Raw genomic sequence first — 144,179 nt, forward strand, 5'->3', positions numbered from 1 at the left:
GATTGAATATTCATAAAGACTCTTCTGATTTTAGATGACACAGGGGCATCCGCCTAAGCACGGCATATGCATAAAATGTGCATTAAAACTCTGTCGCGCTGATGTGGAGAGTGGATGTTCATGGGGCTTTTAATGGAATCCATCGCTTAGAGTGGCCATCAGATTGCTTGTAATCTGCCAACGTCTCTTTGGGAATCAAAATGTACAACTTGCGAGACTGACAGCTACCAAAACTACTCTGAGGTCGGTGTACATCAGTTCAGATTGCTTTCGCTTTCCTTCAAGTATATAAATTGGAAAACACAGCGTGAAACATCTGGCTATTTCCCCCAACAAATTTGTTTCTTTTTTATTTGTTGCCTAGACATTTCCTAAACCATAAAGCCACAAAATAGTCCTCTGGGAGTGTGAGATAGTAAGATATTTGAAAGCTCATGGAAGCACATAATCAGTCATAGCACATCATTCCAGTGTCGTTGTCATAATGGCAGAAAACACTGACTCTCTAGCTCCATCTGTTGAGACATTGTCATAATTATACACAGGCGTTTGTGATAATGGATACATTATGCTGCTGAATTCTTCAAGGCATTGAAGACACAAATGTCAGCTGAGATGATTCACTGGCAGCCACAGATTGTTATGCAGCAGCTGTAATTATTCAAACATGCTCCACTGAATAAACTAATAAGGTCCGGGTCAGCGTGCTCATTTGTCCAGTGAAAGAAGTATTTTAAACATCAGGCTGTTTTTATATCTGCTTGTGAGGTTTAGCTTCTCGAGGGAGAGTGATGCAATTTGCAGGACTCAGATTTAAGGGTCACCTGTCTTTCACAGGGCTAACTCACTTAAACACACTCACACCTCCAGGCAGAGAGAACATGGCGCAGTCGCTCAGGGAAAACCTCAGGTGGATCGATTGGGTTCAAATCCAGAGTCTTCGTGCCGTCTGGCAGCGCTGCTAACCTCATTTATTGAATTAAGGGTTGACAACTTGAATCTTTTTCACAAATAAGTGTCTTAAAAATTATTTTAGAGAAGTGTGAGGAAGAGCCTGGTGCTTGAAACAATACACAGCAGATTTGCAATCCTTAGCATAATCAGAAATGTATTTGTTTTCTTTTATACTTTTGCAAGGTCAAAATGTTTTGAGCTAAAGAAACTATTAATAGTTTTCCATTTCCTGTAGTTTGTTATATATGCTTTAGTGCATGTTTCCCCCCTGCCTTCAGACAGAGGGTGAAAAGAGGTGCTGCAGTATGAGAACAATAAATAACTTTTTGAACATTAAACCTTGTAATTATGTCACAGAAGACACAAAATACACATTTGAACCCGATGAGCGGCACCGTTGTGACGAAAAGAGAGCTGAGCCAGAAGGCAAAGCTCTCTGTCTACCGGGCCATTTTTCGTTCCTACCCTCACCTATGGTCACGAAGGATGGGTCATGACCGAAAGAACGAGATCGCGGATACAAGAGGCCGAGATGGGTTTTCTCCGCAGGGTGGCTGGTGTCTCCCTTAGGGATAAGGTGAGAAGCTCGGTCATCCGGGAGGGACTCGGAGTTGAACCGCTCCTCCTTCGCGTCGAAAGGAGCCAGTTGAGGTGGTTCGGTCACCTAGTAAGGATGCCACCTGGGCGCCTCGGAGGTGTTCCAGGCACGTCCAGCTGGGAAGAGACCAAGGGGTAGACCTAGGACCAGGTGGAGGGATTATATCTCTTCGCTGGCCTGGGAGCGCCTTGTGATCCCCCAGTCAGAGCTGGTTGATGTCGCCAGGGAAAAGAAAGTTTGGGGCTCTCTGCTGGAACTGCTACCCCCGCGACCCGACCACGGATAAGCGGGAGAAGATGGATGGAGCATAATAACATCTCTTTAACTTTTTAGATGTCCACTATTTGCCATTCCCGCCTCTGAAAATGTAGCATTTGCTCTTCTTGGTCATGTGATAGTAAAATGTATTTGATTTTTACTTATGATCAGATAAAATATGACATGTGAAGGCATAAAACATTCACATGAGAAATGTTATACCAGGCATTATTTTTTTCAATAAAAAAAAGATTCAGCAGCTTTATCTCTACCAATATTCCACATCATTGTTGTCACTGCCTTGAGTAGCCAAATAAAAGTGTTATTGTCTAAACCTCAGCTGTTACATTTTAACCACATCTAGATCCGCGTGTAGGAACTGTTATATTCTTACCTCATCAAGTTGTAACCCTGTAAGCAAAGAAATACCCGACACAAAGCAGATGCACAAAAACATTATCATTAAATCAGGGTTGTGTCTGGCGAGCCAGCTAACCGTAGTGCTTTACACCCTAGGGCAGGGGTGTCAAACTAAATTTCATCACGGGCCACATCAGCATTATGATTACACTCAAAGGGCCGGTTGTAACTTTAAGACTATATAAAAATACATATATTTAATATATATAAAATAATGTATTACATTACATTATTGCCTCTGCATTGGATCATTATCAGGTAGGGTAATAACTTCATAATTAATTACGTTTGAAAGCAGAAGTCTAGGGCAAATAATTGCAAGTCTCTTCAGTGAGTGTCACAAAAATGATTTTAAAAAGAAACACCACATTCTGAAAAAAAAAAAAAGTGAAATTTCTAAAAAAAAAAAAATTACATTAGAAAAAACTAACATTTTGAGAGAAAAAAAAAAATCTAATTCTGAGAAAAAAAGTCAAATTTGAGATGCATTGTGGGACATGTAGTTTATGGGCAACGTGCTTCTGTAAATCCCCACGTAACCGTATAATAAACATTATATTCTTTGCAAGGTCTTGCGGGGCCACAGAAAATGAGGTTGCGGGCCGGATTTGGCCGCCGGGCCTTGAGTTTGACAGCCCTGCTTTAGGGTGTCTTTTGCATTTCTTGAAAGAAAAGTGCTCCAATTTCTTCAAGGCCGAAGCTAACGTTTTTCAGTCTGCCGTTTGGGGCTGAGTTTAAAGTGATGTTTTAGAGCTTTTTATCCCATAAACAGAGCTTCAACCTCACTTGAGTTCTAATCAGCCGGAATGATTGAAACCTTTAAAAAGTTAGCTATGTTGAGAAGATCGACTGAAACCTTAAAGAAACCAGTTTGAAATCACTGTTTTATTTCCCAAAGCAATGCAATATAACAAAAACATGTAAAAACCTAAAAACAAAAAATATAGAAACAAATATTGTCATATCAAACACGCTCTTCAAATGTGAGTAATGAGCAGTTTGTCAGAGTGAGACGAGATATTAAAAACAAACACAAAGTGGGCATTTCGTTAAAAAAAAGAAACTATTTAAAACGGGGATCTGAAATTCTTCTAATGTAAGGAAAATGAATAAATGCCACGATTCCGGCACAAGAAGAAACGGTAGGTATTTAAAAAAAAAGACATTATTTTATCAGGGACTTCAGCGTGGACATTTGAAGATTTAAGAGGTGGTATTGAAAAAAGTGTTAGCCCAAGTGTCCTCACTAGACAGAGTCTGTTCATGGCAGCAAAGAGCGGAGAACATCCATGCGGTCTTATCTGTCCGGTCGCATCATGCCCGGCCGGACGGGCATCATCATCGGTCGGGGGTGACGCATCATGTGGGGCGGTCCGGGCATCATCTGCATGGGTCCTCCCATCGGCGGCCTCATGCCTCCTAGAGGAGACAGCGAAGGATACACAGCTTAGGGTATTGATTTATGACAACAGCTGTTCATGTAGGAGCCACATCAGTGCATTAGAAACTTCACAATTCACTGAGAATAACCTGGTCCAGATTTAACTCCAACTCTTTCATTGGACATTGAATGGGATGTTGTGCAATAGAAATATATGCTATAGTTTCACTCTTCTGTACTCATTATGTTTTTCTATGTTTAACTCTTTGTTTTGCCTTCAGTACATTTGGTTTTAGGACACAATCATTTTCACTTTAGGTTCATTTAATTTCTTTATTTACAATAATTGAAAGTAATTTATTTAATAAAATGTTAGACAACAGTAACAAAACAAAAAAACAGTCTACTATTTGATCAATCAACATGAGGTGTGCTGTAGAAAAGATATATATTGTGTTAGAAATGTTTTCAGTCAGGGAATAGGCAGTGTGCTTAAAGAGGTGAAAGAAATACAGGCCATCCAAAAACTGCACAGGAGCGGAGGATACTGATGTTACTTTACACTAATTAGGAATGAGTAGAGTTAAATACAAGTATTTCTTACCAGGTCCACCGGGCATCATCCCATGTGGTGGGGGCCCCATCATGGGCATCATAGGAGGTCCTCCCATGGGGGGCGTTGGTAGCATACCTGGCCGAGGAGGACCACCTGCGTTAAAAACAGCAAACGTTAGTTTACATTCAATGATAAGACATTATTCTATCCATAAGAAACGTTTCCCGTGCATTAGGGCTGAACGATATACCGTGTCATGGCGATAACCGCGGTATGCGCGGTATTCACACCGCAGGGACGTGCGGTTTTATTCATTTTTTTAAAAAAAATGCTAACGCACTTTAGCACAGAATTCAAAATAAAGATACCCTTATTACTTATCGAAACTGCACATACAATATATCCGATTAAAGCTGAGACTCCACAGATTATTTAAGTATAGTATCTAAGCGATCCGATCTCGCAACAGGGGAAGCAAACACAGACATCACAACACGTACCTTTTACGGGAGATCGTCTCACCGTAGCTGTCAATCTGATCAAAAGACGTGTTCAATGGCATTAAAACGAGAAAGAAAAAACGAGGCTGAATCGGTTGATCCATAGGTTGATAATGTATCTGTGGCTTTGAAGCAATTGTTTATAATCCATAATTCCATTTTTATGTAAAAATCGGATCACAAAAGTTAGCTGCTAATGGTAGCCACCTTGGTGGTATGCAGCTTCCGGTTTTGGCTACGCGCCGTCACTCTCACTCCTTATTTGTTCATGTGTTGGTGTGTGTAGAACTTCCCCTGATATTTGACCTTTTTAGACAGATTTAGCACCAAAAAAAAACCCTCTTTTGGGGCCATTTGGGTGGATTTTCCATATCTCTGGCCCACCTTGCTGGATTTTGACATGTGACATCTCTTTCTGACCGTCAGAGCCAATGGAATCGAGGGGAAATCACACAGTCCTTATTTGGTAATGTGTGTGTGAGAGACTTCCGCATAGCCAAGACCGGAAGCAGCAGCCACTCTGGTGGCTACCATTAGCAGCTAACTTTTGCTCTGCGATATTTACATAAAAATGGCATTATGGATTATAAATTAAATCATTTTTTTTTTATACAGAGACGTTAAAAACCTATGGATTAACCGATTCAGCCGCGTTTTTTCTTTCTCGTTGTAATGCCATTGAACACGTCTTTTGATCAGATTGACAGCTACGGTGAGACATCTCCCCTCGAAGCTACGTAAAGGTACGTGTTGTGATGTCTGTGTTTGCTTCCCCTGTCCGAGTTCAGATCACTCAGTGATGATACTATATACCTAAATAATCTGTGGAACCTCAGCTTTAATCGGATATCTTGTATGTGCAGCTACGATAAGTAATAATAAGGGTACTTTTATCTTGAGTTCTGTGCCAAAGTGAGTTAGCATTTTTCGCTCAGGGGTCATTTAGATGCTTCTTATGAGACTTGTGTTTTGTTTTGGTATAAAATGGTTTGTATCGTCAGTTAGCTGAGATTATTTCCGTTAATCTGGTATAACACATTAATAGGTTCTTAAATATTACGATCCCCTGAGACACTGTCGTGAAAAAAAAAAGTAAAGTACCCGCCCGGACTTTGGGGTTTAACAGGTTAAAAAAAAACGCAATATATACCGCAGGGGGGGGGAAAACCGCGATGTCAGTTTTTTTCAATACCGTGCAGCCCTACCGTGCATCACAGTACATTGTGCTATATTCTTTGAGGATATAGTTTGTGGTCTTGTTGAATTAAATGGGCTTGACATAGTATTTGAAAGTTCTCAGTATGATGAAACATCAGATTTTAAATGTTTTTCTCTTAGCCGCGTCATTGCAGGTGCTCTTTAACAAAAGTGAAATGTTACACAAGTAAAGGAAAACACCGGCTAAGTAAAAAGGGTTTCATATTCGGTTTATTTTCATGTCCAGTTGAGTATTATTTGTATGTGGTAGTTGTAATTCTTAAAGAATGCAAACGCTTCATGATTTTGATGATCGTTTATTCTAATCAAATGATGATACATCAAAGATGGACTCACCTGGGGGGGGCCCACCAGGGAACGGCGTGGGAGGAATCTTTCCCTGTTGAAAGGCAGCCGCTGTCGGGAGAAAGGACAACACATTAAACACACATATTTAAATGGCCAGCACATCATCTTTTTCGTGTTTGTAAAGAGTTCATTTAAGCGTGTTTCATGCTGTATAAGCGGAACGCAAAAAACACAAAAGCTTGCCTCGTCTTTCTACGAATGTGCACAGATAAATACCCTGCGTGAAAAAAAAGAGAAGCCATTTTGAATGCTTTACTTGCATAAAGGATGTATGGCTACTCTCTTTTTGTGTTGCAAAGGATCATTTGGTGTGTAAAACGTGTTCCTCCACAGTGGACAATAACACACTGGAGCATCTGTAATGTGGATTAGTGGTTTGTAATCTCAGAGGGGGCCGAAGTGAGCTGCTGAACATCGTGCACAATGTAAGCAAAGAGCCTGGATGTCCCACACATGTGTAAGCATGAGTTGTGTGGGATCCGTAACAGGCTTTACTCCAACACCTCGCTGATTTTCTATACAAGGATATTAAATATGAAGGTAAAAAATAATGCATAGTTATCGTAAGTTATTTGTTACTACAGCTAGAAGTCCGACAAGGTTTTGGAGTGAGTGGTAAAACATCCAAAGAAACAAAAACAGCAGTTGCTTTGTACTTCTAAAATGCACTTAGCTGCGTTATCCAAATACTTGATCCAATAATGTGCTTACTTGTTTTATCGATCAGGCTCTGAGCCTGCTCCTCCATCCATTTCTGGTAGTAATCTTTTACATTTTCTTTGTGTTTTCGGCCACTGCAGTGGGTCTTCCTCACCGATGGCTAAGAACAGAAAACAGACAGATTTGTAGATATTTAACAGGAGCCAAATACATCTAAGACCGATTTTTTTATATTTGACAACAGTTTGATACACACAAGCTCAACTTACCGAATCATGTGTTAGGTAGGTGTCACAGTAATCACAGTAAAACCTGTCAAAAAGAAAAGTTTGGGGGTTAACACAAAATCAAGACTTGACCCAAAACTCTTCTCTTCAAATAAGAGCTGCATGGTACAGTTGAAGTATTTCTTATGGTTTGTCTTTGCCTTGTGTCCGGGCAGGTTTTTCTATACATTTAAAATATCCAATGTACATTCAAATGACTTAGGCCTTAGTTTAAGTTAGCAAAGAAAAACTCATAGAAAACCTAATTCATTCCTTAGTATGATGCTACTCATTTTCTATTATTTTTCTTATCCACTCATTTTATTAGGATGTGTTGTGCTCTGCAGCTGCTCCACTTTAAAAGCTGTGGCCCAGTGACGACGTTCACCTTGGATGTAAATGATTGTTAGTATGCAAGATATATTGTTTTAAAACAATCAGCATAATCTCTTCTCTTTTTATTTTTAAGGAATATTACGTAGTAAAACAATCGCATTACACGTTACAAGGTCTAAAATCTAAAAACTTTAATTAAAAAAAGAGCTTTATATTTAGGTTGATATGGTTAAAGTCCTAAATATACTAAAATGAACCAGTTGATTTTGTATCACGCTGCTGCAGATACATCTTCCTGGAAATTGTTAATGTTCACGTTGAGGCTGAGTCCAGCAAATAGACAGAGCCCAAACAAAGCTCACAGCGTTCACTGGAAACAAACTGGTCTGTTTCAATTAGTTTACAGTTATATTTAAACGCCGTTCGATGCTTACTACAAAAACAAATAATCATTAATTGGGTTTGAAATGTAAAAATCATAGATTAAGTTTACAAGGGCAAGTAAGATCTTTACTTACTTAGGCATGTTCCCCGGCAATCTCCGTCGAGAGCGCGATTCCGGTGTTCTCACAAACTGTTCCTACCAGATATAAGACCTGCCGACCGTTGGTTCCGCCTGAAAGTCTGCGTGAACACCACTGCACTACTGATAATATATTTGTCCCCCTTCACACGAAATCCATACTCTACTCATAACGGTTAAGGTAAACAAATCGAATCAAATAAAACAACATATAAGAGTTATCTGTATAAAATACATTGCAATTGTGGGAAGGAGGGAAGTTTTAAAGGGAAAATAAAAAAAATGTGAAAAAAGTCCAAATCTAAGGTAGGCCTACTGAGCTGTAAAATTATTCATTTAGTTTTCATTGATAAACGTAATACTTTTATGATAATACAAATAATTATATTAATAATCCTATGATATTTACAAAAATACTTGGTTAAAAGCTATGCTTTAGTTTATATCTTAATGAAAATAAATGTTGTGGAAAATCTACATCAAATGGTGTTCTTCTCTTGTATGATTTCAGAAAAGTGTGTCTTTATAGTGGGTGTAGCTAACAAAAGAGTCACAGATGTCCTGCAAAACTCCCTGTGTACTTATATGTCCTACTATAGCTATTTGTACACGTCATAGGAATGTTGGACACACAGTCATTTCATTGTTTTTTTATTTGTCATTAATTCAAATGCATACAACAACAATATCAACATTTTATTGGGATTTGTTTGTTCATCCACTATTCTCCATTCTTCAAGAAAAAGTTGAAAAAAATCTACAGGGATACAAATGTGTTCTTGTTGAAAAAATATATCTTTCTGAATTTCAATTATTTAATGAATGGCAAACTCTTTTATGGAATAAGAATCCTAAAATGTATATATCATATCCTTCACCTATGTCAAACTAATAATAGGACACCCTAAAAATATTGTTAAAAGAAAGTCCTTCAATTAAAGTATTATTACAGTTAACGTATGAAAGCATAATCAGGAAAGTGTATGTAAAGTATTTAAAGTAAAAGTACTTAATGCAGACAAAATGTCCACTCTTACTTTTCTATTATATACACAATGATATAATATTAGATAATTATTTCACATGCATACAATGCCATGTTTCTCCTATTGTAGTTGGAAGACCTATTGCAGAGCTAATTTTAACTAATGGTTAGTGGATATTTTCATTCAAGAGTAATCCGAGGATATTTTACCCCATAATCCTTTGTTTGGTTAAATGATAAAAGTTCCCAGAATAATGAAATTCTTAAAGATCTCAATCGTTATTACTTTAGAAATATCCAAAGAGAGATATAAAAGCAAAAAGAAAATTGAAATGTAAACTAGGCTACTGATGTAAAAAGATGAACAACTAATAATAATATACAATCATCTTCAATCTTAAATATTAGTTTTTCTCCTTGTGGAAACATTTATGGAGACAATGGACATTATTATAGTTAACCAATATAGTACTATATTGGTTAACTATGTTACTTTTACACGTTTTACTTAAAACGTGTAAAAGTATATGTCAATCTAATAAAAAGGTGAATATTGTGATATTTGAAATATATTATATATATATTAAGGTCTCATGGTGGAAAAAAAAATGTGGAGCTTGATAAGAAAAGGCTCTGACTCCCATTGTACTTTTAAAAACTCTAGGATCAACCAACAACCCTGCATGCTTGGAACGCAATGCCCTAGTAGGACAGTAGGGTATAATCTTTATATATACAGTCTATGGGTATAATGAGTTATTTTTGGTAAGATGGCGCCTGCCCATTAAGGGCTTTGTAGGCGAGAAGAAGAATTTTAAATTCTATCCTAGAATTCTATAGGGAGCCAGTGTAAGGCAGCCAGAACAGGAGTAATGTGGTCCTTTTTCCCATGGTTAGTACACGAGCTGCAGCATTTTGAATCAGCTGAAGCGACTTAACTGACTTCTTGGTACACGCTGATAATAAAGAGTTACAATAATCCAGCCTTGAGGTAACAAATGCATGGACTATGAAACGTGTGCTTGTCTTATATTGTACTTCTTAACTAATGCAAACATATATTACACAGTAGTATTCATGTGTTAATAAGACCACTTTTCAAATAAATTCCATCAATTCAAGTTGGAAACATTTTCTAACATAGACAAATAGAATATGGAGGGATGAAACCCTCTTTAATGGTCACACATGCAGAGCACACAGCACACAGTGACATGTGTTTTCTGCTTTTAACCCATCCTAGTGCCAGGAGTCTAGTACTAGGAGCAGTGGGCAGCTATTGTACAGCGCCCGGGGAGCAATGGGAGTGAGGGGGGAAGGGGGGTGTCTGGTGCCTTGCTCAAGGGCACCACAGCAGGGCAGGAGGTGAACTGGGACCTCTCCAAGTAGCAGTCCACACTCCATACATACACCTATCTTAGTTGATAAGAAAAAAGCCCAATGACTTATTTACATAACAAGCTTGAAATACACCCTTCCTATTTCCACTTATTATAATCAATCTGAGGCTTCTGTTTTAAGGGATGAGCTGCCAACACTCACAAGCATAATTTACCTACATTTGATTGATTTTGCTAACTTATAACTGAGCTTATGAGGCAATATACCTCTAGTGAGTGGCCCAGCCCTTCGTATATTTTTCTGTATGTGGCCCTCGGGGAAAAAAGTTTGGACACCCCTGGTTTATAGTATCAATGTACATTGCCTTTGAGTTCAGTTTGTGAATGACTTACATATCTTGTCATATGAGTAAATACTGTATTATTACAGTCTAATTTAGTGATAACTTCTTTGAGCATCATTTTTAATACAATGTCCTGATTTTCTTCGATATGAATCGTCTGATATGGTTCTGACTGAGGTGAAAGCATGAGCAGCTACAATTCATTGATAAACCAATGAGAAAGCGGCTGCAAATAGCAACAGATGACGTAGCCGCCCACTACGTGATTGGCGAAGGTGACGCGCGGGCTGTTGCAACGTCCCCCTGATCATGCCATGCGCACTGACGCTTGTTGTTGTTGAGCTGGTTGTTATGGCTGGACAAGGCCTCGGACTAAACTGAGAGAGGTCCCCCCCTCCCCGCTCCACCCCGTCTCTGCTACGGGCCACCCGCCACCCATGGAGGGCACGGACATGGACGTAGATGCGGAGCTCATGCAGAAGTTCAGCTGCATGGGCACCACGGACAAGGATGTCCTCATATCCGAGTTTCAGAGGCTGCTGGGCTTCCAGCTCAACCCGGCAGGCTGCGCATTCTTCTTGGACATGACCAACTGGTGAGTGCGGGGATGCGAGGGCCTGTTGTCGGACAGCAACATGACGCTAACAGAGCACCATAATTAGCCAGTTAGCATGCGTTGAATTGCTATAAAAAATGGTGGCAAACACTCACGGTGCAAGTTGGTGTTGTTAAAACCCGAGAGGATGATTTCATCCTTCCTTCACGAGAAGTGGCAGTTAATTACAGTTCACTCCTAACCATCGCTGCGGGGGCAAGCGGAAGTGAAACGGTAAAGTTTGCCCCAACTGTGAGTTTGTTATTGTCGGATGAAATAACTGGAAACTCGAGCGCACTAGCTAGAAGGCTAATTTAAGCACAGGGAAGTCTCGCTGTAGATTATCAGCCATGTTACATAATGATGTTGGGAGCCAGTTACACCGAGCCGCTGTTTGGGAAGCCACAACTCACGTTAGTCTGGTGAGGTAATCAGTCGTGATCGATGGACGCGTGACAACAAGTGGTGTTTTATAGTTTATCAGTGATCAATGGCTTTAATCAAATCTTTCTATCTCACTTTTTAAAAGTGAGAACACAGCGACGTTGATTTGTTTAAGTTTAATCTTTTTGTCTAGAAATCACGACATCATCACGTGACCCTTGTTGGAATTTCTCCACTGAAACTAGTTAACTAGAACTGCTTAGTTTCATGTGAATATAGAGCTTCCAGCACTACATTAGTAATTTATCAAGTAAAAATGTAAGCCCACTCAGATCCCTCGTTGTACAGGATCATGGTAACCTCAAGAAATGTTTAAAGTATAGTTACCCCTCAAATCATAATTATATTCTTCCTCATACGTAGCCTACCTGTAGTGCAATTTATCTAACTAGATTGTTTGCTGTGTGCTCTCAAATATAATGGTATTAGAATAAAATCAACAGAAATGTCATTAATCATGACCTGGTAACTGAAGATAATGCACATTGTTATGTGGTGTTTCATGTATTTACTATTTTCTTCCTAACAAACAATACTACTAATGGATGAGAAGCTTGTGCTTGTAACACAATATGTAAACATTAAATCAAATCAAGTTTTATTTATAAAGCACATTTAAAAACGATTTTTGGTTGAGCCAAAGTGCTGCACATGTAATAAAAGCATACTATAGTAACATGTGAAAGAAAAGACAAGAAATATATAACAGAAATACAAAGACAAAACACAGAGAAATGTCAGGTATCATGCTCAGCTCTGACTAGAAGGCCAGAGAGAAGAAGAAGTGTGTATTCAGTGAAGATTTAAAAACCCCTAGGGTCTGGGCTGACCTCACATGTAGGGGCAGACTGTTCCAGAGCCTAGGGCCAGCTGCTGCGAATGGGAACTGTAATTAATGGCGTCGACTGATCTGTTGTTTTAACTCAAATAACCTCTCCAGGAGTAAATGCATGCTTCTTTGTGCGCAGCAAGGTATGTGGATCATCTTGAATAACTCCTGAATTCTGGAAAGGGACATTTCTTCGAGAAATTGTATTAATCTCTATGGCCATTATCTCCAACACTGCATCTCACACCAACACTATCGAGATTTATAAATAGCACTACAGGTAAGAGGAAACATATATATGTGTGCCTCAACTGTCCCCTTAGGTTGCTAGTCAACTAGGTCCTGATACATTTTTTTAATCATAATTGGTTGATAAGCATATGACACAAAAGTCACTTTAATTAAAGGTTTTTATATATTTTACAAATCAGTTTTATATTCATGGCAAGTACTTTTAAAAATTACTTATTCAATTGTCAATATCGTTCTAGGATCAATGTCAATTGATCAATCAAGGTTGAGTATAAAATGCTTCAAATATAAATCACAGATGCATCAAAATGAAAGAGAAATATTCAGATTTGCTTCATTGTTTGTTTTCTTTTCTACAATTTCTTTCCCTTGAGCTTAAAAAAAGTCCAACTATAACTGAGCTTTGAAATCTATGTGAATGATAATTAAGATTACATTTTAAGAATAAAATACAAAACCTTATGGTCACAATGTGTAACGCTGACTCATTCTCACACCATGCTCTTACTTTGTGTTGGGACAGGAACCTGCAGGCTGCTATCGGTGCTTATTATGACTTTGAAAGTCCCAACATCAACACGCCATCCATGTCCTTTGTTGAAGACGTGACAATTGGGGAAGGAGAGTCAATTCCTCCGGATACGCCGTTCACAAAGACCTGGAGAATACAGAACACAGGTGTGGATCACATTCACATATTTAACACACAGTATACCAAGTGTCAATCTGTATGTGATATAAGGCCAGTTAAAACGTCCTGTTCTTGTGGTTACACTGTGTTTTGACTTTACTCCTCTTTGTGTGCTACAGGTGCAGAGTCATGGCCACCTGGGGTTAGTCTCAAATACATTGGTGGGGATCAGTTTGGCCATGTAAACACAGTTATGGTAAAGTCACTAGACCCCCAAGAAATATCAGATGTGAGCGTGCAGATGCGAAGTCCCACAGCTCCAGGCATGTACCAGGGCCAGTGGAGGATGTGCACAGCCACCGGATTATTCTATGGAGGTAGGAGATCATTTAGTTAGTTTTTAATGAGACAATGTTAAATGGCTACAACTCCTTCAGTTTTTTATTAATCTCAATTTCTTATCAGTACAATTTCATACATTTTTCACAAAATGTTCTTGAAATGGCTGAATAATCTAACCAACATACAATTAAAAAAAAAACAGCAAATTGGTAGGTTATATGGCTGGGTGGCTCTCTCTCTCACACGCTGCAGTGCCCGCAGTACACTGACACAGAGATCGGTTGCTGGTGATGATGATGATGGCAGAGAGACTGAAGCTTTCAATAGTCGATGTGGACAATGCTCGTTGCCACAAGTGCGATAAGTGTCTTAATTGTGAGGGCGAAACATCTTGCGCAAGGGAACCATATTCAGGCGTGAAAATGAAACGTTTTATACTGCCTCGTTGTTTTTGTCTCGTCTACCAGTAACATTACCTCGTCAGGTAAGTTATGTAGCCTAGAGCCCACACACGGAGGACTAAATTAAACTAAATTATGCAAGCATGGGTTACTTAAAACCAAGATTATTGTATTCTTTTGCAGTAAATTATTGTTTATTTTATTTTGACATTACCATTATCAATGCATTATTCTATAATGAGTTGTCAAACATCTTTGCTTTTTTTTGCTAATAATGTTTTTTTATTTGACTGAAAATAACGCAATGTTAATTCTGTTCCCATTCTTTTTTTGATTGTTTTTCCCTTAAAAAACCCAAAACTAACAGATTATTATTAAAATACCGTTAAAGAGTCGGATGGATAAGCAGTATCAGTAAGAGTAGTAGTACTTAACGATACCCATCTCTACATATGAAGAGGGTAGTTAGTGGTCAATATTCATACTTCTTCATATGTGAATTTTAAATCCTCAAATTAACCAGATGTTCCCTTTCAGAAAAAGTCCCACACCTGCATCCAAAGGGCCCTTATTTCTATTGTTTTTATATGATATTATTTTTGGACATGATTGTGTTTTTGTTCAGGCAAAATGTGTTGGATTATTCTCACACTGCAGATGCCGTCACCACGAGAAAACTTGGTTTCTTGATAAAGTCAAGTGTGTAAATGCCTCTTATCTCCACAGATGTAATCTGGGTGATTCTTAGTGTAGAAGTTGGAGGTCTCCTCGGCGTGACCCAGCAGCTGTCCTCCTTCGAGACAGAATTCAACACCCAACCCCAGCGCAACGTGCAGGAAGACTTCAACCCCTTCGCCTCGCCTCAGAAGAACAAGCACGACGCCACTGACGACAGCTTCAGAGACCCTGGCGGAGCGTGGGAACGCACACAAGAGCCACTCCAGCAAGATCAAAATGGACTGTCTCATAATGCTGTAAATAGGGCGTCAAATGGACTCCAAACCAATCTTTCTGTGGTGACTTATGGTCAGGTATGTATGAGTCAAAGTTAAGCTTTCACACTACACAGAGCTACTACCCCTGTTAACCTACATCGCTTTATAAATACACTCATATGATTAGCAGCTGGTTTATTGAGTGTGTGTGTAAAGTACAGTTTTCATGAAACCTGCATCATTACGGTGGAGCATTCCTCCATCCACAGAAGGTGGGACAGGTAAAAGAGAAATCCTGCACACTATGATAGTATATTAAAGAAAACACATTTCCCAATCTCAGTCAACTCAACTTTGATTTTATTAGAGATTTTCCAGTAGAGCCCCTAAAGCAGTTAGGTCTGGTTGCTGCAGAAGCGTCCTCCGGGTTATTGCGTTTCTCTCTTTTTAACAGAGGGAATACTCAGCTTTGTCAGGAGTAAAGATATGACTTTCTGGACAGTTAGGGGGGAATATCAGAGTTTAGGGTGCAACAATAAAATGTAGTTGTATATAATAAGGTGTAACTGAAGGAAGAACAGTTGGAAGGTCAGTCTGACTGTAAGGGTAACACGTTTTCTTGATATCAGGGGGCAAGTACTTAATTTTGTTGTCCTTACTCCTATGTTTTTACTATATCATAGATAAGATAGATGCAATAGTTGTAGGGCTTGGTTGGTTCTTGGTTATCCCTGATAGAGAAGAGTCTTGACAGCTTTTAAATAAATGGCCATGACATTTGATAACTGACTTTTCAACCAGAACCACCACAAGATCAGAATTTATATTTGTCTAACAACTTCTACTTTCAAAACAAATGATGAAATCCCTGTAAACTCCGGCTGTACTTTGAGATTAGAATATTTTATATATGATATATATTAGTGGTGCACGATAATTATCGGCCCGATAATTATCGGTCCGATATTAGGAATTATGACGTCATCCCGATAAACCCGATAACAGTATTAATAGCCCCGATAATATATTTTTTGGGTAAAAATAAATAAAAAAATACTGCGGTGTGGGTGGATTGGGATGAGGGGCGCTTGTTTTTCACTCGGCTCCTCCCGTTTTGCCAGTACTGTGGTATTAGTGCAGGGGTGGGGAACCTTTTTCCTCTCAAGGGCCATTTCAATTTTTTCAACATCCTCCGAGGGCCGTACAAATGATTGACCTCTGCTTAAAAATACTAAAATCACAGCCCATTCATTTGGCCTTTCTTTCATGCTGTGCAAAGGAAAAGCAACCTCTTAATCCAGATATTTTACCATGACTCGCTCATGCATGCGCACGATTGTGGCATGACCACCCAAACAGAAAGATATGGACACAAGATGTGTGCAATTTAGTTTCCTATCCGTTATCATAGCTAGCTAACCAGATGCTAATAACAACAAAGTTATTGATTTTATGATCAGTGTGACAGATGAACAGATCGCCACTGGGCTTTCAACTAAAGACACAGCCACGCAAAAAACTGCGGCATGTGTACGGCTCCTTATGGGTACTGACATTTGTGATGTCCCAGCCCGGAGCGACGTCCTGGTGCTCTCCGGCAGCTCTAAACCCCTGTCGGACGAGACATATACCACGTGATGACACGTTAGGCTCGTGTTGTGTTCAAGTACCCTGACCTTGGCCAGGAAAAACAAGCACTCGCTTGTTTAATTCTTTTGCGGTCTAGATTTCTTATTATTTTTTTTTTTTGCGTGAGTTACCTCGAGGGCCGTATCAAATTGTCTCGCGGGCCGTATCAAATTGTCTCGCGGGCCGTATACGGCCCGGGGGCCGGATATTCCCCACCCCTGTATTAGTGGTTTAGGAAGAGGGGAGTTTTTCACAAATCCAGCGCTCCCTAACTCATGCCTGGCTGTGACGTAAATGGTGTGCGGCCATGAAGCCAGGACAGTAAACAAACATGTCGTCGGTAGTATGGGACTATTTCAAAGTTTCAGAGTTAGATAGTCTGCTTGCTATTTGTATTAACAAATGCAATGCAGAAGTTCCACGAGGAGGGAAAAAGGCAACGAGCTATAATACTTCCAACCTGATTTGTCACCTGAAACATCGCCATCGCTACGATGGTGTGTTAAAAGCGTACGAAGACGCCTGCGCTGCTAAACTAGCGGAGAATCCAAAGCCAGCTGCAAAGGCACCGGGGCTTTTACCTATCGACGAGGCTTTTGAAAAAGGCAAGAAGTTTGCCAGAGACGACCCCAGGGCTAAAACGATCTCTAACTTCATCATAGAAATGATGGCGCTTGACGAGAGTCAAAACTGTTCTTGGCTTTGTTTTGTTCATAGTAGTAATGCTCATGTCATTTGCTCACTACTAGTCTTTTTTTTACCACCAGGTGTGCAAAAACTACAGGTACATTTAATATATATATATATTATATTATTATCGGTATCGGTCTTGAGAAGCAGGAAGTTATCGGTATCGGTTTCAAAAAACCAATATCGTGCATCCCTAATATATATATTATCCTTTCCTTTTGCCTCAGGCCAAATTGGACACTTTTTGCACATATAGTGGTTCCTTTGGAAATGATTTTTAGCTCTATTTTAGTTTTGTGGTGTACATACTAATATGATGAGCCATGGCTTTCAATTTTGTTGAAAATTCAAATCAAAGATGATATTAATATCAATTCTATACTCTCATATGATATACTCTGAATCAGGGTATATGATAATGTAACATCTCTCATGTGAATATTGTTACTATTAATTTGTGGGTGACTTGTATTGCAAATTCATTGTGAAATGCATCAGGAAAAAAAAGCTATAGCTTCTTTAAACCAGATTACTGGTTTCTGTTTAGGGAAATATCCATAATCACTGCTTCCACCTGTGATTCCAACGACTCACCACTCGTATACAGTAGTATCACCTCATACCTGTCATAGCTGAGCCTTTAATCACAGTTTCAGTCAATAGCATTTCCTGGGTGGCTGAACTGGACCGTCCAGAAGCATTTAGCTTTGTCTTCCAGCTGGGTAATTTAAATGAGACGTAAATACCAAAGGACATTGACTGGGCTGTTTCCTACAGTTAATGCAGGTTTGGTTACTGCCCTGAAACTGATGATAAGAGCAGACCATGTGGAGAGTGTGTGTTGGCTTCAGTTTCAAATTACTCTAAGTTTAGTTATATTCATCAATCCAGGTTGTTTTGGTGTGCTGGAGATATTGGCTCTACATATGTTTGTGTGTTCTCTAAAATAATTGTAGATGCTGTGCCGAAAAAAGTTAACGTCTAAAGAACTCAGCAGCAATATCTTATTCCAGAAATGATGACCTGGTTACTCAAGATAGTCCAGAGACTATGGATACTAGGAACTATTTTTATACTAACAAATTACACTACTCACGAGCAAGAGGCTTTTACTTGTGACAGTTCTTAGTTTGGTGGAAAGAAAATAGTTCCTACATGAAACTGCTTACAAAAAGAGTCATTATTTCTAGGGATGCACGATAACTATCGGCCCGATAATTATCGGTCCGATATTAGGAATTATGACGTCATCCCGATAAACCCGATAACAGTATTAATAGCCCCGATAATATACAATATATTTTTTGGGTAAAAAAAAGAAAAAAATACTGCGGTGTGGGTGGATTGGGATGAGGGGCGCTTGTTTTTCACTCGGCTCCTCCCGTTTTGCCAGTACTGTGGTATTAGTGGTTTAGGAAGAGGGGAGTTCTTCACAAATCCAGCGCTCCCTAACTCATGCCTGGCTGTGACGTAAATGGTGTGCGGCCGTGAAGCCAGGACAGTAAACAAACATGTCGTCGGTGGTATGGGCGTTGGAGCTATGTGCAACTCAAGGCATATGCTCGAACCGGAGCTGCCTGGACGCTTGCAATCATGTTGCGCACTATCCGTGCTGAGTGTGCTGACTTTTCGTACAATGTCCCACTGTCTGGCTTCCTGCATAAAGTCAAGTGCTCGGCGCAGTTGTGGCGAAATGTCGCTCCTCTGTTTTCATTTAAACAGCTCCGTATATCCGTTAGCGCAGCTAGCTAGCACCAGATGCTAACAACAACAATGCACGTAAGGTCTCTCTCTCGCTCGCTCGGGCCACACATACACACACCCTCCCGGTCCTCCAGATGGCCAGTCGGTGCCTGCCGGTGAGCGTGGAAGTGTGGTCTGCCACAAGCGAGCGGCAGGAGCGGGGCTGTCAGCATCAGCGGGGCTGTCAGCATCAGCTTGTAGATGGTATTTTAAACTCGATGCGCTCTGAAACTACGGGGCGGCCGAGGAAAAAAAATACACATGCGTTAATCGCGTAAAAATAATTAGTGGCGTAAACATTTTTTTGTTATCGGTATCGGTCTTGAGAAGCAGGAAGTTATCGGTATCGGTATCGGTTTCAAAAAACCAATATCGTGCATCCCTAATTATTTCTCAACATTCTTGTCTCCTTCTAAACACTTTTTTACTTTCAGCTTTACATGTATTCACTTCTCTATTCCGTATAAGCTCTTCTAATTCCCTCGCTCTCGTTTCTTTTTTCAGGGCATTCACGGACCCTATCCATTTGGACAGAGCTAGAACGACAAAGACCCCCCCCCCCCTTCCACCATGGTGGATGATGAGCTGAACACCCTGGGAGTCCTTAAAACGTAGAGGAGTCTCGGGGGGGGGGGGAGGAACAGTTGTTTTTATATTGACTCATGACAACCTTCTCCCACATCTCCCTGGCCCTTTCCACTGAAACACAAACTCCAGTGAGCTGATGGACTCTACCCGCTGCAGTGAAGCGTCCCACCTGACATCCACACCTGGATACGCATGAGTGAATGCTTCATTTAAGAGTGCTATAAAACCTTAAAAATAGATACACACGACTATTTTTATTTCCACTGTAAAACACGCCTAATTAAATGGAAAATCAACCTAAACAACCTACATGCAATTTGTTATTCCCTTGGACAGTAGAGTACTTTGTCTCCAGGGTTCCTACACAGGTCTAGCTGAGAATACTTCAAAATTAACTGTGATCATTTTGAGTCCTTGAAAAGCATTTAAAGAAAGCCTGAACATGTTTTGGGATGTATGATTTAGGTGGGAAAAAGTCCTTGGATCATAAACAATTTTCTTTGAGATGAAAGCCGTTCACACGTTTCATGTTAAACAACCAGTGGAGTAGAATTGCTCTAGTTTTTGAAACGTTTTTCCTATTCACATTACATGGGATGGATGCTAGAGAAAGATTCCTGTGTTAACAGCGTTCACCCTTTTACACTAAACTGAGACGTTGTTTGAAACCCGGTTTGCAGAGCTAGGGTTCAAAGAGGGTATTTCGAATACTCAGTCAAAGAGACACAAGAAGAAAAACAGAAACAAACACACACACACCATTTCATTTAACTTAATAAACGGATTGGACTAAAATTATCCATGTCCCCACACACAACATTACAAGTCCAATAATACCAACACCTCCATCAGAGGTTCAACTAGCTGTGCAGTGACAAATCCATGTTTATCATATCTTAAAGAAAAACTAGTTTCTCTTTTACATTCAAAGAGATCAGAAAAATATTCTCAGTTTCATCCATTGCAAAGAAAAGATGCCTGTGTAGGAACCCTGTCTCTCCCAAAGATAAAATCCAGAGAACAACGACACTAATCTGTTCAGTCGATTCAGACTGCATGGGACGTGTATGTGTGTGTATTTTTTACGGTGGGTTTTTTGCTTGAAGTAGATGCTGAAGGGTAAAAGGATGAGTGAGTTTGAGCAAGTGGGGTGAGAGGAAGGGTTTAAAACAGCCATCTAAATCTATTTTGCCTGGTGAGTGACTGTAGTTTCCTGTCGTGTGTGTGTATGTTTTGGTTTCTCTTTGGATTGAACTGACATAAAACAATGGTGTATACTACTTGGGCAAAGGATGACGTGTCTATTCACAAATCAGTATGGAGATCTTTTCTGTATGTGTACCTCTGAAGTATTGTTTTCGCACCATTTTTGACTCACTAATTGCCCTGTTATTATTTATTTGCTGTGTTATCCGCACTGCAGATGCAAAAAGTCCCATTTACAGCCAGCAGGTGGTGCTAAAAATCAAATGACCAACTTCATCTTGACATCATGCTGAGTACATTGCAAAGAAAAAGTGATAAATTGTTTTGAATTGAATATGGAAATGAATGGTTAGTTTTATTAGCTCTGACGTTCTGATACTACTATTTGCACAACACTGTCCACCACTTCTGAGGCTTATTGTGGATTGTGATAACAGCATTTCCCAGCATTTGTATTGGTTTGTTTTGCCTATGTGTTCTCCTCTAAAGGCCTTTGTTCGCTGCTTTAAGTTTTAAACAGTCTGTTAAAGTGCTCATGTCTGATTTAAACAGCCTGTCTGCTATCACCACCTGAATTTGTTTTTTTACTTTATACATTTACTTTGTTCATTATGTAAGACAGTGCATTTGTTACGTTATGTCTTTAGGGTTTAAAAATAATATGGAAAAGTTATTGACAGAATTTCATGATACGGTTACATTTTTTTCCTAAAAGGATATTTTAATGTATCCAACTTCTCCCTGACATAATTATGAACAGTAATGTTTTCATGATATTTGAAGCTTCTATGATTATGCGTTTGTTAAACTCACCAGTGTTCTCTGCGCTGCTGTATTTACAGTCTATGATTTGTAGTCAGCTGAGATTCCTCCTCCCAAACAGTATACACTGTTCTGTGTTGCCTCTGTTAGTCACGTCAGTCTTTATTTTACTGGTGTGTGTGTGTGTGTGTGTGTGTGTGTGTGTGTGTGTGTGTGTGTGTGTGTGTGTGTGTGTGTGTGTGTGTGTGTGTGTGTGTGTGGTGTGTGTGTGTGTGTGTGTGTGTGTGTGTGTGTGTGTGTGTGTGTGTGTGTGTGTGTGGTGTGTGTGTGTGTGTGTGTGTGTGTGTGTGTGTGTGTGTGTGTGTGTGTGTGGTGTGTGTGTGTGTGTGTGTGTGTGTGTGTGTGTGTGTGTGGTGTGTGTGTGTGTGTGTGTGTGTGTGTGTGTGTGTGTGTGTGTGTGTGTGTGTGTGTGTGTGTGTGTGTGTGTGTGTGTGTGTGTGTGTGTGTGTGTGTGTGTGTCAGATTTTTGCTGGATTCATTCTCTAGTTTTAGTTTGTGACTATGTACGGGTTTGATATGGGTGGCATGTTGAGTGGATGAGATGAACGTTTACATAGTCCTAAAATAGCACATTTATCTGAAGAGAAACTGTCAAAATAAAGCTTCTTTTTTTTTCCTCCTGTATCTATAATTAAGCATTTGTATTATTAAATTAACACTGAAACAATGAGCAAGTTGTCTTTTTTGAAGGGGGTTAAAAGCAGCTTCACTTTATTATTGCCTCTTAAACTATTTATTATTCACTTAACTCATGAAATATCTCAACATCGTCTTGACACAATGTCCCCAACATTTTGTTACAGCTATGAAAGTCTCAAGAACTATGTAGGATTAAGCAGTTACGGATTTTCATGAAATGTATTACCATTTGTTGCATGAATTTCCAATTTATTTGGCTCATGACACCTTGAAACCAACTGCAATCCAGTCATCTTTAGTTGTTAATTCAGTGCGAGAATTGAGCTCGAGCTTGTCCTGCCAGGAGTTTAAATCTGGGCTGAAATTGTATCAGGGCCATTCTCATACACATGCAGGTGCTCATTGGTTAGCCTGCCCTGGAACGATATTTAGTTTTAATTTTGATCCTGGTCAACTGATCATATTGGGCTCTGAGACTGCTTATTTTTGTGACCTCAGTTCTGACTTGAGAGGGAATGTTTGGTCAAACACTTTGTGTTTTGTCTCATAGTGGCGTTTTGGCACTTTTAATGAGCGCCACGGTCTCTGAACAAATGAGACACACTGGTTCTGTGCTCCCAGTTCCCTGACCAATTTGCTGCCCTAGGCCAATTTGCTGCCCCCCCCAAATGCAGACACTTACACTTACTATGACTCACGCGTGCACGGTTGTGGCATGACCACCAAAACAGAAAGACTGTAACTGTATCTAGTTTCCTATCCATTTGAACATGATTTAAGTGGGGGGGGGACCTCACCTCCTCTAGGGGGGTCTGGGGGCATGCACCCCCGGGAAGACTTTTTTTTTTTAATATTGAAGTTAAAAGCATCAATCTGGTGTACTTTGAGAGCAACATTAGGAAATCTATGGATACATCTCTCAACACGATATGAAACAGAACTCTAAGCAGATTTTCTTTTTCTTTATGGATATTTTACAAATCACTCCCCTTTCAAACTGTATTCTTGTTTATTAATAACAACTTTTTTGTACTGTCATATAGTATTTTATACCTGTTTTTCACCTATTCTCTTATTTTTTTATAACTATAATGATCATATAAAGGTGTGCCTTTACCTCACTGAGCTGAGGTTATCAGAGCCGCTCAGTCTTTCAGGAGAGAGCTCTCTAAAGCTCTCCCCCCGCGGCCGCTTACACAGTAAATTCCAATGTTAATAAAAGCACACAGAATCTGTGTACGTGTTTTTGGAGTTAGATTTATTTTTAAATTAACACAAATACAAAATTAAAACCTATAATTGCACACTAAAACCATTATTTAAAAAAAAGAACAATTTCACATAAACTTCTGGTTTTTACTGGGGCAGTTCAACTTGATTTGGTGGGGGGTAATTATTATTTATTTTTTTTCTAACTTTTTTTTTTTTCTCCCCAATTTTCGGCGCCCCCTATCGGTTGATGCGCCCTTAGCATTCGCCTATACTGCCTATGCCGAGGGCCGGCCCTGCCCAGTGGGCAGGATGAACATGAATGAGTCCACTCAGGGTTAAAAGCTCTGTTCTCACTGTCCACTTTCCTCTTCTTGGAGAGCGCCATGTGTAATTATTTGTCTCTCCCTGTCTGCCGCTAACACGCCTGTTCACTCTCCTCTCCGCTTCTCTCCCTGTATCGCTAATTATTCTCTTCACTCACTTTCCTCTCCGCTTCTCTCTGCCGCGCTCTCGTCTCTTCTTCTGTGTTTCTCTCCCTGTATCGCTCACTCGTCTCTTTCACCCCCCTGTCGGCGACGGTTAAAATAGAATCGGCCCGTCAAAATATAAATCTCCTATTAATGTATTGATTATAGGTCCGGGTCCATATATGTCGGCGTCTGGGTCCGGATCCGGACCGCGGTTCGCCTGTTGCCGACCCCTGCACTACTTTGAGGGTTTATGACTCTGCAGACTGTTTACATTTATAAAAAGCTAACACACAAGGGGACGGGTAATAACCGGAAAAGCATGACATGGGACCTTTAAAGTCTTATAATAGTAATGCACTTTTATATTACGAGTTACATATTTAATTACAGATCATTATTTTTATTTTACGTACATCAGCATGTATTTTCTGAAAGTGCAAAAATACTGTAAATATGATATAGTCAATTTACTGTAAAAAATGAAATAAATGTTATTTATTGTTATTGTCAAAATACTTTAACAATGTTTTGGGTTGTTAATTTATAGTTAATATCTCTAATTTTTACAGGATTTTGCAAGTTATTTAAAAAAAAACATGATAATTACTATAACAATGTACAGTTATTTCCTGTCAAATTAGGATCTTTTTTTTTACAGTGATAGCTAACAGAAGTGTAAGTGTTGCAAACAAAGGAGTCCGATCAAGATTTTCCATGCAGGGGGGGACTATGGGATTTTAGCTTTTGCAGACCATGTAGGCTACATGCACTAAAACACAGGAACGGGAAAACCCCAAAAAGCATAATGGTCCCTTTAAGTGATAAGGAGCTAATGTTAACTCTGAACAAAGCTGGTGAAAAGTATAACATTAGCAGCATGTTAGCATTTAGCTCAGCATGGCTGTAGTCTCATTGTCTCCGCTGCGTTTGTCTGTGCATGTTATGAAATTGACTTTTTCAACATGGAAAATATGAGAGTTGTGTGTAAAGGCATTCACACTTTGACAGTAAGCCTATTTCACAGTGAAATGTGACCCACCCGATAAAGTGATCTCATATTGCAAATAACTTTAAATGTGGTGAAACCTCCAGGGTGTTATGCAACAAATGTGTCAGATAATAATTGGACAGTGCCCTTGTGGAGATTCTGTAGCATGCTAAACATGATTGTCAGCTTATTTTATTTTATTTCTTATCTTAATTTATATTAAGGAAAACCATTTGAAAGTCATTTACTGGTTGCAATATAGAGAACATTACTATGCCAGTATATGTTGTGTTTAATTATGAGTGGGCATACTACTACTACTGTGGCTAAAAATGAGTTTACTCATAAGCTATTTATTTCCTACAGTCCCTATCCTACAGATCCAACTACCTCATTCACACCAACGCAACTCCGGTTCAAGCTCTGTGCTAGAGCTTTTCAGGTTCAGAACCGGTTCTTCGGTTTAGCTCCGGCTCTTTTCACACTGCCCAGAGTCCGACTGGTGCTGCGTCATTGCGTCATAGTTTGCGTCATGACGTAACCGTTTGCGTGCCTGCTTCATAAAGCCAAACCGTGCGGATGAAATCAGTTGCATTAATTTCTTATGGCTCTATCTGCAGCTTTTCCGGAGTCATTTCTGTGGTTTAGACTATATTCTTATAAAAAAGTGTACTCGTGTCAATAAAGGACTGAAATAGACTGTTATAAAGAGTATCTTTTCTTCAAGAATATTCTTAGTATGATACAAAATACCTATTGTTTTTGAGAGTTTAGTCTGTACATAATTTATATAGTGCTTCCAATTGAGTTTTTCGTCAACAAGCAGTCCTAAAAATGTACATGCACCAACTTGTTCTACACTGTAAAATGTTTGGCTGTAAAATTACAGTAAATGACTGGCTACTAGTTGCATGGATTTCACAGTAATGTACTGTAAATATTTCACAGTAATTTACTGTAAATATTTCACAGTAATTTGCTGTATATATTTTACAGTTAATTAGAATAAAAGTACAACTAAATATTGTGACTTTACAGTTGCCATGCCCATGGAATTACTGTGATATAGCAGTACAGAGTTGTGGTATTATGGTACCTTGCTGTACATAAATTACAGTAATTACCTGTATGTTCACACTATTAGTATTACTATTATTATGAGAAGTAATGCAACACAGTAGCCAGTAATTTACTGTAAATATACAAAGCCGTTTGTTCACACAAGCGAAATGGGAAACAAAAAGAGGTCTGGAGGACTGGCCAAAGGGAACAAACAGAAGGAGTTCTGTTAAAAATCCTAACCGCCTAACCAAAAATCAAATATAAACCCTAGGGGAACAAAATAAAGCTGCGAAAACTGGACTACCAGGTCCTCCAGGCTAAACATATCTGCAAAAATATGGCCTATACAGCTCAGAATGGCAAAGAGGTATTCTTAGGACAGTGTCTCCGTCTCAGGATGCACCTGAAAACACTAAGCCAAGACAACAATTTCAATTTACATAGATGTATATGTTGCCTCATTTATTTTAAGGCACATGCAGCTGTGCCCCTTTCAATTTAAGTAAAACCTGCACCAAAGAAAGAAATTAGTATTTAAAGCCAAGCAAGAGCGATAAAAGCAAGAAAATCACTTAATTTGTTGTGTTATCACAGAGGATGGTCTGAATACAGTATTTTATTAATAAATAATACAGTAACATGTTGTGAAATCCTGGTAATCATTTATCCTGTACATTCACAGTAATTAACTGTGCCTGTATTGATTTCACTGTGAAATTCTAAATGACAGTGTTATATTGTGAATATTACAGGTAAAGACTGTAAAGTGGTAAAACAATAATTTATTGTAAAATATTACAGCTAAATATTGTGAAATCATGGTAATATTTTACAGTGCAGTACTGATTATGCACAACATTTTCCATAAGAAAATGCCTAATAACATTCAAAAGCAGTTCCAAACCACAGCGTGAATATATGAATGTAAAAAAAATCACTTAAAAAGTGTTCATAATGTTTATATGCAATTATGCATATATTATTATTATTCATTTGCCAAGTACATGTGTACCTTTGTATATATTTATATATAGTATTTTAATTTCCAAAAAAAAAGATAGTTGAAACTGCTATTGACATGTGCAGAAAATGACCCTATATCTAGTTTTCGTATATATATATATATATGCATTTATTGTTTTCCTGCCCTAACTTTTATTTAATTTGTTCTCCTGTTTTCTTTATTTCTTTGTACGCCTTCATTTCTATACATTTTTGACGCAATAATGCCGCTGTATTAGGATGATGCACTGGAGGGCTACTTTCCACAAGCTATGCTTCAGCCCTCCCGCTTCTACTAATTGTGTTCATGTTTGTGTGTATGAATTAAACCTTTTTTTGTTTTTCGGATGAATAAAAATAAATAAAAATACTTTCAGCTTGGGGGCCCCCTAGTGGCCGCGGGGGCCCCCGCATAGTCCGTCTATAGGAAGAAACGGCCCTGCCCACAGGCCCCAGGTCATTCTGGACCAAAAGGAGCAGATTTTGCACAAATATCTATGGGTTGGTCTTTTGAACACACTTTCACCACTAAAAAGACATGAACTTTAAGAAAAGCTCCTCCACATTGTTATTTATCATGAGCTCCCAGTTGCTCACATTTCCCAACAATGTCTCAAAAAAGAGAGATCATACACTCATGCATGAATTTGCTGTAATTCATATGATAAGTTTGAGACTGTACGATTTTATTATTAGAGTCCTACAGGAGTCACGAGGGAGGCAAAGAGGAGGCCAATCCTACTTTGATTGAGCTAAGTATCGTTGGTGTTTTTATTTTTTCATTTTGTTGTTTAGCCCCTCATGCTATAATCATGTGTATTTTCTCCATTCCTGTTCATGTGTCTTCTCGCAATTATCACTGGCCCCGTGTATCTCGTAATCAATATAACCGGCCTGCTCTCGTCTATCCCACGTGCTCCACTGAGATCCAACATCTAGTTTCAGGTGGCCTGTGGAACTGCCAGTCAGCTGTTCCTAAGGCTGACTTCATCTCTGGCTACGCCTCCCTGCAGTCTCTGGATTTCCTTGCTCTCACTGAGACCTGGATTACTCCATCCAACACATCCACCCCAGCAGCTCTCTCCACTGCATATTCCTTCTCCCATACACCCAGACCCACTGGCAGAGGAGGTGGCACTGGTCTCCTGCTCTCTCCCAAATGGAGCTTTTCCCTCTTCAAGCTACCTAACTTCAGTCCTTCCACCTTTGAATTCCATGCCGTCACAGTAACCCATCCTATACAGTTAACCATTGTTGTTCTCTACCGTCCACCAGGCGCCTTGGGGGACTTCTTGGAGGAATTAGATCATCTCCTCTCACACATCCATGAAACTGGTCCTCCCGCTGTACTTCTCTGAGACTTCAACCTCCAGATGGGGAAGATAGACGAACTAACATCTCTGTTAACCGCCTTTGCTTTCTCACTGTCTCCGTCCCCACCGACTCATAAAGCTGGCAATGTCCTTGATCTCATATTCTCAAGGAACTGCTCTACTTCTAACCTCTCTGTAAACCCGCTCCACACATCCGATCACTTCTTCATTTCATTCTCTCTATCCATTTCCAAACATAACAAACTAATCTCTTCCCATCCTACACTTGTCCGCCGTAACCTTCGCTCCCTCTCCCCCTCTACCTTTGCCTCGTCGGTGCTCTCAGCCCTCCCTTCCTCTGATTCGTACCAACTACTACCTCCAAACTCTGCTGCAGAAACTCTCCTCTCTACTCTCTCATCCACTCTGGACTCGCTCTGTCCTCTGACATCTCGGCAGGCTCGTCAGTCCCCTCCGGCTCCCTGGCTAAATGATGCACTGCGTGCTAATAGAACCGTCCTTAGGGCAGCAGAGCGGAAATGGTGGAAATCCAAACGACCTCCTAACCTATCAAGCTCTCCTCTCCTCTTTCTCTGCTTCGATCTCTCAGGCAAAAAGCACTTTCTTTCAAGATAAGATCCAATCTTCCTATTCCAATCCTAAAAAACTATTTTCCATCTTCTCCACCCTCTTGGACCCTCCAAAAGCTCCTCCCCCCCTCCTCACTTCTGTCAAGCGACTTTGTTACCCACTTTGAAAAAAAGGTTAATGATATTCGCTCTTCTTTTTCTGACTCACCTTTACTCACCGCTGGGTCACCAGACCTTCCTTCCACCAACACACTAACCTCCTTTTCCCCTCTCTCTCCAAGTGAGGTTCTTACCCTCATTACCTCTGCCCGCCCTACCACCTGTCCTCTGGACCCTATCCCTTCAAACCTCCTTCAGACTATCGCTCCTGAAATTCTACCATTTCTCACCCATTTCATCAACACTTCTCTAACTTCTGGTCACTTTCCAAACAGTCTCAAGGAGGCAAGAGTAAACCCTCTCCTAAAGAAACCCACTCTCAACCCGTCTGATGTTATAAACTACAGGCCTGTCTCTCTCCTCCCGTTCCTGTCTAAATCACTTGAATGCGCTGTCTTTAAACAACTCTCCTGTTATCTCAATCAGAACAACCTTCTGGATCCGCACCAGTCTGGTTTCAAGGCAGGTCACTCCACAGAAACTGCTCTCATTGCTGTCACGGAGGAACTGCACACTGCCAAAACTGCATCCCTCTCCTCTGTCATCATCCTGTTGGACCTGTCTGCTGCATTCGACACGGTGAATCATCAGATCCTCCTTCGCACTCTCCAAAAACTTGGAGTTTCAGGCTCTGCACTTTCCCTCCTCACCTCATACCTGAAAGACCGTACCTACAGGGTGACTTGGAGAGGGTCTGAGTCCGACCCTTGTCAATTAACTACGGGGGTCCCTCAGGGCTCTGTTCTTGGTCCCCTCCTCTTCTCCCTGTACACAAACTCGCTCGGATCAGTCATTAGCCCGCATGGTTTTTCTTACCACTGCTACGCTGACGACATCCAATTAATTCTGTCCTTTCCCCGCTCAGAGACCCAGGTCGTCGCACGCATCTCTGCTTGTCTAGCTGACATCTCTCAGTGGATGTCTGCTCACCACCTCAAGCTCAACCTTGACAAGACTGAGCTGCTCTTCCTCCCGGGAAAAGATTGTCCAACTCTTGACCTGACAATCAACATCGGCACCTCAGTTGTTTCCCCGACTCAGACTGCAAGGAATCTGGGTGTGACCCTAGATAACAACCTGTCCTTCACTGCAAACATCGCTGCTACAACCCGTTGCTGCAGATACACGCTTTACAACATCAGGAAGATACGTCCCCAGCTGACACAGAAAGCGACTCAGGTTCTGGTCCAGGCTCTCGTCATCTCACGCCTAGACTACTGCAACTCCCTCCTGGCTGGTCTACCTGCATGTGCCATCCGACCTCTGCAGCTCATCCAGAATGCAGCGGCTCGTCTGGTCTTCAACCTTCCTAAATTTTCCCACACCACTCCGCTCCTCCGCTCCCTCCACTGGCTTCCGGTAACTGCTAGAATCCACTTCAAGACACTGGTACTTGCTTACCATGCTGCGAATGGATCTGGCCCTTCCTACATCCAGGACATGGTTAAACCGTACACCCCAGCGCGTGCACTACGCTCTGCATCAGCCAAACGACTCGTTGCGCCCTCGCTGCGAGGGGGACCCAAGTTCCCATCGGCGAAAACACGTGGGTTTGCTGTCCTGGCTCCAAGATGGTGGAATGAGCTCCCCATTGACATCAGGACGGCAGATAGCTTGCACATCTTCCGGCGCAAACTGAAAACTCATCTCTTTCGACTCCACTTCGAGCGTTAGAACTATTAACGATGCACTTTTATACTAATAAAGGACTGGCTTACCTAAAGCCAGTTGAGTAGCACTTGAAATGTTTGGCTCTATGAAACCTGATGTACTTATATGATTCTGTTTTCTTCAAGGTTGTGTCTTCCTGGTCGAATGTACTTATTGTAAGTCGCTTTGGATAAAAGCGTCAGCTAAATGCAATGTAATGTAATGTAATGTAATTTTCTTATTATATAATTAGGGCAATATATTCTAGTTTCAAATACTGAAACTAATTAATAAAAAACACTATATATAATAGTAATCTTATCGCAATATCATAATTCCCAAATACAATACTCCAAGTTGTTGCTATTCAATAATTTAATCGAAAAGCAACAATAATAACAACATTATTTCTTTAAACCCACTCATAATTTAAACTATTTCCAAACTAATTTAATTTATGCTTACTCTTTTTTTGCTGTCTTTACTTTTGGTCTTTTCAGAAGAGTGTGAAGATGCATGACTAACGTTATACTTTAAGAGACAGTATATAAATGTGTGTGTCCTGCAGGTGGAGAACACTGAGGCAATTTTAATGGGGCCTGTGTAGACATCTTGTGACAGAGTAAATGAGGGCAAATATTGACTCTCGTTTCAGCGTAGATCATATCTGGGTTCTCTCATAACACTTGAGTCAATACGTTTGTTTGTTAATGATGAATAACACCCCATCTGTCAAGTCAAACAAACCTTTAGCTCGAGGCTCCACAGTGTGAGTGAAGGAATTAAATACACAGGTGTCTGAGGTGGATGTACTGAAGGACCTTTGTTAGTCACTTTTAAATAACTTCAGTGAGTTTTATGTGAAACAAAAGAAATGAATGGATTAAAAAAGTTAAAGATGCAAACTTGTTTTTAATTAGTTTGTGCTTATTCAGGATCACGGGTGTTTTAAAAAACAAACTGAAATATAAAATGTTTAATGAAGGACTGGTTGTGTGGACACTTGAGCTCGAGGCGAACTGAAATGTTTAATTAAAAAATCTCTTCTGCTGATGCTTATCCGCCATCACTTAAACTAATCTCTACATCATTTCTTGCCCCCAGCAATGCACAGCACACACCACTCCCTGAATACATGCATTACTACCCAGCAGTGATATTAGATCTAATTTCCTCAAAATAAGCATTATCAAATATTAAAAGATGACTCCTAAACTGTACAGAGTGTCATATGGGTCAAGTGGTTCAGAGGGTGTTGGAGACAGGAAGCAGCCATGTGTGTTTTCATACACCATCTGTTTTATAGCGCTCTTTCTGCCTCGGAAGTATCAATGTGATTAGATTAGAGATGTAATATGTGTCTGTGTGGGGTGCGCTGCGGGCATCATAAACAAAGACCAACCTGTTGCCAAACCTTTTGGCTCAGAGCTTCAAGATGGCTGGAAGATAATCTGTGTTAATATAAAGAGGAGACACTGACATTAAATGATACTGCATAACACGCACAATTCCTCGTAGGAACATTTTCATTATCCAAATGCATCAAAAGGAGACACATTAAGTATCAAAGCTGGCCTCTATCCAAAGGACGTTGAATCATTAACAGCATTTTAATGTTGGAACTTGTCCAGGAGCCAAGTTTTACAATTGTATACACTCCATGATAGCAATATTTAGCCTCTATAGCAATGCAACATATGTTATGAGATTACAAAATGTAAATATTGGCTACCAATGATGGGTTATTGGTCAACAAGATAAAAATACTTCCAGTACCTGTAATTCCAGTACCTGAAACATTGTATTTCAAGTTTAATTCTTCAATATTTTAACATAAAACTTACAAGACATTTAAGTCTGTGACCGTCTCATTGTGATTTATGTAGTTTATTCAAACTCATTGTTTAGCTATTTGACAACTTTACTGTTGAGTTTCGCACACTCTTTGCAGCTAGAACAACAGATAGTTAGGAGTTGGTGGAGACCAAAGCAAAGGTAAAAGGAGAGAGAATATTAAGCAGCATACACATGCACATATATGCATTAGTTAATGCATTAGTGAGTCCTATATGAAATCTAACATGTTAAATATGTTTGAAAAAGGTTGTTCATTTTACCAGCAGCTAATGGTATGCAAAATAATACCAGGAAAATGTATAGCAATGTCAAAGCTTGTCTTGACAACCAGGGACACAGAGGTTAATATTAACCTGGCGTTTTCCTAGTTATTATTTTTAAATAAATGCACTATAATGTATGACCTACTTGCTTAATTGTCCTAAAATCAGATTCTTGTTTTTCCCCGTTTCTTTTCAATTACGAAAAATATGTTTCAGCAGTATTAAACTCCAAAAGGACTCAGGGGCTAAAGCGAAGAGTTGGAAAACATGAACCGTTCATGCAAGCTCCTTGTCTTTCGAAGTGTGAAAAAATGAAATACTGTGTTAATACTTGTTTGTTTGGTTGTTTGGATGGTGATTGCAAAGTAAATACACAGACAAGCTTGAACCATTGTAATTCAATAGTCCGAAACATTTGATGACTTTATCCAACTGTAACTTTGTTCATGTTCACACTAAAAAGATGACTAGATTTGCATTTGTCAAGCTGTTTCTTGCTGTTGGTCTTCTTTGGAAACTGTCATTAACAAGGTAATGCTAAACTCAATACAATTTAAGCTTAGATGATTTAGATGACGTGAAGATTAGTGAAATAAATCAAAATTGATTTATTGATTGCAAAGGAATGATCAAATGTCGGAAACCAAAGCTTGCAATTTGCATATTAGTTTGAACAGGTTCCTTTTGAGGCCTTAGAGCTGTGTCAGACAAACTCTTAACATATGCTTATACATTTCAAATACATTTGACTTTTTTTTTACATGAACACTACATTTAGCAAATTCATATTTGTACCACTCAGTATTCTTTTGTTAGAAAGTGCTTATTGTTCTGTATGAATATTTTGTGTCAAAGAACACATGCCCTGACAGACACATACTCACAAATACACTTTTTTTTTAAATACACTGTGTTATTGATCAGCCAAAAACTAACAAGCATCAATATTTCTGATTAAAATTCCTTTTTGATCCCCTTATATTTGTAATTTCCCTCTATTAACAGGTGAAAAAAAGAAACATCTCAAATGATCCTCCGCACACTTCCACCAATGCATGTCATGTCTGTCAATTATAATATATAATATATTATATATAACAATACACACAATCCCTTGTATGTGAGATTGGCCTCACATCTGTTGTTGTTTTTTTGCAGGATCAGGCAAGTTTCTGCAGCACTAACTGTTCTATTGGCAGCATAATGCTTTGGCACGCTGCCCAGCTGTTGAAGTGGATCATCAGGAAATAGATCTCAAACTGTTCTTAAGAGGAAAAACGTTACAGTTAAATGCATTACTGTTTCTGCCAAGAGGAAGTCGTTTAATAGGGCTTATTTATATTGTATTTTTGAAATGAGATGTGTTTAATAATTGGATGTGTTCGGTCCACTGCAGGTGTTTTGTTGAATGCCTGATGTGATGCAACCTGAAAGTGAAGTTCATTTCACTAACTGACTAATACAAGTTTTCCTTCCTCATTATCCCCCAAAACAGTTGAAAGAGCTGTCATAACTAAAGTTGGAGACATTACTCACTTCATATACTTTTCTGACATTTATCCACTCAACAAAGCTTAGTTGATATTGTTTATTGACTTTGCTAAAACAGCTCAGATCGGTCTTTAACATCTGTTTTACCTGTACAAGCATAACTCATTTCAAGATCACAGTGGACCGATTGTATTTGACATCTAGACTGTTGCTTCTTGTCGCTCTTTGTGTTCAAGGGGTCAGACACTTGTTAAAGAAACTGCCATGCAAATGTTGTAGATCGACTGGATGTGAGCAAAGCCAAAAGCAAACAGACGTTACCTTCTCAAATATATCTTTGATTCGTTTTAAATAAGTAAAATGCGGTACACTTATTTTAATTACAAGGCGTCAAGCCATAATTTATACATTTGTGATTGTAAGCTTATCACACAAAAATGCACTAATGTTATTTCTGATTGAAAGAGACACACATGGGTTCACTCACGTACATGCACTATGTCATATTAAATTGATGAAAGGAGGTTGTCATCGTTTGATTTGGTGTGTCTTCAAACACTTGAGTGCAAAGAAGCCTTGATGCAGTTTGTGCACAACCTCTCTTCATCTCACAATTAGCCCATTCAGACTCTGCGGCTAACCAAACCCACAGCTACTGCATCAGAGGTAAAAGAAAAGAAAAACATTTCCAGGAACTGAAAAAGGAAAATATACTTTAGGATTTGGTGCATTGATAACAGAACACTGACTTTACGGACTGAATTAGAATCAGGATTAGAAGGACATGATTAGATATGCAGTGGTCTTTAAGTACTTTTATTGTTGTGGGTTACCACAGTTTAACTAATTACAGGCTATTCTTTATTAAAGCCTTTTCACAAACACTTCTGACAGACACATTGTTCAAACAGCCCTAACACACACAAAGATCTTCTCTAAAGGAAACAGTTTTTCCATTAAAATGATTCATACAAACAAAATAACACAGCTATATTTTGTGGTTTAGATACTCTTAATAAAGGCAATTCATCTTGCGGGAAATTGTAAGATAATATCAGTGGTGAGATGCGTTGCATATGACGGTTTTTCTTTGTGGAAAGGATTCGATGTTTAAAACTACTTGCAGTGATATAGATCTCAATATGCACCTGTTTTTTGTTATTGTTATAGTAGGTAATGAAATCACCCATAGTACTGAAATTATGCTGAGAATTACAATGTCACTTTGTAATATAGCCGTAATTACATAAAGTTAAATGGTGATAAATCTCAGTCGTATTGGCAAATTCTCACAGTATCCCAAAAACTATTTGTGTCACAGCTTTAACAAAGATAAAACACGCATTTGTGCTTTTGGCTTTTGCAGTATTGCAAAACATATGGAAAGTTGATTTCTTCCACGATGAGAAATCATAACAACTTTATCTGCTGGTAAAGTGAGCCTTGAGTTAACATATTTTGATAAATGAATGATAATGTGTATGAGCATGTTTTTACAAAGTCATACTCAGTAGCCTACCAGTTAGAAGCTATCACCATCACCTTAGCATAGCTAACGCTAACCCTGGATGAATCCAAAATGAGTTAATATTTACAATGTCTAAACTCCGCTAATAATATGTCAGGTTTTATTACAGTAAATGTAAGCAAAAATATCCACTATATTAAAGATGGGGTATGTAAGTTTGAGAAACCGGCTCGAGATACACTTTTTGTTATATTCCATGGAATGCTCTTAACATCCCGATAGCAATGAATATCTTAAGTGCTTTCTGCTTTGACAAAAAATCCATGAAAAAATATCATCTGTGGAAGCCGTAGTACTGTAAAAAGCACGACCAATCATTTGAGCCGGCCCGGCTAAAATAACTGGATGGCCTACCTGCCTGTCAGCCTTCCGTCTGTGCACAAACTTACCTCGTGCCCTCATTGGTCATGTGCGCGTTCGTGTGTGTTGGAGGAGGGGCTCTGTGAGGAAGTGGCATATTTTTTCCGGCTGTGTATTTTCAAATTCTAGCGCGCTCGAGCTGGTTTTTCCAAAATTACCTACCCCACCTTTAAATGGATAGCCACACATTAGCACCACATTTGTTTGTTTGGTTATAATATATAAATCTTTGGACCTCTAATTCAACTGATATAATGTGATAAGTTTAGAGCGGTTTAAGCTCATAGAACTCTGACATTTTTGTGGAAACCCCTGGTTTAGTGTTCAAAAATGTAGTGTAGCCGTTTTCATTACATTTTTCAATGCAAAATATGAATCTGAGAAGTAAAAACATTGTAAAAAGTACAGATGTCATAGCAGAAATAGCTAAGCCTGAAATGTGTAATTGAATACTTAAAAAGTCTTCCAAGTTTCCAAGGTATGTCCTTTACTCAGGTCAACTATAGTGTTTGAGGAGGTCTAATGGCACACATGGCACTTCAGAGACACACACACACACACACACACACACACACACACACACACACACACACACACACACACACACACACACACACACACACACACACACACACAAAGTAAACACTACAGCCCTATAAATATCAATTGCAGTCAATGGAGCTGGAATTCCTTTGCACTCCCTCACTTGTCCTCACGTCTTCTCACTTTGCACACACCCCCACCCCAGCAGGTGCTTTCACTTGAAGTTAAGTGTGCAGTTGTGCCATAGGCTGTGACTTTCAGTTTAGGTGTTATTACATCAAAGAGCGTAGGAGGGCCTAAAGGCTGCAGGGGGCTCTGTGACAATTGTTTTAGGGTGAAACAGTTTGAAGGGTGCCCACTGCCTGCTGCACCTCTGTCCTCAGGTGGTGCCCGGACGTCCCGTCAGAGTGAAGGCGACACAAGGCCGCCCTTCATCCTTCTACAGAGCCAGAGCTGCCCTGTATCTGCACTCATCCAGTCAAGACTTTGTCTCTGGCCATCAGAGCATCTCTGCCTCGGTAAGAAATGCTTCATTACATAATATCCTACATTTGTGTCAAGTAAAATGAAGGATCAATTTGCTTGTTCATAGCCTCACTTTTTATTGTCAGAGTATATGCAATACTAGTTTCAGAAAAAAAAGAAAAAAAACATGACATTTTATTTGCTGATTTTGAGTACACTTTGAGTACACGTTGAACATAACTGACTGTCAAAGGAATTAAAGGGCTCCTCTTAATGACAACAATATCTAGATAACTTTGTATCAATGATTATTGTATGTAACTTGTAACACGTATACATTTGTCAGTTATATTGTATAGTTGATCTGATTTATGGAGTTTTGGTAAGTCATCATTTATGGACATTTACTGACCTAAATGTGGAACTTTTGATATGGCTTGACAATGCAAGATAAGAAAGACAATTGATAAAGAGTTGATGAAGTTAGTATATCTTTTTTTTTATGCTCTGCATCTTTGCGATGCTTACCTGTTCTTCTAGTTTCGGTAAATGCATAATTAGCCATTAGCATGCCTGCAGGAAGATACAAAACTAAAAGTGGTCAGATAAAAGGTGTCTGAGGGCGTTGTTGACGGTTTGATGCCCCAAACCAAAATGATAAGCTGACATTAAATAGAATTGAGACTGAAATTAAAAACAATGGCTGCTTCCCCAAAGACTTCTAAGATTTCTAATAAGAATAAATTACATACAGAGAAAAAAACTGGACTTACTACTTTTCGAGGGTGCAGGTGTGACTCATTTATCATGTCGATCTATATCATTACTTCACAGCACTGCACATTCATGAAAGGACAAAGATGAAAGCATCTTATTCATGGGTGAACGGCTAAAAGCTGTGCTGACTCCTTATAGGGTATGTACAATAAATAATTGGGGTTTGAAATGGGTATTTTACTTAATTTGTACCTTTTATTTTAAGGCAATAATGTCCACAGAGCATTTAATATAGAAAACTTTACTTTACTTTACTATAATAATATATTTTATTTCTATAGCGCTTTTCTTGAACCCAAAGACGCTTAATATAAGTAAACTTAAAGTAATCAAAACATTTATACTTCGTCAATTGAATAAATATCTTTACAAAATGTACAGTCACTTGGCTATTTAATAAAAGTTTCTGATTTGTGCAATATCCTGCTAATGAGGATTATTTCTGACTAATCTGTGATCTCCAGTCTTTTAACTCCAACCTCTTGCCCAGCTCGATTGGATCCTCGACTAAGTTCATATAAAAAAAGTACCAAAACTGAAGCTAATGATAAACCAAAAGAAACAACATTTCCAAGCAAACCATGCTTTACCATGCCGTGGCATAAGTATCTGATATATTTTCCTTCTTCAAATTTCAACTGCTCCACATAGGTTCAAATGATAAATGTCCAACATATTGTGCTCTATTAACACATTAACACACAGCCAGACAAAATCCAGCTGCACGAGCACTTGCCTTAGGCCTTACACTCTCCATATCTTCACTATCTGCAAAACCAGGTGAAATGTTTTTTGAATCTCTCTTTTGACGCCTCTAAATCTTCTGATCCAATCTCAATTGGATGAGGTTTATCATCTGCATCACCAACTGTATGAACTGAATTTGGACCAACAGCAAAGTTTTCACCATGGTTTAGTGTTTCCTAGGATACTGGCCGAATGCCAGTGCACCTGACCAACAACTGAAATGCATCCGCCATCGGCAGATGATCAAGTACAGAGATAAAAATACATGAGGTGACACATTAAATGTAATCACAAAGATGTATTACAGATAGAATTTGGACAGATGTAATGTTCTGTAAACTATGAAGCAATCCAAACAGATCTTTAAATTGTCCACCTAAAAATAGACTGCTAAATGGGATTTATTATGTGAACAGAGCACCTGCACATGTCACTGCTGCCATAATAAAATATCTAAGGTGGAAATCCACAGATCCTAATCACTTCCTCCAGCCTGCACACTTTCTTCCCAGATAAAGTCAAATTGCAATAGTCTTTTTCCTTGTTCTCGGAAACAATGACTTCCTTGGTTGGTCCAAGTTCCCATGAGAAACAATAACATGGAGAAAAAAAAGTCCCTTTAACGCTCACATGGCAAACAGTCACGCCCGGTGAACCCACTCCTTTAACTCCAGACTCAAACAATACGGACCTTTTTTTTTTGTGGCGAGTCGAGCCGCTGATGATCTTTTGGTTGCTATATGACAGATGATCTCAAATGTCACACATGACCGTTTCTTTTTTCTCCACTTGAATCCTTAAGGTTAAACACACTTTTAAAAGAGCAGCTTTTTGCTTGTTTTAATCTCTACTCATTAACTTTGATCCAAACACTTCAGGCAACTTCTGTCACACAACAGTGATAGATGGTCTATTAGGTTAATTTCAAGCAACGTTTAAACACTTTCACTTCAAGGGAGGGTTTGGTAAAGATCAGTGGCGGTTCTAGACCAATTTGACTGGGGGGGCCACTGGGGGGCCAGTTATTTTCATTCAATAAATGCAGGACGAAAAAGAGAACTAGACAGTATGAAGTAATTGTGCATAAGAAAAAAATGCAATACAGTTATTGGTATTTGTTTCAGTACACTTATTTATTTCAGATATATCTTATAGTTATTACTGTTAGCTTCAGCTTAAGTTATAGTACCATTTTTGCACTAACACCATATCATATTTATATAAAAATAAAGGCAATGAACAGTTACATCTCTACTTTACATCTACAATTACACGGATACAATAGTTTAACTCACCTTCAATTATCGTGGTAGTCTCTCGAAACGTTGGTTTCAATCAGTCTTTCTTGGATGCAACAGCCTCTGATGATCCGAGATGAAAAGTGTTTGTTTTTCGCGCGCTTCAGCCGGACAGTGAAAGTGAGTGCACCGCTCTAATGGGTCCTGAGTGCACCGCTCTAATGGGTCCGACTAGAATGACGAATAACATTAGTTCCGTCTATTCCGTCATTCAATAAATCGTGTAATAAATCATACATTTTTCATTTTTTTCACTTTTTATTTTTAGGGAGGCCACAGGGGGGTCAGAGGTCAGTGTTAGGGCCCCCCACCCCCTGCCCCCTAGAACCGCCCCTGGTAAAGATATGTTAGACTACCAACTCTCAATTTAAACCGTTGTCTCCTGGCATTACAAGTGTCTTATGTGAAGGAGGCTATAGATCAACTGTAGGTGAAATGATTGTTGTTGAAACATTGCAAGTTAAAATAAAGCTTACATTTTCCCCAAACAAAAATAAGACCCACAGGTCACTTCATTTTTTATGTCTCACAAAACAATATAATTCCAATATAAAATCAAAGGTGGGGATAGAAGCCTCACCTCAAATAATCACCCTCTTCATGTTAAAGCATGTGGAATAAATATGGTTCCCAGGGTGGCCGCCTGCAAGGAGGGAGTCCTTTTCCACTGGTGTCAAAGGCTGACTTTGCTGAGTAAATGGAGCAAGCTCTAATGCTCCTGAAATGAATATCAGCGTCTTGACCAAACTCATTTAGAGATCAGTCAGGGTCTTAATCCCTCTCCACAGGGGTGTGTGTTTGTGTCCTTTTTCTTGTGCCCCCTCTTCCTTTTGGAAGAAGGTAATATGGCTAAATTTGCTTTGCTAATGGGCTTAGCGCAAGCTGTTACAGAGCAGAGTTGACACGAAGCAGCCGGGATGGAATACCAGTGGCTCTTAATCTGACTCCTGATGGAGTGAAAGGGAGGGTGGGTTATGGTTTACGAGAAATGTGGAGATAAAAGGAAGGCCGGGGAGGAGGTTTTACAGTGGGGGGTCGAGGACCAAAGTCTGGGAGGGTAATCTTCTCTATGGGAGGAGAAGATAACTTCATTTAACATTGTGGAAGTTCAATACAAGAGAAAGGATTCCCTTTCTGAATAGCAACTTTAATGTGTCCATAAGAATAAAGAAAAAGAATCATCTTAAATGTTTGAGATCAACTTAATGAATGAGTTTGAGCTCTTGAATCCAAGCTTTTCAAGAAGTACGTCAAGGTGTGTGTTGCCAAAATGAATATGCGACTGACCAAGTTTTTACTCTTTATACTAATACTAATAAATGTATTTTTTTTTTTTCTTCATCTTGTCCATTTTCTTTATGAGAAATGTTTGATGTCATCTGGATTAGTATTAAACTTTGCTCTCACAAATGACCTCATCTGACGGGTGTAGTATATAATTTTGCTGAATTGATGAGACTTTTAATTTATTTTTGTACAGGCAAATAAAGCCGTGACTCGTTGAACATGTGCTCTGCACACTTCCTTTAGTGTGGCATCAGCCACTGATAACCTGGTGTGTGACAGCAGTGTGCCGGCCCGTATGCCAGCTGTGGAGGGTACACAGTGTGTGTGCCATATGCAGGTTCAGCCTGAGATTACAACACTTGTGCTACAGCTGACGTCCATAAATGAACACTTATAATGGCAATTTCCTGTTAAGAACAAGCTCTCACAGCTATCAGTGGAGTGTTCATAAAACTACCAAAACACACGGTTTAGTGGACGCTCCTTTCCACATTATCTAACTTGATTAAAAACTCCAGCTGACAGAGGAGACAGAGGGCTGCAGAGACGGCACCTTGAAAGCCGAGGAGGCGGCAGAGCTGCCTCAGGTCTCAATACGAGTCACCTACCCCCAACACATCAGCCATTCTGGGCCACTGACCCACAAATAAGAGACTCAGTCAAATCCATTTTGCCCCATGCCGGTCAGAGCTAAGTGTCTTTTAACTCTCTTGAGGGTCATTTCCCCAATATCTCCATTCTCTGGGTTCTTATAGAACATCCTCACCTCAGCCTGCTCATATTAAAGAACAGGAACCCTCGCCTGCAGCAGCTCTGAAGGAGTTTATTACTAAAGAAAAATAAATGCTTGTTTAGCAGCCAGAGAATCGCAGAAGAGGAACATTTGGAGGAGGTATTTTCACTTTGACTTGAGGAGCTGATTTTTATCAAACTGATACTTAACTGTTAAATGTGTAAAGTTTGTAAGATAGACTTTTAGTCTATGAGCATATTTAAATTACATTTATAATAACATTTACTCATCTTTGAAAGTGCTTCGGGGACAGAATGATCTGTTAATTCTTTCTAATTTCACGCTTTTCAGTGTGTTCAGTTCAGAAATACGCTTTTTTGTATTCTTCTTTTGCAATTCTGAGAGCATTCTTTTAAACTTTTAGCTTTTAGCTCACAATTCTCAGGTTATATGCAAGCAACAGGTTATAAATATGATGTTAAATGTGGATTTTATGTCTCCCTTGTCTCCAGGTACCAGTTATGTCAAATCCAGGGGGCAGTTTATCGGAAGGAACAGAGTACAGATCCCCGATTGGGATGACAGAGGACTCCCTGGCCATCCTGGAGCCAAACAGAGTCTCTAGAGAGCCCTGGGACATCGGGGAGACCAAACCATGCGTGGAGGGCCAAGAACATGGTGTCTATCTGTCCTGTTTCGACATGCTTCTCACTGAAGATGCCACTTGGCTGGTGAAAGTTTCTGAGGCTTCTCCAGCTGTGGCTGTACCCATGTACCGCATGGAGCCCCAGGAGGAACCAGAGCAGTGCCCCGTCATCGACAGCCAGGAACACAGCCTCTCTTCTGGGCTGGAGGGGCAGGAGGAGGAGCGGTCCCTAGAGCAGGTGCAGAGCATGGTGGTGGGAGAAGTGCTAAAGGACATTGAAACAGCCTGCAAACTGCTCAACATCACCCCAGGTAGGCTGAATTGACCACACCTGCTACTGCAGTCCGTCATCTTCATGAGGGGCTTTACTGTTAACACACATAACTGACAAAGAAAGAACATCTTTAACGCACACAAGATATTTTTCATGAAAAAAAAACCCAAGCCAAGTCGGGGGATATTTATTCAACTTAAGCTACTGGACCAAAATCAACAGATATTTGTGTGGACAGATCATTATGTGGAAGATGACAGATCTCTTAAATAATATCCTCTCTGACGCACAGGTGTGTTTGCCTGCTCCAGGATCTATTTAATCCTGACCTTTGCATGCGTTCTCCTGGATTCTAACAGTGATGTTTCTTTCCTGCCGGTAGATAGTGTACACGGTCTTAAGGGCGAGGTCTCTCCTGCAAAAAGCAAACAGAGGAAGCATTATGTATTGTGAGACTTTGCCTGTCATAAAGCTATGAACTCAAGGCATCTGTTCAACTGATTAGAAATATGATGTTATACAAGTAGTTAACTTGTGGTTTCAGTAAATGTATTCTGTATGAATGTCGTAACATAACACACAAAAATACTTTACTCAATATGACTTGAACAAATACGATACAATACGATCAATTTTCATTTTCAAGGACAAATATTTAAGACAAGAAACAAGGAAAAATACATTTAACATAGCATTAAAAGGAGCACTGATTTACTGCAGGGAGTTTTCTCAATGTTTTCTGTCCTTTTTATAGACCCCATAGAGTGGAACACAGGAAATGTCCAAAAGTGGCTGCTGTGGACTGAACATCTGTACAGGCTGCCCCACGCAGGGAAGGCCTTCATGGATCAGATAGGGAAGGATCTGTGTGCCATGAGCGAGGAGGAGTTCCGCCAGCGCTCCCCGCAGTGTGGAGACACGCTGCACGCACACCTGGACATCTGGAAGTCAGGTGTGTGTGTGTGTTTATTTAATCCGTTTATCTATGGTACAGATCCTACAATGATTGCATTGTAAAATATCCGGCTGTTAGAAACTGAATTTGCATTTTGAGTGTTTCATAACACAGTCCATTTCCTTTATTTAGCACAATATCATCAATTATGTTTTGCAGTCAGTACAATATATAACTCAAAGAGTAACAGGTGTAAGGATAACATTTATTCAAAGTAATTGTCTATACATCTTATCTTTTCAGCTGCCTGGATGAAAGAGAGGTGTTCAGTTGGAGATACAAAAACTACAGGTTGGTCAAACTATATTTAACTGTAATGAATAAAACATGCATGTTATGAATGTACACACATGTTTTATTACTTAAGAGTACCCTTTTACATTCTGTTTTATCCTATTGATATATATAAAAGTTTCTCATTCCTGCAATTCACCTACACATTAAAGTAAATGTGCATTGTTGGAGTAGACTTTTATTGCTAAAACGTAGCTTTTGTTCAACAAACATGAAACACTTGATAAAGTTTGAGGTGGTTTTATGAGTAAATCTCTACACTGTGGCCTTTAATGTAAAATGTTTTCTTTATATTTCAGCTGGGGAGGATTGGTCCGAGGCAGATTCCTCTTGTTCCGGTCAGCCCATCCATCTGTGGCAGTTCCTCAGAGAGCTGCTGCTGAAACCTCACAACTACGGACGCTGCATCCGCTGGCTCAACAAGGAAAAAGGTACGTTTTATTACGTTACAGTATCAACAAGTATTTTTGACCACACCTCTTTAAAGGCAATTTAAACTACTTGGGCTTTACTCATTGCTGTGTCATTATAAGACACACGTTGGAAGGGAAAGGTGACAAAAACTAATATATTTATAATGATTTATTGTACTTTAACTACATTCAGAGCCTAAACCTAACATTTTAAGAGCTTTCAACAGCTCACAATAATGCATTTAATGTTGTACTTTTCAACTAACACTTCTTTTTCAAATGTAACTCTTATACAACATCTCAAAAACTAACATTCATCCTGTATATTAAAGTAGTCAACTTGTTCCCAACGGTTAAACAACTTTAACAATTTAAAATATTAAAACCAAACAAACCAGAAGAGAGCAAACATTAGATTAAAAGTTATAAACTAAGATTAAAATGATAAATTATTATGACTGCTTTCATGGCAGGTAATTTTAAACTGTGATGTTAATGAGACTTCTAATTGAAATAAAAGTACAATAAAAATGCCTGAATTGGTCTTACATTGCTCGCTATGTGGCAATTCTTAGAAATCAAACACCCATCTGTTGGTTTCACTTTGTCCTCTGTCACAAACATCTCATGTGTTTCCCACCAGGTATTTTTAAAATCGAAGACTCTGCTCACGTGGCGAGGCTGTGGGGACTCAGGAAGAACCGACCTGCCATGAACTATGACAAACTGAGCCGCTCCATACGTCAGTACTACAAGAAGGGCATCATCCGCAAGCCTGACGTGTCCCAGAGACTGGTGTACCAGTTTGTTCACCCAGTGTGAGGAGGAGGAGGAGGAGGAGACAGAAACCTACCAAACCCAGAGGACAAACTGTCTCACAATGCACTTGAACACCTATTCACAACATGAAAAGGTGACAGGAAACACCGAAAGACCCACACTTTCTCTGCCAACACTGAAGCAACTGAATGAAGGTTTTCTGTTCATGGGGCTCGAGAGGAAGAGACAAAACAATGTGGCTGTGGAGTCTTTTCCCTTAATGAAACCAAAGCAGATTAAAACACAAAACTAAATAAACCTGCCTTGTCATTTTCTGCATGATCTGCCTGTTTATCTTTCCTTAATGTGATCTCAGCAAACAGTTAGATCTGATTGCTCTCAGGAAAACGCCCACAGCTACATTTGCTTTGTCTTTTTTGTTTCGCTCATCTTGACCACTGTCTCTGTTTGAATTAGAGCCAGTTTTCCTTGGAAATGGTGGTTGGGATTGTTTTGCTTGTTTTGGGTTTGGTCCTGGCTGTTGTACTCACAATCAGTCAGTCATCTTCTACTGAAACCCATCGACTATCTTTGTATAATCTGAAAAGTACAGAGAAGGAAACCTCAGAGCGAAACCTGTTTCTAAACGAACACGTGTCATTACTTTTCCAAGGTGTCACTTTAGGGAGTGATCCATTTCCTTAATATGGTTTCCCTGCTGAAGAGCCCTGCTTTATATTTGATTCTGTTAACTTTTGTTTGTACTGCCCTACAAGGCATTTAATGTTTGTTTTTGTAACTGTGGAAGCATTCAAAATAAAATAAATAGATGTGAAATTAAAAATCATATCAATAATTACAAAGTATATGATGTGAGCTTGTAAAATAATTTGTTTAGATCCATGGTTGGACGGTTTACCAGTGTTGTTCAAACTGAATATTTCTAGAAAATGATATGGATTATATATATGTTTGATTCATTTAGCACCATGTTCCAAATGTAACTCATACAATAGCTTGGTTTTCTATCAATAACTACAACACTAATCATTCTTGGTTGTGAGTTTTTTTGTTGTTGTTGTGCTAATTAGCATTGTTTAAGTCATTTAACTACATCATGATTTCCCACTAAGCGTTTACTTTAAAGTTATATTATTAAATGAATGCTTTTTCTGAATAATGCACACATTTTGATAATTTACATAAGTAACAGCTGGAGTGGAAATAAAACATATCTGCATCAAACTTTATACCCAATAGCATTTATTTTGAGTAAATGCAGGATGAACTAAAATACAAATTGTATTGGATTTTTTCACAATTTCATAGTCATGTATTCGATCTGGATTTATTCATATGAGTATTTATTTCATTATTTAATATTTTATTTTATTACATTTGGAAGTTTTGCCCCTGCTTACTTCACCCTTATTACTGATAATAACTTAATCCGGAAAATTCCTGAATGACTGCCTCAGCAAGAATAGGTTATCCAAGCTTCAAACAAGACTTAATAAACTCTGTTTTTTAACTGAATTTGCATCTGTGTCCAACAAAGAAACAGTTTGCAGTGCCTTCAAATACAATGCTCAACAACTCATCTGTAATTACTTATTATACTGTATATACTTATTTTGGGTGTGATATTTCCTGGTTCAGACTGCTTTTTCTCAATATATTCCAACGGGTTTTTAAAATGTGTCATAATTGCTCATTGGAAGTGAGCCAGAAGCTCTGTAGTCTAAATCTGCCAAGAAAAGCTGGCCTGCAGGGCTGCAGCTACAATGAGCTGTGAGTGAGGTGTGTGTTGTGGAAGGTACATTCATCTTTGCTTTTATTTTACAGTTTTTAAATCTCAGAGGGGGAAACATTGATTAAAGGGAACAAGGGAGGTTACAATTTAAGGAGAATGTGTGACATACTCTATGTGATTCATCAGCACCATAGTGATTTGATAATCCATTGGCAAATGTTAATTACAGATGGTGGAGTACAAACAAGTGGGAGGAAATTATGAATCGGCCTCACCCACTCACCAACGCTGCCACAAAACAACCGTTTTAAATCAACATCTAAACTGAGCCCAAGCCAACTCGTCTTCATCAGCCCATTCTGGAGGGAGAGTCGAATACAAATATTATTACAGGAGGAAATATCTGTCCAGAGATCAGATCAACATTTTGCATAGTATATCATTTTACAGAGCGGCCGAGGAGAGAAAAATATTGAGGCAACAATTTACCTAATTTTCAGTTATTTTGACACTTATTAACACTTATAGTTTCATGTCTTTTTACATAAGAATAGATCATATTTCTTAAGTGTTATTATGGGAGAATTATTATTCTTGTGGTACTACTGCCTTATTAGGCCCATATTGAGCAGAGCATATTAAGACCAAAACTCATTTACAACAACTTCCTTACTTGCAATAAATAAGCACTAATTAGAGGGTTATTGAGGAAAAACTCTCAACTAATGGTTTTTACTTGTCGAATATGGTCATGTAGAATAAGGCATTAATAAGTGTTTCATAATGACTAATAAAGGGCCAATATACTGCCAATATGCATGTTAATTAACAACTAGTGATGGTGAATTTGTGTACCTTAATATAAAGTGTTACCCAATGTATTAATTATGCACACAAGATGAACTATTAGCCTCAGTTTAGAGTCTTACATTTTCCCACGATTTTGTTAATTTGTGGGAATGAGATCTAGTGATACAGCCAGCCTTTCTCCCTGAAACATGAGCACCTGTTTTTTGTTCACAAAGTCTGGTGGTTGCTGTAATGAATGACGTGACCTTGTGTGCTTCCAAAATTATTTAATAATACAATTCGTGACAAGTTCATCAAAATGTGTAAACTATTAAAAAAATAAGTAACAAGAATACACCTTGCAATAATAATAATAGTATATCATGAAGTTGATATATATTTGTTTTATATTTGTTTTTCTCACTATGGCAGATCTGTGACACAGTACATTTTGCGCATAATTATGCATTCTCTTAATTATAGTATTTTAGATTCTTCAAATTCCAATTTGCCATGCTACATTGCATTCTATAAGATTGCACATGGGTAGCTACATATACTTTTTGACTTATTAATTAACTTTAGCTTAAAAAAAACCGTCTACTTATTTTTTAAATATATATTTTTATATATATGATATCATCAATCAATGTTTATTTATATAGCCTAATATTACAAATGTTACATTTGTCTCAGTGGACTTCACAGTTTGTACAGAATATCAGTATGACAATACGACACCCTCTGTCCTTAGACCCTCACATCGTACAAGGAAAAACTTCTGGAGAAAACCCACAGTTTAAAGGGAAAAATTGGAAAAACCTCAGGGAGAGCAACAGAGGAGGGATCCCTCTCCCAGGACGGACAGACGTGCAATAGATGCCGTGTGTAAATTGAAAAGATAATACATTTGCAACATAGGTAGTCCAAATGTTTGGAAAGGCATGTGTGTATAATATGAAGATGAATCCACGAGGATATCCATCCAGGACCACAGCAACAGGCACAGCCACGACTCAAGATCCAGGGCTCACGATCCAGGACACAGGACCACAGCAACAGGATCATCCATGACTCCGGATCCCGGCGTATATAGACACCAAAAAGAAAGACATTTGGGGAAGCTGGGTTAATCGGAACATGAGAGTACACAGGTACAGACAGAGAGAAGGAAGAAGTAAGATGTCCCCCGACAAACTAAGCCTATATCAGCAAAACTAGGGGCTGAATCTAATCAGCCCTAACTATAAGCTTTATCAAAAAGGAAGGTCTTAAGCGCACTCTTAAAAACGGATAGGGTGTCTGCCGCCCGAACACAAACTGTGTTCATATTCTTCTTGTTGATTGAGACCTACATGTGATGTGATGCTTAAATTAATGTAACCCTCCTGTTATCCTCAGATTTACTTTACACCCTTTATCCTCTGGGGTCAATTTGACACCAGTAGTTTAAAACTCAAGACAATGATCAAATTCCACAATTTAACCAACATGTATAACATGAATATTTGAACTGCAAACTTTTGAACTAACTTGATGGAGAATGATCTGTCGCCATGCCAATGGCATTTGATGACATCCCATAATACGCTTAGATGCGTAGATGGCTGCATCGTTACCAAACCTGTGAAGTTTTGGGCCGTTTGGAGCATTTTCACTGAAGTTATGAGAAAATCGTGTTTCATGGTGAGCATTGTGTTGCCATGGCAACGGTATTTGAAGAAATCTCAAAACTGTCCCATAGTTGTCTTCACGGCTGGACTGTTAGCACACATGTGAAGTTTGAGCACTTTTTGAAAATTTTCATAGGAGTTATAGCGACATCATCTTTTATGGCGAGGGATGCGTTTCCATGGAAACGGCATATGATGAAACCCCATAATTGACGTAGAGCTGTTGAGGGCAGGACCGTTAACCATTATCTGAAGTGTGGTGCTGTTTTGACCCTTTTCATAGGCGTTACGACAACATCGTATTTTATGGCGAGGGATGCGTTTCCATGGAAAGATGTCAGATTTGACGTAGAGCTGTTGAGGCATAGAGAGGTGATATACAGGTGAAGATTGTGGGACGACCGGACCGTGTCCATTGGAGCTACAGCGACATCGTGTTTTATGGCGAGGGATGCATTTCCATGGAAACTGCATATGATGACACCCCATAATTGACATAGAGCTGTTGAGGGCAGGACCATTAACCATTATCTGAAGTCTGCTGAGCATGTCAGTTGGAGTTATGACATCATCGTGTTCCATGACACAGGTGTTTATATTTGAGCTAACGTGTCCAGAGATCAAAGGTTTCCATGGTGATGTGCAGTAATCAGTGAGAGGAGAGCATTTTCATTGTTCTGAATGAGAGATAAACCTCTTACATGTGAACGTTTTGTTGAAGAACCGTAACAGATATCGGTGAAATTTCAAAGCGTGAAGCATGTCAAGGAACTTGAGCATCTGAAGTGTACTTTTTGTGTACTTCCGGGTTAATAATGTGGCCTTTTTGGCAGATTAACTAAAGGTGTGCGGCTGCTGTGGTGGGGAAAGATGAGGCTGAACTTACAATGGGGTTTACTGTAATGGAGACATGTTGAAAGTTTTTGTCACTTCATGCCCTCAAGAGGCATTTTGTTTAAATATTTTGCTTAATTTTTTTTTATTTTTCAAGATACGAGATGTTTTCCTACGTTTCTCATGAAAAATTATGTCTCAGGAATATAGGGTTTGGGAATTATGGCAGGTTTAAAAGAAAATATGAAGGGAGCTAGCTGTGACATCACACACTCTGAAGAAGGCCTCTTTACCAAGGTCTGAACAATGTTTTAATATCTCTAAAAGTACGAATCAGATTTAAAAGTTGTGTTACACGAATAATCTCAGAAAGATGTGTAACATTTGAAAGTTGGAATGAGGTTTCTGAGTGAAAGTATGAAGGAACAGTTAGCAGTTGAAGTCGCATGAAGATTGTTCAAGTCTGAAGATTTTCTCCATTGACTTCAATGGTTAAAAATGTGATGAATTATGGGATATATCTCTGGAATTATGAAAGTTATGAATGACAAGAGTAATAGCCATCGATTCTCGACCGAGCTGAACGTTTTGATGTTCGAACAGAGTTTCTGCGATGTGGAATGTGGGAGAAGAAGAGGTGCAAAATAACCCGGCGGAATAATAATGAATTTCGTGCTGTCTCAGCATTCCCACTAAATTAGAGATATAGAGGTGATTGTAGCTGTAGCTTCCACTGCTGCCAATATGTCAGTGTCTGTTTGGTTCAGGTGTCAATGGGAAAGAAAAACACACACCAAATGTTCTCAGGAAAGCAAATAGTAACAGTTATTATTCTTTGCAGGGCTGATGTCTCTCCAAGATAAAGAAACACATCAGGACATGCAAAAGATAAAAGCCTAGTAATGCAATCAACAGCAGTTTGTATTAGTTGATTATTTTTCTGCCATTTTTACATCACACAAATATCATTGAAATCAATGAACCTGTCTCATGTTGGGGAAAGTCCTGGGGCATTGTGGGAATTTTGTTGGCTTGTGTATTAACTGGCAGCAGGTGTGTAGATTACACTGGATGATACCAGTGGTGTAAAGTAACTAAGTGGATTTACTCAAGTACTAAGTACAATGTTGAGGTACTTGTACTATACTTGCTTGTATAGCGATCTGAGCACCAAGAAAAGCGCTGTATAAATAACATGTATTATTGTTATTATTATTACTTGAGTATTTCAATGTATTGCTACTTTGTACTTCTACTCCACTACAATTCAGAGGTAAATCGTGTACTTTTTCTCCACAACATTAATTTAATAGCTTTAGTTACTTAACAGATTTGGATAAATGATGTGAATACAATCAACTCTTAAATCAGACTTAAATTCACAAGCTACTCTGCAGTATACAAAGTGATTAAAACTATTATTCTGAAATTTGAACAATCTGCATAGTGAATACTTTTACTTTTGGTACTTAAAGTATATGTTGATGCTAATACTTTTGCACTTTTCCCTGAGTAACATTTTGAATGCAGGACTTTTACTTTAACAGAATATTCATAAACTGTGGTACATTTACTTTGACTTGAGTACAAGATCTGAGTACTTCTACCTCTGGAAGATACTGAAGGATTTGTGTGTGTTGGGATCTGTCTCACAACATGATGAATTATGTGACAATGATCTGAATGAGGTTACTACTGTCCTCTAGTGGCAGGTTGAGGTGTCAATCAGGTTAGATTTGATAGGTTTTGACTTTTGTATTTCCATTGTTGCTACTTTATACATTCAGACGTATACTTCTTAAACACATTTCAGAGGGGAATAATGTACTTTTAACTGAAAGCTTTAGTTACTTTGCTCCCACATCCCCTCATATTGTTGTTATGACCTTTGGAAGGCCTTAGGTACTTTAATTAAAGTATTTTTACTTGATACTTCCATTGGGGATGTTGTCCTTTTTAACTGTACTACATCTATTCGAAAGCTTTTGTGACTATTTCATTACTTATAAAGATTTAACATACAAAATGTCATAATACTATATGAATATGGTGCATTATTCGAAATCTAACTACACAACAACAGGTACATTCATTCATCAGCAATAATTATCTAATAATATAATGTTTAATAGTCAGTCACACAATATTTTCCCTGCTTAAAGACTCCACTTATACTTTAGGTACACTTTACCCTTTCATACTTAGACTGACATGCTTAGGCAGGACTTCTAACTTACTGTGATATTGCACATTAACTTATGTAAAGGATCCAATTTTTTTTACAATAGCATGTGTTGAAATGTGGTCAAATGTACACATTTTAATCGCAAAGAGTCTCATATGCCTCAGTTTTCTGATGACATCATTTATTTTTTGCGTATGCAGATAAACAGGCACTACAGTTTGGAAATAACAGCACTATGCTAAGAATAGAAAGATAAAGCCTTCTAAAAGATCCCTCAACATTGCAGATCAATGTTTTCAGACAGAAAAGAGAGAAGCATTTATGTTTTTTTAAATATGATTTACGGTTATTCAGTGTATCACAGGAGTGTCACAGTGGATGCAGCAGTTGTAGCTTTTACAGTACACTTGTCAAGAGTCCCATACATTGAAAATACACTTTTTTAAACCTTTAAACTCATCTTCAGTCATCACGAAGAAGTCCTGCGTGTTGTGTCGGTGTGTAAACTGAGCCGGAGTACAGCAGTCAGATTCAGTCGAGGCGAGTTCACTTTGTTTAACATGATGGTTGAGAGTCTCTGCAGTTGTCGGGTGGTAGATTTTGATAAGGCAATGTTGATTTCACCCCCCAGTGCTTACAAAGAGCAACATTTTTTTTTAAAAGCACACAGAAGCACAGACAGAGTACAAGAGACATTTCCCTACTGGATCTTTTAAAAGTGAACTTCTCTGTTAGAGCAATAAAAGGCCACTGTCTCATCAATATTTCAGACACAGATCCTCTTTCTGCTCTATTGTGCAGCCTTTTCTGTCTGCGTCAGTAAAACTACACCAACATTACTCATCGACATCGGTGTAGTTTACACCAACACCTGTGGTTACCCGGAGCAACGAACCAATCAACATGCACTTATACTCTTAGTTTGATTTTTTTGATTAACACAAAATAAGCAATAAAGACATGTACATTTGGTACACACTGAAATAGACCAATCATGTCCGACTATGTTATGCAATGCAAATCAATGGCATCATTGTCATCTGTTAAGGGTTTTAATTCCATCAAGACACTGTGAATAATTTGGTGGAAACAAATTGAGGCCATGCACTGGATCAGTCCAGACCAGAGCGGTTAACAGTGTGTGGGATCAGCATGCACACAATCAGAGAGACAGGAGCTGGAAGCTGGTAATGCCAAATCACTCACTCACTCATAGTAAACAATTAGCTGCAGCAGTCGATTGGAGATGAATAAATAAAATCCTAGGATGTGAAATGAAGTTGTTTCCAGGCAGGTTTGTTCAGTGCGCATGGGGTTATTATGAGTCCATTTGTGCATCAAGACAAAACAGGAGGACACACAGAATGAAATGTAATAGTTCTAACAGTATCAGTGACAGCGGAGGGAAGTGTAAACAACTCTTGCTCTGTTATGGAGGGGACATTTTTCCATTTCAAAGAGAAGCTCTGATCAGTGAATGTGTGTGTTTGTTATACTGATGATGAGCTGTCTATTATCTCGGTCCATAATGCTAATTCAGTGTCATGCTATGGAGAGCAGCAGGAAAACAACGACATGTATTAAAAGAATAGTTTTAAATATACTTATTCTGCTTATTCAGCCGAGAATAAGATGAGACGATCAGTACTACTTTCATGTTTGTGCACTATATGTGAAGCCATAGCTAGTTAGCTTAGCATGGCATAAAGACGTTAAGCATGAGGAAGTCAGCTAGACTAGACTGGTTTTTAAGATAAGATAAGATGTACTTTATTGATCCCAATTTGGGACATTTTTTGAAACTTCCTAAATAGAATTGTGTTTTTCGTTTGTTTAATTTGTACAAAAAAGTGACCAGTTGTGGTTTAATGGGGGAGGGGTTTGTGCTAAATATATTTTTTGGCCAGACGCAATGATTCCTTAAACTGCTGTTTATCGATTATTCACAATTTTGTATAGGTTAAAGCAGCTGAAACTGCAAGCCTAACACTCTCTGGAGTACATTTTCAATAGTTAACTTTAGAGCTTTAGAGGAGGTGGTTGGTATTTTTGGTTTCTTTCAAACAAAGCAAGGTTAGCTGTTTTAGTCTTTATGCTAGGCTAAGCTAATCTGGCCCTGGATGTAGCTTCACTTCACAAACATGAAAGTAGTATCAATCAAATTCTCAGAAGGAAAGCAAATAAGTAAATACCCCAAAACTATTCCTTTAATTTTAAACGTGTACATATTTCACAGAGAGGAAAAAACACTGTATTCAATGAGAAAAAACTGTACAAGCATCCAGGCTGTAAAAAAAAAGAAGAAGATTAAAATATATACATGAAATGCACAATGCATAGCTCAGGCTATCCAGGCACGACTGACGATACTGTGTCAGTGTCAGGATGAGAGAACACACTGTGTAGCATGTTAGCATCACATCTGAAATCAAACACAGCTACACAGAAAAGAGACTGAAATACTTTTGCTTCAGGTGCAGTATCAGGATGATGATTTAGTTTCATGATCTGGATGATGATTTAGTAAAGTCTTTCGCTGTGATGAGATGAAGACGGCTCTCTACGCCCGACGTGAAAAGGAAGCTTTGCTCTCAAGTCTCTGGCAATGTGCAGTTATGACTGGACGGTTCAGTCTGGGTTTTGCCCTCCAGCAGCTACATCGGCTCCACGTAATTGGCCGGGTAAAGACCCAGCTGGCCGCTCTCTAGGCGACCTTTACACCAACCCTGCTCGTCCTCGTCTTCAAGCTTAATCAGCTCGTCCCCTTTATCATAGGAGAGGAGACAGAAATAAACAACAACAACAGATTATGTGACTTCAGTCAATGTTAATCATAGCAGTCAACAAGAATATAAAAAGTGATATTCCACCAAAAATACTGTCTGTGAGTGTCTGATTTTGTACAAAGTGCTTTGAAAGGAATAGTTTGGCATATGGGGAAATACGCTGAACAGTTTTACTTATGAGGAATAGATTACTTTCATATCTATCTATTTCATGTTAAGCTTCATTCGGTAGCGGCTTAGCTTAGCATAAATACTGGAAATGTGATTGAGAGTCAATCCTGTATTGAAATGCAAACCTAGTTCATAGGGCATTGGTGTTATACAGAACCTTGTGCTACCAAGACGACTACAGATACTCTTAAGATTTGTCTTGTCCTTCGTTTGACTTTATGAAACATAAAGACAGTATGGCAGCAGGAACAATTCTTGAAAATCTTAGGTTCGTTTGAAAATCTTTGCTAGCTTGAGTTGCAGGGATTCACTGTTTTCTAGATTCATCTTTCTATGTAAAACGTATATTTGGCTGCAGGAAATCCTCAGTGTCTTTCCAGTAACGGGACCCTCACCTGCTCTGAAGCTGAGCTCGTCCTGCTCTTGTCCGTCGTAGTCGTACAGCGCTCTCACTCTCACGCCTTTTACCACGTCCTCCTCGAAGGGGTTCGCTCCTCCGTTGGTGTCGTTGCCCGAGTCTGGGGCGGTCTGATCCTCGTCCGACCACTCTGTGGAGGCCATATACGCCTGGTTCTTCTCGTTGCTGCTCACACTGAAACATTTTAGAAGAACATTGATGCTCAGTTTAACCAGCAACATCGATCAATGTCAGGAAGTCAAAATGCTACCTCTGCTGCGACTGCAACTGTGACTGTGTATGTTTTACTCTGTTGAAGTGTGTGCAGTCAGTGTTTTTCCTTCACTTAATACATTTTTAAATAAATATTCCTGCAAAACCATTACAGTACTTTCGTTGTACTGTGTTGTGGTAAGAAGATGGCAAAAGTTGCTTGTAATAAAATACTATGCAAAGACAGTGTGGTGATGGACAATCTCTCTCGGCATTGGGAATTTTGCAAACATCTGCTAAATAAAATGAAGAATATTACTAAAATGGTGTTTAATCTTACCTCCCCTGGTCTTCAGCTTGAGCGTGGTTGACTGCTGTTGTGACGTGGGTCAGCATGACGCCGTCGCTGCTTTTCTTCAACTTTTCTTTCTTTGAAATGTTATGGGTAAGGTCGGGGTTGTATTCCTGAAAAAAACAAGAGACAGCGTATTTAGCTTTGAATGTTTGCACTGCACAGGAAATAGTCTTTAAATCCAGGTAGCACTCAGTGTGTCACGTTTAATTATTATATATTTTGAGTCACATCTATCAATATAATGCTCCCTGACAATACCATCCATCCATCTTCTACCGCTTATCCGGTGTCGGGTCGCGGAGGTAGCACTTCCAGCTGAGGGCCCCAAACTTCCCTCCTTATGGCAGCCTTACCAGGAGCCCGAACCAATGATGGACCCGTAGATTGAGAGCCTTGCCTTCTGGCACTTATCAATACGTTGTTCCATAACTTTACCCAATACATTTTTACACATTTTTGGAAAATGGTCAGCTCCCACTTTACTTAATGTTATCTCCGTTATCTATATTATGTGTTTGTAAGCAGCATTTCAGAAAAATCTAAATTAAACTTGGTTGAAAGTTGGAGCCTGGGCAAAGGAAGAACCTATTCAGTTTTGTAGTGGATCTGAATCACAATTCGGAGACACATTTTATTTTTGACTAATGAAAAGGCCTTCACAAGAGTCTGCCACCACATAACATACACTTTAATTAAATATACAAGATGTTGGATTACATTTTTATTAGTTAAATTAAGACAAAGCCAGGCTAAATGTTTCCCCTTTCTCCCTCTCTTTATGCTATGTTAAGCTTTCTGACTAGCTTTAGCGTCATAGTAAGGGTACACACATGAAGGTTTTATACATTTTCTTATCTAACTCTGAGCAAGGATCTAAAAGGGTATGTCCCATAATGTCATACTATTCCTTTCCTACTGTTTAAAGCATAACACTGCAGGGCCCATAGTGATGATGCCTTATTGGTCTTGTGTCTCTACCTCAAACTGTGGCCAGTTCATATGCATGCCGGGGCCGTGAGTGTTGCTGAACCACTTCAGATCTTCCTGCGGGCTGGACGATGTGATAGTGCGTTCAAGTTCTTCGTACACTGCGGCATAGCTGTGAAGATGATAGTGAGGATTTAGTACATGTAAAGGATTATCTGATTTCTCGTCTTTTAAACAGTTTTATAAACATTTCAAAACCTTTCGTCTTCTGTGAGGTTGAGGTGGCGCTTGACGTCCAACAGCACCTCCCTGAGGAAGCTGAGCCTCTTCTCCTCAAACTGCTGGGACTGATCGAACACCAGCTCCATGTTCTCCATGTACTGCGGAGTGCACTTACTCAGCTCATCCAGAGCCTTCTCATACTTCTCCTTGGCCTAGGTGGAAACACACACACACAAAATATACACTTAACAGAAATAAATGACATTTTACGAGATCTCACTGATCGGGGGACAACACAAGCTTGTCCAGTGGTCAATGCTAACAACCTTCCAAGTGTCATAAACGGGTTTTCAAAGCATAAGAAAGAATCTAGTGTGAAGGTCAAGGGATTTCAATGGGACCGGAGCCACTTAGGCAAGAGGGAAGCTAATGTTGGAGTAGTGATGGAAAGGGGGAGGTGTAGTATTCAGTCACACATTAATAATGCTACACTGGACACAGCTGTGTTGCCTTTATAACACTCGGCCCAGAGAAACCAGCTCTACATCTTAAAATAGCCTGTGAGTGGATTTTGGCTTAATTGTAGAAAACAGCTCCTGCATAATAAGCACCGATAGTCGATGCTCTCACCTTCTGTGAGTCCTGTTTGCATTTTTCCAGTTTCTCCGAGAGTTTCTTCTGCTGGTCAGCGGCCGCTGAGGCCTCTCCCTTACTGTTGGCCTCTCTGGTGGACGCCAGCTTCTCCTCTTTGCAGGCCATGTGGTAGGACTTCTTGGCAGCCTCGAGCTAAAATAACAAGATGATACAAACAAATATAACCTTTTTTGCACCGAAGTGTTTGAGTAAATCTACACATTTCACAAATACTGTAGACAAAAGCATAAGATCAGATAGAAAAATCCTTTATTGGTTTTTGCAGTGTTACACCAGCAATTGGGATAGTAAAATAACAAGAACAGTCACTCAAATTAAACTTAAGAAAGACATAAGTAGACAGATTGACTACAAATGCCATTGCTAGTTAGAAAAAAGTAATGCTGCAGCCAAAGATGATTTCAGAAGTGATTTCAATGCTCATCATAATTTCCTTAAGCCAAAGTTTAAGATATTAAATTGTTTGATCTCCCTAATTAATTGTCCAAAATCTACCAATATTCAGTACGATATCACATAAGACATAGGAAGGCGGCAAATACTTCAAACTTAAAGCTGAGTTGATAAAAGCACACTTCCTCACCTCTTTTAGCTTTTTGGCCCAGGGTTTCTGGGCCTTCTTGAAGCCCTCGTCCGCCTCTTTGGTTTCCTTGAATCCGCCCATCATCTGTTTGTGGTACAAGTCTTTCTGCCAGTTCTTCACTTTCTCAAAGTCCTCATTGATCAGGCTGTTTTTCACTTCCTGGTGAAGCTCGCTCACCTTCTCTGCCTCTGTCATCATCCCAAACCAAGCTCGCTCTACTGTGCCGTACTGAGGCCCTGGTGGAGGGAGGAAAGGAAGTAAGTCAGGTATAGTTTAATATAAAATGCGAAATATATGTTTTCTTAAAAAATACCTGCTAATTAATATGACACATCGCATACCTTTGTCTACCAGCTGTCTCCATCTCTTGGACCACTCGGTCAGTTGCTGTGCGTAGCCTTTCTCGATTTTGGCACGCTCCTGGATGCAGTTCATCAGGTCATTGCAGAGCCGGTGACCATCGTCGATCCGCTTCACTGCACGTTTGTAGTTCCCAACCTTATATTTAAAAAAATCAAGTTACTTCTATTTTTTCTATTAAAGTTATAACACACTTTGAAATTTGGGACATGAGCTTAGTTGCTTTCTTGGTTAGTTTAATAGAGTATCTGTACCACATCTGGATGAATAGCTTAGCTTAGGTTAGCATAAAGACTAGCATGATGACCTAAGTTAATATCAATCAATCGATTGAATTGTATCTACATTGCATTCTATAACAAATTACACATTGTCTCTATTGGTTTCCATTAGAAATCTTAAGAGTTGCTTGCTTGTGAGCTCCTAGCTTCTTCTCCTTCAACTCTTATCAAACGAGCTGCGTTTCTTAAATGTAAAAATGTTCCTGTGACTGCTGTTTCATCACTTTCTTGTTAAAGAAGAGCACATTACCTGAGTTTCCACTCTTTTATACATCTGAATACAGATATGCACAAATATGAAGAAACTAACAGGTAGTGAAAAGGCTAACGGTGCAAGGGAGCAGTTGGGGGTTCGGTGCCTTGCTCAAGGACACCTACCCAGGAGGTATCTCCACTAAGTCATTTTTGGTCTAATTTGGAATGAATGGAGACTTGAACCGGCCTCTCAGTTTCGAAGCCAAGTCCCTACAGACTGAGCTACTGCCGCACCAGGATAGACTTTAAGGTTTGGATTAGTGAAGTGGAGATCGACTTTTAAATCCTTCTGCCGCTTTAAAAATGAAGCTGTGACAGAGATTTCCAATGCCACCTTGTGTCTTGCTATTACAACAAAGTGTCAATTTCATGGCAATGAAAAACTGTTGGATCACTGTGTGAGGTGCCGCCTTTAAAAGGCACTCAGCCTGCAGGTGCTGCATTTAGGCAGGAAGGAACAGCAGGGAAGAGACTGCTGTGTGAGCAACTTATGAGATGAAGGGAGGGGGGCATTAATGTTGCATCATTTACAACTCTCCGTGGTCACAGGAGCAGCAACCTCCCAGAGTTATCTTTGCCCAGAGACAGAGTGAGAGAGACTCAAAGAGATGGAGGCTCCAAGCCCACAGTACGGCATTCATTTCACACTTTAAAAGAGAAAATATGTCTGCTTCTTTGCTGAATGCATAAAAGGTGTTCACCTATACCGCACCCTGTACAAGACACTCAACAAATCTGATGCGTGGACTAAATGAAAGCAGCCGGTCAGAATAACGTGTGTATTCCCCCCCAGCCCCTGCGCTTCAGTGGAGTCAGCGATCAGCAGCACTGCAGCAGCGGTGATGTAGTGACTGTCTGCTGCTCACAGACACCTCTGCTGCTCAGCTGATTGCTGGTCGCAGAGACGTGACGAGGATAAAACACGACCGAGCCCGGGAGGAAATGGATTATGAAACTTTGAACCTGTGAAGTGATGACACATATTTTCTGTCTCGAGTACTCACTGAAACACGTCATTCATCTTACATAGTGTCTCAACATGAAGCTGAATGATAGATGGATTGAGTCAATATTGTCTGTAGCTTAATCAAATGCTGTCCTGTTTGCTCACTGGGAGTCAGCTCTCATTTATAATGACTTGTGGGAACTTATTGCTCAAATTACTGAGGACTGTTTGTTCTCAGGGAAGGTTGTTGTTGATGTAAACACAGAGGAGAAACTTGACATAGTGTCATCAAGAGCTAAACAATACATCAATTATTAAATGGGTTAATTATTAATAATCTGCCACCATATCAATAAAGTATCAGTTATTATAAAAGCAAACATGTCAACTTCAGCCCCAGCTTCTCCGTTGCTGCTTTTGTTTGTAAAATGTGACTATAATCTGGATATTTTGGGCTTATTATTATATATTAAGAGACTTTAGGAACGAGTTTTCTATATTTTACGACTGCATAATCGATTCATTAAGAAAACACTGAAATTATTCAATATTAAAAATGATGCTTTTTTGCAGCCCTATTATCATCAGAGCTCTTGCTGGTTTGTTTGTTGTAAAGGTTTTAATTGTTCCACTAAGCGTCAGAAATAATAGGGTGCAAAGGTCGAAAAACTGCCCTTTGATTGATTTAAGGTAGGTTTTCTCCATAAAAAATATATATTCCACCCTTGTTGCTCTTATTCTCAGCTGCATAACAGAGGATTTAGCATGCTCGGTCACTCATTATGCAATAATTGCACTAAAAGTGTTGTCATTATTATGAAAACCGCAACAGATCTGTGCTGGCTCAGAAATCACCAAGTGATCGATCACTATTGATATATTATTTGTAGATGTGTTGAATTGAGTGTTTATGTGTGCCTCTGTGACTTGTGGCAGTTGATGAATGAGATGTTTCCTCTCCCCTCCCAGGTTCGGTGAGAGCTCATCACTAAGCACGCAGTGTCAGTTCCCACTTAAGTTTAATCTGTCAGAGACTGTTCCACGCTGTCTCACCTCCCAGAAACTATCCGTGGTCTCCTCCAGGCTGGCGGACTCGTCGTAGGCTCCAGACATGGTCTCCAGATTTGGCAGGATGGCTTCAGGCGGTGTGGCTCTGCAGAGTTACGCTCCTCATGCACTGTGAGGGAGAACGAGCACAGAGGGTGTTAATGATAAATATGGTTATGAGCTCCAAAGACTGATGCTACATAATGTGGCTCTGGCTCCATTCAATTAATAATGTCACTGGTACTGGATGTGTCTTTTGTACATTTATATTTCTATTTTTCTCTAATATTTTATGGATGTGATAATTACATTTAAAAAACGTTACGATTAAACGCTTATTCTTGCAGTTTATGTGATCACAACACCATAGAATGAATCTATATTGTTCAGGCTCTTTTAATACTCACTAACGTTGTGTCGTGGATGTCAAAGTGGAGCGAAAATGATTATGTAATGAAGAAAAAAAGGGCAGCACACATGAAAGATTACTATCCACGCAGCTTTATAACAAAGAACAAAAGAGAGTGTGACGATGGTCGCTGACAGAGGAATTACATATTCATGGCCCGGATTAAATGGATGCAGGTTGGAAGCCAGTCTATGAAATAAAGTCTTAGGCTGACAATAAAAGATTGTTTCAATTATGTGCGATTGTTTTACGATGCCTGTAAAATGTCCAAACGTTTTTTTAAATGCATGTCACAAACTCCTAGAGCAAAAGACGTCTTTAAATCGCTAAATCGTCCGTCAAACAGAAGGGTATTTGATTTACAATGGTTAAATATGTGCGAGCAAAACCTTCTCAAAATGGAGCTGGAACGAAGGATTCTCTGGTATGTTTAATAGGAAACATGGACTCAAACCATCAATCAATTATTCATTTATTTCAAGGAACACATCAACTAATCCATAAATGGTTTCAGCTTGTGGATCATTCATTAAAAATAAATGCCCCTTATAATACTCGTAAACCACAGATTACCTCTTCAAATTGCTATTTGTATATGAACAGCAATCTAAAAGCCCAATAACTTTCAATAAACAGATAAGTATATTTGATTGACTGAATTTCTGTCGTGTCAATCAAACTGTTGACATTTACAACTTTGCAAACAGATACTGCAGATAACACAGCTGAATGAGATAATGCACCTTTGTACAGAGTCCAATCTAAAGGTGACAAATCATTGATTACTATCTGTGTTTATTAAAAGCTCATCACCTGCGCATTTTAATCTACGCAATACTTTCCACACTGATATCAGTTAGGGACTTAAACAACTACAATTACCCTCATACCCTGTTCCTCTACTTTCCTGAGATGACTTGTCAATACATGTAATGACTGGCTAATGACTATCAGTGGTTTCTTTAAGAACTCTGAAACCTAATTGCAAAATAATCTTCCCTCATTTAAATCAACTAACATTGTCCAAAGGCCTCACTGGACCAAATGATGCTGCTCCAGAACTTAAAGTAATAACTGATCAAATAACGCATGTTAAAGATTGCATGTGATATTTACAATTAAGAGCACAACATGAGAGGGGGATCTATGTATCAATCCTACTGGGAGCGGACACAAGGGTCCATGGGGTTCTTGTTGGAAAGGTCGGTCCAACAAGAACCAAGACACACACAAAAATCACAGATATGCTAAATGAAATGCAAAAAAAACAAAAAAAGCCACAAAAAAATCAGCAAAATTACCACAAAAACTGCAAATAGATGCTACATAACTACAGAAGATGCACAATTAGATGCAAAAAAACACAACTAAAATGCATAACAACAACAGAGAGACACAAATGACCACTAAGTAACCTAAGCTTTGGTCTCAGAGGCCGAGTTTCTCAAATTCTGTCCATGTTAGTGTCTTTATACACTGATTATAATAAGAAAAGCCATAACACAGAATAAAGGTGCAGTGATCTATGACTAATGACGTTTCAATGACTGCAGACTGTCAGCATGAGTGAAGACACAGGCCGTTTCTCAATCGCGAGTATACCTGCTGCAGCAACTATTTCAAGTATACTACGTCAGAGTGGCGCAGAATGCTGGGCATTTAACATGCATTTAAACAAGACGTAGTATACTTGAAATAGTTGCTCTGCAGCAGTTTTACTCGCGGTTGAGAAACGGCCACAGACTGAACATTATCCTGATGCTGCTGCAGCCTCCTCAGAGCGCGCCTCACCTCCACATGTTCAGGTTAGGGCTGCTCGATTATGGCAAAAATCATAATCTCGATTATTTGGGTCAATAATTGATATCTCGATTATTAAAAACGATTATCCATTTACTTTGAAAACATCCATTTATTGAAAAAAGGGTTAGTAGACAGTATGTTTTGAACAGTTGATTACCCTGAACTTTAAGTATAATTCAACTGAAAAAACTATTTTTTTTTTTTTTTTTTTAAATAAAAAATAAATAAAATAATAATAGTAATTGTTTTATTTCGATTATGTTGTTTTACACACATTCACACAGCGCGCTGAAATCATGCTGGGCTCTAAGTAAGACACAGTTAGCCACAGGCAACGAGTTGTTAAGGCTTCATAAAAGCCGAATCACATCGAACCTCGTTATTTTTATGATATATGGCGTGTGGCGTAGTGGATTCAGGTTCAAACCCCGCAGCATGTCGTTGTGTCCCTGGGCAAGACACTTCACCCCAAATTGCTCCTGTGGGGATTGTCCACAGTATTGAGTATGTAAGTCGCTTTGGATAAAAGCATCTAACAAGTAACATGTAATGTAATGTAATATATTATCGTTGTCTAAAATGACTGATAAACTCTTTTTGGTATATAAAACAAAATAACATAAGCAATAAAAAAGGCTAAACTTTTTTTTTTTTTTTTTTTAAGGGGATATAGAAGAAAACTTAATTTTGAAATGCTAGTATGCTACTATCATTCTTTTTTGTTATTGTTTCCTTTTGTGTGTTGCATATATCTGCACAGGGATCTTCTTTGGAAGACACCAGATATCTTTCCTCAAATATATGTGTTTTTTAGCAGGAATCTGTGTTTCCTGTATCTTGACAACAAAGGTGTTGAAGGTTAGCATGACCCATAGTTCTAATGAGAAGAAGGCCCAATGTGAAAAATACTAGATTTGAAGTCTTGGATATCAGAGCTTCCCACCTGCACAAGGGCTCTCCATATTCTTTAGACAATCCTCAATTTCAACTTGACTTCTTTTATTACAAAATAATGGAGATTTTGTTTCCTTTTGGATAAATCAAAGAAGTGATACCCCACCCAGAATGCAAGATGCATTACACAGAATAGGAAGTAGGATATGTATGCAAGGGGGGCAGGAGCTCCAAATACACACACGCACCAACAAACAGAACAGCAGACCAAGATAGAATGCAAAGTGAGGATGCAAATGAACTGGATGAGAAATATGAGATGATAAGATCAACAGGAAGAGTTATTTGACAATGCTGTTATCCGCACAGTGAAATGTCTGTAGCTACAGACGAGTTTCACCGAGCCTCCATGGGAATACAAATATCAATAACCAGGTGATACTGTAACAGCATCTGATAAGGGTTTCTGGTTCTGTGATGTTGTAATTATGAATCGGTCAAGATACGAGAGGCCATTTTCTAAATGCTGAGAATGAGTCATCTAATCTCTGAGTGGATGACAGGATTTGCATTTGATAGAGACATTTGGCGATTCTGTAAAAATGCTCATGTTATTTCCTAGTTACGGCCCCTACACATGGCGGCGTGCGTTGCCGCTTCAGCGCTTCTGTCCATTCACTTTGAATGGGGTGACGTCACGCCTCGCCAAACTGCATTGTGGGAGCAAAACGTAGCTTTTCTCGTGGTGCTCGCTGCAAAAGTAGAGCAATGTTCTACTTTTGACGCTTCGACGGAAGCGTCAGCCAATCGAATCATATGCCAGTACAAGCTCTAGCCAATCAAACCGCTGCTTGTGTGTCCGGGGCGGGAGATTCAGGTGATTGGTTGTTGGTCTAGCTTCAGACACGCACGCCGCCGTGTGTAGGGGCCGTTAGATAACAACATTGAAACCATTTGCTTGTCTGTACAATCAATATGAAGCCACAGCTAGCAGCGAGATAGCTTAGCGTATAGCACAAAGGCTGAAAAAAGATGCCTGGTTCAAAAGTAGAGAAAAATCTGCCTAACGTTCATAAAACCAAGTTGTAGTTTTACGCAGGTTGATGTGTCTGAATAACTTCTCCTAAATGTAAACAAATTATAACGCTTTGTCCAGTTTTTAACCTAAGCTAAGCTGACCGACTACCAGCTGTAGCATATATATTCAACCCAAATGAATGATCCTTTCAAACTTCAAGACCAATATTCTATGCCTGTAATTTATGCAATCAAATCGGATAACATTTGCTTGCAAATACTGCTCAAATCACAACTTGTCTTTGTCTCAAAAGTTTATGAAACCCCAAGGTACAGTTCCAGGACAGCATTTCTTATAACGCCTATATTCATGTCTTTACTCTGACCTGACACCACCAGCTGATTAGAAATCGACGGTTAGGTATTTGTCTTATAATGAAAGAAAAAGAAAAAAACAAAGCAAAATCTGCCAATGAAGAAATATGTGAACTAGAAGATGGTGTGATCTTTTTCGATAGCAGATCAGGGGGAGGGGTGGAAGCAGCATCGATATTTGGGTCAACCTTGTACCGATGGATGGAGCCACACTTGACAATGAAGGAGGATGAAATGTGAGAGGGAGGAGAAGGAAACTCCAAAATCTAGATAACTGAGAGCAAATTCCACGGGGGTCAAACCCAAAAGCTTTGAGCAAAACAAACGCCTCGGTGGGATGCAGCGTGAAGCATGGCATGAGTGTTTATCATGGTTGGTTAATCCATTAGCTACAAGTCGAGAGGGGGGCTATTGTTCATGCTAGCCCTTTGCTTGTCTCGCAGATAGTCAGATCGTAGTGTCAGAAAAAACAGCCACAGACTCCTTCCACTTTGTTAACATGGAACAGACACACACATGTTTCACAAATCTGATTGTTTATCTAGGAGTGCACTAGTTGTTCAATTTACCCAGACAAACAATACCACACACAAACATTGGCAACACCCTCCAAGGTTTAGTCACCATCAGATTGCTTCCTGCTTCCCTCTTCTTCTCCTCTTTCATCAATACATACTGCAGTCCAAAGATCAACATCCTCACAAGCAAACCATGAGACATCACTGGGAATCCCCATCCCTCTCAAGCAGCCATACAGCACACAGACAGAGCCAGTAGCATCAAGACGTCAAGAGAGCCCAGCACCAAAACAAAGAGCGTCCACACACCCAGAGAGAGGGAGCCCCCCGCAACAAAAGCTTACCCCCAGTCCTCCATTAACAGCGGCTAAGGCTACAGCTAAGAGACACGTGGGCTCCTCCAGCAGGCAGACCCTCTCCTCCTCTTCTCCCCCTCCTGTTTGCTTATATTTGTGCCTTTCTGACTGGCTGTGCCACGGAGCATCAGCGTGCAGAGCGGGAGAAGAGGAGCACTAATCTGTGATGTGAGATCTTTCTGCCCGGAAACACTGTTCAGGAACTGCGTGTGTGTGTGTGTGTGTGTGTGTGTGTGTGTGTGTGTGTGTGTGTGTGTGTGTGTGGTGGGTGTGGGTGTGATTCTCGCAAGAGTGAGGGATAATCCTGTGTTGCTTTGCCTGAATGGCTGAGGCAGAGCAGCAGAGCAGAGAGCAAGAGAGAGGGAGAGAAAGGGGAGGGGTGGAGGAGATGAACACTGTGGATGCTGTAGTGTGTGGATGTGAGGTGTGCAGCCTTTGGTCAAACTGGTGCTGGTGACATGTGAATGTCTATTAACAGAACATATTGGGTATCGTTCGTTACTAAGGAGGACATTTTCTTTTTTGTCAGCATTATTACGGAGGCACTTCATGGCTGAAGGGTGTAGATTTCGGAATTTCTTTATGACAGTCAACTGAAACTCTTGAAGTTCAGGGACGTCATGTTGGGCATTGGCGTTAATCAGCATTTCCCATCATTTGCTGACATTTTCTAGACTAAACAGCTAATTTATTAATCAACAATATAGGTGACAGTCTGACAGATGAATGAACAATGAAACTAATGAAATACATTGCAGCCTAATTCACTGCCACACAGGTCCTCAGCTTACCACATTGTTTTACAAAAAGCTCAGTTAGCTTCAGTGTTCAGATGTAAACACTGGTAACAGACTCTAGAAAAGATACATTTTAGAAAAAATTCAAGTTAGTTTTCGCTTGGTTTAACTCAGTTTGGACATATTCTGTGAAGAAAATAAGAGCAGTCTAAAATGGCTGTAGAAGGGGAAATGATAGAACATTTCCATATTTTGGTCCAGTGATCCAGATAATATAAAAGGCTCCATTTTCAAGTCCAGTGTAACACAGGCAGGGTGGGGGCTAGCCAACAGGAGATTATGAGAATATGAAGCAGAGCATTAGGAGGGTGGAGGAGATCCTGGGGTAGATATACGTAAGCTGTTCTGAATGTGCCTGAAGTCCAGAGAGCAGGTCTGTGCTGTTGACATGGCAGCCATAAAATGATTAATTATTAGACAACTTGTCATAAAGACTCTGAAACATTTCAGCTGTTTGAAAAGGTGAAAAGCAAACACAGTCAATTGAAAAAGATCACAAATGAAACAACTTAGCATAGATAAAGTAGTTCATATTTCCCTGCCCCTTTCTATGGCACCATTATTTTTAAACGAGACGTTATCAAAGACATCCTGTGCCTTTCAAATCCAGGAGAACAAGAGAGGGAGACATCAGAGTCTTTGATCCCCCTGCCAACCAGAAGGACACAAAGTCACTGTGTGATGACCCGACTGTCACCATGAATCAGACCTCGACGACAGCAGAGAGAAGAGGGGGCGACACTGGTCAAAATCTGATATGAAGTCCAAAAGCAGAACATAGAATAAGAAAGAAGACTATCACACATGACAAATATGGGTTTATTAATGAGACTAAAAGTCCATAGCAATGCTAGCAGATCTGTGTGGGAGCACTTCAGCAGCTAGCAGTATCCTTGAGCTAAATGCTAACATGCTCAAATGTGAATGTCTATAAGTTAACTAAGTTTGCATTAAAAAAACACCTCAAAATAACAAAACAGTGCACTCCACTTCAGTTCATCCATCACACTGAATGTGAGACAAAGGCAACAGGACCACAATACATAAGAAAGACAGCTAATATTTTCCAAAGAATATCTAAACGTGAGATGACCCTTCAAGGAAAAGCAAGCAGATCATTGAATGTTATGCAGCCTGTCAGTCTGAACAGTTTTAAACCAAGTCTTCACCCTAAAATGAATGATTCCCCTCATGGGGACTTCCAATTTGTCCCTAGTCCCAACACGTGACTATGTAAACAGATGTCCCCACAAGTATAGTACACACTACACACACACACACACACACACAGCACACACACACACACACACACAGCACACACACACACACACACACACACACACACACACACACCACACACACACACACACACACACACACACACACACACACACACACACACACACACACACACACACACACACACACACACACACACACACACACACACACACACACACACACACACACACACACACACACACACACACACACACACACACACACACACACACACACACACACACACACACACACACACACACACACACACACACACACACACACACACACACACACACACACACACACACACACACACACACACACACACACACACACACACACACACACACACACACACACACACACACACACACACACACACACACACACACACAGTGCCCTCACTGCCCTCCAAGCACAGACACGTCCAGCTCGGTGAGATCTTTGGCCACATTATTCAAATGCAGCACTTTGTCTTTCCCTCCGGACAAACTACGCTGCTGCTGCTGCCCTCATCACATTCCTGTTCTATATTTAGAAACCCATTCATCAATATTTCACGCAGCTGTAAACAGATAAAGGAGATGACCAACATGGCTCACGTGGAGAAACTCTTAAAGGTTTGATGTAATCTCAAATCACTGTCAAGACAATTAGATTATAAAACAGAGATGAATGCAAGATGGCTGCATTGAACAAGACCTGTCTGTGTGACGTGTTTTACACATTGAATGTTAGAAAACTAAATGAAGGTCACACCGGAAACAATATAAAACTATTTAGTGTAGTGCAAACTAAGCCCAGATCAGTGTGTGAGTTCAGTTGGAATGCAATAAAATGTAATAAAAATACACTCCTCTCTTATTTAATATCACCACTGAGAGTCCCTGATAAACAATACACCCCGGCTTCTCAGTTGACATCTCTGCAGGTAAATACAAATGAAAAGGAGGAAAGATAATCTGTATCCCTCCCTCAACAGCTGTTAATGTTTTGAGGAAGCCTCTGTAAAAAAGGCTTTTAACCCTCAGCTGTTCGAGCTGTTGCTCAATAACCAGCAGTAAAAAGATTGCAGTTGTTGTGCAATTCTAGGGGAAAGAATGTGTAGCTTTGCGAATAAAAAAGTAAACTCAGAAGATGGGAAATACCATTATTCAAAAGGGCAAGAAGAGCCTATAATTTGTGTTGAAATATATAATATATATAATGTATGGCAGCCAAAATGATTTGTCAAAACGTTGGCAACCAGACGGCAGAATAAGTGAAACTCATTCCTGATTTTCTGCAATATGAATGTATCATTAATAATACAGAAGTTCTGCACACCAGCAGACTAAAATACCTTTACAAAGGTTTTATTTTTAGCAGAACACAATCATGCCTCCATTGGAAATGTCAGTGGTCAAGTGGCATTGTGGGTAAGGTTTTGACTAGGAAGAAGGGAGGAAAAGACAATATCTCATGTTTTGTTACATATATTTTTATGATTAAGTCTAACACCATGCTTTATCAGTTGAGTATTCTTTTAAAGACTATACTTTCAATTAGACAAGGCAAAGATCGACGTCCAAATGAACTTAATCTAAGATGACAATCTCTGATCGTTCTGTCCATGACCCTTTTAAAACAATCCTTAAATACAAATAACCCATTCATTCAATTCTTCATCAAACAGGAAAAAAGCTCACAATGACACAGCTCCAAAAATACAGCAATGAGGTATTAAAATAGACATAATGATCAGAGCAGATTACTGAACCTCGTCTGTCCTCTCTGCGGCCGCTCAGTCTTCAGTCAACAGCCTCAATTTCTGACAGCCTTCAGGAGAACTGTCACCTGAAACTGAGTGAAACCGTGTCGCTGCTCCACGGCAACCATGACACATCCTTCAATCCAGAACGCCTTTTCCACACACACACACCCACACTGAACTTTGACATTTCCCTGAGAAGACACATTAAACCATCAATAATTAGCTTGCTGCTAAGGTAGGGTGGAGACGTGAGGGCTCTCCCTTGTTACACACATTCTTATACCTGTGCCATGTATTCAGAATGAAGGACAAAATTACATGAGTAACTCATCGAAAAGATAAAGAAAGCAGACCGGAAGAGCAGAGACAGGAGACGGTCACAGGAAAGGGCAGATAACGTTTGTTCTGTGAAGGACAGGCAGGGATGAGTCAACATCGGGGAAACAGCTGCGTCTCTTTAATCGATACAGATTTGCTGATGAATAGTCTGAGTCTCCTTCATTTGAAGGGGAGACTTGTCCTAGGTTGGGCAATATTTAAAATAAAGATGCCTTGATAGGAATGAGTCCTAAAAGCCGAAACTTAGCTAGTATTTTACTACTTGAGGTTCCCTCATCTTGAGATTAATGAAATAAGGTCTGTGGTCAAAACAAGATGAAGAAATGTTAAGGTTTTGCTATACAACATGAAATATGTCAGTAAATACTAGGGATGGGAACGATTAATCGAATATTCGAAATTATTCAGGTGTTCAAATATGAGAATATGAGTTGTGAATATTTTTATTGTAATTTTGTTTTTTGGGAGGGGTGCCTAAGTTGATTACATATGATCAAATGGAATAATTCAATGTATACGACAGTGCCATAGCTAAGTGTATAAAGGTGTGTGTTGCTCCGCTCACCGGTCCCTCACAGCAGGCAGAGCTGCAGGTGCTGATCTCCCTCTCTCGCATCCGGTTATACTTCACTCGCGTTTATGTCCAAATCCATCAGATCTAGCTAGTTCTAGCTAATGATATGGCTGCTGCCCCTCCCTACTCGTCGCAGATCACGCAGACTCAAACCTCATCTTATGCCCACATACCGGTCTTCTCTACAGCTGGCCTGATTGTGAACCGCCTCTCCCCTGAGTAGACATGCTCATATTCTTAAACAAGAATGAGTATTGAATAGCTGCATTCTGTGCATAGGCCCTGTTATAGGTTGTTGATCTCTGTTGTAATAGGGTTACGTTACCCTAACCCGTTATGTTGTTCGTGTATGATCGCTTTTTCATTTAAAAACTAAGTTATATTTTAAGCATGAAAGCTGTAGGCTATAGCTGTCAACTGTTCAAACTGTGATCACCAGGTCAATACATTTGACAAATTCCACTTGGTTTCTATACTTATTTGAACATGTATTTATTTATTTTCGTCAACATTTTCCCCCCATTTTTTTTTTTTTTTTTAATAGGATATGTACATTTCGGTTAATTGGTTAACAGTTTTTTTGGTGGTTGAATATTCCAATATACATTTGCTTTCAAATTCCCATCCCTAGTAAATACCCCACTTGTAATTGTCCAAAGATGTTATATGTTGTACATACAGCAGTTGCTAACAAGTGACATAATGAGACTACTAAACGTGATGCCAAACATTAGCCGCCTTTAGCTTAGCGGTGGTGACATAGTTTGTTTGTAGCCTAACGTTAGCATTTGGCATTGCATTTACGCATCAAAAATCATAAAGTGGTGTTAATATGTGGAAGTGTTTCTGAAGAACAAAATGTGTGAGTATAATAAACGTGTGTTTGCCACAGATTCTTTTTTATCTGCAATATTCTGAAATCTAATGGAAAATCCATTCACTTTTTGTCAAGGGATCGCTTGCAAAGCTAATTTCTGTCAACCTACAAAAATATGTAAGTGCTGCACCACTTTATACTCCCAAAATGAATGGAAGTTATCCTTAGAGGAAATGCATCTAAACAATTAGACAAAGCTGTTTTGGAATAAAAGGAACGAGTGTCCAATGATAATAGACAGCTTCCCACTGAAGCAGGTAAAACATCCGCACACAGCAGAGGATCAAAACTTGCCTGAAATACTTGTAGCCATGAAAGGCTCAGATGAAGCCAGATTTCAAACCCCACACACACAGGCAGATGTTCGTTCCCCCTATATTAGGTGCCATCTGTGTATCATCTAATCATGATGTCCCCGCGGGGCCCACTCCATTTGACCCTGGTGTTCCATCCCATTAATGCAGGAAGTAATATACGACCTCTGTGCTGGCAGCAGAAGATCCAACAGGACAGCAGGCCTGGTCTTATAAAAGACAATCTCATAATTGAGACTGTTTCTGTCCTGTGGTTTGACAACAGCAAACATCAAGAGGTCGTGACTCAATGAGCCCCCCCCCCCCCCATTGAAGATTAAAAGATTATTGAAATGATCTGTATTATTCGCATTTATTCAATTAGTTCATTTTTGCAGTTTCTCTGCAGCGTCAGCTCAACACTTCTAACTAAATTCTGTCGAAAAAAATAACATCATTTTGTAATGTTAACAACAAGATATAACGTTTCAAATAATGAGCTTTGGAGGTGCTGGTAATCACATTTCTTTCAAATATGTTGGACAGAGCCAGCTGTGTCTTCATGCTTTCAGCTTTTATGGTAAGCTAAACTAATGTCTCCTGACTCTTTACATTTTACGAACAGATGAGAGTGGTATTATCTTCTATTATCACTTTCAGAGCAAGCTTTTATTGTTCTAAAACGGTTCCATTAAATATTACAACAAGTAAATAGCTAAATCCACCCTTTTTTGGCTTTGGTTTCCTTGACCATTACTTCCTTTTTTTTTTAAGAAAGATGAAAGAACAAGTTTAAGAACCTGAGAGAGCATTCAATCCAGTGCTTGAATTGGAATGAAAAAGGTGCCAGTACTCTAAAATCAGCAACTTTTTCAAGTCAATTTTATATATACAGCCCACAAACAAGAATTTGGCTACTATAATGCTGGTGGGTTTGTCTCTTTACTACTGTATATTTTAGAAAGGTTCACTGTACTTAACATTTTTTATGATAGGCAGCGGATATGGCTAAAGCCCAGTAAGGTCAATATTAACTGAAAATATAGCAATCAAAGTCTAGATCTTCTGCTGAAGACACATGAAGCAGAGACCTTTCAGGTGAGAGCCCCTCTGGTGGTGTTCAACATTAATGACAAGGAAACAAAGCTCTGGTCAGAAGCATTTTTTATAAAAAGCTTTAACAAAATTAAGTATTTCTGTACATTTTGAATGCAATCTAACTTTCCAACTCAGAAAACGAAAAACGAAAAAGTGCCAAAAGTCTTCTCACATGGCTGAGCTGCTTTGCAATATACTTCACCACTGAAGAATACAAATATGTATAAAGTAAACTATGATGCAATCTAACTTTCCAACTCAGAAAAATGATAAAGAGCATGAACAAAGAACATGTAAAAACAAATGCAAAATTTGCACAATCTAAAATGAGAAACTGTAACTGCAAGTAACAAAGTCTGAGCCATGGTAAAGAGTTACATTGAACACCAAGCTGATCAGATAACTCCCTGGTTGGTCTGAAGTCCTTCTATCTCCAGGATCTGTACAAATCGGCACATTATGCCAAAAGTCTTCTCACTGGGTGAGCTGCTTTGCAATATACTTCACATTGTTAGAAAAGGCTCCAGAAGGCCTTGGGGACATCAGTATCAGGGGCTGGAGCTGGACAGGCTCTTTCATCAGCACTTCTCCTTCCCTTTGCCAGCCAGGACCTCACATACTGTTCCGGATTGAACTGTCCTAGTGATGGTCCATTACATTTAATGAAAACCAGGCTGGACAGTCGGCTGACAGAGAGAGCATTCCTTTTTGCAGTAAGGATATCGTTCATGCAGCTGAATGCCCGCTCACACTCACTAGTGGAGACAGCGATGGTTCGGACTGCTTTCAGTAGAGGCGCCATGGCAGCAGGTGTACGGGATGCCCTGGTTTCCTTGTATTCGCGAAAGCCCTGAACAGTCTCTCTTCTGTCCACTTTCAGCACTTCGCACAAACGTAGCACCTCTACGTCCCCATACTGTACGTCTAACTCCTCTTCAGGCCAACTTCCAGGATGGATAACTTTCATGTCCTGGATTAGCTGATTGTCCCGGGCCTCCCGGCCATGTAATGGGATTTCTCTTGTGCTGACATGAGAGGAGGTTGTGGAAGTCATTCTGTGTCTCAGATTCTCTACCATACTGCGGAAAAACTGACCTGCATGAATCTGTACAAGCCTGCCATTCTCACGCAGGGCAACACCCTTGAAGGACTTCTCAGCTAGAGCTGTATGAACTGTAGTCATGTGTGGGCCAGGCATGGTGACCATGGATTCAAAAACTCGTATTTCTCGAGTTAAGAGCCTATCTGCTGTAGGCAGTGTCATCTCTCTTTTTCGGAGTTGCCGAGAGAGGTCGCTGAGCTCTGTGAGCGCATCGTACATCAGTCCCAGATTGCTGACAAACGTTGCAGATGTGAGCACATCATCCAGGCCCTTGTACTTTGCTCTGTCTCTGGAATCCCTGCTCGTGTCGTTTGCAGCATTTGTGAAGTGATCATGAAGCACTCGGTAGTTTTCCCAGACTGCTCTGACGCTCCTTTCACTTGAAGCCACCCAGCGGATGGACAAAACACGCCCTATCACCAGGAGACGCTGTCCGACTGCTTGCGCACACTGCGCTAACTGCCTCTGATTTTTGGGGGAGGCATGGAACAAGGAATAGAGTTTGTCAAAAAAGATCTGGAAATGATTGAGCCCTGAGACCTCCTTGACCACATCCCCAACTGCCAGCTCTAGACGATGATTGGAGCAGTGCCACACAAACAGGCTTGGGAATTTACTACACAACTGGGTAGCAACGCCTGTTCTCTTCCCTAGCATGACTGAAGCCCCATCACATGCAAAAGAAACGAAACACTGACCTAAAAAGTCCTCGTTAAAATCTCTTCCAAGACACTCCATTAACGCCTTTGTGATGTCATCAGCCGTTGTTCCATCCAACTCGATCAGCTCCCAAAAAAACGTTTCGGGCTCAGCATCAGCTAATGCTGAGCGTAGACACACAACAAGCACCGTTTTACCACTAATAGTGGTAGATTCATCGACCAAAACACAGAGTTTTCTTTGGTTTTCTGTAATGTCTTTTGCCATTTTTTTCTTCAGCTCATGAGCTATGTGGTCGATGATTTCGCCACAGGTTTTATTGGAGTGCAAAACCCTGCCCACTTTCAGCCCATTCATTTTCTGTACATTCAAATCAATTGGCATGTCTGTGAATGGCCGGCTATGTTTGCCAATTTTATATGCCGTTCGAAAAACTCTGATAGTGGTGTCTAATTCAGATGTATGCATAGACTGCACTTGATGTTGAATAGTTTCACGTGAAGCAGATGTAAGGATGTCAGCAGCTTTTACATGGGCTTGTGATTCTTTATGTTCTTTGATTTTTTTTCTCAGGCTAGCTTGTTGTTTGCCCTTGTCAACACCGAATGAGACACTGCACACTCACCCCATTCAGTTGACAGTTTCAGTCCTTGTCCAGTGTGTATTCCCAAAGATTTGACATCTCTGCATATCCGACATCCTAGCTTCTTATCTTTAAGAAGGAGCCATGCATTGGTCTTGCAAAAATATTGCACCTGGTCCGTTGTCCAGCAGTCAGGTGCATCGCTTTGCCCGGTATTGGTGGTGGCAGTTGCGCCAGCAGCAGCTAACTTTAGAGGCTCTGGAGGAGGCGGCGGAGCTAGTGCTAATGCTAATGCACTAGAACTTGGAGCAGGAGGATCAACCAAAGAAAGCTCCCCATCAGACACAATTTCCAACACAGGCACAGCATTCTCTGTATTTGAAGTTTCTTCCGGCGACAACCGCTGTCTTTTTGTACTTTTATTAATCCACGCTAACATTTTAGAAATGCTAATTTGTGACGTGACTTGCTTTCCTTCTCTCGGGGGCGTGCCTGCTCTGTTCTATCACTCTACATAGCCACCCACTGGGTGGGAGTTGCACTGCATAAACACAACATACGTGCATCTAGGTATGTAAATTGTAAAGCATTAAAACATGGTTTTACTAACAGTTTTCAGTATGTTGTTACTTCGGCATTATTATTATTATTATTATTTTGAAACGTGTATTACTATTAAATCACGGTCAAATAGGTTAATTTTGACATAGTCGTTTCCACCACAGTATTTACATGGATAAGATAAGCCCCGCCCCCTCTCCAGCACGTTCTGTTTGAATGACAGGAGTAAACAGCTGACAGCCGCTGTGAAACTCCAGCGGTTAGAGCGATGAGAATGTCCGTTCGGCACCTCATGACGCATCTACTGAGTACCGGGCGGCTGTATATATATATATATGGATGTATAATAAGAACGGCGGGAGAGTGTTGAGTACTGGCACGGTGCATGAGTACCGGAGTACCGCCAGCATGCCGGTACTGAGCAAGAAGTGCCGGTACTCCATGGGTCAGAACCAGAAGTGCCGGTACTGCGTACCGGTGAGTACCGGCCCAATTCCAGCACTGATTCAATCCCAACCGTAAGTATAGAAAGATGTCAGTCTTAAGGCCCGGACACACCAAGCTGACACCAAAGAACTGACACAGACGGACCCCCGACTGTTGCCTCGCGTCTCTGCGTCTTGGCCATGTGTCGCACTGGAACACACCGCAAAGACTTCAGCAACGGCCAAAAAGCACGTACGAACTGCGCATGCGTGAGTGGCAATAACTCTCCTTACCAGCAGGCGGCGGTAGTGTGTATTCATCATTCAAAAGAGGCAACAACCGGAAGACAGACTGCGTGATAACCGAGAGAAGAAGAACAGACTGCGTGATATAAACAAACAACAAATAGCGTGTGCGTTCCATTTTCACTCTACAGTGAGAAGCTCATGGGGCTTTCCCGAACCTGTGTCGAGAGCTGGAGTTAAATGAAATCTCAGATTTGCCTTAATAGTTCCGTTTTGCTTCTCATGCACTGATTCGCTAGCTGAACAGCCAATCACAGTGATTTATTTTGCCGATTGCCTTTGGCCGAAAAGGCGTCGGCATGGCTGAAAAGACACAACGGTGCGGGACACACCAATCTGAGGGCGTGTCGACGCTCATCGTTGGCCTGACGCCCACCGACGGCCAAAATCGGCTTGGTGTGTCCGGGGGTGTTTCTCAATTTCGAGTAAAGCTGCTCCAGAGCCACTATTTCAAGCATACTACGTAATCGAGTGCCGCCGAAGTACTGTTCCAATGTCCAGCATATTTGGAATTCTACCGAGCCCGGCGTACTTCGTTTGGAGAAATTTCGAGGCTGCACATGTGTAGACTCCGCGGTCTTAAAATCCCCACAATGCTTTGCGCACGCACCAATTTCCCCAAATCTGTGGTGGAAAATGTAAGGTGGGGCCTCTCATATGACGCACACCTGTACACTTGCTCGCCTGTTCCACTCTTCGTTTTCCGAATGCCAGGAAGTATTCTTGCTTCTGAAGCAAGACGATCGGAAGACAGAAACACCCCGGGCCTTTACACAAAGTTTGATAATGGAGTGAAGAAGCGTTTCCACCAGGGGGGCGTCTTGCCGTCATTTGATAAAAAATATTAATAATTCGAGAGAAGATCGAGAGTTTTTATCACTTGAAATAACGAAAAGGAAAAAGGACAAGGACATCCCTCTGTTGGAGGGGCAAAGGAGTGTGGTGGGATTCTTTTCGGAGTATTGAAGATCGTTTCCCCGACATCGGCGGTGCCTGCTACAGCACAACACGGAACGTGCGCGACTTGGACGCGATGAGCGGTGCTAGTGAAGCACGGGCGTGAGCTGCGAGCACCAGAGCCTCGCAGCGGCAAAACTGAGGCTCCGTGGTAAACTGTGGTAACATGAAGAGACGTTTGGGAGCCTTTTGGGAGCCGAAACAGCCGGCGCTTTAATGCCCCTTTCACACCAGCGCTTTTTCAGCTCCGGCTCGGAGCTGGAGCCTGAAAAGCGCCGGTTTTTCCTGTTCACACCGCAGCGGCGCCGGCTCTTAGCTCCGGAATCCGGTTCACTTCCAGCTCCAAAAAATTGTCGGTCTAGAGGCAAGAGCTTCGGAGCTAAGAGGTGGCGTGGCTTACGTCTCTCTTACGTCGAGGCGTGCAGGAAACTAAACCCACCTCCCCTGAACATGGGTCGACTGTCATGCCTGCCTATAAGCAGTAGTGCTTATAAACACACTTTATAAAGTCAGGCAACACTAACCAGTCTTCATGTGATTCTGTTTATTTGTACCTTACTTTGACCATCCGTTCACTGTTATTGATCATTGTGGAGAGAGGCAGACGTGTTGTTTTGTATTATAGCAGCTATCGGATGGAATCAATACATGGGCTGCACAGGTTGTCGTGTCCGACTATCACAAGTAGAATCATAATAAAAATACGCCGGTAAAATGTGCCTGTAGAAAACGGTTTATGCCACAATAGGATAGCAATAGCAAGTAGTCAGTTTAGCTTCGGTTGCTATGCTAACATCACCCATTTTATACCAGAGAAACTTTCATAACAGCGTTGTGATACCAAACAGCGTCAATTCAGACTGACACACATTCACTTAGGCTAAGGGGAACTGGGGATATGTATCAGCTGCTTGTGTGAGTCGGACAGTGAATACTTTAGAGCGGCCGCAGCATTGTGAGCTAACCGGGAGCTAACGGAGGAGAATAAACTCCCGTGGAAGAGCAGCCAACACTGCAGCGGTCGGTAAATGCTGCAGAAACACATTAATAAACAATCACTAAGCCACCAGGGTGGGTGGAGGGGGTCAGGAGGACGGGACTGAACTGACCGCCCAGGGGCACGGCAGAGGACCAGGAAGGGGTCTCGGGCGGACGGCCCGGGGGCAAGGCAGAGTCCAAAAAGGGGAATTCAGGCGGACGGCCCGGGGGCAAGGCAGAGGACCAGGAAGGGGTCTCGGGCGGACGGCCCGGGGGCAAGGCAGAGTCCAAAAAGGGGGACTCGGGCGGACGGCCCGGGGGCAAGACAGAGTCCAAGGTGAGGACCATGGAGGGGCAAAGGCAGCGGCAGGAAGAGTCAGGGGGCCGGGCCCGAGGGCGAGGACCGCGGCACTCAGGGGGCCGGGCTCGAGGGCGAAGACCGCGGCTCTCAGGGGGCCGGGCTCGAGGGCGAAGACCGCGACTCTCAGGGGGCCGGGCTCGAGGGCGAAGACCGGACAGCTCAGGAGGCCGGGCAGGAGCCGGTGTCGACCGGACAGGATCCGGAGCCGGTGGGACAGGTGTCGGCAAGATTCCCCACGGAAGAGGACCAGGAGTTGGCAGGACCCCCGGCAGAAGCGCAGTCGGCGGGACCCCCAACGGGACAGGACATAGGGTTGGCAGGACCCCCGGCAGGAGGGCAGTCGGCGGGACCCCCAACGGGACAGGACACAGGATTGGCAGGACCCCCGGCAGGAGCGCAGTCGGTGGGACCTCCAACGGGACAGGACATAGGGTTGGCAGGACCCCCGGCAGAAGAGCAGTCTGCGGGACCTCCAACGGGACAAGACATGGAGTTGGCAGGACCCCCGGCAGAAGAGTAGTCTGCTGGACCTCCAACGGGACAAAGCATGGAGTTGGCAGGACCCCCGGCAGAAGAGTAGTCTGCGGGACCTCCAACGGCACAGGACCTGGAGCTGGCAGGACCCCCGGCAGAAGAGCAGTCCGCGGGACCTCCAACGGCACAGGACATGGGGTTGGCAGGCCCCCCGGCAGAAGAGTAGTCTGCGGGACCTCCAACGGCACAGGACATGGAATTGGCAGGACCCCCGGCAGAAGAGCAGTCTGCGGGACCTCCAACGGCACAGGACATGGGGTTGGCAGGACCCCTGGCAGAAGAGTAGTCTGCGGGACCTCCAACGGCACAGGACATGGAATTGGCAGGACCCCCGGCAGAAGAGCAGTCCGCGGGACCTCCAACGGCACAGGACATGGGGTTGGCAGGACCCCCGGCAGAAGAGTAGTCTGCGGGACCTCCAACGGCACAGGACATGGGGTTGGCAGGACCCCCGGCAGAAGAGCAGTCTGTGGGACCTCCAACGGCACAGGACATGGGGTTGGCAGGACCCCTGGCAGAAGAGTAGTCGGTGGGACCTCCAACGAGACAGGACAAGGAGCTGGCAGGACCCCCGGCAGGAGAGTAGACGGCGGAACCTCCAAGGGGACAGGACAAAGGGTTGGCAGGACCCTCGGCAGGAGAGTAGTCGGCGGGGCCTCCAACGGCACAGGACAAAGGGTTGGCAGGACCCCCGGCAGGAGAGTAGTCGGCGGGACCTCCAACGAGACAGGACAAGGAGCTGGCAGGACCCCCGGCAGGAGAGTAGACGGCGGGACCTCCAAGGGGACAGGACAAAGGGTTGGCAGGACCCCCGGCAGGAGAGTAGTCGGCGGGGGCCTCCACGGCACAGGACAAAGGGTTGGCAGGACCCCCGGCAGGAGAGTAGACGGCGGGACCTCCAACGAGACAGGACAAAGGGTTGGCAGGACCCCCGGCAGGAGAGTAGATGGCGGGCCCTCCAACGGGACAGGACAGGGTTGGCAGGACCCCCGGCAGAGAGTAGTCTGCGGGACCTCCAACGGACAGGACAGGGTTGGCAGGACCCCCGGCAGAAGAGTAGTCTGCGGGACCTCCAACGGCACAGGACATGGGTTGGCAGGACCCCCGGCAGGAGTAGTCCTGGGGACCTCCAACGGACAGGACAGGGTTGGCAGGACCCCCGGCAGAAGAGTAGTCGCGGGACCTCCAACGGCACAGGACAGGGTTGGCAGGACCCCCGGCAGGAGAGTAGTCGGCGGGACCTCCAACGGACAGGACAGGGTTGGCAGGACCCCGGCAGGAGAGTAGTCGGCGGACCTCCAACGAGACAGGACAAGGGTTGGCAGGACCCCCGGCAGGAGTAGTAGCGGGGGACCTCCAACGGACAGGACAAAGGGTTGGCAGGACCCCCGGCAGGAGAGTAGTCGGGGGCCTCCAACGGACAGGACAAAGGGTTGGCAGGACCCCCGGCAGGAGAGTAGACGGCGGGGCCTCCAACGGGACAGGACAAAGGGTTGGCAGGACCCCCGGCAGGAGAGTAGATGGCGGGACCTCCAACGGGACAGGACAAAGGGTTGGCAGGACCCCCGGCAGAAGAGCAGTCTGCGGGACCTCCAACGGAACAGGACATGGGGTTGGTAGGACCCCCCGGCAGGTGAGTAATCAACGGGGCCTCCAACGAGAACAGGACAAAGGGTTGGCAGGACCCCCGGCAGGAGAGTAGAACGGCGGGACCTCCAACAGGACAGGACAAAGGGTTGGCAGGACCCCCGACAGAAGAGTAGTCGGCGAGGCCTCCAACGGCACAGGACAAAGGGTTGGCAGGACCTCCGGCAGGAGAGTAGTCGGCGGGGCCTCCAACGGGACAGGACAAAGGGTTGGCAGGACCCCCGGCAGGAGAGTAGTCGGCGGGACCTCCAATGGGACAGTACATGGATTGGTAGGACCCCCGGCAGAGGAGTAGTTGACGGGGCCTCCAACGGGACAGTACTTGGAGTTGGCAGAACCCCCAGCGGAACCTCCAACGGACCAGGACATTGGGTCGGGACTTGAGACGTGACTCAAGGGGGAACTCGAGAGGGGAACCAAGGGGGAACTCGAGAGGGGACTCGAGAGGAGACTCGAGAGGCGAACTAGAGAGGGGACTCCTGAGGGGACCAGAGGAGGAACCAGAGGAGGAACTAGAGGAGGGAACTCGAAAGGGGACTTGAGAGGGGAACTAGAGAGGGGACTTAAGGAGGGACTAGTGGAGGGACTAAAGGAGGGACTAAAGGAGGGACTAAAGGAGAGACTAGAGGAGGGAACTCGAGAGGGAACTGGAGAGGGGACTCGAGAGGGAACTGGAGAGGGGATTCGAGAGGGAACTTGAGAGGGAACTGGAGATGGGTCTAGAGAAGTGACCTGAGGAGGGACTAGGGAAAGGACTAGAGAAGGGAACTCGAGAGGGGACTCGAGAGGGGAACTAGAGAGGGGACTCGAGGAGGGACTAGTGGAGGGACTAGAGAAGGGACTAAAGGAGGGACTAAAGGAGAGACTAGAGGAGGGAACTCGAGAGGGAACTGGAGAGGGGACTCGAGAGGGAACTTGAGAGGGAACTGGAGATGGGTCTAGAGAAGTGACCTGAGGAGGGACTAGGGAAAGGACTAGAGAAGGGAACTCGAGAGGGGACTCGAGAGGGGAACTAGAGAGGGGACTCGAGGAGGGACTAAAGGAGGGGACTGGAGAGGGGACTGGAGATGGGACAAGAGATGGGACTAGAGATGGGATTAGAGATGAGACAAGGGAATTGACTAGAGGAGGGACTTGAGTAGGGACTAGAGAAGGGACTAGAGAGGGGACTAGAGGAGGGACTTGAGATTGAACTCGAGAGGTGACTCGAGAAGAGACTAGAGAAGGAACTTGAGAGGAAACTGGAGAGGGGACTAGAGAGGTGACTAAAGGGGAAACTGGAGAAGGGACTAGGGAAGTGACTAGCGGAGGTACTTGAGAAAGGACTTGAGAAAGGAATTGAGTAGGGACTAGAGAAGTGACTAGAGAAGGGACTAGGAAAGTGACCTGAGGAGGAACTAGGGAAGGGACTAGAGAAGGGACTATAGGCAGCTGGGGCCAGAACTGGGGCTGAAACCATGGCTGCTGGGGTCTGTACTAGGTCTGGAACCATGGCCGGAAACATGGCTGCTGGTTCCTGTACTGGGGCTGTAACCATGGCTGCTGGGGGCTGAACTGGTTCTGGAACCCTGGCCCTTTGGGCTCGTGCTGCCAACCTGGCCTTGCGACTCCTTCCTTTAGGAGCCGTTTGGAGGCTCCGTGGACCTCCAAAGGCCAGACGAGTACCAGCTAATGGCTCCTGGACAGTAGCAAACACTGGGTGAGAAGCAGGGGCTGACGCCAGACGGACCACACCAATGCGTGTGGTATCAAAACGGGAGTTGGGAGGCCTGGGGCTGTCAGGCAGGGGATAACACACCGTGAGAAAATCCAAAATCTTGCCCGATAAGAACTTACCCAAGCCTGGCTTCTCCATCGTAATCCGGCGTGCCTCTGCCAGAACAGCCTCTCGCTGCTGAACCCTGGACGCTCCCAACCATCGATACGAGCAGTCATCCAAAGCAAAGGAAAACTCCAATAGCTCCTGCTCAAAGGGATCTGCTGGGCCCATATTTATGGTCGGGTTGTAATGTTACGGTGTGCAGGAAGCAGGACCCAAATGCAGATTTAAGTGACAAAATAATTCCTTTATTTCAAGGCTACAAATCTCCAGACAGAACAGAACACTCACCGCAGTTTACTCACAACACAAGACAACCCAACGAAGAGAGACAGAAAACCCAGAACTTAAATACACCCAGGACTAATCACATAAACACGAGACAGGTGAGGAGGGAGGAGAAAACACAGAGGTACCAGGTGAACACAATCGGGGAGGGAAACAGACAGAAAGCAAACAGGCAGGAAACGGGGGTGAACACTTTACAAAATAAAACAGGAAACCCAAAGATAGAAAAAGGCAAGAAAAACACCAACACAGACAGATCCTAACACCCTCTCATACAACCAACCAAACATATTTGCCTATTTTCTGCAACGCTGCTACTTTTCTGCCCCCTGACCACCCAGCATCCACCTGTATTAGGGCTGCACGATATATCGTGCAGCCCTAACCTGTATGCACCGGGGGATTGTTATGAAATCATCACAACTCAATGTTCTATGTAAAAACATTTGCAGGGATTAATGAGACGCCTAACTCAAACTATACTGCTGTTAATAAATATATTAAACGTGAGTTGTCTGCCTGAAATAATATAATCTTAATCTAACTTTTGTTGCTCAACCTGCACAACATCTCATTCCAATGAATTCATGAAAATCCAATGAAATTCACTCAATCAACATTTTTGATTGAAGCCCCTAAGCTTTTGCATTCAAAGAGTGCACACGCTGAGGCTTATACTGGGCAGGAAGACTGAAGAGACTCATTCAAAGAAGTGCAGGTGCTAAAAGCTATGAGAGCTAAACACACACAGACGTACTCACTCACACACAAAAAGCCTCTGTTGTGGTTGTCATGAATGGGAACTATTCCGGGGGATGGAAGTGAGATCTTCTGAGAGGAAACATCAGTGATGCAGTCAGTGTGTAGGCGGCTGGTTAGTCAGCACAGCTTTCCAGGTATAAATATTGCCATTTCAACACTCCGCCAACCTAAAATGAATTTAAAACCATGATTTTGATTACATTAAATATCCTTTAATTGAAACTTCCACTATGGGTATTTGCTGCTGTTCTTTATATGATATGAAAAAAATAAAATAAAGACAAATAAAGGGAAAACTAAATAAATAACTTCTTAAAGCCCATCAAGTAGTTTTTTTTATGAAATTGTAACAAGCCTTTTTCACTATTATCTGACATTTTAGGGACCACATGGCCCATACATTAATTAAGAAAATAATCTGTATATTATTTAATAATGACAATAACAGTGAGTTGCAGCCCTTCTTCAAACATGCACTTACAGACGCCATCTTTCACAAAACCAGTCACCATGGTAACAACAAGCACTTCTCGCATCCTGCTCCTGTGGGTCCGAAGCACTTCACCGACACTATAAATCTGACTTGCTGGAGCCTCAGAGGAGCGGGGCGAACCTGCAGCCAGCAGCCTCTAGTAGCATCTTCTTGTTCCTCTTAAGCTGTGAGATGCTTTTGGAAAGTACCCTCCACAGCTGAGAAGCCCCAGAGATACAAAGGGATGCATTATTAGGCGCTTGGGAAAGCATGCACATCACATGATGCATACTTATCGCACAGCACTTACTCTTTGAGAGTCTCATGAGTAGAGAAACACGGATGAATAACATCAAACTAGCTCTGAAAGCAGTCCTTCAGTCATGCAACAATTGATATAAGTCTTTTGTGACACGTTGAAGCAAGATGAAACCTCAGCTCAGAGCATTAGTGTAGTGGTGAGCAGTTAAAGGTCCCATGTCATGGCCATTTCTACTGATCATAATTCCATTGTTGAGGTCTACTAGAATAGATTTATATTGTTCAATTTTCCAAACTCACATTGGTTTCTCATACAGCATCTCTGTAAAGTATATACCCTGTGAGCCCAGTGTGCTCTGATTGGTCGGAACGTTGCGAGGCTCGTTGCCGCTCGTTGCTGCTGCGAACTGCTGCGAGGAGCGGACAGGTTTCCAGGTCAGCGATACAGCGAGAACAAGCGAAACTCATCCTGAGCACACACAAACACTCACAGCCGAAGTAAAAACAATAAGTGTGGCTTGATATTGAGTAAGAAAAAGGTTTATAACGCTGTGAGCATGGGTCTGCGGAGAGCATTTCTCCGAGATCCCAACTCGTCTATTACCAGCGTTCAGGGAGCTCTATGCAAGTCAATGGGGACTCCCTTAGTTAGCCAAGGGATCCTGGTGTGTGAGGTGCTCCGCGGATTGGTCCATTTGGGCCAATCCGGTCATTTGTTGTTGATTTAGGTATTCACACGTCACTGAACCCAGGAAGAAAACAATGGAAAAAGAGAAATCTCCAACGAGGCGTTCTGGGGCAGCATAGACAGGTCTTTTCTGTGTTAGAGTTTTACTCGCTACAGGGTGTACTTTGAGGGTTAGTGACTCTTCAGACCGTTTACATGCAGAAAAACCTTCACAAGGGGACGGGTAATAACCGGAAAAGCATGACATGGGCCCTTTAAACAAATACAGATTGTTCCTTATAAAATAGTTTGTTTTCAAGGAGTAAAGTCAGAAAAAGTCAATATAATTTGGTATTTATTTGTCTCTTGATCCTTTAGATTGATCTTGGGGCGGTCTGAGGCCATTAACCCTCAGGTTAGGAACCTATATGATCCTTATCGAGGGCTGGCACTGATGACTATTATAACATTCATGAATGTAGATTATATGTACATTTCTTATGAATCAATTTATTGTTTTGTAAATAAAGAGAAAATGTGCATAACAGTATTCAATATATTCAGGCCCAATTAAATGTCTTATTTTGTAAAACACCAAAAACAACAACATTTCGGGGCAGCTGAGACAAACTAAATGTGGCCTTTTACCTTGTAAATTATTTAAACAATTAACAGATTATCACTGTAGTTGCTAATTATGTTGTGCAAATCAACTTATCGATGTATTGACTATGTACATAATTACTCAGAAATGCTTGTTGTTAACCCAACAATCCAAAGTTCCCAAAAGACGCAGAAAAGCAGAAAATCCTCACAAGAAGGAACCTGAAACTAAATAACAATAACAATGACTTTTTGTTTGAGATATGACTTCAAACAATCAACCGTTTTTGGTCGTTCATCCATCCATTATTACTTTCTATTTTACAAGGGAATATATTGTTTACATCGTGAGAGTGACTTCCCCGAGCAGAGTGGATGCAGCTCTGGATATAAGAGCTGCATGAAGCTGCTGATCTGCACTGTGCAGCCTGCTGGTTTTCTGCTGATTCAGCACCAGGCTCCGTGCAACAGAGTCAGACAGTATAGACACAACGGGAGATTTATAGTTAACGTCTGGAAAGATGCTACCAAACACCTCAAACGGATAAAGAAACAATAGAGTGAAAACTGAATCTTTTTGAGAACTTCTAACCAACACAGTTGCCAAAATAGACAAATGCTGTGTGAAATAGTGAGCAACAGCACTTTACTCCATTATATATTAATCATTTCAGTTTTTTAAATAATAAAAACCTCCAAACGTTCATGTCAGTGATCAGTAAACACATCAATAAAATGCAACTCATCGCAGTATTGTGATAGTTTAGGCTACATGACATGGACACTACTTTCTTTATAAACTAAATAGCTAAGTTAATCATTTTTGACAAACTGTTAATGCAATGACTAAAACAACTTAAAATAATAATTTAAACTCGAGAATGCAATTCCTGAAGAAATTGCTAGTGGGAATGCTTTATGCTGAAAATCTTACGCTAAACTGCTATGCTGAAATGTAATGTGTAAGAAGAAAGTGAAGAATTTAGAATGAAATGATACATGAACACTGGGGGCTTGAATGTGTGATGAGAGAAGAAAAGAAAGTAAAAAGGCTTGGAAAAGCAGCAGAATATTTGAACTGCAAACTTCTGAACTAACTTGATGGCGAATGATCTGTCGCCATGGCAATGGCATTTGATGACATCCCATAATACGCTTAGATGCGTTGATGGCTGCATCGTTACCAAACCTGTGAAGTTTTGGGCTGTTTGGAGTATTTTCACTGAAGTTATGAGAAAACTGTGTTTCAAGGCGAGCATTGTGTTGCCATGGCAACGGCATTTGAAGAAATCTCAAAACTGTCCCGTAGATGTCTTCACGGCTGGACTGTTAGCACACATGTGAAGTTTGAGCACTTTTTGAACATTTTTATAGGAGTTATAGCGACATCATGTTTTATGGCGAGGGATGCGTTTCCATCGAAAAGGCATATGATGAAACCACATAATTGACGTAGAGCTGTTGAGGGCTGGACCGGTGATATACAAGTAAAGATTGGGGGACGATTGGACCGTGTCCATTGGACTTACAGCGACATCGTGTTTCATGGCAAGTTGTCTGTTGCCATGGCAACGGCATTTGATGACACCCCATACTACGCTTAGATGCGTTGATGGCTGCATCGTTACCAAACCTGTGAAGTTCTGGGATGTTTGGAGTATTTTCACTGAAGTTATGAGAAAACTGTGTTTCAAGGTGAGCATTGTGTTGCCATGGCAATGGCATTTGAAGAAATCTCAAAACTGTCCCGTAGATGTCTTCACGGCTGGACTGTTAGCACACTGCTATCTGAAGTCTGCTGCTCTGAGCATGTCAGTTGGAGTGATGACATCATCGTGTTCCATTACACAGGTGTTTATATTTGAGCTAACGACGTGTGCAGAGATCAAAGGTTTGCATTGTTCTGAATGAGAGATAAACCTCTTACATGTGAACGTTTTGTGGAAGAACCGTAACAGATATCTGTGAAATTTCAAAATGTGAAGCATGTCAAGGAAGTTGAGTATCTGAAGTGTAATTTTTGTGTACTTTCGGGTTAATAATGTGGCCTTTTTGGCAGTTTAACTAAAGGTGTGCGGCTGCTACCGTGAGGAAATATCAGCCTGAAATTATAATGGGCTTTAATGGAGGCATGTTGAAGAGGCATTTTGTTTAAATATTTTTTGCTTAATTATTTGTCATTTTTCAAGCTACGAGATGTTTTCCTACGTTTTTCATGAACAATTATGTCTCAGGAATGTAGGGTTTGGGAATTATGGCAGTTTTAAAAAAAAATATGAAGGCAAATTTCAAGATTTCCTACCCTGTGACATCACGCACTCTAGGTAATGTTAAAATCTGAAGAAAACCTCTTTAACAAGGTCTGAACAATGTTTAATATCTCTAAAAGTAAGAATCAGATTTAAAAGTTGTTTTACACGAATAATGTCAGAAAGATGTGTAACATTTTAAAGTTGGAATGAGGTTTCTGAGTGAAAGTATGAATAAACAGTTAGCAGTTGAAGTCGCATGAAGATTTGTTGAAGTCTGAAGATTTTCTCCATTGATTTCAATGTTAAAAATGTGATGTATTATGGGATGTATCTCTGGAATTATGAAAGTTATGAATGAGAAAAGTAATAGCCATCGATTCCCGACAGAGCTGAACGTTTTGATGTTTGAACGGAGTTTCTGCGATGTGGAATGTGGGAGAAGAAGCGTGGCAAAATAAGTCGGCGGAATAATAAACTTTTCGTCCGTAGAATAACAGTTAGTTGGAATGCTGTATCAGCATGATTCCCACTAAATTAAGGTGTTGGACTATTGGTTGGGTGATACAAGCAATGTGAGGTTCACGGATATTCTGATTTACACTTTTTATAATGTTCCTAATCTTTCCTATCCTATATAATTTAATGACAAAATAATGTATGAATAAAATATCCAGCAGATTAACCAAAGGTACAATAAAGTGTTAGATGCAGTCCTACAGTATCAAAGTGTATAAGATGATGAAGAAACAGAAGAGGGCACATATCCAACAGTAAGTTCAACTCATAGAAGTAGCTTACGTCATACACGAGCCAAATGTCTGTTAATACATAGAATCAGGTTCATACTGGATTTTCGATTTCCATCACAGAGCTGCCGTCCATCTTTCATAAAACACACAACGATAAATGACATTTATTATGGGCCAAGCCAGGACAACTTATGCAATCGTTATTTCAAGTTTTACAACCCAGTATATATTTCTAGGCCTGGTATGTCATGACAGCGCTGACCTTGCAAAGCCCCGGGACTTGGAGGAAATGTAGCCTGTCTTTCCCCCATGATCCCCTGTGAGGATCCTATCTCAGGCTCCAGTTACCACACAGAGCTCTCCCACCGTCCACTCTCTGAACCCGGTGGAGCAGGACTAACGAGGATCCTTCCATTCATAGGTGGAGATTATTGATTATAGCTGTGTGACATACAGTGGCTTTGAAAAATGCCTTGCTCAGTCATTGGCCAACTTTGAAACTATTTCAACCGATTGTTTTGCGTTTATTCTCAGAGGAAATTATAATTACCTTTGAATTGCATTGATCCAAAACCCAGACATAGATGGTAGGCTTAGGATGTATGAAGCCATATTCTCAGTTACAAAGGCAAAGGGAAAATAATAAGTTCAATTGCTTTCAATCGACTAACGGCAGGCTCGTGAGCACCAGATGTGACATGTCGAGCTTGTAAATGCAAATGGAAAAAAGGAAGCTAACAGTTGTGTCAAAGCCCACTGGGAATACCATACTCAAATCTATAATTATTTATACAGGAAAAAAAGAAAAGAAAGACTTAGGGGTTAGCTAATTAATTACATTAGCAATGACGGCTCATCTGTCATTGCTTCAACAGAAAAAGAGAGGAGGTTAACCGGGGTACGCAAATCAATAAATGCCCCTCATTTGTCACATGAATTAATCCTATTAGACACTCACTCAAAAAAAAGCACTCTTACATTTGTTGATCCACCCATGCCTCCTCCTCTACAAAGACCCTCAGCTATTGTATCTCTATGCAAAACAATAGTTTTTGTTGATGAAATATATGTGATTATTTCTACTAGATACGAAAACTATAAATTATTGATATGTCCAAGTGTATGGTAATCGATGTGTTCCCTCTCTGCATCCAAACGATCCTCTTTAGTAGCTGTGGTTGACGGTTAGAAAGGAGATGCGATCAGTTCTGCGATTGACAAACCACGTAGGAGGCAGAGGATTTCTACTCAGCTTGCTGACAGCAAAAACACACTTATTTTGCTGAGTAACTCATAAATTGTAAAACATTACATTTAGTGTTTGTCAAACTGACAGCGTAGCATCCTAATGAGCAACATTTACAATCATTATAAAACAGAGAAGGCATCAAAACCTCACTTTTGAGAATCTGTGACCAACTTTTTAGGGTTCTTCTTTCTTGGTCACTTTAGCGACTACGCAGTTATTAACATGGTTACCGATGAATGAATGATTATCAACTAGTTCGCTCCCTAAAGGTCAGGTTTATACAAAAATGGATGCTACACTCTCCCAAGTTCAACTCGATAACCTCTTTCGTCAGGAAAATGCCTACTTCGTCAATATCCACACCTCCAATTTGTGACATATTTGCTCCCGTTATATTCTACCCTATTCATTTAACTGACACCGTCATCCAAAGTGACTTACAGAAAGTGCCATCAACAATGGGAATGCTTCGAGTACATAAGCTTCCAATAAGATAAACAATGTAATACATATGGCAACCCTGATATTACAAAATATATTTGAGCAGTGGTTCTTACAAAGAGGTAAACTCAACTTGTTGTGTGAAAACAGTGGAGTGTCCCTTTAAGAAATGAAGAACACAATGTGTTTTGTAATGAAATGACTTCTGTTTAAAGTACTAGGTGATACAGTAATGAAATAAACCTGTACAGATGATAAATGCAGAGCCCTGCTGGAGCCTCCTGAGCTGCTGTGTGATGCGACACAGATCAGAACCGTGGACAGAGATCTCTCTCAGCCTCACAGTGAGGTCAGCAGCTCTGATCTGATCCACCACCAGCTGCTTTCTCATGAGAAATCAAAGAAATGTTCTGGTCTTGGAGAAAGCACAGGATCTCTCCCCAGAGACCATCTTCTTCATTTCTTATTTGACTTCAGAGCTGCCTTCCTGCCCTGTGCTGCAGCTGCTGCTGCTGGGTACTCTGCATTCTCTGCACAGCATCTCATACTAAATGATGTGAAACGCATTATCGTCTGTCAAATTGTTAACATTTGTTAGGCCTTTATCCTAGGTATTTTTCTATTTCTAAATCAGCACAAACAAGACTGGCAGGTGTTCAAGTCACCCTCACTTCAGCTGCAGGTTCACACCATGCAACCAGAGATGCGATAAAGGACTAAAACAATGACTTATCTAAAGAAAACTATTGCTATGAGATTTCATTTACTTTAAGCAAGAGCATCACTGGTTGAAAAACACAATTCCTTCACGATAGCATTTGTAACGATTCAACAATATGAACTATAAATGAAGCTACTTTATGCACAACACACCTAAGCTAGCTGCTGGTAATATATATGCAGTGATGAAATATAATGAATAACGTACCGGAAATGAATTATAATCCAGTTTCTTTGAATGTTTTTAAAATGTAATCATTGTCTTCATCAGCAGTCCGTTGTATCGCCCGTAGATGATGTGTCGCTGAAAGGAGCCGCCAGATGGGGGATGGTCCGGGGGTTTGAGGGAAGCTGCGATAGGAAAAGCGAGACTTCCGGGAAGCTCTTTCAAAATAAACGGTTTACCCGCGAATGATAAAATAAAAGTAAACATTTTTATTTAACAATAAATAAGTAAATGAATAAATGCAACCAAAAAGTTAAAGAAATAACGAATTACAGAATGAATCAAGTGACGAAATAAAATAAGGAAATATAACAGATAAGACTCATTATTAATAAAAAAAATAAAGAAATGACACTCATCTGTTGTACATGTTTTTTTGACCAAGGGAATGTTGCCTTGGTGCCTCCAGAGGAAAAGGTACTTAATAAGGTCTTTAATTTGATTAAGAACAAAACATTGTCAGGTTCAAGTTTATCACATGTAAAGATGTGTTGCTTTTTGTTTGGACAAAGCAAGTAAGTGGTAGCCATTTCCCAGGGAAATTGTAATGTATTTAGGTGGACTGGAGCAACATTTTACTAATCTTACAGTAGTTGCGTTTCACCACTTATTATTCCAAATTTGATGTACAAATATAAATACATAATAAAAAAAAATACAACAGTTAACAGTTTGTATGCTCACATAATTAATGACATATTTTAAATCTTTAAATGTCTTCTCAAAAAGTATTTTTTATACATTTCAGCAAACTGTTTGATTTCCAATTATTACAAGTATTATTACTATCATCTTCGTGATTACAACATTTTAAAACCCTTATAATAATTCTATAAATATGTGTATTTATATCTAAATCAATGCAGTCAATGCTCCCCATGAGTACTGCTGTTCCCCTCCGCTCCACCAGGGGGCCGCGCTCCTCCACCAGGCCCGGAGAGAGGATAAACCTCCCTGATCCACATCCGTCGTTCCTTCCGGCTCCGGTCCCCTATCAAGTGGAAAGGTAAAGACAGACCCGGCGTAGTAATCTAAATATATCTTAAACATCTCATCTTCCATAAAACTATAATGTTGGATATTCGATTGTTGTTAATGGCACAATATAATATCTGAACGTATTTTAGTGTTAAACGCTTTACAGTCGTGGATATTAGACTTAGAAGTTGGGAAGTGACCCAGGACTGATGTTCACGACGGCTGCCATTTTTCTCTGTTAACGCGGGCCGCCTTAGTCAACGTTAATGTGTATTACACTGTGTGCATAGTGATTTGAACACCATCAAATAACGTATATCATTGATTAAATAAATCGTTTGTATGTCGGCTTACTGCTGCTTTTCACTAGATCTGTTCGTGCAGCTAAGTGGCTAACATGCTAGCCAGTTTACATGCTATCACAGTGGAAGCTACTGCACGTTGTCTGTAAAGTGTGGGAATGGATACTGATGCATAAATATGTCTCGGAACAGATGCTGATGCCCAAGAAGAATCGCATTGCTATCTATGAGCTCCTCTTCAAGGAGGGAGTCATGGTGGCTAAGAAAGATGTCCACTTGCCCAAGCATCCGGAGCTCGCTGACAAGAACGTGCCCAACCTTCATGTGATGAAAGCGATGCAGGTGAGAGACCGGGGGATGGGGGTTGAATACTGACGTTGTAAAAGTTTGTATATGTATGTGAACACAGTCTGACTCGAGCTCTGTAAACAAGCAGTGGTTAGTTTCTCGTAGAGCCTAGGTCACACAAGTGTAGGCCTCATCTGGCTAGCACTCAATGACCAGTGTCATGATGCTGTATTAAGTGATACTTTGCACTTACATAACTAGGTTTGAGATTGTAAAATATCGAGCAACTTGTACATGGTTTTTATACTTAAGGCTCCGGTTTTAATTGTCTACAACCTCCTTTGTGCCCCTTATGTGTGTGTAATGTATATGTTTGCTTCACCATTCGTTTCTCTTTTTTAAAATGCCAACAGAACCACTGTAAACATTTTACCATCACACTCTGGTTTAGTCAAATTCACTGGTTTATCTTTTTTTTTTTTTAAATACACTGTACTCAGTGCATGCTAAAACATGAGGGGTACAACTGGGGTTAGGAGTCAGTGACTTCTGATGGCATGCACATGGATAAGAGGGAAACATGTTGTATGGAGCTAAAGTAGCCTGAATTAACTTTAGAGTAATGCAAGCGTGTTTATATGCTCGCGTGGCTGTAAGATGCTTTTCTAAATGGAAAGAGAAAGGGTGACGCTCAAGTGTTAGTGGAGTCCTGTGTGTTGTTGCTACAACTCTGGCAGTTTGGTCCAAGTTTAACTTTTTACTTGGACTACAGAACCTAATGAGAATCGCCTTTGTAAAGAAATGGTTACTGTCTTTCTAAGGGTATTTCACTTGAGCTATTTGTTAGAAACAGTTGGTTTGCGGGGTGAGAAGGGATGATAAAATACATGCAAGCAGGAGAATGGCAGGTTAAGGACACATTGCCTGAAAGGATGGACTTGGTGTATTTACAGTAGAAGAGTTGCATGAAACTCACTTTGTTTGTGTTTTCCCTCCAGTCCTTGAAGTCCTGTGGGTACGTCAAGGAGCAATTTGCCTGGCGTCATTTCTACTGGTACCTCACCAACGAGGGTATCCAGTACCTGAGAGACTTCCTCCACCTGCCCCCAGAGATCGTGCCTGCCACTCTGCGCCGCCAGACTCGCCCTGAGACCGCCAGGCCCAGGCCCAAGGGTAAGCTCCCTAGAACAATGTTGCTCGATGTTGTTTTAACGCTCTTTTCAAAATTGGATTGTGGAATACTGGGCCGTGATCACTATTTATGTTGCTTTTGTGAAGCTAGTATTGGCAAATATTACTATAAGTTGTATTTAGTTTTCAAAGTGTATCACATTAATTGCACACTGCCTCTACATTTTGGAAGCTGAATAACAAAAACCACAAGTCATTAGCCTTTAATGTAAATCTGCTGAGTGGAAGCATTCCTGAGGGATTAACATCGTGCAGCCGAAAGGCCACGGCTCAGTGTTCAGCAACTCTGACATTTCCAACTGTTTTTATTAACCTTATAAGACCGCTCATTACTTTTAAACATTTTATTATAAAGTTTAGAAAATGCAAATCCAGCAACCAATCAAGTTTCAATAGAATGTTCTGCTAGCTTAGTACGAAGGGCTTGGGGTTATACGGAGATCACAAGCCAAATAATCACCGTGGCTTCAGAAGTACAAATGTCGGGTAACAACTGAAATGTGGTGAGCAACACATGTGACCCGCTCTATCCAAATCAGTCGGAAGTCGCAACGGCTCATTTGAAAATAAACGTGGATTTGCGTACAAAAAATAGTATTTCGGTTGTCTTGTTTGATTTTAAATAAATAAAGTCTTGGCTTTCAGAATATGAAACTTTTATTTCCAAAATCACACAATAAATACATGTTTGAAGCTTGTAAAGGGACGAAGACAGCTCTCCCTCGCCACTCTGCTGTTCTGCAGCGCCTCCCTCCGGCTGAAACTATGAATGTAAGAGTATAGTAATCATAGATAACACGGCAGGGTCCGTTACAGTTTGTTTTCATCTCAAATAAACAAAGTCTTGGCTTTCAGAATATTAAACTTGTTTCGGCGAAATCACACGATAAATACAACTTTGAAGCTTCGGCATAATTACAAGCGGAGAACGGAGTAACTTGACGTCACAGCAGGCATAACTACAGCCAGTGTTTCTCGTGAGTGTTTTCCCCGGGAAACAAACACAATACACACAAACGCAAAATTACACAAACACACACACGTGACCAGTCCCTCAAACCAGTAATCCAAACGAAAATATCTTCCCTCCGTACTACTTTGATCATTTGCTAATAATCAATCAGATCGATGGATTCCAGAGAAGAGGAAACTTTGAAGGCCTTTTTCTCAAAATGATGACTCGTGACAGTCATTATATAATGTGACATATTTAGCTTAATATTTGGAGTACAACAACAATCCAGATATCATTAGAAAGCTAGGAATCTTCTCTTTCCAGCAGTGTATACAACTCAAAATGTGTCTTCAGGTCAATGCGACTGATTTCGATGGAGCAGGTCACATATTAAGAAGCCGACTCCTATTATAATTATCCAGGTCTCCTAACATAAATGGTAATCCTTGAGAGGATCCCCCAAAGCTCTGCATCACTGTGGAGTCTCTGTTCCGATGACGGGGACTTTTCTGTATGTTTTATCTGAAATAGTAGGGTTGTTGTTAGAGGAGGGAACGGGTGGTCTCAGCGGCAGTTAACAAGAATTTGAACATTCCATGTGTAGCTGATTAGGCTCAAAGTTAATATACAACAAGTGTTCCTTTGTAACTTGCGTTGTAGTTGCATTGGACATCAACTCAAGAGCAGACACGTGTCATAGACATCGCATTACTGTTTGAAACACAGCTCTAAAAATGTCTCACTGGCAGAATGGGTTTCACTTATAAAGTGCATTTTCAGAGCAATATTTAAACTATTATATTTGACATCACAAATGTTGTTCCCTAGTTTGAGTTTAAGTGCAGGATGTTTGTGATTTCTTGCAACAACAGTCCATTCTGGGATTATGTTTCCCACCCAAGTGTAAAAGTATCTTTTTAAATGAGTGAAGGGGTCCCTGACACAACATCTGTATAAATACGGTACTGACACATCTCCCGCTCTAAAGTGGACTCAATTTCCTTGGGTGTGCAGTCAAATGTCCTGAACCTAATCTGATTTCCCTGTTTTATTTCTGCAGGAATGGAAGGAGAGAGGCCCGCCCGCCTTAACCGCAGCGGAGAGGCTGACAGAGATACATACAGGCGATCTGCTGCACCCCGTAAGTACACTCCTAGCAACTCTTTGGAATGAGCAGCAGAAATTCAAGTCTTGAAGGCAAATAGAAATGGACACTTAAGCTAGTTTTTGTGTAACTTCAGCAATTGATTCTTAAGACTGAAACCAGTAACGTCTTTTGTAAGCAAAGTATTACAACAATATACATTTAAGATAACTTATTTACCTTGGGTAACTTCCTCTTAATGTACGTAAGGGTTCTCATTGTGTGTAATTGTATTAGTTTGTGATGGCTGAGGTGAAAGATATAAATGTTTATGGCTGACTGTTCATTCGTCACTCCTCCATCAGCTGGTGCTGACAAGAAAGCAGAGGCCGGTGCAGGAGCTGCCACAGAATTCCAGTTCGTAAGTACAGAACACATTTACCCCCTGGGGTATTTCCTGTTATGGCATATTAGGAACGTTTTCTATAGCAATCAAACGGTCAGCTTGTTGGTGCAGTTCTATTATGGAGAGCTGGATTTAGTTTTAGTGCACTAATAAAACGTAGTTCTGTTTGACACTCGTATTGACAACATTGTTTCCCTTTGCAGAGAGGTGGCTTCGGGCGCGGCAGAGGACAGCCTCCTCAGTAATTTTCACCGTCTCTTTCTGTACAATAAAGAAAATCAAAATACAACCTGTCTGTGTCCGTATTGTCAGGATTGTGGTAGCTGATGAGCTGGTTTCCAAACATTCAGATGTTGTTTTATGCTGAGCAGAGGAAAGTCATCTAGTAGAGAGCAAAAATAAATCCCACTCAATAATTATTGTAATTCTTAGGTCATTCATAAGTGGTACACAAGTGAGTTATGGCGCTGTCTTTATTGGTCAACTAGGCTTCAGCACATGTATTGTTCATACTCATTCTGATAGAACAGTTTTGGTCGTTTTTATAAAAGAGCAACATTACCCTGCAAACTAAGAATCACATTACCGATTCAGAGAACAGAAAAACAGTTTTTTCCAAAATATGCAATAGTATTGTTGTGATTCTGGAGCTGGATAATATTCAATCAATGCTAACCCTACTTCAAATCAGTATCTTACCTTTTGGGACCAAGTTGGGGCCTCTAACCAAAGCTTTAAAAATGTTAGTCACATTTCGCTGTAGGAAATAACTCAGTGGTTTTCTAACCGTGCTCATTGAATAATTTCCTGTCTACAAACACGTTCTCATCGCAAAGATAAGCATGTATAGCAATACGGATTGAGAGAAGTGGGGTAAGCAAGCCTAATAGCCTAAAAGCTTTTCTTTTTAATGACTGATTTTAAATGCCATTTTCTTAATCTCTTTCATTTTTTGTAAAGCACTTTGAATTGCCTTGTGTTGAAAAGTGCTATATAAATAAACTTGCCTTGCCTAATACACAATACTTACTTGTACTCTTCCGTAAAGACATGGACACAAACATTGAAGCCAGCCTGAATGTGAAATACTGGTGTTTATTTGTTGGCACATTTATATTACAATCTTCAGTCTTCTCGCACTGGTTTTGTTCCAGTCCCAAATAACAAGAGGAGAGAAAAGTTCCAGTGACAGGTATACCTTGGAGAGGAGATCAAAATGACGGTAACTTCAAGGCTGAGGTCAGGTGCATGCGTGTTTGCTTTGTTTATCAATGTACTAGTATTTAGGGTAACCTTTAAAAAAAACAGCTTTTATGAATCAATAAAGGAAACGGTTACAATCAGCTGAAGTGATGTGCTTTTAATAGGTTTTGCTTTGGCCACAAGATGGGGCAATTTCAAACCTTTAACTTTGGTCAATTCAAAGGAAGTGACTTAAGCTCTAATCGTTCTTTTAATAATTCATTGTCTCCTTTCCCCTCAAATGTTTAGAAGCTTAAATGTCACAAAAAGGAGACAATTGTGATCGAAATCTCCCTGGAGTAACGTATTAACTCCAACGTGCTCATATGGAGACATGTACTTCATAGATGTCCTCCTGAACCCTGGCCCAAATCACATTACCTATGACAGGAAGTGCTTGCATTTTGAGTGAGAAGGGAATTGTAAAAAAAAAGAGAAAAGACTAATCATTACTGACCGAAGCCATGGTGCGTCCTCTTGCTGAAACGGTACTGTTACCTATATACAGATATTTGTTTGACAATTGCACAACAGGTTAAAGAAAAACTGAAAATGATGGATCAAGTGGTTATTAACTATTGCGTCACTGGCTGTTACTGTGGAAGTCCTCCTCACATTCATTTTGACAGTACCTGTCACACGCATCCAACTAATTCAATCATTGCCAATCAATCAGAGAAAGGTTTTAGATTTCTTTTTAAAAAGCCATATACAGGTTTATCCCCTTGACAACCGTTTGCACATTTCAATGAAGACTGAAAACAGGAACTCTGATGCAACTCTCATAAAGCAAGACTTTGGACAACACACCTTCCTGATGCACAGCAATAAAACAGTCCAAAGTCTCCTTCTGTTGGGAGACTTTGGACTCCTTCCACATGTACTGTCAGTCAGGAAGCGTTTTCCTTCAGACACCAAAGGGATCAGAAGCTTGCAGGGTGGCGCCCCCACATTACTGGAGACGGCCCATGAATAAGACACCACCTCCATCCTGCTAAGAGACGTCTATTGGAGCTTTCCATCCACTAGTTTTCAGTTCTTTACATTTCTCCTGAGGGATTTCTTTGATGTGTCTTGATTAAATCATAATACTGGAGTTTTCTGCCCACATTCGATGTTAAATATGCATCTGCTTAGCGTAGAGGACATTTCCGCTTGGTATCAATAAATGATGTCTTTTGTTGCCATTGTATAAAGGAGCTGCTCCCATGAGTCATAGCATTATAAAACCTGATCACTGCTGCAGTCTGAGCGCAGACAATGTAATCATTGGTGGAGAAACGGAGCTTAAAAGTGAAGTAAACATTGGATTATCAGATAGACACAAAGCCAAATGAATTGTTACATGTCTCCATATATGCCAGATGTGTAAAAGAAGAAAAGCTACCAACACCTTTGCGGAAAAAATAAATAAACGGATATGTGGATGTTTACAGATCTTTGCTGCTACAGAGTCCACATCATCTTTAATAACAGATTGAAATAAGGGGCAGAAAACCCCAGCATCCTGTCAAAGGAATAGAGAAAGACCCTGTAAACCCTTCATGAGTAAACACACTGACCTGGGATAGGTTAACAGCTAACAGAGTAGATCTCCTTTACTTCTAATTGATGAAGTGATTTGGATTCTCAGGCTTCAGCTTGGCCATAGAACAGCTTTCCCTAAGTGTGACACATGTGTTTTAGTCCAAACTAAATGAAGGATTTTGAAAGAATTCAATATGAAATTGGCTCTTCCAGACACCAACAACCACAGGCCTTGTCCTGTAGCCTCAGATGCACTCTGAGCTATCTCTAAACTAACTCCCGCTCCAAAGCCATGAGTTCAATCAGTGTTCCTGCCTCGATTGAAATGTCAGACTCACAGATGTGAAAGAGGTGTTTAGTCATTTGTACTCTCACCTTTGATCTATACAGAAATAAACAATTTACAATAAAAACCTCTAACATGCTATCTACAGCGCCTCCAGTTTCACAGTATTGAGCCGGCTGCCTCGGGCCACATCGAGTGACGCAGCTCGGCCAAAGAGACTTTCGCCAGGCGTTAGAGAGAAAAACATAAAAACAAAAACTAGTATCCAAAAGCATTTTACATGTTAAAAACGAGGTCTCAAACTGTACAAGGCTTGTTTGTTCTGCATCAGCATTATAGATTCCATTACTCTTGATGTCAAGCAGGTGTTTTGGGGATGCAGATTAAATACTACAAAGGGTAGGGGAGAAAGAAAAGGGGAAATCATGACCATGAGTTACCTGTGCTGTTACGGACACAGTGTAAACAATTGCTTTGAACCAAACTGAATGTGAGGAGCAACATATGGAAATGGTTTAAATAACTTAAGTGATATGTGCTGCATTTTGAAATTACAAGTCCATGATTTTTTTTAAACCTACTACCTCTCAGTATGTGGAGGAAGACTTCAGTCCGTCCCGAGAAAGAAGTTTAAAAAAGAAAAAGGGATTAAAACGGAGGTGAAGACACTGAGGAGAAGGTGGTTCATTTGACATTGTATGTTGACATTCTTTCTCTCTTGACAGTATTTGCTCTGTTGGAGAGTGAAACCTGTAGTGCTTGGCTGGCTTCCCAAATATGAGAGAAACACACATGACGGTTGAAATTGGAAAAACTAGCGAGGGGCCGTATCCTACCAATAAGAGACATCGATAACCACGATAAGGAGCTAAATGAAGAGGAATCCAAGAAGACCTTACCACACGTCTGTTACAGTCAGCATCAGGTCTCTCGAGCGAGACACAACATTACAGTGCTCATGCAAGACAAGTCACTTCCAACAATCCTGTCCATTCAGATACAGACAACACTTCCTATCCTTATTCACAGGGAGGGGTACACTAATGAGCACATCCATTCAAAAGAAACAGAACTGAGGAGGAGACTTTAAAAAGACCACCAAGCCTTCAGCTTAAGCACTACGTATACACTTTTACATTACAACAGTAAAAAGTAGTTCTTGCATTCAATTAACACCACGCTAAGGGCGCGTTAAGGAAAGAGGATCAGGGGACATTTCATGCAGTTTTCAGTAAAAAGAGAAAAAAAAAAAATGGGGGTTCAAAAATTACATTTACATTTACAAAGTGTTTCAGACTATTCACCCGACACTTGTCATCAAGTCTGTGCCACAGTGCTGGCACAAAGGAGTTGGCAAGGCAAACCATGTTATTGAGACAGAAGAGAAGAGAGAGAGGAATAGAAGAGAAAATGACACGAGTAAGAGCGCAAGTGGTGGCGAAAGCTCCCGGAGGTGTCAGTTATGGTTTTAGTTATCTGATACCCGAGACCGAGCTCTGATTGATGCTGTAGGTAGGGGACAGGTCCCCGCCTAACGTGGTCACCAAAGGCGTTCCATTACTGGTCAGGCAACTCTCCTGGAAAGCCTCGAAGTAGGTGGCCTGCACGGGCTTGTGACACTGCAGCACTCGTATGGCATCGTCTATTTTAAACCATTCCCTTTTCCTCCCTGTAAACAAAACAAGACACCATTGTGGGACGAGTTAGGACATGTGAGAGACAACACAAGAAGACAAAAAAACTCATGAAAAGATTTGAGTTCATATCAGGATGTTCGCAGAGTGAATAGTGAAGAGGGCAGAAACAAAGCTTGTGTTATAAACCCTCCCTCCCAGAACTGTAATATCACCAAGGCCTGGGCTACAGACAGCATGTGACCGACTGAGAACTCTGTCCGTATGATCCCCGTTTTTTGACCAGTAAACAAATGCGGTGATTTACCAATGTTGACCGAGTCCTCCCAGTCCTCCAGGTGCTCTGTTACAATAAGAACGTAGACGTAGGTCCTGTGTTTCCTCTCCTGGTTCTGTGGGCGAATAAACATCATGTTCTTACTCCCAAACATGATGCACAGCATGTTGACATTTGAATACTACAAAAATAAATGGTGGGTAAACAAACCTCACCTCAAATACTCCAACTAAGCGCCCTAAAGTCCCCTTTACACCGGCCTGTAACGAAAGAGGAGGAGGGGGATTATTAAAAGGGTAGCAGATAAACACCTTGCCGGTCTGATATACAGAAAAGGGTTAGAAAACATCACATGTACTTCAGAGTGATACCATCAGCCTGACGAAGCACACTGCATGTTTGAACTTTATAACGTTGGTTCAGATTGTTATTCAGAAGCTGGTTGGGTTGAAGTGGATTACATTACATCATAAGATTGTTTTGTCCTCTGAAAATTAATTCCATCTAAATCCTGGGTTGTTGCTAAATCTGCCGTGTAACACATTTAACCAAATCCTCAAGTCATGTCTTGCATGTGCGGATTCTCTCTTCATTCATTTGACAGGTCAGTGCAACAGTAGGCAATACACTGGCAGTCTGAGCTCTGGACAGACATTGGGCGTCTCAAGGAGCTCGTTGGAAACCTGGGTTTTAAATCTGCCACTTTTTGTTTGTCTTCATTTGGTCTAAAAGAAGGTTTGAAAAGGGGGAATATGCCCGATATGCAACAATGTCCTGTTTCCAAGCCTGACGTATTGTTTTGTCAAACCAGCAGTACAAACCTAACGCTATTAAACAAACAACTATGCAAAACAGAGGAAAAAAGCTAGGTGTCACATCCTAAGAAGCAGGACAGGGCAAAGGCGTTTTTAGATAGATACTTTATTCATCCCAAAATTGGGAAATGGTTTTGTTCCAGCAGCCGTGTCAAGCATTACACGAGTCAGACATGTTGAGATATTACTCAAATAGAGTTCATGTTATTCCTTTGCAGTTCTAAATGATACAGCTGTAAACACCTCTGTTCACAATCTGAACACAGGCTGCTCAACAAGATGTTTGAGTACCATCAAAGATTGTGTATAAAGGTCACTAAACACCAACAGAACAACTGCTTTGCTGTCAGAAGCTGCTACTCTTCCTAGAACTCAAAACACCCAAGCCATCTCAATGTCACAACATTTCGTAAAGATGACAAACGTTCCTCGAACCTTTTCTTGTTACATATTCTGAAAACAAAAATAGCCTCCACGGTAGATCTTTACTCCCAGAGGTGGATACACTAGTAGGTCAGGTTTAGATGCAGAGCCCGGCCACTTGCTGACATCTTGGCAGCATCTTCTCCAGGTTCCAGTTTCAGTCTAAAAATAACTGCTGACTGACTTGCTGTGCTGTGGACTCAGGAGTTGGTCTCTTCAGGCCTTCAGCAAGACCATGTGTACAAAGAACAAGCTCACCACCACTAGGAACCACAGAGATGTGCCAGGGATTAAGTAATAGGCCACACGTCAACCTGAATGTTTTGAGATGGAAAATATCTCCCAACTATAGTTCATGTAACTGAGAACTACTGTGCTACATGTTGGGAGAGGATGGACAGCGTTGAGGCTTCACAAGTAGAGCGTATGACTACAGAGAGTTCCCCAACAGTCAGACAGAGGAAGCGACTCTTTGGCCTGCTCCTTTTTAACTGCCGTGTTTTTAATGCAATCCCTGGCAAGGCTCCAAACCAATAAGCATAAGCAATCTCTCACTGCTCATGTGGTCATCAGAAGAAGCTTGTTAGGATATGTCCTGTTACACCACCGTCCAATAAGAAGCTTAGAAAGCCACAAGACGTGGTGATGCATTGAGTACCACTCAAAGTCACCACAATGTTTCTGAATGGGGCCTTTTAGCGCTTTTAACAAACATCACTTGTGACGCGACAGTGCTCGTGACCCTGTGGCAATGTGTTGGCAGGCCGCAGCGCTCTGCATCGGCCGAAGATACCAAAGAGCAACAGCCAGGATAAGGGATGATATCGGCAGCATCCGTCAGTGTGATGGATCTCACACGAGAGAAAGCCGCTTTATATGGTCGGTGCCATGCCAAGAGCTGACAGCCACGTGAGATTCTGTGTCTTCTTCACTGCCCTTTCGGCCATTCTGATCAAGATGCCTACGCGATTTACACAATTGACCACAAGGGTATACATGATTTTTAAGGGACGGACGCCAGAGGTATAAGCCATTTTATTGATTTCCAATGAGCTTCAGAGCTGTTTACCAATTTCTGCCTATCCTCCGAATCACAGACAAACAATAATAGATGCATGTTGCCCTTCAAACTGCATCGGTAACAAGGCTGCTGTTGCAAAAATAGAACCGTCTGAAACAAACAAGAACAAAAAGCAGATTGTTTTTATTTGCTCTACTTTATGGGATTTGATAGTTCTGCAGTAAAACCGCTGGGCAGCCAGTGTTCAATCTCACTGTGACCTCCTTTGACACATAAACACTGCTTTGTAACACGAGGCGAGGATACAGCTTAGATGTTGCTAGGCTCTGTCTCTGTCCGTGCAAACAGGATGACTGCACTGACAAAAAGGACTTTGAGAGCAAGGTATTAGGCCCAGTGTTAAATACAGAAAGGATGAAATACAATACATCTTGTGTGCTTACACGCAAACTACATTTCCGAACTGAAATAGGGAGTCCATTCCCGGAACAATATTCCTGGCTATGAACTCTAGGAAGTCTATTAAGGTATGTTTCACAGATACAAGGATCAAATCAAGTTGGCCTGAGCACAGTGTATATATAGGAACAGTATCAAAGAAAGAAAATTGGCCGCAAAATAGCCTTAATTTAGATGCATTTATTGTGAAAAACAGTTAAAGAACTAACCTCTTCACACACTTCTCGAGCAGCAGCAACATTGGGCTCCTCCTCAGGCTCCATTCCCCCTCCAGGAACTATCCACTTGTCAGGATGTCGACTACTGCTTACCAGCAGCACCTGCAAAGCATCCAAAACAAAGCTAGTCAGGCATTAGCGAATGACTCGATGTTGATTGCTAATTGTGCTTTTATTGGTGTGTTGCTGCTTGAGCAAGACTATGTATAGACGGAAGAGCCAAACCCCAACATATAGCTACCTTACAACTATGACACTGAAAATGAATTAAAGTAACCTAGGGAGAGTTGTCGAGCTGGATATTGTTGAAAAGCAGTTAACTCACAACATTCCCTATAGCTAATGTAGGACTCACTGAGTTTGCTTTTTTCCACACAAGTATGGTGACTTCATGGTGACAACAATCTGCTTCCACAACATCTGAGGCTTGGCTGAGTGCCTATCTGGTAGATACACTCTGGAAAAGTTTCTAGCTAGGGGCCAAACTGATGTGCTTCCTGTAATCAACAACCCATGTTCACAACCTGGCCTCTACTTTAACGAGAATGAGGAATTAGTTAAGTCTCCCCACCCCTGGTAATACTATTTCCACTACAAAGACTTCTTTGTGTGTGTGTTGTTGACTGGACATCAGACTCCCCAAATCGCCTCTGATTTAACAATAATATGAAGGATACTTTGAGAGGTTTTCGTGGGAGAGAGCGCACGAAGAGAGCGAATGGCACATTAACAGAGTGGATATACACCGAAATAGCTTTTCGAGTTTGTCATTAAGCAGAGCGGACTAACCGCATATCACCACATATGCATTTCAAATATATTCAACAACGTGAAAAACACTGATGTAAGATAGCCGACTGTTGCTACCGGTGGCTATACTAGCACAGCTAATAGCTACATATCAGTCCAATGTTTGGCTAGCAATACCAGTTGCTTTAACGCTATCACAGTAACCACTAACAGTTACTTAGCTCAACAAACCATGTGTGACAGTAGCATATACATATCTTAGCTTGTCACTTTAGAAAGCAGTGATTTACATTCACCTGAGTCTCATAATGATAAAGCCACCACTCATCACTGTGGGCTGTGGTCGCTGGCCGAGAGCCGGCTGCCCACAGTAGCAACGCGACTAGTTAGCAAGCTAACGCTAGCATTAGCATACAGCTAACAGGTGGACTAGCTGTGTATAAAACCCGGGGTAGGTGTATGTACATTAAAATAGTCTTACATAACACTTCGGTAAGTACGAGCTTAAACAAGTGTTTAATACAAAACAGCAAAATGACAATTCGAGAGGTACAAAAACTAATAAGACATTTTTTCCAGCTGACATAAAGCCACAGCTGTGTTGGTAAATGAACAGATTTACTGTAAGCAGCTAATGCTGCTAATGTTAGCTTGGCCCTCCATACAGCCACATCCCCGGACTTACCTCTTCCTCGGTCTCGCCCCTGAAGCACAGACAGGCGGCCCGCTTCTTGTAGCCATCCCCGTCGTACGTCCGGGTTTGGTTAGACTTGAGCTTCATCATTGTTAAAGCGAACAAAAGTTCAAAAGTACAGCTAAGTTTACCACGTATAGAGACGATGGTTGTAGACGCAAAGTCCTCCTCCTGGGAACCTCGGCGTTTCACTTAAAGAAATAACTTCTTCTTCGCTTCATTTTCACAAACCTAGGCACATATACGGCACGGTCGCCATTACAAGGAGCCGTTACGCCCACAACGTAATGTACCCTTTATTAGCTCGGGGAACGTAAGAAAACGAAGCACCAGACGTTGAAGAATTGGAGCAACGGAAAGAGAGGAGGGGGAAAGGCAACACCACGCTCTGACTGGAGCGAGCCGGTGAGGGGAAACTGGCACTTTTTGCTCCAACGAGCTTGTCACGGACACTTGTTTGAGGTTCATACGATTAAGTAAAATTGTCCAACTGAGCTTGAAGAATAAAATATATCGTCCATGTAGTGTCCCGTGAAAAGTACATGATGTTGATTAATGTTGGTTTGATTAATACGTTTCAGCACTGCAGGTAATGGACAGCGCCAGCATGAGCCTCGAAACTGATTTTATAATATTAATCAAATGGTTCGCAACTTAGCTTAAAGTAAGACGAGTTCGCTTTTGTCATATAATTAAGACCTGAAACAATCATTAATAATTTTATTTAAAAAACCTTTATGCCAGGAAATCCAATTGAGATCAAAACTCTCTTTTACAAAAGTAGCAGCCTTACAAAATCACAGCGCAGACAATCAAATTACAACAGCATACAGAGATCACCACATTCTTCATGATGTACCATCATTTATCAATGAATATATTAGGCTTAGGGTTTCAAATTAATTGGATTTATTTGGGAATTAAATGAATTATTGAGAAAATAATAATCTATAAGGAACATACATGCTCTCTAGTTTTCTATTTTACAACACAAGTTTGGAGTTTTTTGAAAACTGAGGCTTCGCTGAGTGCCAATCTGTTGGACTATACAGTAGTCTCTGGTAAAAGTTACTAGCTAAATGCAGATACGTCTTTTTTCAAGCAGACCTTTCAAATAGTAGATTTGTTGTGTTGTTTCAAACGTGTTAGTAAAGTAAAGTAGAATATAATTAATCTTTGGCCTCTGAAACACAACTAAATATTCATGTATATTTTGGAAAGCAACATTCAACACAATTGTATTTAGATAATGACAAAAGCACTATAAATTGTATTTGCATAGTTAACAGTTTCACAATTTGGCTTACATCATTTGATTTTTACAATAACATCGGTCTCTCCTTTTAAATCTAAGCATTGCTCACTTACAAGCTACAGTGACTACACTGAATAGCTTTAGTATTAGAGGGTAACTGCAGAGAAATTGTGGAGCTGCTGCCAGGAAAATGTTCTCTCCGTGTCCCTTCCACACACTCACAAACACACATTAAAAAGAATATAAAAATTGTATTTTTATGCTCTGGATATCTTGGCTGTCAGACAAATAACCACTGGCAAAAAAAAAACTGGCTTAGTGCCAAGAACCAAAGTGAAGTTTGGCAGAAAAATATCTCTTAAGGACTAAAGAAAAGCTTTGTCACAAGTATTTCGATGCACGCTAAACTTAGTCAGTATTGACAGCTCATGCATAGAAGTAGATCAAAACTCCTCAGTGTCAATCAAATCGTTTTTTGGGAGTATCATCAGAGATTTAGAGGGGGGCATGATGCTGACTAGCACTATTATTAACATCCAAATGCGAAAACTGTGTCTGAAACCCAGCTATCCATTCAAATCAAAATGCTCTATAGTCCAATTTAAATGCACCTTCAAATTGTCAGCATAATCATTTCTGAAATGAATTGTTTACTGTATTCTACTGGTAGCTTCATTACTGATATAGTTGTATGTCATTTTATTGCTTATTTCATAGTCTTATATGTTTTTGATCTACTGAAGTTCCAATACTTTTACTGCTGCAACAATCACATTTTTCCACCAGGGATCAATACTATTTCTCATCTTATTTACGTATATTACCTCTTAAGTTTCTCCCAACAGATACTGACGTTTGAGGTGGATATTATTTTCTCACACAACATCTCAAACCTTCAATAAAACCCACCCTATAAACGGTTCAGTGTCAAAATGACAAATGATCTTTTCATATAAAAACAACATCTATTATTCTGCAAAAGTGTAAATAGTATTATAGTATATATTATAGTACAATAACTTATGTTGTCTTTCAATTTCTGGTCAATTGATTTAACATTTATTTTATTCTCATTTAATAATGACTTTGTTCTTGTAATGTTATTTTTCTCTTAATATTGCCACCTTGCAGAAACAATCTAATAATGTATCATTGATGTAAATAACAAAAGACACAAGAAGGGTAGAGCATATTCAAATATACACACAATATATCCACAAGAATGCATGCAATTAAAGGTGTGAGGCTCAAAAGTCCCGGACCCCCGTCTTTACATGTCCCCCAAACGTTAAACAGAACTCCTTTACCAGATATTTTCAAAAGACATATGTATATATATTTTATTCTTTTATTACAAATGATACATATTTGTAGACATCAGTATACAGATAGAGTCAGTAATCAGACCATGAGCAGCACACACATGGATATACAGGAGGTTAACACTATGTTCCAAACACATACTGTATTGGATGTCATTAAGCTCTACAGGTGTTCACATAATTGTCCTCCTCCCCTGTGTGCTGCGTACATATTCTTGTATATTACAGTGAACGCGCATATTTTTTAATTAGGTGGACATGTTACCCTGGGCAGAAAATGTGCTTTAAAAAATGGCATACGTTCTGTTTGGTTAAGTAAAAATAACATGCAGCAAAAAATGTGCTTACAAACTCACTGCAAATGTATAGTCATTGATTTGACATGGTGAGGTGAGGGGGATACATACATGGGAATACATTTCACATTTATTTTTAGTCTACATACAGATCCAACCAAGTATAATGAAAAATAAACCTTATTAGATGTATATCTATTTAAAAAAAATGATTTAGTACATACTAATGCTACAAAGGTAAACTATAATATCGTATCCATCTAAGGGTTTCACAAATTCTCTCTGGCTTTCATCCTGTGCCTCTTTTATTCTTTCCGGGGGATGAGAGCAGGCATTACACAATTACACATATCTGTATAGGGTCATGATCAAGAGCTTGCACTTTCACTATCTGCAGTTGCTAAGGCAACCCATTCTCAGTCCCTTGTGAACCATTCACACTCAGGAGCAGAAACACAGTGTCAGTCACAGCCAACAGAGGGCGCTCACTTCTTTCAGTAGGCAGGTTTGGAAAAGGTGTGCCACTCTATTGTTTCAATGTTTGGGAATTATTTATAAAACCATTGATAGTCAGGCACATTTTTGGTCATAAAGATCTTAATTTGAATTTTGACTTCTTCTACTTCTATGGAGTCAGTAAACAGCTTTATTTCCTATCAAAAGGTTATATTTGATTTACTCTTTGCATTGTGGATCATTTCTGTATTCCTCAGATTGCAAAGCCTTCCTTGGAAATGTTGTGGTTTTCGGCTTTATGAATAAATAACTGACTCGACGTGATGTGATTTATTCATTGATGCGTCTAAAGCATGATAGCTTATGTTCTCAGTGATGGTGGCTCTATCATTGGATGTATAGGGATAAAAAAGCGAGTGGCCTCCTGCACAGATTATGTGTGTGTCAGTTAGCCACAGAGTGTCTGCATGCTTGAGCGGGCTTGTGGATGCAGTTAAAGAGGATAGTGGTAGACTCGCTGGCATTCTTACAATCTTCATATTACAACTTTTTTTTTGTAAAACAGGTCAAGGGAAATGATTAATGTATGGAAGTGTTTCTGGTATCATAGTGGCTGCTGATGAGGGGCTATTTGTAAGAGGAGTGGAGCTAAATAATTCAATAAACAGTGGCTGAGCAGGCCATGGCATTCAGAGAAAAATTACACATCAAGCCAGTGGGGCCGGATAATCTAATTTAGCCGCTGAGTATCAACTCTATGATTAGGTGACAGTCGGATTCAAAGGCAGTTTAAGTTAAAAGGTACATTAGTTTAGGTTCAGAGAACAATGTGGCCTGTCGAAGGGCCCAGTAGATGTGTGGCTGCACAGCATGATGCCTATCAACTATATTACATGAATACTGCACTTTCACACATCCATGATCCATAATGGCAGAATTGTTGTGTGTACAAATGTAATCTAAACTCTATAACTGCTAATCTTTCTGTGGTCACTGCAAGCTGGATAGCATAGATAGCACGAGCTGTTTGCGTTGGCTCTTTAGTTCAAACGTAGCCTAAATGTTACATTAATATGGGTTTAATCAAGAAGAGATTTCCCCCCAGCAGTCCCAACTACAAGGTGTAACTGTTACTAGCCAATGGAACTAAGAGACAAAACGAATGTTAGCATGCTAATATCTGACCTGTTTACCGTGATTAAAAGAAATAACAAATACATACTGATAATCGTGACATGACACTTAATTAATTTAATTATATTTCCAGAAAAATAACACACAATACTTCAAATTAAAAAATAATATGTCAAGTTTTGCCGAATGTCTTCCAACGTTAGCTAGGTTAGCATAATGAACACTCATTATGCTAACCTAGCCAATACATACATATTTCTAAGTATAGGCATAAAGTATTGTTCAAACAATTGGCTTTTAGTGTAAGGTTTTGTATTTTCCCCTAAAACCTTTACTTTTGAAAAGCTATGTCACAGCGTCCCTGAATGTTGATGCTGCAAGTAAACAAGTTTACTGATCCTCTAGAAACCAATTTACACATTCAATATTTTGAAAAGTATTACCTAGCTGAGACATTTAATACATTTGAATGCTGAAAGTAAATGTATTCAGTCGCTAGTTTAAAGAGTGAGTTTTTTGGATGAGATTTTTCATTTTATGATAGTAGCAGACAAACAGAGCAATAACAACCAGACTCCCAAAGGAAAATAAGCAAGGAAAGTTGACCCTAATGTTGAATCTCTTAATGTGGCAATTCCTTGCGAAGATGTAGCCAACACACAACTAAAGGCTATGCAGCAGCTGGAGTTTGTTTAACCGAAGCCTGCAAAGATATTGGCAACATGAACCTTTCCAGCACCCTTTTCTCTCCAGGTAAATATGCACATTAATGACTAACTAAGCAGGAGATTGTGTTGTTGTGCCCAGGGCCAGAATAGATTGTGCTTGGCGTCACACGTAAGAGAAACAATTTACCGTGTTTGTGATTTCCTAGGCTTAAGTGACTTTTCAAAAGAAAAGAATAAGCAAAATGACATCATTTAAAATCATAGTTTCCTATATAAATGATATAGAATAAAAGTCAGCTTTAGTTCATTTATAAGAAAGAAGCATTTTAAATGGACTGTACTTATATAGCGCTTTATCCAGTCTTTAAGACCCCTCAAAGCGCTTTACATACTGTACTACATGTCGTTCACCCATTCATACAGAGCAGTCTATGTTACTCTAGGACCTAACATGCATACACATTCACACACCGTTGGCCATGCCGTCGGGAGCAACTCAGGGTTAAGTATCTTGCCCAAGGATACATCGACATGTTGACTGCATGGGCTGGGATCGAACCCACAACCTTCTGGTTGAAAGACGACCGCACTCCCTCACAGCCACAGTCGCCCTTTAAGACTCAATCACTAACATAAATCCTTCTTGCAAATTCAAAAAGATACACTTTAGATCCTAATTATTCTTAATTTGATACATTTTAATCAATAATTGTGTGTGTACATTTGATCTTTTATGTTACATTTAATAAATGGCTAATTTAGAAGTGCGTCCGCATGTGTTTTCATGCAACACACTAAATATAACCCATATACCCATTAGGATTAGGGTATAGTGGTGATTCTAAAAATGAAGGATGTTAGATGTGTTGACCACTAGGGGCTGCTGTCATGCCAGTTACATCCGGCCAAACTCAACATTGTATGGAAATTCAGCAATCCAACAACAACTTGTATACGAATAACTTCAAAAAGATCATGCCTACAGAATATTAGGATTGTAAATGAATGAAATTAAAAAAATGGTATCGTGAGTACAAAGAGAACTTATATTGTGTTCATATGTCTGTGAATGACGCCTGTAAATGTGCAACACATCTGTCAAGGCAGGTAACTGTACCTTGTATATTTAAGTTTTTTATTCATTTATTGCGGGCTCATAATGAAATACCGTGGTAAAATATCCTGCACCAATAACCAGGGACTCAAAAAGCACACATGAGTTTTTAGTGAGAAAAGGTGGAATGCGTATGCTTTCACTCTACTCAGCAGACACCCACAGGAAATTGATATTTTTAGATTAAAGGTTCATACAACATCCATATACTGTACTTTATTGTCCTTTTTGTGAATTTGGCCTCCAACTACTTTCCTGTCATCTCTAAATGGAACATGATCATCTCATTCTGTGCACAGATATCCATTTATACCTGTTCAAAAACGTTGAGTATTTTGCAATCTTTACTTAACATTAGCAGCCATTTCAAAGTAACTAACAGCTATTTCTAAAATCAATGAATGTGCTTTCATTTTCCTCAATCATCTGGCGTCAATTCAGTATCAGAAAACAGGGGGAAAATGGCCCTCACATATCCAAGAGCCAAGTCAGATGTTTTGTCCGAACAACATTCCAATTCTAAAGAAAAATCCAATTGACTGCAATGTGAGAGCAGGATCGATAAACACACTCGAGCGTCATTGTTTTAGCAGGTATTTCTCTGAACAATAACTTATTGGACTATCAAGTAAATTGATTCATGTTTTGTTGCTCATCTTAATGTTGCAGCTGTAGCCTATATGGCCTTTCAAATGATCCAAATTAGACTACAACCAAAAAAACTAAAAACATTTGCATGGCTTTCATGAATGGGATGTTTGGGTGTATATCTTCTATAACCTACAGCTCTATAGTGGAAAGACATCACTCTTATTAGCAATATTTTCTATCTTTCACAAGATGTCCTTACTCAGAGGACAGGAGAGTAATACGATCCGTCTTCGTGTTTGAGAGTACACTGCAGAGGAAATGTAATTTGCTCTCCTTTGCACTCTCTGTACCATAGATATTATTTAGTCTGTGGGCGCTCTCTTATATAAACAAGACTTTTCAGGTTCAAAGGTCACACCTGTGACAACTGTCAGGCAGCCAGCATCTAAAACGAATACATCACTCTCCCATGGAGCATATGGCCGATCTGTCCGCCATGGCTGGACTGTTTCATCTTTATAAAAATATTGCTTCAAACAGACAGTGACAAAGTGACTCATCCTAACGCCTTCCAACTAGTGGGTGTGTGAGACAGTCAGAAACTCAATTCATATAATCAAATGCCAGCAGATCATCTGTAAACCCCCAGAGTTCGATATTAGTTGACACAGACTGATGAAAAGATGCAAGATACACACATCAGATTGTGTGTCAACTATTATTTGATTTTTTATTATTTTCTGATAGACTTCTAGTCTCTTCCTCCTCCTCCTTGTTCTTCTTTAAATCAAAAACTTTTAAAGCTCTTCTTCAGTCAGCGGAACATTCATGCAATGGCTAAAGTCTCTTTTGAAGGAGAGACAGTTAAAGGACTCTTTTTAGAGGAATGCATGAAGGGACAAAACAACTTAAAACAGGTCCGAGCTGTCCAAAGGTTTCTGTAAATCATACACGCGCTGCTGGAACTTTAGCCTTTAATGAATCCAATCAATAAAGTGAAAATCTTGTGACCTTAGAATTTAAATGTTGTATAATGTATAATGTATCCATGAAATGAGAGAAGTCTGGGGGCAGGCGATTATGCTTGAGAGGCTTGTCTTTTTTTGCTGGGATTTTCAATAGTGACTGGAATTAACATGGCTTAAATTCTCTCCGCCCCATAGCTAATTGAAACAAGTAATCTCCAGGGTTTGCCTTGCACAGGGGATGGGGAGGACTCAGCGGCGTAACATGTTATCCTCAGAGCAGACCCGCTCAACAACTTCCGCAGCAGAAAGCAAAGCAGGCATGATGGGTCTCCTGGTGGAAGTAAGTTCTGTATCCATTCTCCACAGCTAAATAATTCACTTGTTATGCTAACTATGCTAAACAGAAATAGAACACTGGTTTGAGGAGCTGACAGATGGGAGAGAGGCAATGCTTTGTGGGTTAATAAAAACATGTAAAACACTTTGTTGAATAATGTGTACAAGTTAGCTGTGTGATTTTTGTTTTGTTTTGTCCCCTGACGGTTCCCAAGACTGTCAGTCAGTCTAGTCGTGTAGCTGGAATTTGCTCCAGCAGAGGTGGGGATGAATATTCAGAGGCTCAGCTGCCTCCAAGGCCCACAGAGACATGGCACACATCCCCTCTAAGGACTCCCCCACCTCCCACCCCCCTCTATCCACACAAGATCCCCTCCACTTTCCCTGTGGTGGAGTCAGTCCAACACTCCACAGGTGTGACCCACTCAGACATGTGAAAGCCTCCGCACACGGCTCGGCCCTGTGATCGGAGAGAGCAGCTGCATACATACAGAAAGCTGAATTATCTCCACACGCCTTCTATTGGACACCATGGAAAATTAATCAATCCCTCCCCCCCCCCCCCTCCCCCAGGTCTGCAGGTTGCACAGACAAATGGATAGATGAGCAGGTGCTTTGTCTCTCTGCAACACACCCTGTAGACTTGCGAAGGTTAATAACCAAAAGATTGATCCATCAATCGCATTAAAGTCTCAAATAATAACGCTCCATGCTCGATTTAAAAGTAATTTCTCGCTTCTTTTGTTGGAAAATGTTGGACATATATATAGGTATGCCCTTCGACATGATTTTATACACTCCACAGAATGTGGCTGCTGATAGTCAGAGAAACACACACACACACACTCCACACATCCAGATTGAGTTTTTGCACTCAGTGATTGGACTTGATATGTTCGTCAATGTCTACGCACATCCTCCCAGGCACTTTGAGAGTCATAATATATGCTGCGCAACAGCACCTGTAACGCTGAGGCGACCCACAAGCGTCATATTTGAAACAATCACAGCACATCTCCTGTTGTTGTCACCGTGACAATTGAACTGATGGCGGGCTATCATATTGTAGGTCATTTGATCGCGCCAGAATATAATTAGACCAGACATGATTATATTAATTTGGCAGAATAGAACTGTTGCATCCTGTCCAAATGAACTGGTAAACCACATTTAATAGCCAGATCTTTAAAAACAGACTTTAATTAGACTATGAGTGCTTGTTTGTGACTTCACAGATCACATGCATCCCGACACAGAAGTCTGAAAAGGGTAAAAAAAGGGGGCGGCCAAATCGAAGAAGATTAAACAAAATGCAAAGCAAAGGCTTCATGTCACACTTTCACTATGACACTGCCAAAACGCTGGTGGTATTACATGCTGTAATCTGGCATTCACACATTTCCCCCCTCCTCATTCATTGATGGTGCATTTCTTCTCTAATAAAGGCGGTGTGCTGCGATGCCTGTAACATCAATCACATCCAGTGCATGGGGCGCGTATCGTCTTCCGTCTATCAGCTTGCACGTGCTCTCGCCTCGGGTGTGGGATGTGTTCTTCTCCGCTCTATTATCCCGTAAAAATCAGATTCTCTCTTCGCAGGAGCTGTGTTGGTAAGTGGCCGTGCTGGACGTGCCATTTATTTCCCATTCGCACACAGCCTAAAGTTGGGACTTAAGACTTTCAGCACCACTTTTCCGTGGACTGAGCTCGCTATGATTTTGGGGGGTCGACGCAGCATCGAAATGCGTGTGGATTCCTTTTGGATACTATTCAGAAACAATGTTTAGGTGTTGATTTACAAAACAACAAGCCAGTATCGCTCAAGAAATCCTCCCTTCACATATTGATACACCCAACAATATACGATTTTGCTTTGGATATGGGTCACTTCTTATGAAAGGATTCTTCGTGTGCAAGAGATAGAGGTAAGTACAGCCACCCAAGCGGCACAAATTGATCATTAACCGCAATCAAATGTTTAAACAAAAACGTCGTGACTTAAATATACTGAAGTCTTCACGCTGAAGACGATACGATCCAGGATTAAAATATGGGAAAACAACAAACATTATTTTACGCAAGTTGCATGTTTTAATGTTGTTTCTTATTTAGATTAATCAATTATTTATATTTTTGTGACAGTTTTGAAAAAGTAGATATCTGGATTTGCTGTAACCAGGAGTGCTACGCCCAGCACTGAGGGTGCATTGATTGTTTTTACGCTTTAAGGCGCAGCGTTTTATGTGGAGCTCTGTGCCTCGCTGCGCTGCAGAGGCGCCCCACGTATCACACATAATGATGAAAGAAGGACTTAATAACCAAAATACTGGAGCTACAGGCTTAAAACATGATTATAGTTTCAGCTTTGAATGCACTGATCACACCCAACCATGGAAACATGTGTTTTTTCTGCACAAGAACTGACTCTGAGTGGCAACAGCAGGAACAGCCGCTTCCTCCTCCCCAGCTCTCCCAGATTTATCTCATCTACACCTCTGTGTTTCGTGTCTCCCTCTCAGCCCTGGAACGAGTTGAGTCACGTAGTGGAGCACCCTGGCTGGGTGGTGTTTTGTGTTGGGGTGAACAGTGTGTGAACCATCGATGTTAGTCCCTGTGTGTGCAGATGTGCAGCCTCCTGGCAGTGGGAGCGAGGCTGGAGACAGAGCTGCTGATGTGAGACTGCTGTGCATGCCCCTCTGCAAACTTTAATAGGTTACTTAGGCATGCATGGTTGTTACCTCAAGGCCATTATTTTGTTGACAAGGATGTATATTATGCACTGTTTGTGTACATGCTTTGTTGGCATATAAACCAAGGCTGGAGGGTGGTGGTCAAGGTCCAAGATACCTGACACACATGAAAACATGATATTAATATACCGCTTCCATTTTGGACTGCTCCCTCAGGCCTTTTTGTGGGGCCAGAGATTAGCTTGGTGCTATCTTACTCTCATTGCTCTAATTCATGGTGGGGGGCTGCTATGATTGCAGTCAAATATGCCATTGTCTGCATTCCCTCTGAACTTACAGCCAAGAGGGGAAATGTTCCTCATATCAGTGGGCAATTATCTAAAGAGTCTGACTCAGCAAAAGAGAGATTTTAATTCAATCTTGGCCAGCCTCTGAGCCCCCACGAGATGGATTTGATGTCTTATGCTGGGTTATTCTTGTTGGCGTGTTCTTCACAAACCGCAGTGACTGATGGTCTACCTGGATCTCGCTACAAAGCATGCTTAAGGAATCTCCCTACAAAGAGAGATTTGGAGCCATACTGTGTGTGTAGATTGTAGCAAGGAGGAAGGTGCAGGGTTTATTCAAACAGACTTAGATTTACTTTGCTGAGCTTTGCCTGGCTTATCTTGTCCTCCGAGTTAGTTTAGCAAGTGCAGACTCAGCGTTAGACCCCTGGTTTGCCTACTGCTAAGGTCTCTTTAAAGTGTCATAGGCCGGAGTGTAAGAAGCTATGATGAGATACTGTAGCATTGCCTCATTCTTTGTTTAATAATACACAGGGGCGCACCAGCATACTGTAGATTAGCTTGGAATGCAAATGCGTCTTTACATTTCATTCTGTTGGCATATAGGGGCAAATAATGAACATATATTGGCTTGATGGAGACCACAATGATCAAAGTGAGTGAGTGGGGGTGATTCTGCTCTCCAGCTTGCAGAGAGTCGCCAGTATATATCCTCTTCTTTTACTGTAAACTGCTGCCTGCATGGATCCAAGAGCAACAATGCAATAAACAAACGTGTGCTCTGTTTCCCAAAACATGGTTGAATTCCCGATAGACCTCCATTGTTCCCTTTTACAAACGCTTGTGCTGGGAAAGAGAAAATGTGTGTGTGTGCAGTGTACATAGCCCAGGTTCGAGCTTCACTCTCCTCCCGGCAGACGCCATCTGCTCACTGGGGAGGTTTTCCAAACAATTCCATAATAAAGACAGGGGAAATGAGAAACATGGCTGCACTACACACAGGCTCAGATGTGTTTTTTCTTTAAAATGAAAAACAGGTCACAAAAGGCAACAGTAAAATTAGCCCACGTACCTACAGTAAATAACTACATGACTAGGTCAAAATCCATGCCCTAATTAATGCCTTCATGTTGCATTAGCAGATGTATGTGTAAACAAATACACAAATACACACACCTAAGTATTTTAAAAGCATTTTTTCATCTGGTAATTTGTCGGTTTTTCAAGAAAACATCCTACAATTAGTGGACCACATTTAATCGCTCTGAGGACAGTTTCTTTGTATTTTAAACATTAATGGCATACAATGTTGTCAAATATATATCACAGTCTATCCTATTTAAGCTAATGGTTACATGGTGCCTACTATATGGAATGTATCAGCAGGATGGCCTGAAAACCATTTATTCTGAATTATAATGGACTATTGACTCTCAGTCAGAAGATGCCCTATTTTAGGCTGATGGATGGAAATTAGGTCTTTGTCCATGTAACAGGCAATCACACATAAACCGACACTATTATCCCTCTGGCTCTCTGCTTTTTAAATGTTGTGCATTAGGTTGGACATTTTGAGAAAAAGCAACAGGTAGAAATTAGACCTTTGAATTGCATTTTAACATCAGTAATACATCTTTTAAAGTCATTCGCTGCCGAATACTGACCTCCATTGAGTAGGGTGACTTTCGCACAGAGCATGGATTCACCCCTTATTATATTTCTGACATATCATTAATTCTGAAATAGTGTGGAAAAACGATTGGATTTTGGATTATTAACAATGTGGAGAAACAACAACACTAAGATGAAGAAGAGTGATGTTGTGTAGTTCCTGAGTCATCATACATGCAGATTCTTCCTAGGGCAGCGTTGTGTGAAATGGAGTGTGAAATGAGTGCACTTTACATCCCTGCAGTGGATTATACACATTATCTTACACCGGGGTTCGAGAGCGTCTTGCCTCTCGCCTGGAAATCTGTCATCAAGTAACACTCGCCTTTACTCAAGTCCATTTAATGTTCCTCACACGCCTCAGTCCTGTTCTATCAGTCCATGCCTGGAGGTCCACAACCGAGTGAAATATTGTCTTCAGACGTATTTGAACTTATTTTGAGAACAACACAGTGCTAGCTTTATAATTGTCAATCACCAAAAAGTACCCCAACTAACTAAACCGTTTTCTGCTCTTCATTTTTCCCTTTATAAAAAAAGATTGTTGTACGCCTGTCATCTTGATGGAGCAGAAATGTGCTTTGCTGTGCTTATAGTTGCATCATAAATAAACACCTCTATTGAAGTTAAATTCAACTCAAAGCACTTTGACACATAACACCTGCATTGCTTATGTATTTTGCATTTTTCCTGTTTTGATGTATTTTTCTTATTTATTTTGTTGCTGGAACAAACATAGAATACACTTTACATTAATATGTTTGCAATGCAGATGCAATGGAAAACTTTATAGGGCATATTTACCTAAGAACTAAATTACCAAATACATTTGTTGTTGTTTTAATATTGCAGCACACATATGTACGTAAAATGTGAGTGAATACAAATATATAATGTATTTGAAAAAGAAAATGACCAATAGGAAGTAAAAAACTAAAATAGTAAAAAGATACAAAGTACTTTTTGTTATGCAACAATGTTCACTGCACAGGCAGCAGTGGGTCTGCATCACAGAATAGCGCAGTAGAGGCATCACTCTGTTACTTTTACCTTTTTCCTCATAACTGGCCTAAATGCAGTGGGGGAAATATTGTAAGCATAAAAAGAACAGCTGAGATCACAGATACAGCCTCATGTTGAGTTGTCCTTATGTGCCTAAAGGTCTATTTTAGCTGCAAATGAACTTTTCCTCTTTTGGGGTTGACATTTTGTGACACTACAAACTGTAAGGACTGCAGTTGAAGAAGATAAGACAGTTGGATGGAAAAAGGCGAGAAATGTACTTAACTTTAAATGCTTTGAATTTCACACCTTAGGTAAAAATTGCAACAACTATTTTTGGCCACTTGGGGGCACTGAAAACACCTGTTAAAAATATACCTGACATAGCACCACCTTTAAAATGGTTATTTTAGCAAACACCTGCTTTTTTTTTTAAAGATTCAACAGTAACGACATTTATATTCCTTATTTGTGTTTCTGATATATATTTTCACTCTCTTTTAGCTCTGTTCTTTTCTCCCTCTCCTTGGCTGCTTAATGCTCCATTTTGTTCATCAGTTAGGCACTGGCTGTGTCTGTCTGCTGTTTGGTGCATGTCCTGTTTAAAAAAAAAAGCTTTTTCAGTAGAAACAGCTGCCTGCATGCTGTAGCCGTAAATTGACACTATGAGAGCGATGAGAGTAAACCAATACAGTCAAGTCGGCTGTAAAACCAAAATAATGAGCTAAAAGGTACACAGCTCAGCAGAGTCGTACAGGACTACTTTCACATCACACAGTCATTTGATCCATTGTTAATGTATAAACATATTGTTTCTAGCTGCTTTAAATATAGCAATATTCAATGAAATACATAACTCAGAAGGATAGATTTAAAAAACACGACTAATCATGATGAACAATAATATGTGCCAGCAAGTGATGTCATCTTTATATGAGTATTTATTTTAAAATTAATTTAAACAATGATGAAGGAGACAAATGTATGAGGATTGGAACAATAGCAAATGAAATCACTATAACGGTATTGTTGCAATAGCTAAAGAAAATGTAAAAAAATTAAATAATGCTGTCAGTCTCTTGATATATCTTTAACTTCATTTAATATGTGTTTTGTCTCTCTTTATGCAAATCAATGACGCTCAAATTGAGCAACCATGAAAATGTCTGTAACCAGAGATCCAATAGGCACCGAAGTATTTACGTAATATTAATAACCTACACAATTCTTTACCCGTCACAGTTATCGTTTATCCTGGTATATTGCAAACCCCATTGGAGCCTTTCAAATATCATACGTCAAGTTATATCAACATATCAAGGGATGGGATCTTCCCTCCCTGGGCCCTCAGCTCCCCTTAAGCTCCTTCACTGCCACCCTTCAAACCTCCTTCCTTACCCCCTGCTGTTCCTCTATTTTGCATTGACAAATCCATTAACATATAGACATTGGCCTTTCCAAAACAATATATTAACGTAGCACCTGAATGCTTTCTTTTCTTGACATTAAATCATGGCTGCCATAAAGGAGAGCTGTGACTCTCATGTTCCCCTTTTTTTAAACCAAAGAATGAAAGTTAAAATGACACCCAATGTGAGAGCCAGGTCTGAGAATGAGAGATGTGACAGCCATTATGTTGCCAGCAACTCTTACCTCCCATTTTCCAAACTGTGATTTCTTCACCTGCTACTCGTTGTGTAATGTTTGCTGATTGCAGTGCTCCTGTATTGCACCTGCATAATGAAATGATAGAAAAAGGAGCTGCTCTCACATTCCAGCTACTCAGTAACCACATTTAGATACTCTTTGTTCTCTCCTCTTAACCGCCATTACAACCCAGAACAGCTAAGGTGCTTTTCGTGGGAAAAAAACTTCAGATAGATAGATACTTTCTGAGCTGCTAAATTCAGATTAAACATAGTAAAAACAAAAAAATTATAGTGTCCGTCCAAAAAAGAAAAAAATTACTTATAGTGAAAACCAGGGCTGTCCCTCAATACAGGTAGATCACGCAGACTGCGTGGGGCCTCACCTCGCGGAGGGAGCCTCAACTGAGCCGCAAATGCGGCGCACCATGCGCTTATGCGGCGCAATTAGTGTGGCGCGGCACGGTTTCACTAGCACCCCGACGCTCGCGAAACAGGGGGCCTCACCATCTAACTTTGCGTGGGGTCTCAAGTTGGCCAGGGATGGCCCTTGAATGATGGGATGGTAGACTAAAAGCTTTAGGAATCCAAACTATAACATATAATAAGTACCCTGTATCAGGATTGATGCAAAACAACTGACATTTGACATTTTTAGAGAGGTTTAGCAAAACAAAAACACTTCTGGGGTCATTTGGGTGGATTTGCCATAACTCTGGCCCCCCTCGGTCGATTTTGATGATTGACACCTCTTTTTAACCGTTAGAGCCAATGGAATCGAGGAGAAGTTCCTAAATCCATCTATCTAAACATTTCCATTGAGGAGTGAGAGTGATGCGCACGCAGTTTGCCCAAAACCGGAAGCTGGGTTGTAGCTCTATAGCAGCTAATATGAAATCTCAGTTTTTGACAAAAATTGAATGATGGATTATCAGTAATTATTTCAAAGTGACACAGACACATTGGATTAACGTTCAGCAGCGTTATTCTCGTTGTAATGCCATTGAACACAACTTTTGATCAGAAAAACAGCAAAGGTAAGACATATTTGCCGTTTTGGCTCAGTAAAGCTACGCTGTGTGTTGTCTGGGTTTGCCTAAACTGCCGTGAGTTTTGGTCGCACAGTGATGATACTTATACCTCTAGAATCTGTGGAATATCAGCTTTAATCTGATATATTTGTTTGTGCAGATTCGATAAGTAATAAAGTATTTTTCTACCGTGAGTTCTGTGCTAAGTGCGTTAGCATTTCTTCGCTCAGGGCTAATTCAGAGGCTCGGCGTTAGAGTTGTGTTTTGTTTCGGTAAAAATGGTTCATATAGTCAGTTTCCCGTTAAGTGAGTATTACACGTTAATATAGGTTGTTAAATGTTAAGAAGCCCTCAGACCAGAGTCCTGCACGAGTCTGATTTTCAAGACCTGCTCCCGCCCCGCACCCGCAACGTGCAATACCGAACCCGCCCCGCTACCCGCACATATTGCCAATTAGTCCGCAACCCGACCCGTCGGCACAAGATCCGCAACCCGACCCGAACCCGCATATATATGAGCAGTGAAAACGTGCAATTATTAACACACGACCCGATGCATGACTCTGCCTCAGACGCTGTTTCTTGCAGATGTTGCGTTTTTGACGTGGGTCACAACATTTGTTATTGTGTGCTGTATTGTGTGTATGTGTACCAATTAAATGTTGATTTAATTCAAGTTCTAGGTTGCAGAAGCCAAAAATCGAAAGCTTAAACTGATTAGCCGCCCCTTTAATTTGCAGTAAATTCGTTTTTTGGCCACTTGGGGGCAGCACAACAAGCTGGAGCTGACATATTATCACACATACATGTTAGCAAACATTGGTATAACACATCCAGCAACATAAGCATCACTTTGCAGTTGTGTTTGTGTTCACCTGATAAATGTCCAATATTCAGTAGTTTTTTTTATCTTTGTTGTGCCTCCTCAACTCCTGGGGGGAATCTATCTCTAGCTGCTAAATGCTCCACTATGTTTACATGCTAGGCTGCCTGATGATAACCTTCAAGGGATTGCCTAGACATCCCAAATCCTAAGTTGACACAAAAACAGATAGGCCTACTGAGTTTTAAACTGATGTGTTGGAGGTGGAGACATATGATTTGGTTTCAGGCCAAATATACAGTCCAAAATACAAAAACAAACAATTATGTCAAGGAACGCATAACAAATATAACAAAATCAAAGAAACCAATGACTTAGCTCCCAAACTACCGCTACCAAGCGGGAAGGGGTGTTAGACAGAGAGGGGGATGAGCTGTTCCCCACGCAGGCAGCAACACCGCTCCTTATGTAGGTGAGTTATATCAGGAATGAGACAATCCCTCTCACGCTGATTGCAAATACAATTGATCATGTTCTGTAGGTTGGTAACTATGGTACAAGCAACCCCCTAATGCTGCATATAGTAATTTCATTCATTTTTCGTAAACTGTAAAATTATACACTTTACAACATCAGGAAGATACGTCCCCAGCTGACACAGAAAGCGACTCAGGTTCTGGTCCAGGCTCTCGTCATCTCACGCCTAGACTACTGCAACTCCCTCCTGGCTGGTCTACCTGCATGTGCCATCCGACCTCTGCAGCTCATCCAGAATGCAGCAGCTCGTCTGGTCTTCAACCTTCCTAAATGTTCCCACACCACTCTGCTCCTCCGCTCCCTTCACTGGCTTCCGGTAACTGCTAGAATCCACTTCAAGACAATGGTACTTGCGTACCATGCTGCGAATGGATCTGGCCCTTCCTACATCCAGGACATGGTTAAACCGTACACCCCAGCACGTGCACTACGCTCTGCATCAACCAAACGGCTCGCTACACCCTCGCTGCGAAGGGGACCCAAGTTCCCATCAGCAAAAACACGTGGGTTTGCTATCCTGGCTCCAAAATGGTGGAATGAGCTCCCCATTGAAATCAGGACAGCAGATAGCTTACACATCTTCCGGGGGAGACTGAAAACTCATCTCTTTCGACTCCACTTCGAGCGATAGAACTATTAACAAAGCACTTGTATACATTACATTACATTGCATTTAGCTGACGCTTTTGTCCAAAGCGACTTACAATAAGTACATTCGACCAGGAAGACACAACCTTGAAGAAAACAGAATCATATAAGTATATCAGGTTTCATAGAGCCAAACATTTCAAGTGCTACTCAACTGGCTTTAGGTAATCCAGTCCTTTATTGGTATAAAAGTGCTTCGTTAATCGTTCTAACGCTCGAAGTGGAGTCGAAAGAGATGAGTTTTCAGTTTGCGCCGGAAGATGTGCAAGCTATCTGCCGTCCTGATGTCAATGGGGAGCTCATTCCACCATCTTGGAGCCAGGATAGCAAACCCACGTGTTTTCGCCGATGGGAACTTGGGTCCCCCTCGCAGCGAGGGCGCAACGAGTCGTTTGGCTGATGCAGAGCGTAGTGCACGCGCTGGGGTGTACGGTTTAACCATGTCCTGGATGTAGGAAGGGCCAGATCCATTCGCAGCACGGTAAGCAAGTACCAGTGTCTTGAAGTGGATTCTAATATATACTAATAAAGGACTGGCTTATCTAAAGCCAGTTGAGTAGCACTTGAAATGTTTTTGCTCTATGAAGCCTGATGTACTTATATGATTCTGTTTTCTTCAAGGTTGTATCTTGCTGGTTAAATGCACTTATTGTAAGTCACTTTGGATAAAAGCGTCAGCTAAATGCAATGTAATGTAATATAGCTGTTTTATGGGCATATACAAAAACAAAATGAGAATAACAAAATCAGCATCAGAATCAGATTCAGGATTATAAATACTTCATTAATCCCTGATGGGAAGTAGGATTTTATTATAAAATAAATGATCAATTAAAACATTTTATAAACTTAGAAGAGTTAAGTAAAAATGTGCACACTGTACTGCAATTATTGCAACAATATATATATGAAGATATGTTTATAATGGTGTAAACTGTAGTGTATTAATATAAATAATATCTGACGGAAAGAACATACAAATGCTTTATAAATGCATCGGCAATTGTGCCCCTTGAAATGATATGACTAAAGACAGCAACCTTGAGATGTGAAATAACAATACCTGGAACATGTGCAGTGGTGAGCAGCAGCAGAAGATAATAGGTGTATATTGAGTACTGCGCACAATACACTCACTAAAGGTCAGGGCATTATTATAGTTCTGGATGAATGTTGACAAAGTATACAGATGTCTTACGTGGTTGTTTATCCCTCCAACAGAGTTGCACACACTTGTAGAGTTTATACCAAGAAGCAATAAAGCTGTTCTGGCTGCTTGTGATGGCACTAACACCTTTATGTTTGTTTTTCCTTTCATTCGTCACAGTTAGTCACAAATCCATATGGTGAATGCTTCCCATACTCTAACATGCTGCCTTTGTTCTAGTTATTGCAGTCATGGGCACAATGGGATCCATTTTGTGGAGAATAACGCCCCCAAAGATTGGTGTCGAACAGGAAACACAGGCGCGCACAGATGTCATGATGCCTGAATGTGTTTCTGTGTAATGAGCACAAGTTTGAATTTTACTTTCCCTTTTTTAGGACTCTACTTGAAACTATCCATTTAACACGCTCAAGGTGTGAGGCTGCTGAGTGGATTTCAGGTTATGTAGTTACATCATTTATAATAAAACCTTGCAGGTGCACTACTCCTAACCACTCTGTTGCTTCACTCCCAATTGGGACAGCATAAAGTTTTAATGGCAGTTTTTACATTGGCTTCTTCAATGACCCCTCCGATGCAAACAACATTTCCACACACTTTTCAGCACAGGTGTTTATAAAGGAGCTGCAATTATTGTTGGCTCAAACATCGGCATTACAAATGGATGCCTGAGATGTCACCATTGGACGAATCCGGTTTTCACACTCTGCCGGCTTGGAGGAAGGTGTTTTGATTAAAAAAAATGTCTCTGCTCTGAAATAGATTGCTGGGTTTTGCTGTGATAAGATTAGTATGGTGCAGGTTCTGGAGAATCAACAGAACATGAAGGAAGCTTCATAGCCTCTATATGGCTGATGTGCCCTGGAATTAGTGTCTAAGGGCACCACAGCGAGGTTGGAAGCCTCAGATGTCCTGTGGTGATTCATTTAAGTTTGCAACGGCTGATTAAACTGCCTCTGACTTATTTTTTAACAAAGCACGACAGGGTGACAGTTTGACAGTGAAACCTGTTTTAAATCTGCAGTGCAACTTTACAGCCACCAGTGGCATTAGCTTATTGAAGTGAAACTTGCAATCACTGGTGCAGATTTACTTGCAGACGCACAAAGGCAGACTGGTAAAACTCAATTTAGGTGATAATTTACCTCAATTGCAACTCCAACAGGTTAACCTATGTCTCAAATAGTGGTTGAAAATGAATGTGTGTGCATGAATGTGTTTGCACACACATTCAATTAATGTTGAGGTTGCATTTACGAAAGATAGAACTGAAGAAAGAAGGCAGGTAGAGATAAAGAAAACTTGGAACACGCAGAGAGGGATTTGTGCTAAATTGAGGTGTGCAAGTTATTTCTAAATGTTTCAAATAAAAAAGGTAGCTTGAGCAGACTTATCTGCACAAACACATGTGGATATTTACTGAGTATTCATGCTATTTCTTTAATCCTCTACATGTGTGCCTCATTAGCAGGGGCTGCCTAAAATAAAATCAGAAACCTATATCTCCTCTGACCAACTGCTGCACATGAAAGCAGAATGTGATTTAAGTTCTGCAAATATCTGTCTCATCCACATCCACCTATACTTTGCACACATAGCACCGAAGCATATGTGCAAGGTGTTGAAAAACACACACACACACACACACACACACACACACACACACACACACACACACACACACACACACACACACACACACACACACACACACACACACACACACACACTATTCTACATTCTCGGGGAAAATAGACACTTGCAGCATGCTTTACATATGATGTATTACACATATCTACAGACATGCAAATCACAAATGCACGCACAGCTGGGGGGTGGTTGCAAAGAGAGTGAGTCCATGAGCTGTATGACAGCTCTTCTTAGATCCCTCTCGCCCACCGTGGGTGTTTTGTCTTTCCCACGAGGGATGCTCGTTGTTTTGCGGAGGCAGGTTCAGCTCTAGGATTAATGAAAAGCTCCATCTTAGTCATGAAAAGAGCATTTTCACAATCTATTTAACATCATGCATACCAAAGGCTCACATTAGGCTCAGTTGACTTATGCTCGCCTACAGCAGTGTTTTTTCTGATGCATTCATTGCCACTGCTGTGATTTTCTTTGGGTAAGCTGCCCCCTCTAGCCGTGCCCATTGAGTCTCTTGCATTTCTCATGTTCACTGTCAGAAAACTCATTCTTCAGCGCTACATGAAATATGGCACGCTACTGGAAGTCTGAGGGACTTATTGAAGAAATTAGAGTAATAAGGCTTCCCAGGACTTTAGTGGCCTTCTTTGGTAATGTCTTTTTCTCGCCTGTCTGGTGATAGATCCACAGAAACAGAGGATTCAGTGGCACAGAGCATGGTAGTAGCCAATTAAGTCAAACCTTTATAGGTCAAACACAGCACTCTGTTAGCTTTCTGCGAGTGGTGCCAGCTCAATGGATTTTAATGCAGGATGTCTTTATCTCAGTGGCCAGGCTGACCCGACAAAGACTAAAGTGGTGCAATAGGCTGCAGCGGAAAAGCTCACAGAAGTGCATTCCATGAGTGCTGGATGTTATTTCAGTGGTTGCTTCTGTTCAATTATTTAGGGCAAGTCGTTGTAATTACACAGTGATACATTGAGGACGATTAGGGTTGTGGTGTCTACATCATCACAGGATCGCAGGACTACGTGATGAATAGAGGTGGGAAGTAGTGGAGTACAAATACTTCGTTACTGTACTTAAGTACATTTTTCAGGTATCAGTACTTTACTCCACTACTTGTTTTTCTGACTTACTTTTACTTCTTACATTTTTAACACAAATACCTGCACTTTCTACTTCTTACATTTTCAAAACAGGCTCGTTACTTTAGTTTTAATCTGTGTTTGGTGGCGTGATCATTATTATTTAGAGTCATTGCGTGCCTGATTGATTTGAACACGATCCGTGTATCCATCATTTCCTGGTCTTCTCTAAAGAAGAGGGACCAATGAAAACGTTGTCATGTTGCCGTTGTTCAGCATCGAAACATTCATTAGCTAACAATGACATTATTGTTCTATTAATATAAAGGGAGGTCAGTTACTCTTTAAAACAGTTGGTAGTTATGGATACATTTTACTTAAGTACATTTTGAAGCCCATACTTCTTTACTTTTACTTGAGTAAAGAAGTTTAGTCAGTACTTCTAATTTCCCCAAAGTATTTTTAAACACGAGTATCTGTACTTCTACTTGAGTAAAGGATGTTTGTACTTTTGCCATCTCTGTTGATGAACTCAAAGACATTCCAGGAAGTGCTGCGCGGCCCTGCTCGCCTCAACCGCCCCCTTTCCCTTTAGCCCTGTCAGCAATTTCTCTCCTGTGAGTGGCTGGCGTCAGGCCGGCCTTCTCAGAGCTCTTAAAAGGCTGTTAAAGGTCCTTGTGAGACATGGCCCCTATCCCTCCACCGCCACCCACACCATCCACCCAGCCTGCCCACAAAGCCCTCTAAGCAATCACAGCTTCTCAGGATGTCAGCTAACATTACTGTAACCCCACTTACGCCTGTGATCAGGGCTCAGCCATGCAAGGGGAACTGGGGCAAAGCCAAGGAAGGCACTCGCCCATGGCAGCCGAGGGAGAGACCGGTCGACTCCGCCACGCTGACCTTTGAGGGCCTTTCGAGGATTGGGATGCGATGGCGTGGGCGATGAATGATAGTGAAAGTAATGCTCTGATTCATTTGTTGCTGTAAACACAATGACTAGCACAGCAGAACAAGATGCAGCTGAGGACTAAAATAAGACACAAATGTCATCCAATTCACTTTTTTTAAAGGTGAAGACAACTGGAGGGCCCATTATGTGGCCCCGGCTCTCTTGCCCTGTCCAGGTTGGTTTGTTTGTCATGGTGAAATGGCAGGACTGCAAATTCTGCCTGACAGCTCAAGCTCCCCTTAGGGAGACTAAGTGGTGTCAACCTGTCGTAGTCACATACTGTTGCTGACAAGGTGATGATGAACACCTTTCATTAAAAAGCAGAAGCTGGACTTTTCCTCTGAGAGAAGATGTTCCGGTCTTAATGTCAAAGGGAAAGGATAGGAGACTGGGACGGGAAGCCTTGGGGCCCAAATTCCATATCATTTTATCAACCCACTCTCTTCAGTCTGCGTAGAAATGACACGACTTTACACATTGGAAATGCGTGGAATAGATACGCAGAAGTCCAATTTTGTGTGCATATGATACGCCAACCATTCCCATTGAGTTCTGAGGCCGAGTGTTGTGTGTATATGATACGCCACGTTTCGTGCCTACACCACTTCTTTTTGTCCGGTCGGGTCTTGTGGTTCATAAAAACATGTTCTTACTCAATATCAAGCCACGATTATTGTTTTTATTTTAAATCATATAATGTCGGACTTTCTTTGCTGTCCGTGAGGAAAATAAATGGGGCTCAGAGCCTCAGAATACTGAAATCTGTATTTTTTTAATGTTTTTTTTTCTTCTAATTTGTTATTATTTTCTAAATAACACACTGTTATTTACTCAACAATAACACACAATTATCCTTGTTTTTATTTATTTGTTTAATTCTATAATCTTGGGCTTTTTAGCCGTCCGTCAGGAACTGAATTTCAAAATAAAGTCACCGGAAACAGACGTAGGCCTATATGGGACATTTCGAGCAGCATTGCACCCACTGAACTGATTTCCCAAGATCCTCAGCTTGAAGCTCGGTGATTGGATGTTTTAGCCGCAATGCACGTGGGGATATAGTGTAAATGCGATATGAAATCCAAATGATATGCACGCAAAACTCGGCCTCAGAACTCAATGGGAATGGTTGGCGTATCATATGCACGCAAAATCGGACTTCTACATATCTATTGCACGCATTTCCAATGTGTAAAGTCGTGTCATTTGTACGCAGACTGAAGAGAGTGGGTTGAATTGTATATGCTAAGACCTCCTGTGTGCCACCATGATGTACAACAATTCACATGAACCACAATCAGAGGCACAGGAAGACCTGCGTTCCTGCATGGATTGTATGCCTCCCATGAAAAATGATGAAATCTCGCCACCGGCCTTCAACAGCGCAGATGCTGCAGTTAAAATATGATATGTGAATTCATACTGCTTAAAGCTGCACTTGGCAGCGATGGCGGCTCCAAATGGCAGCGGCAGATAACTATAGCGACAATTTAAAGTTCACTACCGAGAAATCATCGCTCGAGAAGTCATTACACTGCACACAGCAATACTGGCCGGTTTGTGATTGCTTTAAAGGGACAGGGGAGGTAAAAGACCATAGCTGGCAGAAGTAACATTGCTGAGTCCAGTTTTCTCTGGTCAGAGCACTCACTTGCTACTGATTAAGAAGCATCTTCGACTGAAATATTGATCCATCACTTCTGTGGGCACTCAACACCAGAATATATTTTGGGTAAACAGCGGTTATTCAATGTGATCTTCAGTTACATTGGCCTGCAGCCTGATTTGATCCAATACATGTGTTTTTAAAGGAAAATTGTGTTGCCTCAAAATATAATATACTGTAGAGCCTATTAGTTTGGGAATAAATACTGCATACTGGAGCTGAAATATTGACTGTTATTTTTTGGCTTCACACTGTCACACTGCTGGGAATTTCTGACAGATGTTCAGTGGGAGTTAAAGAGTCAAACTGTGTAGCATAACAACAAATCCAATTCCCTGCTAGAATTTCAGACAACTGCTCATCACAGGCAAACATTGATGAACCATAAATGTTCTATCACGACTCCAAAACACACATAACCAACATAATAATAATATGACTAATTCTCCCGATACAACCTGCTAATAGCGACACCACCACAAACACAATTACAGTGCTGCATGATCAGAAAGATGGAATCCTGCGTTTTCATAGATGATTCAGTTAAACAAAAGGGGGACATGTATAGGATCCATTTGTGTCCACTGGTAGAATTTAAATTAGGACATTAGGAGCAATAAAATGGCTTGAATTCCTTAGTAAACACAAGTCTCTGAAGTACCGTTGCTGTCAGTGTATGTATGGCTTCAAATTAGACACACACCTACAATCCATCCACAAATGATTAGTGGCCTAATGAGTAACATTACACCGTGACATTACCACAATTTGGTACCAATTCTTTCTTTCTTCCTCTCTTTCTTTATTAGGATGCCAATTAGCATAGCATGAGCATTCACTATATCCTGGGGTCCACACCCACACACACACACACACACACACACACACACACACACACACACACACACACACACACACACACACACACACACACCCACACACACACACACACACACACACACCCACACACACACACACACACACACACACACACACACACACACACCCACACACACACACACACACACACACACACACACACACACACACACACACACAATGATGATCATTGTAACTATCTTTCAGCCAAACAAACCCACAGACACAGTTCAATTATAATTTATGACAAGAAGATATTGTTTAAGCAGAAGTGTGAAACGATCTTTTAAATTCAGCATCATGACAACAAGGATTGCCAAATAATGGAGTCTCTTTTTATTGCATTCTTCACGTTTCATACCCGGAAACTTCATATAATAACATTTTGTAACCCCCACAAATTAGCACCACTAATGTCGGATCATGTTAGTGCCGGATGATGCTTCTCCATGTTATCCCTTTTTAACATTAGAGCATTGTATGGCAGTGACCACAAAGTGTTCAATTACATTGATTTTTTTCCTCTTCCTTTGTTATCCTGCTGGGTACTTTGTAAGCCCGAAAGGTCTACTGTGAAAGAGAGATAAGTGGAAGAAAACAACTGGTTTTACCTAATATAATTTCATTATCAGAAAATGTAAAAACCTTAAAAAAAAGGATGAAAGGATTTTTAAATGAACACATTTACATATTGTTCAGCAGACACCTTGAGATCCCAAATGATAATGTCAGGTTTGTGGTTTAAGAAAGTCGTTATTTAAAAAAATGAAATCTTTGTCTTTTCATGGCATTTGGTCGCTCTTGTTGAGATATGACTATCTATGTTGCAACAAATGTCCGCAGTTGAAGGAGATTTGTGGATGTCATGTTCCTTTATGGACTTAATGTGTACATCGTGCAGTCTGATTGGACTGACAAACGCATGAAAAGATACCATTTTGTGGAGCATATCAGGTTTCCATTTTTCTTTGACAACATTTTTCATCCCCTGCGCTACTCCATTTGGCTGTTATGATGGCACAGCAGTTTCAGGGCCACAGATCATGTTTACACGCATATGGAAAATGCATCTGCAATGTAATAAAGACAGTAATGGGAGTAAGGCGGTGCTTATGTACATTTTGCTGTAATTGTTTATATGATTAGCAAGAGAAAGCAGCTGCAGTACCATGTGGAGTGTTTAGATATTACTGGTATTTACACAGACCATTCAAGACATATTATTGTCTTGTTGGGAAGTTTGATCGATTTGTGCCTGAGTGGTGTTCTCTTATGTCATGCAAACATGATTATTGATATGTATATAAATAGAGAGTGAGGGAGTGATAGAGAGTGATAGATAGATTCTAAGTGATAGACAGACTATAACACAGTTTAAATGCGTTGTTGACAAGTCAAGCCAAAAGTGCTTCTGGTTGCAAAATTAGGTGCGGTTATAAACAAGTCTCCTTCAGTAGAATACAATGACCCTTCTTATCTATTGATATAAAAACGTTATCCCTAATGGGTTCATGGCCTCATGAGAATGATATTTATTTAGTAAATGATGGTTTAATTATGGTAACTTTACCCTTTCGCTGTGTGTTTTCAGTAGTTGGTTTGACATAAGCTCCCTTTCTGCTGGGAAAATTGGTTGACATTTTGACATTCAAGATCCTATTAGAAACAACAATATATAAAAGGGCCCTATTATGCTAATTTTAAGGTTCATAATAAAGGTGTTTTGTGCCTCTGCTGTGACATGTTTTCATGCTTTAATGTTCAAAAAGGTCTTTATTTTTGTCATACTGCCTGAGCTGCAGCACCTCTTTTCACCCTCTGTCTGAAACCAGAGCCCAGTCTGCTCTGATTGGTTAGCTGGTCGGCTCTGTTGTGATTGGTCAACCGCTTAGGGATGTTCCACCCCTAGCCTATCACGTACAATGTGTTGGAGGTCTAGCCAATAGAAGCGTGGGTGTTACGTAGTGATGTCAAAATGTTACGGGATCAAACAAAGGAGTCCAATTAGAGGCGTTTTCAGGTAATGAACATGTGAACATTATACCTGCTAAACATAGCATTTTAAGATTGTCATTGTTATCATGTTTGATGTTAGCTGCTAACTTATGTGACAGCCTGGATTCACTTGAATGGTTGCCCTCTCTTAGTCTTGTTTTATTTATATATCAAATGATAATTTAAACTACAGTATTTCTATAGCAACTGGCCTTAGTCAAGCTGATCTTTCTACAATGGTGTTGTGAGAACTGAAGGATTGTTCTGTGCGAGTTTGGTTAAAATGTGTCTTTGTATTTTATGTATTTTCATTAATTCAACATTTAAATTAGGACAGCTCTCTTTTTAGATATCCTTTATTTGAAGTGTTAGAGTGATTGCGGATACAAGGTCGTAACAGAGCCCTAAGAGTGACTATTTCATATATTTGAAAATGTAATGTGATTTTCAGTCACTTTGTGCCGAAAGACCAATTAAAGTTTTTTTGGGGAACACACTACACCTGTTCATGAATTTATGCATACCTCATCATCCACACTTCGCTGCATAAGAACCACTTTTCATACTCACAAACATTATTATTGTGCATTTGGACGCAGGACTTGAGTTGATATGCTTGTCTAGTTAAACGTTTACAGTCATCACAGCAAATTGGATGGCAGTTTAATAAGTGGCGATCACATTTTAAAATGGAATTGATTTTAAATTGACACAAATATTTCCTTGTTTAGTTATCACTTGAGATACTGACGGAATATTGTTCCATCTTGCAAATGTATTTCTGAGCAAATCTCTGCTAGACATAATGGGCAATGGATGGGAAAAGAAAAGTAATCAGAAATGGTTTCTGAGGTTGTGTCAGTTAATTAACACCTGATTAAGTGGTCAGTGGAGATGTCTACTTCCTGCTGTGGGATGAGGCTTCGAGCAGCATTAAAACAATCCCATTAATAAGAACAGAGATTATTAGAAATGTTTCGGATGGGCACTCTAACAGACTGTACAATGTAAACCAAAACAATGCCGTACAATTACACAGTACTTGGTAAACAAAAATATGTAAATGAGGAATTATTGTCGGTCCATTCAGTTACACAAAACAACTACTTATAGTCTTAATCAGAAACAGTGCCATGTTTTTAAGTACTAGAAATGAGTTGTTATATTTGCCTCTGGTAGAACAAAAGAGTCTTATTAGCAGTCAAGCTTTGCACTTTGTAATGTCAGTGACATCCTTCTCTCCTGCCCCTGAAGACTTGTTACAGTGTTCAGGGTAACTTGTGAAGTCACAGCAGTAGAGAGTGATGTTTGAAATGTGACATGAATGCAGAAAGAGAGGCAGTATTATTTTCGGGAAAGACATCTTTCTTCTCTGACAATGGCCCTTTATTTTGCATTCAGATAATCTCATTTGAGATTGCATTGTTGAGCTGTCTTCCAAAGTGTCACATAGCAATTACACTCTTGTAAAGACCTGAGATGGGCTGTGGACTTCAGACAAGTGAGCACTGTTTTCAGTTGTATGCCGTATGTGGGGAATTTGTGATTTCTGGTTTTCCAAAAGATACAATTATTTTGTTTGACCCTCTGTTTGTCAGGATCTACTAACAGCTACTAACTATCTGAAACGTTATGTTAATCTTAACCAGGGTTGGGTTGAGGTCTGAAATCGAATTCCATTTTGTAACAAATTCTAAATGAACGCCTCTTTGCACTGCAATTTCGGCACGAAAGAGAATAGCTGTGGAATTGCTGGTTTTCAATCTAAAATGGTGGTCCTTGATCACTCTGTGAAACGTGTTATTGGCCGATTTTGAGTTCAGACTAAAGTGTCCCAATGTGACTGCTGCTATTAGTACATGGGATTATCACATCTGACAGGCTTCACAATTGATAATCTGACTAAAAATGCAACCAAGATTGACCAATAAGACATCTCTCATTTTTTCAGGCATTTAACATGTAAACGTACATGGGTCCTTAGCAAATATTTGTATCCCCAATAACTGCAAAACCCTTTTCTTATCCAAAACACGTATCCCAGAAGCACCTGAATGTCTGTGATTTTTATACCTCAATTTCTCAGGATTTTCTGCTGCAATTCCCTTAACCCATTTGAACACGTTTAAATTGGCTGTGTTGCTGACACATTTCACCAAAAGGTGTCCAATTCTAAATAGCATTGACTAAGATTCTTATTGCTGTTTCTGCATCAAAGACATTTCAAAAGGTTGCCAGTTGCTTTTTTGTTGCGTGTGTGGGGACTTAAGCTGAGGAAAAGTTCCGCCTACACTACCTATGACATTACATGGTGAGTGACCATGCCCACCCGCAGCTTTGGAAGAAGACCCCACTCTACCAACATCTGCTGCAGGTCTCACAGGATCTGTGAGCTGTCGACCACTCATCTGCACTTCTGAGTATGTTTGTCTTTGGTTTCACACAAGAGTTGTTAGGATTCAGAGAGCTCTGTTCCTGAAAAGAACAACAATAAATTCAACACTCATTTTCACAATGCAAAAAAAGGTCTAAGTCGAAGAAATAAACCCAGAAGGTGTCTGTAAGGTTCATTTATAGGTTATGAAACAGCTGTTAACACTCACAAGCTTGCAGTATATAATTCAATCAATTATGCATGCGAAAATATTCCACACATGCATGATAAAGTGAAGTCTTTCTGTAGAGCAGCCTATAGAATTAGCAAGAAAATGCTCTGACCTACACACAAAAACAAAAACAAATCATTTGCACACATGTAGGCTTGTCAGTGCAGGTTAAAAAGATACATTTGATTTTCAAATTAAAAAAGTTCAAAGGGATGAAACAAGATAATGAATTAGAAATGATGAATTATTGTTTAAACTATATGTTTTTTTTCCTTGTAGGCTATACTGTGTATACATAACAACCAAACAAATGGGTTCTTGGTCAACCAAAATCCTAAAGATTATAATAATAATGTTATGTCTATGTGTATATGAACATTTAAAAGTGTCTTCCTTTCTTAAAAATGGAGCTCAGAATTACCATATGGCGAACCGTCAGGGCCTTCAAGGTATTCAGAGAATACCCTGGAACACTCAGATAAAACAAACAAAAAATCGATTTAATTATATAAATAAAATGTATATAAAATGAATAAATGAGAATCATATCTGTGTTGCTGATCTGTTGACTGATTGATTGAAAAGTTTATTAACAGCTTGTATATTGGGTACAGTACAGTACAGCTCAAAACATACAATTGTTAAGGGGATGCAGACCAGAGAAAGACTTTCGTCTTGTTTACATCAGGGTCCCCCATTTCCAATTCATCATGTCATTTAAGACATATAAGACATATTTGACATACAGATGGCTTATTTACAATTTACATACAGGTGGTTTTTTACATACAGATTGCTTATTTACAATTTTCATTTTAGATTTCGTTCTAATACATCCTAACCGGACATTTAAGACATACCAAGTCTACAGATATACAGTTAGTAACAGAGTCTAAAATGCGAGTATATACATAGATGGGGGGGGGGAAGCTGTCCATTGAACGACAGGTTGAGATTTGTACCATTACCGGGGCCAGTTTTGCAATGCTCTCCCCCGAAGGTGCTCTTTAAGAGAGGTTTTGAAGGTAAGTATAGTTTTACTTTCCTTTACAGTTGTGGGAAGAGCGTTCCACCTTGATGTGGCATAATTGCGAAACGTGTATTCCCCCTTTTTTGTGCCAAATCTGGGTTTCACATGATTTGTGGAGCTCCCTCTGGTGTTATGATCATGGTATTCCTTGACCTTTGGGAAGAATTTTGACATGTACATGGGTACCATAGAGGTGTAGTGGATCTTGTAGACCAGGCCCATTGCAAGTAGCTGTACTCTGTCGTCTACTCTAAGCCATCCTAGGTTGTCAAAGTGGGCAGAGGTGAGGTGGGTTCTAGATGAAAGGTCAAGCAGTAGTCTGACCAGTTTATTTTGCGATGTTTGAAGTTTTATTTTTAGCGCCTTGGAGGTGCTATGGTACCATGACGTGCAAGCATAGTCATAGTAACCTTGAATGAGTGCTCCTGCCAGAGTTTTCAGGGTGTTTTTGTTTACCAGAGAGGAGATCCGGTATAGGAATCTAGTTCTTTGATTGACTTTTTTTATTACATTGGATGCCATTTTGTCACAGGAGAGGTTTGCCTCAAGAATAGATCCTAGGTATGTAATTTCCTTCTTACTTGTGACAATAATGTCGCCCACTGCAACTGAGAAGTCGTCGGATTTGCTGAGATTATGTTTCGAACCGAAGAGAATGGACTCTGTTTTACCCAGGTGTAATGATAATTTATTATCGGCGAGCCAGGTGCAGATTCTGCCGAGCTCGGAGCTGAGGGTTTTTTCAACCTGCAACCTGTTCCTGTCAGAGACCAGCAGGGCTGAGTCGTCCGCGAACAGGAACAAGTTGCAGTCACATGCTGATGACATGTCATTTACATAAATTAGGAACAGTAACGGACCTAATATGCTTCCTTGTGGAACACCACAGCTCACTGGGAGGGGGGGGACAGAGTACCGTTTACCTCCACCATCTGTTCTCTCCCCTCCAGGTAGGATTGCATCCAGCTCACCGATAGTTTATCAAAACCAATTGCTTTTAGCTTGTCAATCAGAATGGGGTGATTGACAGTGTCGAAAGCCTTTTGTAGGTCCAGCATCACCATGCCGCAGTACTTGCCCTCGTCCACCTCTTGTTTGATGTGGTCGCTCAAATAAAGAAGGCATGTGTCAGTGGAGTGGGATGTTCTAAAGCCAGATTGAAATTCATAGATTAGTTTCTTTTCCGCAAGGTACTTTTCGACCTGTTCATATACTATTTTTTCCATGACTTTCGAGATGGAGGTAAGAATAGAAACAGGGCGGTAGTTGCCTGGGTCCAATTTGCTTCCCTTTTTGTGCAGGGGGGTTACTCTTGCAATTTTGAAGTCTTTGGGTACTTTTCCCTGTTTTATGGAGAGGTTAATTATGTGAGCTATGACTGGTGAGATCGCGGTTGCTGTGTCTCTGAGGAATTTTGAGGGGATATTGTCGTGGCCAGTGGCCTTGTTAGGTTGGAGGGCGCTCAGTTTAATGAGTACCTCTGCTGTTGTTACCCTTGCTAGACTGAAATCATCTTTGCGTACCCCTAGGTTTTTGTAGTAGGTCATGATGTGATCTACTCCAAAAAGCCCTGAGTGGGAGGGTAATTTATTTACAAGAGTTGTGGCTATGTTTGTGAAAAAAATGTTCAAGTACTTGGCCACATCCAGTTTGTCTGTGATGAGCCTGTTATCTGTCTTTATGTTTAAGTTAGAAAATCTCGTTTTGAGTTTTTTACTGCAGCCAAGTTGGTTATTGAGTAATTTCCAAAGTTCACTGGGTTTATTTTTGTTTTCCTCAGTTTTGACATTGATGAAATTCTTTTAGGCAGTTTTGATCATGGAGCTTACGTCATTTCTTAGTCTGTTTCTTTCAATTTTGAGTTCAGTCACGTGGGCCTGGAGTTCACTGCTCGTGCTTTTGGAAAGCATTGACTGACTTTTATGAAACTCAGAGCATTTTTTGTCTCTGGTTTTCATGGCAGTCAGTATGCCGGAGTGCATCCACGGCTCAGCGCGATTTTGTACCCTGGTTGTTCTTAGGGGGGCCAAATCATTGAGTATTGCAGAGAATTTGTTTTTGAAACCAAGCCATGTTTCTTCAACTTGTGTACCACTGAGCTCATCTGACCAGTCCAGGCTCTCCAGTTCTAGGTTAAAGGCCTCGCTAGAGTAGTTTTTGAGGTCTCTAGATATGACTGTTTTGTGACAGCCGGCCCTTTGTTTTAGCTTTTTGCGGGTACAGAATATCATATAATGATCACTTAACCCGCATGCTATAACCCCTTTGCTGGAGATCCTGGACTTGTCAGAGGTCAGAATGAGATCAATGGTAGTTTGTGTTGTTTCACATACCCGGGTGGGTTGGGTGATTAGCTGGCTGAAGCCGTGCAGATCACAAATCCTACTGAAGGACTTGAAGACGGACGTGTCTTTACGTTGCATATCCGTGTTCCAGTCTCCAATAATAATTGTCTCTACATCCCCCACATCAGCCAAACACCCATCTAATGTATCATAAAAGTCACTCTGTTCCGGTGGTCTATAGATTGTCCCGACTATTACAGATTTAGCATTGTCAAAAATAATTTCAACCCACACAGATTCAATATTTTCATGATGCAGGTCAGTACGGTTTTTGAAATTGGTGTCTTTATGTATGTACATGCAGACACCACCTCCATTCACGTTCCTGTCCCTTCTCACTACAAGATAATCTTCAATTTCAATCTCTGAATCTGTAATGGAATTGTCCAATTTGGTCTCAGAAAAGAATAATATGCTTGCCTTACCGTTCATGAATAGCTGCCTGAGTTCAGCCAGTTTGTGTCTCAGGCTGTTAGTGTTCAGATGAAAAATATGTAGTCCATTTTTGTTGCTTAAATGCACAATGTCGTCAGCTTGCAGATATTTGTCTTTGTCCGTTACAGCAACCGGCTTGTCGTGGTGGGGTGGTGGTGGTGGTGGGGGGAGGGAGGCTCCGTTGTAGCTTTAGCCGTTGATATGCTAGCAGGGTGGCTATTAACAACATGGCGGATATTTGTTCCCTCGGATCTCGGTTCTCTTCCTCTCGTCACTGCCTCATGCGTCTGCCGAGGCGTCCCCGGGGGAATCTCGAAGTCTCCGTTTATTCCTTGGTCTCCGCTGTCTCCACGGTCTCTGTTGTCGTCGCGTAGTTGTTGTTGCAGCCAGGGCTCTCGACTAACTTTTTTTCCCATCCTCCCGGAACCGTCCCGAAATACAATCTAAGCCGTCCCGAAATGAATGTGGACCGTCCCGAATTTAAAATGTTAGTTTTTCTACATTATCATTAGTTAAAATCATTCAAAGTGACCTTTAACATAAATAAAACATCATACAAATCATTAGATGATAATTCATCAACCTTTTTATGAGTAAATCATTCAATCACATAAACAAAGGCCAAATATATTTAAACAAACACACAAACGAGAAAATTACTCTAATATTGAATCCAATCAAGTCCCATCCAATTAACAAAAAAATCCAACACTGTGTCCTGAAGACAGAACCCAGAGTAACCACTGACCAGGATGACAGTCTGTAACACAGTCAGGAGACCTTTACAAACGGCCCCGCCCCCTCGCACACAGACGGGAGAGAGAGATCTCGTCTGGATTGGAAAGCTCGAAAATACATCATAGACGCATGTTGTAGTCTTATTGCATATTAGAAACGGAGTTGGTGAAACTAAAACTGCGATATAATGTGTATGTAGCAATAATACATATGACATATATTTTTTAAATGTCTCCAGTACCGATAAAAAGTCCGATAACGTCGGAGTTTAACGTTACCACTGTCTTTAATAATTCCGCCCCGGGGCCCGTTTAATACCGGGGCTCGGTACCCATCCCATGGGGAGAGGCGCAGCATATTGCTAAGGGCTAAATACGATGGAGAGTTCTCATCTCAGCCTTATTACCCATAGGGGATGAAGAGGAGTAAGTAAATAAAGAGGCCGGCGCTCCAGGGTCTGGTTCTGCTGTGCGTTTTTGTGATGTAATGGTAAAACATTTCAGAATTCCTCCACGGGATGCCATTGTACATCACTCAACCCGCGAAATACACACACTCAGTACATAGCTAGACCCGCGAATTTGCGGGCCAGGAATTCGCGGGCACAGCCAGCTGGGCGGCTGGCTGACAGCCAGCGGCACAGCTGTAGCTAGATGTGTGTGTATTTCGCGGGTTTCTAAATGTTTTGTGCGTGTGTGTTTATCATGGTGTTTATGTTGACAAGGAGGTTTAATAACTGTGTGCTACACAAAACGTGCAGTCGGTTTCATTTTCATCGCCGTTTTTAGTAGAGTTAGCAGGGTATTTTTATTTTAACTCTCGTCCCAAATTCGTCCCAAATTCGTCCCAAAATTATTTGTTATCCTCCCTGACACTATTTTTTTCGGCCCCGGGACGACGGGACGTCCTTAAGCTCGAGCCCTGGTTGCAGCGGAAGAGATGCTAGTTCTGATGCTAATTGAGATGCTAGCTGCTCGAGCCTGCAGGACTGGCTTCTTGTCTGCACCGGGCCCGGATTCAGATGGATGTCTCCCGCTAACAATAAGACCAAGACGATCATACTTCTTCGGTCTAGTTTGCCTGACGGGGGTAAGTACTTTCGCGTCGGGTTTGCAGTTAATAATGCATGAATGCTTGCACTTCCAAAAGCGAGGTGTTTCCTTTCCCAGCCGTTGAGAAGGTAAAAGTCATTGTGGTTCATTGTATCCCCGCTTTCATTACTCTCCTTCTCTAAGTGATGTTGTCTTATTGATGAGTTGAGGTAGGAGTCCATAATCCATATTGTCAGGAGGATGAAATATGTAAAAAATCGTGAGGAATAACCGCCAAAGCGGGAGCTCTCGAAAATGCGACCACTCATAGTGAAACCGGATTCACAAGTCCACTGTAATATTACAGTGTTACGTTGATTTGTTTGTCCTTCTCGGACCATGCACTACGCATTTCAGTGGTTTTGTGTTAGAAAAGAAAGCAACCAATCAGAGCTTGTCCTTCAACAAGGTATTCTACATCCTTGATAGAATGCCCTGGCCGTTGCACTGAATGAGAGCGTACGTTTGGACTGACAGTTTCATCAACCAATCATATCACTTGAATCA

At 40.8% G+C, this 144,179-nt stretch overlaps 7 protein-coding genes across 13 annotated transcripts in view; 4 read left to right on the plus strand and 3 right to left on the minus strand.

The window, feature by feature from the left end:
• Positions 1–3,096: 3,096 nt before the first annotated feature.
• Positions 3,097–8,130, minus strand: snrpc (small nuclear ribonucleoprotein polypeptide C). 2 transcript variants are annotated; one of them, XM_034205691.1, is made up of 6 exons: positions 8,014–8,130; positions 7,163–7,205; positions 6,945–7,053; positions 6,224–6,281; positions 4,216–4,323; positions 3,097–3,649 (listed from the first exon to the last, which is right to left on the minus strand). In XM_034205691.1, exons 1-6 carry the CDS (start codon positions 8,019–8,021, stop codon positions 3,322–3,324), a joined length of 654 nt encoding a protein of 217 aa, XP_034061582.1. In that variant the 5' UTR covers positions 8,022–8,130; the 3' UTR covers positions 3,097–3,321. The 2 variants fall into 2 exon arrangements, with proteins under 2 accessions (XP_034061582.1, XP_034061583.1); XM_034205692.1 differs by having other exon boundaries at positions 4,216–4,320; positions 6,222–6,281; positions 8,014–8,129.
• Positions 8,131–10,970: 2,840 nt separating this feature from the next.
• On the plus strand, positions 10,971–21,645 carry ilrun (inflammation and lipid regulator with UBA-like and NBR1-like domains). Its single transcript, XM_034205750.1, has 5 exons — positions 10,971–11,282; positions 13,331–13,485; positions 13,618–13,815; positions 14,908–15,212; positions 19,683–21,645. Exons 1-5 carry the CDS (start codon positions 11,125–11,127, stop codon positions 19,716–19,718), a joined length of 852 nt encoding a protein of 283 aa, XP_034061641.1. The 5' UTR covers positions 10,971–11,124; the 3' UTR covers positions 19,719–21,645.
• Positions 21,646–37,081: 15,436 nt separating this feature from the next.
• Positions 37,082–46,819, plus strand: LOC117539568 (SAM pointed domain-containing Ets transcription factor). 3 transcript variants are annotated; one of them, XM_034205778.1, is made up of 7 exons: positions 37,082–37,439; positions 38,221–38,302; positions 42,741–43,185; positions 43,903–44,100; positions 44,347–44,394; positions 44,697–44,828; positions 45,454–46,819. In XM_034205778.1, the coding sequence occupies exons 2-7, from the start codon at positions 38,264–38,266 to the stop codon at positions 45,630–45,632; spliced, it is 1,041 nt and encodes a 346-aa protein (XP_034061669.1). In that variant the 5' UTR covers positions 37,082–37,439; positions 38,221–38,263; the 3' UTR covers positions 45,633–46,819. The 3 variants fall into 3 exon arrangements, with proteins under 3 accessions (XP_034061669.1, XP_034061670.1, XP_034061671.1); XM_034205779.1 differs by lacking the exon at positions 38,221–38,302; XM_034205780.1 differs by lacking the exons at positions 37,082–37,439; positions 38,221–38,302 and adding an exon at positions 42,287–42,387.
• Positions 46,820–53,125: 6,306 nt separating this feature from the next.
• Positions 53,126–93,130, minus strand: pacsin1b (protein kinase C and casein kinase substrate in neurons 1b). 4 transcript variants are annotated; one of them, XM_034205811.1, is made up of 10 exons: positions 71,213–71,374; positions 62,007–62,130; positions 59,453–59,609; positions 59,112–59,347; positions 58,505–58,660; positions 57,911–58,086; positions 57,704–57,824; positions 56,711–56,835; positions 56,156–56,352; positions 53,126–55,567 (listed from the first exon to the last, which is right to left on the minus strand). In XM_034205811.1, exons 2-10 carry the CDS (start codon positions 62,064–62,066, stop codon positions 55,458–55,460), a joined length of 1,338 nt encoding a protein of 445 aa, XP_034061702.1. In that variant the 5' UTR covers positions 62,067–62,130; positions 71,213–71,374; the 3' UTR covers positions 53,126–55,457. The 4 variants fall into 4 exon arrangements, with proteins under 4 accessions (XP_034061702.1, XP_034061703.1, XP_034061706.1 ...); XM_034205812.1 differs by lacking the exon at positions 71,213–71,374 and adding an exon at positions 92,993–93,130 and having other exon boundaries at positions 55,458–55,567; XM_034205815.1 differs by lacking the exon at positions 71,213–71,374 and adding an exon at positions 71,142–71,162 and having other exon boundaries at positions 55,458–55,567.
• Positions 93,131–93,927: 797 nt separating this feature from the next.
• Positions 93,928–98,503, plus strand: rps10 (ribosomal protein S10). The gene is made up of 6 exons (XM_034205709.1): positions 93,928–94,016; positions 94,483–94,632; positions 95,577–95,751; positions 97,785–97,865; positions 98,174–98,229; positions 98,418–98,503. The coding sequence occupies exons 2-6, from the start codon at positions 94,483–94,485 to the stop codon at positions 98,457–98,459; spliced, it is 504 nt and encodes a 167-aa protein (XP_034061600.1). The 5' UTR covers positions 93,928–94,016; the 3' UTR covers positions 98,460–98,503.
• A 786-nt stretch (positions 98,504–99,289) lies between these two features.
• nudt3b (nudix (nucleoside diphosphate linked moiety X)-type motif 3b) lies at positions 99,290–107,841 on the minus strand. Its single transcript, XM_034205708.1, has 5 exons — positions 107,552–107,841; positions 106,108–106,218; positions 103,396–103,440; positions 103,211–103,295; positions 99,290–102,938 (listed from the first exon to the last, which is right to left on the minus strand). Exons 1-5 carry the CDS (start codon positions 107,648–107,650, stop codon positions 102,742–102,744), a joined length of 537 nt encoding a protein of 178 aa, XP_034061599.1. The 5' UTR covers positions 107,651–107,841; the 3' UTR covers positions 99,290–102,741.
• Positions 107,842–117,186: 9,345 nt separating this feature from the next.
• LOC117539523 (metabotropic glutamate receptor 4-like) overlaps positions 117,187–144,179 on the plus strand; it is a 221,139-nt gene continuing 194,146 nt past the window's right edge. Inside the window, exon 1 of the mRNA XM_034205718.1 lies at positions 117,187–117,625. The gene's annotated coding sequence lies outside the window, so the exon portion shown is untranslated. The remainder of the gene's footprint in view (positions 117,626–144,179) is intronic.

This window comes from Gymnodraco acuticeps, unplaced genomic scaffold, assembly GCF_902827175.1.
Source record: "Gymnodraco acuticeps unplaced genomic scaffold, fGymAcu1.1, whole genome shotgun sequence".
Lineage (NCBI taxonomy): Eukaryota > Metazoa > Chordata > Actinopteri > Perciformes > Bathydraconidae > Gymnodraco > Gymnodraco acuticeps.

Excerpts from the sequence above, each read along its gene's own strand:
- snrpc (XM_034205691.1), bottom strand. Across the intron at positions 7,054-7,162 it reads CCTACCTAACACATGATTCG|CCATCGGTGAGGAAGACCCA; the intron begins GTAAGTTGAGCT and ends TTCTGTTCTTAG. Across the intron at positions 6,282-6,944 it reads GAGCCTGATCGATAAAACAA|CGGCTGCCTTTCAACAGGGA; the intron begins GTAAGCACATTA and ends TTCTCCCGACAG.
- ilrun (XM_034205750.1), top strand. The coding sequence starts at position 11,125 with ATGGAGGGCACGGACATGGACGTAGATGCGGAGCTCATGCAGAAGTTC. Across the intron at positions 11,283-13,330 it reads TTCTTGGACATGACCAACTG|GAACCTGCAGGCTGCTATCG; the intron begins GTGAGTGCGGGG and ends GTGTTGGGACAG. Across the intron at positions 15,213-19,682 it reads CTGTGGTGACTTATGGTCAG|GGCATTCACGGACCCTATCC; the intron begins GTATGTATGAGT and ends TTCTTTTTTCAG.
- LOC117539568 (XM_034205778.1), top strand. The coding sequence starts at position 38,264 with ATGGGTGAACGGCTAAAAGCTGTGCTGACTCCTTATAGG. Across the intron at positions 44,395-44,696 it reads TGGAGATACAAAAACTACAG|CTGGGGAGGATTGGTCCGAG; the intron begins GTTGGTCAAACT and ends TTTATATTTCAG. Across the intron at positions 44,829-45,453 it reads CTGGCTCAACAAGGAAAAAG|GTATTTTTAAAATCGAAGAC; the intron begins GTACGTTTTATT and ends GTTTCCCACCAG.
- pacsin1b (XM_034205811.1), bottom strand. The coding sequence starts at position 62,066 with ATGTCTGGAGCCTACGACGAGTCCGCCAGCCTGGAGGAGACCACGGAT. Across the intron at positions 57,825-57,910 it reads AACCTCACAGAAGACGAAAG|CTATGCCGCAGTGTACGAAG; the intron begins GTTTTGAAATGT and ends TCATCTTCACAG. Across the intron at positions 55,568-56,155 it reads CGAGCTCAGCTTCAGAGCAG|GGGACGAGCTGATTAAGCTT; the intron begins GTGAGGGTCCCG and ends CCTATGATAAAG.
- rps10 (XM_034205709.1), top strand. The coding sequence starts at position 94,483 with ATGCTGATGCCCAAGAAGAATCGCATTGCTATCTATGAGCTCCTCTTC. Across the intron at positions 94,633-95,576 it reads ATGTGATGAAAGCGATGCAG|TCCTTGAAGTCCTGTGGGTA; the intron begins GTGAGAGACCGG and ends TTTTCCCTCCAG. Across the intron at positions 97,866-98,173 it reads CAGGCGATCTGCTGCACCCC|CTGGTGCTGACAAGAAAGCA; the intron begins GTAAGTACACTC and ends CTCCTCCATCAG.
- nudt3b (XM_034205708.1), bottom strand. The coding sequence starts at position 107,650 with ATGATGAAGCTCAAGTCTAACCAAACCCGGACGTACGACGGGGATGGC. Across the intron at positions 103,296-103,395 it reads GCTTAGTTGGAGTATTTGAG|AACCAGGAGAGGAAACACAG; the intron begins GTGAGGTTTGTT and ends ATTCGCCCACAG. Across the intron at positions 102,939-103,210 it reads GGAGGACTCGGTCAACATTG|GGAGGAAAAGGGAATGGTTT; the intron begins GTAAATCACCGC and ends TTTTGTTTACAG.